General features: G+C 37.9%; 5 protein-coding genes across 5 annotated transcripts; 3 read left to right on the forward strand and 2 right to left on the reverse strand.

The window, feature by feature from the left end:
• Nucleotides 1–25701: 25701 nt before the first annotated feature.
• Nucleotides 25702–30267, reverse strand: LOC307129354 (tubulin alpha chain-like). The gene is made up of 4 exons (XM_079821697.1): nucleotides 30215–30267; nucleotides 27270–27492; nucleotides 26894–27042; nucleotides 25702–26788 (listed from the first exon to the last, which is right to left on the reverse strand). The coding sequence occupies exons 1-4, from the start codon at nucleotides 30215–30217 to the stop codon at nucleotides 25811–25813; spliced, it is 1353 nt and encodes a 450-aa protein (XP_079677823.1). The 5' UTR covers nucleotides 30218–30267; the 3' UTR covers nucleotides 25702–25810.
• A 565-nt stretch (nucleotides 30268–30832) lies between these two features.
• LOC307129355 (tubulin alpha-1D chain-like) lies at nucleotides 30833–33417 on the reverse strand. Its single transcript, XM_079821698.1, has 4 exons — nucleotides 33369–33417; nucleotides 32878–33100; nucleotides 32625–32773; nucleotides 30833–32516 (listed from the first exon to the last, which is right to left on the reverse strand). The coding sequence occupies exons 1-4, from the start codon at nucleotides 33369–33371 to the stop codon at nucleotides 31542–31544; spliced, it is 1350 nt and encodes a 449-aa protein (XP_079677824.1). The 5' UTR covers nucleotides 33372–33417; the 3' UTR covers nucleotides 30833–31541.
• A 24716-nt stretch (nucleotides 33418–58133) lies between these two features.
• mnx2a (motor neuron and pancreas homeobox 2a) lies at nucleotides 58134–60327 on the forward strand (the record flags this gene model as incomplete). The annotated part of the gene is made up of 3 exons (XM_079820829.1): nucleotides 58134–58554; nucleotides 59230–59390; nucleotides 59971–60327. 3 exons carry the CDS (start codon nucleotides 58134–58136, stop codon nucleotides 60325–60327), a joined length of 939 nt encoding a protein of 312 aa, XP_079676955.1.
• Nucleotides 60328–63787: 3460 nt separating this feature from the next.
• cfap65 (cilia and flagella associated protein 65) lies at nucleotides 63788–86970 on the forward strand (the record flags this gene model as incomplete). Its single annotated transcript, XM_079820666.1, has 32 exons — nucleotides 63788–63862; nucleotides 65084–65253; nucleotides 65797–65899; nucleotides 66070–66236; nucleotides 66433–66632; nucleotides 69035–69159; nucleotides 69254–69476; nucleotides 69569–69837; nucleotides 69944–70141; nucleotides 70218–70607; nucleotides 71434–71571; nucleotides 72085–72324; nucleotides 72595–72819; nucleotides 72907–73053; nucleotides 73900–74065; nucleotides 74668–74796; nucleotides 75100–75313; nucleotides 75427–75555; nucleotides 75649–75825; nucleotides 75913–75979; nucleotides 76066–76176; nucleotides 79169–79360; nucleotides 79530–79679; nucleotides 79775–79918; nucleotides 80254–80370; nucleotides 81038–81175; nucleotides 81272–81316; nucleotides 81447–81670; nucleotides 81775–81900; nucleotides 82257–82550; nucleotides 86538–86672; nucleotides 86835–86970. The coding sequence occupies 32 exons, from the start codon at nucleotides 63788–63790 to the stop codon at nucleotides 86968–86970; spliced, it is 5364 nt and encodes a 1787-aa protein (XP_079676792.1).
• Nucleotides 86971–87527: 557 nt separating this feature from the next.
• On the forward strand, nucleotides 87528–97907 carry LOC307129079 (melanoregulin; the record flags this gene model as incomplete). The annotated part of the gene is made up of 5 exons (XM_079821213.1): nucleotides 87528–87595; nucleotides 93273–93459; nucleotides 96521–96611; nucleotides 97474–97637; nucleotides 97830–97907. 5 exons carry the CDS (start codon nucleotides 87528–87530, stop codon nucleotides 97905–97907), a joined length of 588 nt encoding a protein of 195 aa, XP_079677339.1.
• Between the last annotated feature and the right edge of the window lie 34383 nt (nucleotides 97908–132290).

Consider the following 132290-nt stretch of genomic DNA (forward strand, 5'->3'; position numbering starts at 1 on the left):
ACAACAGGACCGCGAGGAGACTTACACACTGTAAGTTGATGAGTTGATTTTTCCGCATTTTAATGTGCTTCCGTTCATAGAGATTTTTAGATGCCGAGGCTTTGCGATCTCTGACCCAGTTTATTTGCTGGTTTCCATGGCAGCAATTATGCTATGCAAACCGGCTACCTGTGGTGTCAAAATACTATTGGGTAAACTGGCAATGTGCGTTATCGCACAGACCAAAACAAACACAGACATTCTGACGTGGAACGCACATTTCAAAGTAAAATAACTGGCTATAGCATTGTTTTTCAGATAGACGAGTTTGTGAACTCAGCATGTTTCTTTAATATCTGCAAACATATCATAGGCGTAGTTTACGGGTGGGACATGTCCCCACCACTTTTTGCCTGGCTCGATATTGTCCCCACCACTTTTTAAAAGTAATTGAAAAATAGATTGCGGAAGGTGTGGCACGATCTACAAATCGTAATCGTCATTTAACACATTTTTCCGCCGGTCAGTAGCTTTTTTTTCCATTACAGATTTTTGCAAAACTTTTGCCATATTTCCTAATAGTCGATAAAAAAAATATTGCGAAATGACAGCGTTTCCATCATGATGTTATGCGACTAAAACATTTTTTTTTCCTCACGTGATAAGTCATTCCAAAAATTATGCCACGTATGTTTTTAGGTTTATGTATATCCCAGCCACCGCACGCATTATTTTAACTGGAAGGAGACGCGTGTGTTATTCAAGCACTGATGGCAAGGAAAGCCCCTTATACTTGAGCGGCACATACGAGGTGTTTCTCTCTCTTATCTGCTTCAAGGTCTTGATAAATTGTGGCATTTTATATTCTATTGTTTTTTTTTATGAGTTTAATAAAGAACTCGTCTTCTTTCCAAACATACCGCGCCATCTGTAAAGAATGATCAACTTTTACGCCAGGTTATTATGACGCATCGCTGCCAGCCTGCCACATACAGAGACGAGCAAAATGTTTGAAATTGCATGGTGGTAACTCAAAGTTTTACCACTTCGTTACGGGTAACAGGTGCCATAGCATCAGTGGCATAACCGGTGCACAAATATCATAACTCTATGATAGGCCTACAGTATATTGTGTGCTATACTGTAATAGCTACATATATTCTAGAAATGTATTAAAAAGAAAGATGCTTTCAACCTTACTCAAAGGCCGCGGAAACAGGCCAGTGGGTTCGTTACGCACGTCAATCCCGTTCTTATTTTGCTTCTTATGTATTAAATATACAGGCCATTCATTTATGAAACCTTGATCAAAATTAAAATACAATTTATAGAAAACGAAATTCACTTTAAAGAAATGATTTCTGCAAAACAACACTCAATAGAAATCATGTCTGACCCCACTCCATGCCGACGAAAGCACCCACGAATTCTTTAATATTTTTCATTGTTGCAGTTTTTCTTACCACTTTGTTATTTTGGCTCGGAATTTCGTTTGCTGGAAATATGAACTGAATTTAGAAATTAAATTTGAAATTAAAAAAGTTTTGTTTAATAAGCAAAATACATTTTTTAAGCGTTTGGAGTGGAGTAGGCTACATGCAAAACGTAGCCTATTTAGATTCATATGTTTAAATATTAGCCTATTATATTATTGTTTTAATTTTTATATGTTGATGATGAAAAGTGAATTGTATTTTAATTTTGATCAAGGTTTCATAAACTAATTGCCTGTATATTTAATACATCGGAAGCAAAATAAGAACGCTGGGAATGCATTGAACCCACTGGCCTGTTTCCGCAGCCGTTGAGTAAGGCTGAAAGCGTCTTTCTTTTTAATACATTTCTAAAATGTCTTCATTACAGTAGGCCTTATAGATAGTTATGATATTTGTGGCTGCACCGGGGTCCGTCATTACAAGGTTAAAGTTACGCCATATGAGCGGTCCATGGCCACCTGCTCTGTTAAGAACTATAGGCTACATCAATAAATTAGGCTACAACAATTTCGTGCTATGGGCATTGCCACCGATACAGGCAGCGGATGAGATATTTTACGCTGAGCTTGCTTCTGCTTTTCAAACAAGTGACAAAGGCATGGGCTAAATAAATTCTCTAATATGGATACAGACATATAAATATATATATACACACACATCACTATACAACACATGTCCTTATTAGGAGAAAAATATGTAGTTTTAACAACATACAATCTCGTTATTACGAGAAAATTATGTCGTTTTTATGACATAAGATCTCGTTATTACTACATAATTGAGTGGAAAAATAATATGTATGTGGCAGAAATGCGTCTCCGTATTAAATAAACACGTGTGTGTTTTAAATAAACACATAGCAAAACAAGTTGTGCGGTGTCCCGGTGTCCCCACCACTTTTCAAAGCAAAGTTACGCCACTGAAACATATTTTGGTATTTTTAGGCTTTAGTACAGTCAAAAACATACATACAGCACCTTTAATGTGGACACGTCCACATCAATGTGTCTACAGTGTCGGTTTTAGGAAGAAAAGAAATAACGAAACATTAAAGGTCCTGTTCTTCGTGATCCCATTTTTCAAACTTTAGTTAGTGTGTTATGTTGCTGATGGAGCATAAATAATACCTGTAAAATTATAAAGCTCAAAGTTCAATGCCAAGAGAGATATTTTATTTAACAGAAGTTCCCTTTCAAAGCCTACAGCGAACGGCCGGTTTGGACTACATCCCTATACATCCTGCTTTAATGACGTCAGTAGAACAGTTTGTTGACTAACCTCCGCCCACAAGAATACGCAAAAAAGGGGGCGTGGTCTTTTTGCTCTCCCACGTGGAGAAGAGGAAGTGTTGCGTTCGGTTGCGTTTGTAGTGAGTTTGTCGCCATGTCGTCGAGACGCTGTTATTTTCATCCCGGAGTCAAATCACCTTTCTTTGGCCAGTGACGCTGTACTTTGAGCACATGCATCTCCCCGTTATGGTAAGAGGCGTGACCTTTCCGGGCAACGTGCGCTAAGCTGCTGTCGAATCACCACACGGGAACCGCTGGCACAATCAGAACTCGTTACGTATTTCTGAAGGAGGGACTTCATAGAACAGGGAAATACTCAAGCCGTTTTTTGGACAGTGAAAACAGCGGTATACAGATAAGTAAATTGTGTGAAAAATACTGTGTTTTTTTACACGCGAAACATGAACACATGTTATATTGCACACTGTAAACACAATCAAAGCTTCAAAAAAACAGCAAAAACGGGACCTTTAATATAACACAAATTAGAGCAGCACGATCAATCATAAAAAGATTGTGATCTGGGTTTAAATACCCACGCCATCTTACTGCGGTCACGCCATCTACGCTTTTAAATATATATTACATGTTTTCAAAATTCATAAAAAATGTATTAAATCAAATTAAATCACATGATTGTTGTTCTACACCTCCCCAAGAACCACTGTGGTGATTTTCATGTTGCTTAACTGTTTCATTCTTTAATAATTATATGCCAAAATCATGACCAAATAAAACAGAATTAAAGAATAAAACAGTTGAGCAACATGAAAATCACCACAGTGTTACTTGGGGAGATGTAGAGTATTAGCGACAGAATACGTGAGGTTATTAATGTACAAATCATTCAAAAGTCTTCTTTATTTCATATTGGAAAGGGCTGGGCTCATGTTTGTGCTTCAAGCTTATGAGTAGTCACATTACATGTACGACACTTGAATGACATTTTCTTGTCAAAATGCTGCTACCCCAAATATTACACGACATAATGTCCTACCTCATAAATCACCCAGTCTGTTAATGAAGACCGTTGCCTTAAAAAGGTAATAAAAAAAACTTTGCTATTGTCAGTAATTTGAATAATGTTGTGACACTGACATGTCAACTCCAAATTTGCTTTGTAAACTGTAAATGCTGAACTAATGAATTTGTGCATGGCTGTACCAACAAGAAAAACGTATTAAAGGTCCCATGACATGAAAAGTCACTTTATGAGTTTTTTTTAACATTATCATGAGTGCCCCTAGCCTGTCTATGGTCCCCCAGTGGCTAGAAATTGTGACGGGTGTAAACCAAGTCCTGGGTGTTCTGCTCTGCCTTTGAGAAAATGAAAGCTCAGATGGGCCAATCTAGAATCTTCCCAATATGTCGTCATACGGGGAAAGGTTACCTCCCCTTTCTCTGCTTTTCCCACCCAGAGAATTTGGAGAAATGGATTCAGTTTATTTTTTACATTTAATTCAGTCGCAATGTCAGCACAGGCTTAATGCCTGATCTGTGATCAGTGGTTTCTGATGTGTAGCTAATTATTCAAGTTCACACAGACTTTCTTTCTAAATCGTTTAATACTGTTTATGCATCAGTGAATCAAGCCAGACTACCGATCGAAGAACACTCTCTTTATAATGTTCGGATCTGTCAATCACAAGTCGCGAGTGTATCTGCACACTTGCCCAAACTGCCGTTATAATGAATGACGCTGTTATGCTGCACAATGAAGCTCTTACTGTATTCATATCGATGTCGTGTTTGCTGTTAGTTGTGGCGAAAGCATTTTGTGAGAGAAATAGCGTTGCAATGACGAGATCACTGCATTCACGCGATCAACAGACTGTCTGTGTACTCCAGGGGCCGGTTGCATAAACCGTTAAGACTAGTCTTACAAGTTAGACATACATTTTTTTCTTCAAGACTGTTCATAATTTTTTTTAATCAGTTACATAAAAACTGGCTTAATTTGATACGAAAAGTAAGACTGAATGCCACTTGCCTAACTGCTAGTGGCTCATACTAGATCTTAAGACACTGTCTTAACATAATGGCTTAGTTTATGCAACTGGCCCCAGGGCCGGCCCTGACCAATTTGCTGCCCTAGGCACGATTTTACTTGGTGCCCCTTGTATCAAGGTTTAGCACTACATGTTTTCAGTCTAAGTTGCGGAAACACTGGTACTGTTTTATTTTTTTAATGCATTGATGTTTTTTAATTTTTATTGTTGTTGTTTTATATGATGTCCAGTCCATTCTACCCCATCATTATGTTCATGATATTATTATTAATGCATTTTTTTAAAAGGCTGATGATAGTTAAACTATACAAAAATAGCACCTACGCCACATTACAGCCTAAACACAAATAACAAGTAATTGCATCTAGCATTCATGCACAAACTATTGAGAACTAGAAAAAGTGTTTGTTTTCCAGTAGATGGCAGCAAACTTCCATTAATATGCACATTCATGTTTTCACCATGAATTAAACTGAGAAATTTTGATATTAAATGTGAAATGTACATAAAATGTTGCTATTTTAAATAAACCTGTATAAAAATATCATTACTAATTTCTGCAAATACATTTTAAAATGTCCATATGTCCCCTTAAAACTGCACAACTGTAGAGTAAAAACATTAGGCTATTAAAAAAGTGATATTACATGCGTTTAAAAAAACAGATATGATTTTTTTTTTTACAAAATACACTGTCTGTGGCCACTGGAGAACCCAGAACAGCTGCTTGCATATAGTTTAAGGTAAAACTGGAATTAATTAGCGTACATTAGTATTTTACTACTATGCAATTAAATAAACTGTTCATTTCATCACTTTACCTCTGTCTTTACACTGCAAAAAATGCTCTTCTTATTTAGTAATTTTTTCTTGTGTCCAGTCCAAACATCAAAAAATTCTTAAATCAAGATGTATTTACTAGTAAAATGACATTAGATCATTTTTTCCTTGTTTTCTGGGGGAAAAAAATCAAAATGAAGTGAGTTTTAGCTTAAACCTAGCTCAATTATCTGCCAAATGGGGTGAGAAAAATGATCTTATTTCTGTTTGGGACAGAAACAAGATTTCAATCAGAAACAAAATTATTTTTCTTACCCCATTGGCAGATAATTTAGCTTGTTTTAAGCATAAACTCACTTAAGAAAAAATATTATTTTACTTATCTAGTAAATGCATCTTGGTTTAAGAATTTTTAGATATTTAGACTAGAAACAAGACAAAAAATACTAAATAAGAAGAGCATTTTTGCAGTGTTTCCCTTATCTTGCCTGCATCAGAGGGCTTCTGTTTTTTATGACACAACAATTCGGCCATCCGTCATAAATTATCAGGCAACTTTCACCGTGTCTACACCTGGAGCGAGCGGCCAAGCACCCTAAAAAATGAAAGCAATCCTGTCTACATTAGATGCGGCGAGAGGCGACGCGACACAACAAATTCCCAACGTTAAACTGATCACGCGTTATATTTCTGACGCACTTCAAGTAGCTCGGCGGGGGAGATTGATGAAGCGGACCGGGAGGATGCGGGGGGTTTAGTTAAGTGTTTTTGCGCTTTATTTGGTAATATTTCAAATTAATATGAATAAAATAGTATCAGTAATACATTTTGGCGCCCCTATGGATGAGTGGCGCCCCTAGCATTTGCCTATTCCGCCTATGCCACGGGCCGGCCCTGGTGTACTCAATGCTCATCACTGCAGACTTTCATGTGATGGGAAAGATCTAAAAATAATGCCATAATCAACACTTTCACGATTCGTTCATTTTGACAGCTGTAATAGTAAAAAAAACGTAGTCAAAGTATTCGAGAGGGTTTCCACATGTAATACGCATTTCAAATGCAAAAATGTCAGCCAATCACAGCAGTGGGCGTTTACACTGAAGTCTCACAGCAGACACGCCCCTTCAAACAGAGCATTCAAGCCAGAGCTGAAATCAGGATAGAAAAATTCCTTTTATTTCTAAATTATGACATTTTATGATGTAAAAATCATACTAACAATATAAGTACACCTCAGGAAACATAAACATAATTAAAAAGTCCACGTCATAGGACCTTTAAATATTCAGATAAAGCCACATATATGCAAGACAACCGAAAACTGACGGATTTCTAAACTTGATCTAAACCCGTGTCATTGATGCCAAACAGCTCATCAATAACTGGATTTTAGGCTTTTGACAAATGTTTGTTAAACGTGGTACTGCTGTAAATTAATGCTTGACATTAGACTCTGCGCATTTCATGTTTATAGTCTAGCCTAAACAAACTAGTCTATCAAGTCTATGGACGCTGTACGAGAGAGGAGTAACGTCGTGAGAGACACAAAAAAACTAAAAAAACACCCTAAATATGTTTAAAACTACAAATGAACTTTCTTCTGTTGATTCTTGTTTTTTTTAATGTTACAATTTCAACCCTCCTCCTTTATCCGGGCTTGGGACCGGCAAAAGTGACCCAAAAGAGACACTCTGGCGGAGTTACTAAGTTTTTATTTTATTTTATTTTATTTTATTTTATTTTATTTTATTTTATTTTATTTTATTTTATTTTATTTTATTTTATTTTATTTTATTTTATTTTATTTTATTTTATTTATTTATTTTATTTTTTATTATTTTTTTTTTTATTATTTTTTTTATTATTTATTTTATTTTACTATGTATTTTATTTATTTATTTATTTATTTTTGTTTGTTTCTTTGTTTTTTTAAGTTTGTTTTTTGGTCTTTTTAACATTTTTAACCATAACATTTTAACTTTTTTTTTTTGTATGAAATCTGCATTAAGAATCTAAATTGACCAAAAAGAGACATTAGAAAATACTGTTAATGGCAATGTGAGAAAATGATGGTAACTAGTTTGACCCAAATTCAGGTTAATTGTTTTTACATTTACATCCCGCCCTGAATGTAAGCCAGGGCAGGATCAGCCAGCGGTGGCTAAACTTCCCACATTCATTTGCAGTCTGGACCCGAGGGGTGAACATCTCGTTCAGAATCGTGGGAGAATCATGATCTCTATTTGAAAAAAAATTGTGATTCTCATTTTATCCAAAATCGAGCATCTCTAACACAGATTAAAATAACACATGCCCGTTCATCTTCCCCGCTGCTATAGCAAATGTTATGCATTTAGTGTCTGTTTTTATATTGTTTGTCAACGCACATGACATATTATGTATCTGCATCCACTAATCTTCCCTACTGACTAGTGCTGGCTATTTACCAATTCATAATCATTCATAATTATTTTGAGAAAAAGGATTATAGATATATATATATATATATATATATATATATATATATATATATATATATATATATATATATATATATATATATATATATATATATATATATATATATATATATATATATATATATATATATATATATATATATAATATGAAATTAAATTAAATTATATAAGCCTGTATAAAATGACAAAATAAACATTACTTAATTATCATTAAAAATCAAGTACTTCTGTACTTTCGCTCAGGTAAAATTGAAAAGGAGTACTAAATACTTTTACTGGAGGAATGTTTTATACGTTTCTGTACTTTAAGTACTTCGTCCACCTCTGGTTTTTAACGTTCATTTTGATTATTGATGTATGAAGAACAGTTTATGAAGTTCAGATTACTGTGATAGTGTTTACCTGTTATTAATTGTATTTTAATAATTTTCTCTGCTCGCCTTTATTTATGCGATTGTGCCTGAATTTTGAAGTGAATTATTTCATATTTATCACAAGTATGCAAGAATTTAAGAAATTATAATATAATTAGTGGTCCTCAGATTTGATTGGCCGAACGCTGTTACAGAAATGCTGAAGAAAGAAAGAAGCCTTTGCTAATATTAAACCAACTTTTGTTACCTTGTTCTGTTCCATCGGTTGCTTCCATCGATCCATGGATGACTTCCACACATAATCAGGTTGAATTTTCTTCCATTCAGGTAATTCTGATGTTGTTGTTGTTGTGTCAAGACAGTGATCTTCTTCCAGGAACATCAGGTCAATCTTCTGCTGTCCAGAATCAGGTGGTTTGTCTTCGTCTGGCACCTCAGCTGAGACCTGTCCACTATGGGGTGACCCTATCAGAAGTTGTGAAGTACCAGTGGCGTAGCTCTCAGCATCACTGATGCACACAAGCCCTCACAGCACGTCAAGCTGCAAACCGTGTGAGAGACCCTAACCTACCCTAACCTACCCTAACCTAACCTACCCTACCAACCACTGGAAACATCCTGACAACCACGTACCAATGCATGAAAAACCACTCAGAAGAGTCCAGCAACCGCAAAGCAACACGCTAACAACCGCACAGAAAACCTTGGCAAACGCATGTCAACAATCAAGAAACCACACAAAACATCCCGACAACCACGACGCAAAGCGCTAAAAAACACTTCAAACAACCTAGAAACCGCATATCAGCGCATTGACAATCACCAGAAACATCCTAACAACCAGACAACAATGTGCAAAAGACTTACTCTATAAAAATAAAATTGGCTCTACAAAATAAAACTTACTCATAGAGCTATAAGCTTACTCTATAACTATATACATTATTTACAAAGGTTGGTCCCGCTGGGGGAGACTCCAGGTGACGCTGGGATGATTCAGTGTCTGGGCTTCTTTCTTCGGGGTTCCTCAGGCTCGGGCTCTTCACTGATGTCCACATGGATTCGAGGAGCGCAGCTTCTGCTGGTTGTGGAGGAGCTCTCAGCGATCAGGACGTGTCCATCAGGCTGCTCCGTCTCCACCACTGAAGGGCGGTTGAGTGCCTCCCACAGCCGCTGCTTGATCTTCAGTCCCAGTTCCAGACTGTAGCGACGGCACCGTCCACTGCGTGTCTTCAGCATGGGCTCCACCACAGAGCGGTAGATGTCCTGGTATTCCTCCACGCTGTAGCCGTGGATGGAGACAGGCTCTTCCTGCTGACACACGTCCACTGAAGAGACCCAGGCTGCTGGACGTGGACGGATGTCAGGAAGGACAGCAGCGTTCTTCACGTAGCGCTCTTCCAAACCTGTGGGACTTTGAGCTTTCTCAGAGATGCAGCTGTAAGAGTGATCTCTCAGGTGTTTGGGAAGAGCCCTGGTTCTTCTCTGGCGACGCTGCTTCATGATGATGACTGTAGAAACACTTTCCAAACTGGACAAACTGATCAAACTTACCAAATTGTAGAGTTGTGAAGAGTTTGTAGCACGTGTGATCAGGCTTCAAGGCTTCAGAAATAGTTGTGTTGATTTCAAATATCAACTCGATATTATTCAACTGACATAGAATGATGAGGCTCATTTAAATGTAAACAACACTTGATATCAGCAGTAAGTCTATCAGAGCAGCATGAGCTCTATGTTACATGTACTATATTACCTTTATCATATATATATATTGCTCATCTGTGTGTGTATGTAGCATTGGCTCTGCTGTGTAATCTGTATATATATGACACAGGTTTGCCTACATATTTTAGATACGCTCATTATATTTGCTTTAACTGCCTTTTCCTTTTTAATAAGCCTGCCTGCACACAGTTTAATTGCAAAATTATAAATAATAAGGGAAAACAAAAGCCCAAAATGATCCAAAATGATCTCCGACAGTTAAACAAATAGTTTAAAAACAGACCTTGCTGTGAGCTACAAAGTTTTAATATATAATATATGGTTTTATTGAAGCCATCAGTTTGCATTATTTCTTTCAAACGACTTAAATATTTGTATTCAGGTGCATATTTTGCACGTAAAATATGTTTTTTCTGTATACACACAATGTACAACAGTTTTATATGTATCTGTCATTTTAATACAATTACATCAGTTGTTTCCATCATTAAAGCAGTATACAGTTCATTGTGCATTTAAAATTACAATTTGATTGTTACGGTTCACAGTTTAAAACTCTTTACATGAACACTTAAAAAATGGGAAAATGATTCAGAAAAATACTTCCGGAACCAGATGTGCATACGCTCTTTGAAGGCTGTGTCTGAGATCGCCCCTAAACCCTTAAATAGGGCACTATTTAAGGGGACAGCCATTTGTAGTGGTGTCCAAAACCACAGTGGGCGATATTGAGTGCACTCATTCCATCCCACAATGCACTGCAATAATGAACAACCGTGCTGTGTCCAAAATCAAATACTTCCCTACTAGCCTGGATGCCAGCAGACTTTAGCCCCGCCCGCCAACATTTGAGTTCAGGAAATTCGGTCTGGACTTGATCCGTTGTGGAGCAACTATGCCTGAACAGGAGCTGTTTGGACCAATCAAATTGTCAGGGCGGGCTTTATACGATGATGGACAGATGATAAACAGTAACGTAATCATCCACGTCACCAAAGAGAGCTTGGGTTGAATTTGTTCTAATCCCAAACGGAGAAATTGTTCGTATATGCGTTCACCTTTACTATTTCTCTCAAAAATGATCATTGTGTTGGTAAGTACTCTGTGTATCATTAAATTCTTTTACAACACCGGCAAAGCTCGTTTACACTAATCTTCTTCTTCTACTTCTTCCAGCGTGTGTGCAGTTGAGTTCTGTTGACAACTATGCATTGCTCTGTTGCTCTGATTGGTTGTAGGTCTATCCAATTGAGTTTTTTTCTGGTTCGGTTGAAACACGCCCCATATTCACAGCCCATTGGAGCAGTATCAGAGTACGACAACGTCAGGCTACTTCCCTACTATATAGTAATGCGAAAAACAGTATGGCAAAAGAGTAGTACACCTATGTCCGAATACATAGTTTTCGATAAACAGTAGGCCTACTAAGATAACCTGCTATTTTTGCAGAGATTCTGTAGAGCGGCTTCAATGGACACTTTAATATCACAGGAGATGATTTATAAAGGAAAGTGAAGTTGGTAGGTCACGTGAGTGTCTGAAATCGCCCCCATGCGCCTAAATAGTGCACTATTTGAGGGAACAGCCACTTGTAATGGCATTTTTCCACGAAAAGTGGGCGTTATCGAGGGCTCTCATTTAATCCCACAGTGCACTGCAATGACAAGTATAATCGATGTACACTCGATAGCTAGAGAATACCCATAATGCACGGTGACGGTCACGCCAAACTAATTTCCATGTCTCTTCAAAAGATGGCACCTGTCCCTGAAATCATCCATCCATTTTCCAAACCGCAGGTCCAATGTGGGTACATCGTAATTACAGGTGTAAATCCCTTTTTATTGATTATTTAATTGTTTAATTAAGGTTTATACATGCTAGTTTCCATGATAGAGTTCAAGATACACCTTTTCATTACTACTGGAGCTGCCAGTTTGCTACATTTCAAATTATCATTGAACACAAGCAACAACTATGCAAAAGCGGCAGCCCTTTCAGTGCACTCAGTGCCCGTATTCACTCAATCGTTTTCATTCACTCCTTCAAGTGGACAAAATTAGTGGAGGAATGTAGGGAATAGTGAATGAGGGTAAAGGGGGTGATTTTGAACACAGCCAACAGCTAGAGGGGCAGTCGTGGCCTAATGGTTAGAGAGTCAGACCGAAAACTGGCAGGAAATGACTGAGATGCCCTTGAGCAAGGCACCTAACCCCCAGTCGCTCCCAGGGCGCCGCAGCAAAAATGTCTGTATGTCCAAGGTTTGCAGTGTACGTGTTTGTGTTCACCACTCACTGCTCCTATAATGTGTGTGCACTTAGATGGGTTAAATGCAGAGGACAAATTCTGAGTATGGGTTAACATACTTGGCCTTCACACTTTCTTTTTTCTTCTTCTTCTTAGAGAGTACCCATAATGCACTGTGACGGTCACGCCAAATGAATTCCCGCCGCTGTGTCTCACAGAAGATGGCGCCCGCAGCTGAATTATCCATCCATCCATTTTCCAATGTGGGTCCAGCATAATAACAAACAGGTATAAATTCCTTTTTTATTGATTATTAAATGGTATAATTAAGGTTAATACATGCTAGTTTCCATTCAAGATATACCTTTTCATTACTACCGGAGCTGCCAGTTTGCCACTTTTCAAATTATTATTGAACAGCAAGCATAGATTATGCAAAAGCGGCAGCCCTTCCAGCGCACTCAGTGTCCAAATTCACTCTCTCGTTTTCATTCACTCCTTCAGGTGAACTATATTAGTGGAGTAATGTAGGGAATGGACCCTTTTCACAGACATTGATGATGCGTTTTAATGGTCATCAGCATCGTAAATTCTGCAACGTTTTTATATTAGATTTTTTTTAAATGTATGTTCATTTATAACATTATACTTCGCATTAACATTTGCATCAAATTACAAAAAACTATTTAACACTGCTGTGAGTGTGTTTCTAATACAGCGGATGGAAGTGACGGTAAAATGGACATATTTCTCTCTTCTGATTGCCGTTATCCATCTCTCTCTGTTTCTTCCTTTTTTTTGAAAGTTATAAAAAGACTATTGTGGATTTTTTTCTATATATATATTATATATATATATATATATATATATATATATATATATATATATATATATATATATATATATATATATATATATATATATATATATATATATATATATATATATATATATATATATATATATATATATATATAAATATACATTATGTAGTCTCTCATTCACCGCTTTAGAAGTTTACCCAACTATGACGACTTCCACTTTTGAGAAACCCGAAAATGTGCAAAAGGGTCAATAGTGAATGAGGGGTGATTACGAAAATGTTGGTTGGAGGCTTTTTTATTTTATTTCAACGATAAGACGTGACAAAGAATATGAATGATAACATTAATTAAACGTTTTCAATTCAAACATACTGTTGACGAAAATATCATAAAGTAAAAAATGCGTTGCAAAGAAATGATGACACTGACAAGAGGAATTGGAGTAAAAATGTCACAGTGTGTCTGTCATGAAGGCTGTAAATGCTGAATTGTGCAGGTATTGCTGTCCAGAATCAGGTGGATTGTCTTCAGTCATGCAGTAGCATTCGTTGACATCAGTAATGAGAGGCAAGTGATGCTTTATTCTCTGCTGTTAGATGTTTCCCTCACTGATGGTTTCTACACAGATAGACATGTTTCTTCTTCTGAACTCTTTAATAACCTCTTCATTGGATGTTGAGCTGATAACTGGTAGATCACAACCCTGAAAATGGGTTGCAGGTGAATCAAAAGCAGAGCACTCTTTAAACTGGCCTTCAGGAAATCAAGCTCACAGACGTTAAAGGGACAGTTCAGTCTAAAGTAAAAATTTGTCATCATTTACTCACCGTCATGTTGCTCCAAAACTTTATGCCTTTATTTGTTCTGTGAAACACAAAAATAATGTGAAACACTTTCAAAACCTGTGATTAATTGTGGTTAATTATTTTAATCAACTCACATCACTAGTTTTTAATAGTGGTGGACAGTAACAAAGTAATTTTTGAAGTAGGCTATCTGTTAAACTCACTACATTCCAAAGCATAAGGTCGTACTTTTTACTCCACTACATTTCATAAAATATATTGCTACTCATTATTTTAAAATGAAGAAATCGTCACATGCTCAGACACACAAAAGCGCTGTCCGATTCGTGCACAAACTGATTCTTTTCTCGATCATCCTGTTAAATCGGTTTGCAAATCACATCAAACAATTCATTTGTGAATTGGACTGATCGGATTGCAGCTGTTCTTGAGTCAATAACTCACTGATTCAATGATTCGTTCAGAGCGAGTCTCCAGTGAACGGAATTTACAAGTCTGACCGAAAACTAGCCAAGATCCTCTCTGAGTGCGGGGCTAATGGTGAAAAGGAAGTTACTAATTTTGAATTTTAGGATTAATTATTGTAACTGAAAATATTTAGGTCACAACTGTCAATTGTTTGTGAACTGAATCTGCTCTGTTTAAGGCCACTGAAATGCTTAAAGGTGCTGTATGTAAGAAGGACATCTTTGTGTTTGAAATGGGTACTGCAGTCCAAATTCAAAATATTGTTTGCCCCGCCTCCTCCTCAGACTCGACACTCAAGCGGGTTGCCAGGGTTGTGAGGACACACAACAGGACCGCGAGGAGACTTACACACTGTAAGTTGATGAATTGATTTTTCCGTGTTTTAATGTGCTTCCGTTCATAGAGATTTTTAGATGGATGCCGAGGCTTTGCGATCTCTGACCCAGTTTGTCTGCTGGTTTCCATGGCAGCAATTATGCTAAAGAGACAGAGCGACACGCATCATAATCTGAAGACCAATCCAACGCTCTCCATTGACTTTGCATTGCGTGAAGCGGCCTCCTTGTCATTTCGGACTTATAACAAAAAACAGAACAATGTCTAAAAGCTGATATCTGACAGGGTGTACAGCAAACAAGCTAAACAAAACCCACAACCAAAAACCCAGACGTTTATATAAGCCGTTGACCCAAAAAACAAGCGTTTAAGGACCAAAAAGTCGATTCAGGCCATTGAACAGAGCGCGACGTGTTATATTACACTGAGAACTACACCCACTGGAGGGGAACGTTATCAGAGACAAAATATAATATATAAAACTGACATTTGGATATTTGACTTAACAGTGACAACATGTTTACTGCACACATATACGCATACTGAGGCATACTGAGTGTCAGGATCCTAAAATTCACCTATTCTTCCTGCTGAAGCGTCACGTTTTATTGCCTTTATCCACTTTTGTCTCCTTAAACGCTCGTTTTTTTGGGGTCGACGGCTTATAAAAACTTATTTCTGTGTTTTTTAGCATGTTTGCTGTACACATTGTCACATATCAGCTTTTATGTGGCGTTCACACCGGACGCGATTCGCGCGAATAATTCGCGCTAATCGCGCGAAGGTGGACGCGTGTACATTTTGAGTTTACTCGCGTGAAATTCGCGCGAATCGCGCGTGACATTCACTGCACAACAGATGCGAATTCGCGTCATGGGCGGGGCTTCCGCCAGCAGCTCGTCTCGTTGAGAAATGGCTGACATGGGCTGTGTTTACATGTCTTTTTTTTTGTTCATATCTACTGTTAATGTGTGACAAAACGTAGTTTGAAGACTTTTTCAGTCGATAATGTAGTTGTTTAAAGCTCAAATCTGTGGTGTATTTACATAAACAGTGCCTATTTGAACATTTTATCTGCCGTTGTCGGAGCTGTGAGCTCCAGCGGACAGCGCGCTCAGCGCACGTGAAAGCCGGCGAGGGCAACCTTTCCTCGGCCAGTCCTTCTGCCGTCTACCGCTGGCTCTGATGTCTCTGTGGTGTGTCTCGAGCTATAATTCGTCTTGTAACGGCCGATCTTTGGTCTCATGGATCTATAATTTGTTCCCTGGCAAATCGTTTAGGCTGAGGGCAAAGATAAGTTTCATTACTTTATATTTTTAGGCTATAACTGTATGTTGCAGTTGTAACGTTAGCCTACTAGCGCTGACTTTGAATGTTTGACTGCATTGTTTGCTTTATTTCATGTATAGCTTGTTATACATTACTTATACTTTTGTATTATTGATCATACATAAACTTGCATTTAACAAAAAGAGACTGGGTTGTGTTTCATGTCATTTAATGTTATCACAGTGATAATCATATTGTCTGAACCAGATATTAATATACAGATTTTCTCATCATTGTTGTCACTACTAGAGCAAGCTCCTGATTGGTTAACGCGCGAAATATCCGCCAAAGTTCAGATTTTTCAACTTGAGCGTTTCGCGCGATTCACGCGATTCGCGCGAATCGCGCGTTCAAAACGCTCAAGTCGCGTCCTTCTCGCCGCCTCAATCGCGCGAATCGCGCGAATCTCACCGCCTCATTCGCGCGAATCGCGCCGCAGAATGCCATTTCGCGTCTCTGCATTGACTTAACATGTAAATCACTCGCGCGAATCGCGCGAATCGCGTCCGGTGTGAACGCACCATTAGACATTGTTCTGTTTTACACTCTAAATACACTCTGTCTCTATGCAAACCGGCAACCTGTGGTGTCAAAATACTATTGGGTAAACTGGCAATGTGTGTTATCGCACGGACCAAAACAAACACAGACATTCTGACGTGGAACGCACATTTCAAAGTAAAATAACTGTTTTTCAGATAGACGAGTATGTGAACTCAGCATGTTTATTTAATATCTGCAAACATATTATGGTATTTTTAGGCTTTAGTTCAGTCAAAAACATACATACAGCAGCTTTAATGTGGACACGTCCACGTCAATGTGTCTACAGTGTCGGTTTTAGGAAGAAAATAAATAACGAAACATTAAATAACACAAATTAGAGCGGCATGATTAATCGTAAAAAGATCATAATCTGGGTTTAAATACCCACGCCATCTTACTGCGGTCACGCCATCTACGCTTTCAAATATATATTACATGTTTTAAAAATTCATAAAAAATTAATTAAATCAAATTAAATCACCTGATTCTTGTTCTACACCTCCCCAAGAACCACTGTGGTGATTTTCATGTTGCTTAACTGTTTCATTCTTTAATAATTATATGCCAAAATCATGACCAAATAAAATAGAATTAAAGAATAAAATGAGCAACATGAAAATCACCACAGTGTTACTTGGGGAGATGTAGAGTATTAGCGACAGAATGCGTGAGGTTATTAATGTACAAATCATTCAAAGGTCTTCTTTATTTCATATTGGAAAGGGCTGGGCTCATGTTTGTGCTTCAAGCTTATGAGTAGTCACATTACATGTACGACACTTGAATGACATTTTCTTGTCAAAATGCTGCTACCCCAAATATTACACGACATAATGTCCTACTTCATAAATCACCCAGTCTGTTAATGAAGACAGTTGCTATAAAAAGCTAATAAAAAAACTTTGCTATTGTCAGTAATTTGAATAATGTTGTGACACTGACATGTCAACTCCAAATTTGCTTTGTAAACTGTAAATGCTGAACTAATGAATTTGTGCATGGCTGTACCAACAAGAAAAACGTATTAAAGGTCCCATGACATGAAAATGTAACTTTATGAGTTTTTTTAACATTATCATGAGTGCCCCTAGCCTGTCTATGGTCCCCCAGTGGCTAGAAATTGTGACGGGTGTTAACCAAGTCCTGGGTGTTCTGCTCTGCCTTTGAGAAAATGAAAGCTCAGATGGGCCAATCTAGAATCTTCCCAATATGTCGTCATACGGGGAAAGGTTACCTACCCTTTCTCTGCTTTGCCCACCCATAGAATTTGGAGAAATTGATTCAGTTCATTTTTGACATTTAACCCTCTGGTGCTCTTCGGTCATTTCTGACCGGAAAATTTTCTGTTTTGAAATGTTAAAAATCACAGCTTCATCGGAATGATGTGAAATTTGGTGACTTTTCTTGTATTAGTTATGTAAACACACAAAAAAAATTGGGGTCATGATTCGAGCATGCTAAGTGGTCGTAAAAAAAAAAGTAGCGGTCATTGTCTTTGGTCATAAATGACCAACCATAGGAAATTAATGTGACTTTTCCAAAAACATTGAGGGTATGATTTGAGCATGCTAAGTGGTCGTAAAAAATTACTCCCACTTGTGCTCTTTGGTCAAAAATGACCCCCATAGGAAATTAATGTGAAATCTGCAAAAACACAAAAATTCACACAATTTGTGTGTGTACAATCTACAAATCGGCCACAATGCTGAAAAAAGTACACAGCAGTAAAGGGGTGACACTCTAAAACATCAAGAGTGTGATATTGACACATCCACTCACACACACACACACACACACACACGCACACATATACACACACACACACACACACACCTATGAAAAACTGAACCTATGAACCACATTTGGAATTTTTAAAAATCACAGCTTCATCAGAATGATATAAAACTTGGTGACTTTTCTAGCATTCGGTATGTAAACACACCAAAAAATTGAGGGCATGATTCGAGCATGTTAAGTGGTCGTAAAAAAAATACTCCCACTTGTGCTCTTCGGTCAAAAATGACACCATAGGAAATGAATGGGAAATCTGCAAAAACACAAATTCACAGAAAAAAATCTATATTTCTAACAACAACAAAAAAAATCTAAAACTTTATAATAAATAGCCTTTATAAAAAATAGAGATTTTTAAAATATCTATTCAAATCCATCAACAAAAAATCATTAAATGTGTTCAAAACAGAACTAGGGAATTCTCCATAGAGACCTCTAGTGATTACACCCATGGTTGCATGATTTCTTAAATAATTCTAAAAGAGGGCGCTAATCTGCCTTCAAAAAATATATATATATTTTGATGCCTAGTCTCTATTTTAACCTGAAATACTGCAATAATAAAATAAAGTAAAAACAAAAAAATGTTGTATAATTGTCAATGGCAAAAATAGACCATAATTATTGCATAAATATAAAAAAATACCATAAAATAATCTCAAAATACAAAATTAAAAAGAAAAAATATTATTGAAGAAAAATAAATTGCATTGGTTTTACTGAGGTGGAGGAAGTTGGATTTTTAGGTGTCCGGAAGACAACCAATGCAACCCCTAAACGAAGAGCACCAGAGGGTTAATTCAGTCGCTCGCAATGTCAGCACAGGCTTTACAAACAGACTTTTACCATATGGATTCGACAGCACCGCCACAAACAGTGAGTAACAGTGTTCATTAATGCCTGATCTGTGATCAGTGGTTTCTGATGTGTAGCTAATTATTCAAGTTCGCACAGACTTTCTTTCTAAATCGTTTAATACTGTTTATGCATCAGTGAATCAAGCCAGACTACCGATCGAAGAACACTCTCTTTATAATGTTCGGATCTGTCAATCACACGTCGCGAGTGTATCTGCACACTTGCCCAAACTGCCGTTATAATGAATGACGCTGTTATGCTGCACAATGAAGCTCTTACTGTATTCATATCGATGTCGTGTTTGCTGTTAGTTGTGGTGAAAGCATTTTGTGAGAGAAATAGCGTTGCAATGACGAGATCACTGCATTCACGCGATCAACAGACTGTCTGTGTACTCAATGCTCATCACTGCAGACTTTCATGTGATGGGAAAGATCTAAAAATAATGCCATAATCAACACTTTCACGATTCGTTCATCTCGACAGCTGTAATAGTAAAAAAAACGTAGTCAAAGTATTCGAGAGGGTTTCCACATGTAATACGCATTTCAAATGCAAAAATGTCAGCCAATCACAGCAGTGGGCGTTTACACTGAAGTCTCACAGCAGACACGCCCCTTCAAACAGAGCATTCAAGCCAGAGCTGAAATCAGGATAGAAAAATTCCTTTTATTTCTAAATTATGACATTTTATGATGTAAAAATCATACTAACAATATAAGTACACCTCAGGAAACATTATAAAAATCATTAAAAAGTCCACGTCATAGGACCTTTAAATATTCAGATAAAGCCACATATATGCAAGACAACCGAAAACTGACGGATTTCTAAACTTGATCTAAACCCGTGTCATTGATGCCAAACAGCTCATCAATAACTGGATTTTAGGCTTTTGACAAATGTTTGTTAAACGTGGTACTGCTGTAAATTAATGCTTGACATTAGACTCTGCGCATTTCATGTTTATAGTCTAGCCTAAACAAACTAGTCTATCAAGTCTATGGACGCTGTAGGAGAGAGGAGTAACGTCGTGAGAGACACAAAGAGTGACTAAAAAAACACCCTAAATATGTTTAAAACTACAAATGAACTTTCTTCTGTTGATTCTTGTTTTTTTTAATGTTACAATTTCAACCCTCCTCCTTTATCCGGGCTTGGGACCGGCAAAAGTGACCCAAAAGAGACACTCTGGCGGAGTTACTAAGTTTTTATTTTATTTTATTTTATTTTATTTTATTTTATTTTATTTTATTTTATTTTATTTTATTATTTTATTTTATTATTTTATTTTATTATTTATTTTATTTATTTATTTTTGTTTGTTTGTTTGTTTTTTTAAGTTTGTTTTTTGGTATTTTAACATTTTTAACCATAACATTTTAACTTTTTTTTTTTGTATGAAATCTGCATTAACAATCTAAATTGACCAAAAAGAGACATTAGAAAATACTGTTAATGGCAATGTGAGAAAATGATGGTAACTAGTTTGACCCAAATTCAGGTTAATTGTTTTTACATTTACATCCCGCCCTGAATGTAAGCCAGGGCAGGATCAGCCAGCGGTGGCTAAACTTCCCACATTCATTTGCAGTCTGGACCCGAGGGGTGAACATCTCGTTCAGAATCGTGGGAGAATCATGATCTCTATTTGAAAAAAAATTGTGATTCTCATTTTATCCAAAATCGAGCATCTCTAACACAGATTAAAATAACTCATGCCCGTTCATCTTCCACGCTGCTATAGCAAATGTTATGCATTTAGTTTCTGTTTTTATATTGTTTGTCAACGCACATGACATATTATGTATCAGCATCCACTAATCTTCCCTACTGACTAGTGCTCGCTATTTACCAATTCATAATCATTCATAATTATTTTCTATCATTAAAAATCAAGTACTTCTGTACTTTCGCTCAGGTAAAATTGAAAAGGAGTACTAAATACTTTTACTGGAGGAATGTTTTATACGTTTTTGTACTTTAAGTACTTCGTCCACCTCTGGTTTTTAACGTACATTTTGATTATTGATGTATGAAGAACAGTTTATGAAGTTCAGATTACTGTGATAGTGTTTACCTGTTATTAATTGTATTTTAATAATTTTCTCTGCTCGCCTTTATTTATGCGATTGTGCCTGAATTTTGAAGTGAATTATTTCATATTTATCACAAGTATGCAAGAATTTAAGAAGTTATAATATAATTAGTGGTCGTCATATTTGATTGGCCGAACGCTGTTACAGAAATGCTGAAGAAAGAAAGAAGCCTTTGCTAATATTAAACCAACTTGTGTTACCTTGTTCTGTTCCATCGGTTGCTTCCATCGATCCATGGATGACTTCCACACATAATCAGGTTGAATTTTCTTCCAATCAGGTAATTCTGATGTTGTTGTTGTTGTGTCAAGACAGTGATCTTCTTCCAGGAACATCAGGTCAATCTTCTGCTGTCCAGAATCAGGTGGTTTGTCTTCGTCTGGCACCTCAGCTGAGACCTGTCCACTATGGGGTGACCCTATCAGAAGTTGTGAAGTACCAGTGGCGTAGCTCTCAGCATCACTGATGCACACAAGCCCTCACAGCACGTCAAGCTGCAAACCGTGTGAGAGACCCTAACCTAACCTACCCTAACCTAACCTAACCTAACCTAACCACTGGAAACATCCTGACAACCACGTACCAATGCATGAAAAACCACTCAGAAGAGTCCAGCAACCGCAAAGCAACACGCTAACAACCGCACAGAAAACCTTGGCAAACGCATGTCAACAATCAAGAAACCACACAAAACATCCCGACAACCACGACGCAAAGCGCTAAAAACCACTTCAAACAACCTAGAAACCGCATATCAGCGCATTGACAATCACCAGAAACATCCTAACAACCAGACAACAATGTGCAAAAGACTTACTCTATAAAAATAAAATTGGCTCTACAAAATAAAACTTACTCATAGAGCTATAAGCTTACTCGATAACTATATACAGTATTTACAAAGGTTGGTCCCGCTGGGGGAGACTCCAGGTGACGCTGGGATGATTCAGTGTCTGGGCTTCTTTCTTCGGGGTTCCTCAGGCTCGGGCTCTTCACTGATGTCCACATGGATTCGAGGAGCGCAGCTTCTGCTGGTTGTGGAGGAGCTCTCAGCGATCAGGACGTGTCCATCAGGCTGCTCCGTCTCCACCACTGAAGGGCGGTTGAGTGCCTCCCACAGCCGCTGCTTGATCTTCAGTCCCAGTTCCAGACTGTAGCGACGGCACCGTCCACTGCGTGTCTTCAGCATGGGCTCCACCACAGAGCGGTAGATGTCCTGGTATTCCTCCACGCTGTAGCCGTGGATGGAGACAGGCTCTTCCTGCTGACACACGTCCACTGAAGAGACCCAGGCTGCTGGACGTGGACGGATGTCAGGAAGGACAGCAGCGTTCTTCACGTAGCGCTCTTCCAAACCTGTGGGACTTTGAGCTTTCTCAGAGATGCAGCTGTAAGAGTGATCTCTCAGGTGTTTGGGAAGAGCCCTGGTTCTTCTCTGGCGACGCTGCTTCATGATGATGACTGTAGAAACACTTTCCAAACTGGACAAACTGATAAAACTTACCAAATTGTAGAGTTGTGAAGAGTTTGTAGCACGTGTGATCAGGCTTCAAGGCTTCAGAAATAGTTGTGTTGATTTCAAATATCAACTCGATATTATTCAACTGACATAGAATGATGAGGCTCATTTAAATGTAAACAACACTTGATATCAGCAGTAAGTCTATCAGAGCAGCATGAGCTCTATGTTACATGTACTATATGCTTCTCAATTAACATCATTACCATTATATATCTCATTTATATTTATATATATATATATATATATACACTGTCCAGCTTATTGGTGGAGAGGAGACAGAGCAATGAAGCCAATCAGTATATGGGGATGATTAGGAGGCCATGTTGGACAGAGGCAAATGGGCAAATATGGCCAAGATGCCAGCGTTAAACCCCTACTTGTTTACAAAAGACATCCTGGGATTTTTAATATAATCTCATCTGTGTGTGTAATGGTGTTTCTTAAGGCCAGCATCGCTATTAGGAACTGCTCTGTTTGTGGTTAATGAGTGAATCTGTGTGTTGGCGCATCTTTTTCAGCAACACTTGACCCATTAATACTAACTTACTTATTATTCTATATCTATTTTTTAAATGTTACGTGTCGTGTATTTTACTAGGCAAACTGGGACTGGTCACAGCACTTACATGCTGCCCTACTGTTTCTTTCATTGCTTCTATTGCTTTCCTCATTTGGAAGTCGCTTTGGATAAAAGTGTCTGCTAAATGATTAAATGTAAATGTGTGTTGAATGGATCTTTTAAGATAACAAATCATTCTTGCACTATCTTTTGCTCACTGAAGTCTCTTCTTTTTAAAGCACACAAAAGAGTAAACACAACTACAAGCCAAGTATACTTAGAATTCTCGATCCAAAGATTGAGTACAAGTATAGGCCAAATATACTTAGACTTTTCTGTCAGTATGTCAAGTAGGCCTATACTTAAGTGCAATTTTAACTATATTTCTGAGAAGTATACATAAAACGTACACTGAAAGTAGGGGAGAGCAGGGCACTGCCACGGGGTTAGTTTTTCTACACATGCCAGGATGTCGAAACGTTCTCGTATCCTGGTATCCGTGTATTTACTCATGTTTCTTGTGTTTATTTAAAACTAGACAAATCTGATATTATTTTAATCTTAAATCTGTTATTTAACCGTTGAGGTCGTTCTTTAATGTAGATCTAACCAGCAGAAGACACACAGGTTAAATCCCTGTTGTGCAGGGCATGTTGTAACACTGCGTTACAATGTGCCCGTAGAAATATGCTATTATATTCTATACTTTTATGATAAACCATGAGAAAAAGGCGAATAAAGACTGAGAGTCAATGTTCAGAATTTATTAATTATCATTATGTTTTGAACTATGCTGTATAGCTGTGTTCTGCAGTGTGTTTGTTGTCAAACTCACAAATTTGCATATTTTTAAAAAAGTTAATAATTGTATTTTATTGACAAAATATTCTAGTTTGTCTTGGATATTTTGTTGATTATATCAGATAACATTTTAAGCTGTCTTATGGTTATGTTACAGTGTGCACCTCACATATTACATAAAGAAAAAAGTATACATTTATTAATGAAACAAAACCACATAATTGTACTAGACGTGTGAAATTAGTGTGGGAAAAAATAATAAATACTCTGAACACCAAGTGGATTTTTACAAACTAAGAAAGTCAAAAAGCGTTAGGTTGTGCCCTGCTCTCCCCTATACTTTCTTATTTAAAGAAGTATACTAGCACACTTGAGATAACTTCTTTTTCATAAGGGTAGTGCTGGCTAGTTGATGACTAATTGTTAATCATTTATATTTATGTCAGATTTCAGTAAAAACCTATTTAAGCCTATAATCCTTTGTCTAGAACATGGACCTATCTCTCCTTAAATAGGTGTTTTGACCAGTAGCATGTAAACTGTCATGTTAAAATAACACAATGGTCCATAAATCTGTACTTTTAATTCTCTATACACTAAAATTAAGTATTTCTGTACTTTTACTCATAATATAAAAGGAGCACTTGCACTTTTATTAGATATATCTCATTAGGGTATCTGTATTGTACTCACTTACTTTATTTGTGTGCTACATCCACCAAAGAGCGCATTTCTACAATGGGTAAATGGCACTGTTACATTTTTGTGTGCTGCTGCATTCATAACACTAGGTGTCAGGATAAGACTAATACACTATCCCCCGGTTTATGCCATGGGATGGGCAGTGGCTAACTGCCCATCCCATGGCATTTCTGTTGTCAGCTCTGTATCTGTGTATTCTGAATGATTAAAGGTAGTAGATGTTTTACCAGTGACCACGTTTTTGAGGCTTCATAAATGTGTCAAATGAACTTTTCCCTGAATGTGGAAATATAAAGAAGCATTTGAAGAAAAAAAAAAGATTTAGTGCAACCATCCAACTGCCATTTAGATGAATGGGAATGCCAACAGATGGTTCTTTCCAAATATTATAGACTTCCTTGATGCCTACTGATATTTTATTGCCGTCATTCAATTTCGAACTTAAAAACAAATTCTATTGCTATTTTTATGATTTCTTTATCTTGACCACTTTATTATTTTTAGTCAATGGAAATAAATCACTGAAGGGATAATAATTATTTACCAAGTAACGCTTGAAAAAAGTAAATATTAAATATATTCTTGCTGAACTGAAAAAAAAAACTAAATAAAAGAGGTATTATGTTTGAGACAAGTGAGAAAACACAAAATAATTCTTTTTTTTTATTGTTTACATTTTATACATGTAAAACCAATTGTACTGTAAATGGAATTTCAAGTAATTATTTTTGCAAAGATCATAATGATCAGATTTTATTTTGCTGGGCCGCTAAGTAGAACTTTAATATTCTTCTCCTTCTTCATCCTCATCTCCCACGCTGTCAGTGCCGACTTCTTCATAATCTTTCTCCAGAGCTGCCATGTCTTCTCTGGCCTCTGAGAACTCTCCTTCCTCCATTCCCTCGCCCACATACCAGTGCACAAAGGCTCTCTTGGCGTACATCAGGTCAAACTTGTGGTCTAGACGAGCCCAGGCCTCAGCAATGGCTGTGGTGTTACTCAGCATGCAAACGGCTCTCTGTACTTTGGCCAGATCTCCACCAGGAACCACCGTTGGAGGCTGATAGTTGATGCCTACTTTGAATCCAGTGGGGCACCAGTCAACAAACTGGATGGTGCGTTTGGTCTTAATGGCAGCGATGGCAGAATTGACGTCTTTGGGCACCACATCTCCACGATACAGAAGACAGCAGGCCATGTATTTACCATGTCGAGGATCACATTTGACCATCTGATTAGACGGCTCAAAGCAGGCATTGGTAATGTCAGCCACAGACAGCTGCTCATGATACGCCTTTTCAGCAGAGATCACTGGAGCGTATGTAGCCAGAGGGAAATGGATACGTGGGTAGGGCACCAAGTTGGTTTGGAACTCGGTGAGATCCACATTCAGAGCTCCATCAAATCTCAGCGAGGCCGTGATGGAGGACACGATCTGCCCAATGAGCCTGTTGAGATTAGTGTAAGACGGACGCTCAATGTCCAGGTTTTTACGACAGATGTCATAGATGGCTTCGTTGTCCACCATGAAGGCACAATCGGAGTGCTCCAGGGTGGTGTGGGTGGTCAGGATGGAGTTGTAGGGCTCCACCACCGCTGTGGACACTTGAGGAGCAGGATAGATGGCAAACTCGAGCTTGGACTTCTTGCCGTAGTCGACAGAGAGACGCTCCATAAGCAAGGAGGTGAAGCCAGAGCCAGTACCTCCACCAAAGCTGTGGAAGATGAGAAATCCTTGAAGGCCAGTGCACTGATCAGCCTGCGGATTTGAAGTAAATCAGCTTATTAGAAATTACATTTCATAATCATTAATGCTTCTAAGTCAAATTCAATTGGGGGGTTGCATTTTTTTTATAAACCTCACCAGTTTGCGAGTTCTGTCCAGCACTAGGTCAATGATCTCTTTACCAATGGTGTAATGACCACGGGCATAGTTATTGGCAGCATCTTCCTTGCCTGTAATTAGTTGCTCCGGATGGAACAGCTGGCGATATGTGCCTGTGCGCACCTCATCTGAAGAGGGAAAAAAACTACTTTAAATTCCTATTTTTGTTTTATTCTCATTAGCAAATAAATAATAATAATTAAAAGTAAATCTACATGGTCCAACAGTATTTTTTATTTGAATTCTTCTTATAAGAAAAGATATGTTGCTTTTCCAATATTTTATATTTTTATGTATTCAAATGTTTTCATGATCATTTAAATTGATTTTATTCTGTTCCTCAGGTTCAACTTACCAATCACAGTGGGTTCCAAATCAACAAAGATGGCACGTGGAACATGTTTCCCTGCTCCTGTCTCACTGAAGAAGGTGTTGAAGGAATCATCTCCTCCTCCTATTGTCTTGTCACTGGGCATCTGTCCATCTGGCTGAATACCATGCTCCAGACAGTAAAGCTCCCAGCATGCATTTCCCATTTGGGCCCCAGCTTGGCCAACATGCATAGAGATACACTCGCGCTGGAGAGAGAAGGAAGAACGGTAAAGTATATAAAATATATAAGCATCAGCTATACATATATTTACTACTCTAACATCGAGTGGCTGTCTAAGAATTTAAACATACATAAACATGAGCTTTTTATATATTAAAGGTCATAGTAATATACGAATATCCTGTACATTTCAGAGCTGAAAACTTAATTGTTAGTCAAAGAAAAGCTTTTATTGAAACCGGGCTCAGCAAACGATCGATTTCAGAATGTGCCACACCTTGACGTCATCGTGTGGTGAAGCACCGCCTCAACAGAAGAAGAACAATGCCTGATTCTGTAGCCCCGCCCATTGTCTCGTGCCACTAACATGACATAGGCCTACATAGAGCTAAACCGCATTAAATTTCCAAGCAATAAACAGACCGCATAAGCTTCATTCGGATTCCAATATTATGAATGCATGGATGAACTTTATTTTTAATGAATATCCAGCTCACGTGGGGAAGACAATGTGCGTCTGTTCCTTAATTTCACCACGGAATCGTTTGTAAACAAGAGACTGGATTTGCAGACAGGATGAGATTACATGAATGAATGAAGCAACACACTAAATTTTTTATATGTGATAGTATTGCATTGTTACCGATAATATTGATTATGTGTACATGTCTAACTGAACATAACTTAGCGCGCTGTTAAAGCCTGAAGAATCCTTTATTTTTGGTGTTGTGGTTCATTGCGATTCGGGATCAGACTCGGACATGTTTATGGGCCAGTGCTTGCAAAGCCCAACGTCCAATGTGTTTTTCAGATGGGCTACCAAAACGTAAGCCTGGTCTGCCAACGGGCTATCTTAAATAGTGAAATAACATTCCTTTCTTGATGTGCGTTGTTCAGTCGCTTGACTTGATATTTGAAGGGTGTGGTTCGCAGTTATATATTGATCGGGCAGACCAAGTAACGTTAATAAAATATAACATTCCAATGAATCGCAGGTGGATGAGAAATCAATCATTGTGTTTGTTTGATAAAGACATTTTGCGCGCCCTATGGGCGATTCATTCCAGTTGCCGTTTCCCCACTGACCACGGGGGAGCTGAAGCTCATTAAATATGCAAATCTTATCCAGTCCTAGCCGTGGGCATTTACTTCCAAGTCAGTGCGGCACGCCCATTTAATCTGAACGTTTCTTGAGACAGCCTCAAAACCAGGGCCGGATATAGCCTATTACTTATTCATTAGGATGTTTTTGAATGTAAAAACCATGCGAATGTCATAAGTTGACCTCAGACAACAGTATACAATAATAAAAAAAAGTCAGTTCATGACCCCTTTAACTATCAGGGGGCCAGGTCCTCAGCAAATTTCCTAAGGGGCCTCAAGGTGACTTAATATTAGGCAAAATAAGCTTTAAAATAAGCTAAAACAAGTAAAAATCTAAGTATTCCTTGTTTTATGATGTCTAGATCTGGAAAAATCATGTTAATTACTAAAATCTTAAAATGCAATTAGCATTTTTATAATGAAAATTCATTAAAGGCAATAAAATGTTTTTTTGTATAGAAACTTATATATTTGTAAAACATTATTATCCAGTAAATCATGAACGTCATGTACATACATTGGTTTAAAAGAGTGTGAAGCCTGAAGAACATTCCGCTCCTAAATTCTGAAATTATAATGATTTATCTTTTAATTATAATTATTTTAGTTGCTTTTTGTAATGTAGAGAAACTAGACCTTTAAAATACGTTTTGAAAACAAAACTTCAGGGGCCTTCGTGTTTTTTGTGTGGACAGTGAGACATCTTGGAGTCAAAAAGGTGGAGAACTACTGGACTAGATGCGTTCTTTCATTGTTTTGCACGAGTCATTTTTATAGTTAAGTCTGTTATTTTAATTGTTAACACGCTAGCTGAGCTCACTCAAAGCTCAGTACTGTAACAATGAATTTTCATGAACATGAATTTTCCCAAGCTTTTGGACCTATATTGTTCAATGTAGAACTCAGTTTCTTTTCTATTATATTGACATGCGTGTTGAGTAATCATTTGAGTACAGCAGAAGAGACTGAGTGAGTTCCTTGAAGGCCTCAGTCCACCCCCTCCCTGTCCCAGCTGTACACCCTTCTTTGTGTAATACAGAGAAATCTCACCCAGGCCTTTTCACTAGAACAGATCTATCTATTATTCTGCTATGCTCCAGATTTTGTCACTCATGATCTCATCTACTAATGCCTCTTTGTATGTCAAAAAGACATGAATGTATTCATTCTCTGAGTAACAACTGCATTTTCATGCTGTAGTTCCCCTTTTCTCCTCTTTAGTTGACAGAGGTTCAGTGAGCTATTTTGGTTCTGCAGATCCGCCAAACATAGATAAATGTTATATTCAGAAAAGGCGAAGTAGGCTATTGGAGTTTCCTGCTGACATGTGTGTCATAGTCTGGGATGAGGCTTTGAAGGCCATAGCCACATCCTCTGTATAATGAGAAGCCAGCTTTGTGCCTGAAACGTTGCATGGCGTAATGCTTCATTCTTGACCACTTTCATAAAAACGTGTTTCGAGTTTAACTACAGTGCTACTAACTATGTCTTTGACACAAAAAATAACACATTCATGTAAGAGAGTTATCAAAGGCGTGTCATAGAGTTTACTGAAATCTCCTAACATAAATTATAAAGAAATGTACATATGTAATATTTTGAAAAGATTAGAATTAAGAATCGATCAAGCACTAAGAACTTACCATCTTGTCAGATTTCCCTTCAGGCCGACTTGAGGATTCGGAAAAGAGAAGGCAGATGTGGAGAAGAAAGGAGAGGTGGGGTTTTTATAGAGAGGGAGGAGGAAGGGAGGGGGTTAGCAGGAAGTGGGATCGCCCGTTAGAGAGAGGATAGTCACTCAGAAGGGCCGTCCTTCCTACACAAGCGTAGTCTCTTGGGATTTTGGGGTCTGTGAAAACCATCTGGCCCCTTTAGTAGCTTTTTGGGCATTCGATAATACTAAAAGATGCCAGCGAGGATTTCTACAGGCTATATGTCAAAATTCTTAACAACTGCAGGAAAACTGATATCTTGACTTTTGTTTTGTAATATAACGCTTACAGCGGGATATTCTTTGTGATTCCTGCATGACGAAAAAGCATGTTCGAAGACTTCAGGGTGAAATTGTCATTTCATATCAGTAATTACTTCACAAGTCTTTTGTGTGAAAGACAACTTTTGTGTCGCAGTACTGTAAACGTTGCCCTATATTCGCCCTATCTCAGTGTTTACAAAGCAAAAAGAGCACTATTGACTTTGTTTTTCAATGGTTTTCTATAGACATGGTTCTTGCTATAAAGAAATAAAATGAACACACAGGCCCAATTGTCATAAGACTTTAATTTCTGTGCTACAGTGAAAGCGCAGACAATATCCAGCCTCTCATACTGATGCCCATTGACATGTGCAAACAGCTGACTCATGAATAACAGCTACAGCAGGTGGTCATTTTTGTGCTGCATAGACAACAGTGGGGGGAGGGGTGTAATGCTGGAAAATATTCTGTTTTGCCTGTAGGCCTTTATCACTTTTGCGTGTGCAAATATACACAGATTTTAAACAGATAACATGTCCAACAGTATATCATGAAAAGAGTGCAGGTTTAATAACACAATTGTTGTAGAAAGAGCTTATTTCTAGGCTTTTGACTCCCTAGGATTTTCCCAATTAATATGTACTTTTTAATAGATTTAACTTTTACCTAAGAAATAAAATGTAGAAAGAGAATTGCAACATTTAGTTAATGTGTTAGCATTAGGTATCATGTATTAACTATATTTTTTACAGCATTTATTAATGATTTAATTGTTTGTTTGTTCATAATTCATTAAGGTGTTCATTTACACATCTTAAAATGTTCAAATATATTACTATATGTATGAATAAATGCTGTTAGCTATTGCATTAACTAATATTAGCATATATAATCTCATTATAAAGTGATAGAAAAGAATGTATAGTCCCCAAAAATAACATATTTTAGCAGATAAAAATAATATCTGATTACCCTGAGACTATAAAAAATGGAATTTAAAATTCCACTCCATCCTCATCATCTCCGATGCTGTCAGTGCCGACTTCTTCATAATCTTTCTCCAGAGCTGCCATGTCTTCTCTGGCCTCTGAGAACTCTCCTTCCTCCATTCCCTCGCCCACATACCAGTGCACAAAGGCTCTCTTGGCGTACATCAGGTCAAACTTGTGGTCTAGACGAGCCCAGGCCTCAGCAATGGCTGTGGTGTTACTCAGCATGCAAACGGCTCTCTGTACTTTGGCTAGATCTCCACCAGGAACCTGCATTGGAGGCTGATAGTTGATGCCTACTTTGAATCCAGTGGGGCACCACTCAACAAACTGGATGGTGCGTTTGGTCTTAATGGCAGCGATGGCAGAATTGACGTCTTTGGGCACCACATCTCCACGATACAGAAGACAGCAGGCCATGTATTTACCATGTCGAGGATCGCATTTGACCATCTGATTAGACGGCTCAAAGCAGGCATTGGTAATGTCAGCCACAGACAGCTGCTCGTGATACGCCTTTTCAGCAGAGATCACTGGAGCGTATGTAGCCAGAGGGAAATGGATACGTGGGTAGGGCACCAAGTTGGTTTGGAACTCGGTGAGATCCACATTCAGAGCTCCATCAAATCTCAGCGAGGCCGTGATGGAGGACACGATCTGCCCAATGAGCCTGTTGAGGTTAGTGTAAGACGGACGCTCAATGTCCAGGTTTTTACGACAGATGTCATAGATGGCTTCGTTGTCCACCATGAAAGCACAATCGGAGTGCTCCAGGGTGGTGTGGGTGGTCAGGATGGAGTTGTAGGGCTCAACCACCGCTGTGGACACTTGAGGAGCAGGATAGATGGCAAACTCGAGCTTGGACTTCTTGCCGTAGTCGACAGAGAGACGCTCCATAAGCAAGGAGGTGAAGCCAGAGCCAGTACCTCCACCAAAGCTGTGGAAGACCAGGAAACCTTGGAGGCCAGTGCACTGATCAGACTTTTGGAAGAGAGGAGAAAGAAACTTACCAAAAAGACTTTACTTTGGCTTAGAAAGTTCTACAGTCATTTTACAAACTTAACAATAAATCAGACCAAAAAATATTACCAGTTTGCGAATACGATCCAAAACTGAATCAATGATCTCCTTGCCGATGGTGTAGTGTCCCCTGGCATAGTTATTGGCAGCATCCTCTTTTCCAGTGATGAGTTGTTCTGGGTGAAAAAGCTGGCGATAGGTGCCTGTCCGTACTTCATCTGCATTCATAGAAAGCTGAACGTTTCAATCTGATTTTTTTCATCATCGTGGTATTCAAAATATGCTATTTTAAACCATTTGTAAACCAAAAATATTCCCATACCAATCACAGTGGGTTCCAGATCAACAAAGATGGCACGTGGAACATGTTTTCCAGCAGCCGTCTCACTAAAGAAAGTGTTGAAGGAATCATCTCCTCCTCCTAATGTCTTATCACTGGGCATCTGTCCATCTGGCTGGATACCGTGCTCCAGACAGTAAAGCTCCCAGCATGCATTTCCAATCTGTGCTCCAGCTTGGCCAACGTGAACGGAAATGCACTCACGCTGCAGAATGAGCAGAAAATAATATTAAAAAATAACATTAAAATCATGTGTAATATTAAAAAAAGGGTAGCACTTTATTCTACAGTCCTGTTCCCATGTACATAAGTACTTATTAAAGTTATAATAACTGGGTAATAACTAGGTACTACCTCAAAACCTAACCTTAATCCATGTAGTTACCTTATATTACCCAGTACTTTCTTATGTAAGTACATGTACGTGCACGTACTGTAAAATAAAGTGCAACCCAAAAAAAGTTATGTGTTACCATATTGTATTTTGTCTTCCAGCCGATGCTCAGGGTTCGGAACGAAGCTCTAAATGTTTCAAAGTCTGACACAGAACATATTTATACCTGGAGCATCATGCGGTAACTGTTCTCTGTAACAAGAGAAGTCACTGATGTCGATACTATCTTCAGGCTGAAAAAGGAGGAAGACAAAAAGAAAAATGAGGTTAGCGCCTCCTACACTCAGAGGAATAGTTTATTGTTAGGGCAAGATATAACTGAATAGACTGGTGAACAATATTACGAAAACCTTCTTTGATTCTCTGGGGAACATTCTGACAAAAGCACAGCTGAGCAAATATATGCCTTTACATGCGCAAAATCTTGGTTCATGTATTCTCAACACAAAGAAGAATATATCTAAGAATTTGTAGGTTAGTCATGCAGAGAGGAAGCACTTTCATGCATTAATAATGGCTCCTCTTATTTCAGAGAGTAGTAATGTGATACCCTTTGTGTGTGTGTGCTTTGAATGAGGTTTGTTGCAGGAGATTGAAAAATAGTGATACAATAGTTGCTCAGATTGAATTGTATAGATACTGGGAACTATATACCTTAATTTTTTCTTTTATGTGGCTTCCTGAAAATCGCATATGAGAGCGCATGTCACATACCTTTTCTTGTAACCTGAGTATCTGCTGCGATGGCAGAGCCTGTGCTGCTCAGCCAACTGTGAAGAGAATTAAGAGGATTTTATACTTCGTAATTTATCAATTTCATGTCTCTGTGACTACATGTATCTTTTTACAGAAGTGTCTGCCTCCAGAGCAGTGTTAAAAATGACTGTACGGGGATCACAAGCAAGACATTTACTCTTAATGTGTGTGTAGTAGAAGATCAGATTTCATGGTTTAATGCTCTGCTTCCAGCCTCTCTCTGGCATTTATTGTTCTTGCAGAGCCATTCCACCGAATTGGTGACATTTCTGCCCCCGGGACATTATATGTACAAATATGCCTGAAAATTAACTCTAAAATACATTTTGTTATTAAGCCTAGTGTCCTGCACATTAATCTAACTGAAAATGTGAAATATATCATTTGAAACATTAATACAAATCTAAAACACTGAAAACAATTGCATTTGTTACCTGTTCCCACTATCTAACACACTATTTTAACACAAATATAATGATTAAAATCCTCTTAAATATTTTCTTTTTAATTATTGTTTGTACCCCCCCCCCAAATCTATAATATTTGAGATAAAATGCACATTTTAGTCTCCATTTTTTCACTCAGTCCTATTACCCTAACACACTTCCCCTCTCTGGAAAACTGGGAACATTCCACAGTACACATTTTCAACATGATATTTGAAGGCCTAAAGTATGTGGTCTTATTTTCTTTTCTGTATATTTGATGATATTGTAACTACTATTGTAACTGGGAAGGTCAATCTTAACATACTGACCTGGGTAGGGTTGCACCAGCCTTTTGGAAGTTTTTAATTAATTGTAACGTAAAGTCCACACTAGAGCCTCAGTAGCTAGTTTGTAACTAACTCTTGCACCATTTGTTCTTACGGCAAAACGTAGCTAATATGTCGTAAGCTCTCTGTTAATGCGTAAGTTTACAACTTAGTCTAGTTTTGATGTAAAGTTAAAGGGATAATTCACCCAAAAATGAAAATTCTGTCATCATTTACTCACCCTCAAGTAGGGAAAAAATACAATGGTAGTGAATGGTTGCTCTATCTGCTTTGTTACAAACATTCTTCAAAATATCTTCTCTTGTGTTCAGCAGAACAAAGAAACTCATACAGGTTTGGAACAACTTGAGGGTGAGTAAATGATGACAGAATTGTCATTTTTTGAAAATTATCCCTTTAAGTTACGCAAGTTACAACCTATGCACTACTAAATATTTTTGTGTTGCACCATTAAACTTAGTTGAAGCGTAACTATGTACAAACGAAATATTTACGGAAGCCTGTACTACATGACAGACTTCAATTCATCAATTGATAGAATATGATAGATCAATTGAATTCCTATTTATACACGCTTGTTATTGTGACGTCAGTGCAACTGGCTATAAATATGTAGCGTCTCTTCATGATCATAAAGTAGCCCAAATGATCATTAATATGGTCTTGAATTGATTTTTGTTGTAATCTCTATGAGCCTAAATGAATAGGCCTACAGTGTTTACATTTATTCATTGTTCGCTAACTGCATGTTTTGAATAGGCTATGTACATTTCTGAAATACATAACTTGGACAGTGGACACAGTCACCCTGATAACAGATCGCTCTAAATTGTAATGCAGACACATTCATTTTCTGTAAGGCTGCTTTGAAACGATATACTTGTGAAAAGCAATATACAAGTAAAAGAATTGAATTGAGAATTCAGTTGAAATGTTGAGCTGGGTATTAGCCTACCAGTTTCTTTGGTAATGATATGTAAACAATGTCGCTATACATTAACCCTAAAACAGGCAACGTAACCCACGAGTTACATACTCTTTAGTGTCTTGTTTGGGGCATAAGAAAGATGTTTTCATCAATTCCTTTTATCATTTATCATAGCCTGGTCTGTCTTGAGTATGCTGGTCAGCCTGACCTAAACCCAACATTGGTGTCATTGGTGTAGGACATTCAGATTTTGTGATAAATACATTTATATTAATCTTACTTTTTTCAGAAAAAAAAAGCAAAACAACTGCTAATTGTAATTGTGAACATTGTCTTAAGATGTTGAAAAAGAAAAGTAAGTCATGCTCATACTGTTATTTACTGCATTTTGAAAAGTATGTAGGTATGTTGCCTTTTTAGGGTATAAAAAAAGGATTATCCACAGTATTGACAATGAATGGTGTTTCAAGGTAAACTGGGCTTCCTATACTGTTCATTGGATTATTGCGAATTCTGGGGTGACAAGTGAGGGGTCGGTTGTGGGTGGTGGGAGGGCCAGTAGAAATCTCGTTCCTGGACCAGGGCCCTTAGGGAAGACCCTTATAGGCCCTCCGGGCCTCTGGGCCCACTGTACGCAGTTCCCCTTCTAAAAAAATGGCAAATGTTAATATTCACATGTAAAACTGATATTATTACTTTTTGTTGACTGCAGCTTTGCATTTTTATCTAGATATTTTCTTGCAGAGTTTCACACACTCATGTTATGGTAGAACATGGGTGTCCAACCCTGCTCCAGGGCTACCTTCCTGCAGAGTTGCAAGAAAATAAAAAAAATAATAATTCTCTGCAAGTAGTTAAAAATGCATAGATATAGTCAACAAAAAGTAATAATATCAGTTTTACATGTGAATATTAACATTTGCTAATTTTTTTAAACTCAAACTACAAAGATTGAGAAGGGGGACTGCGTACAGTGGGCCCAGAGGCCTGGAGGGCCTATACGGGTCTTCCCTGAGGGCCCCGGTCCTGGAACGAGATTTCTACTGGCCCACCCACAACCGACCCCTTACTCGTCACCCCGGAATTCGCTATAATGCAATGACCAGTACAGGGAGCATTGTCAATACTGTGGATAATTATTTTTTTATACCCTAAACAGGCAACGTGTAGGCCTACTGGGAGTTACAACTAGCCTAATAAAATCTACATCAAACTACATCAAATATTTAAAAAAAAAATTCCTTTGGATATGTTTTACTTAAATCCAGATTAAATAAGAAGTGACATGAACTTATGTTTTGCTGATCATTTTCTAGTCGTGCCTGTTTAAGGTTTAAGTAAAAGACAAGTATGAGATTTCCCGCTCGTGGAGACGTAGCGAGGATATTCAGTTGAAGTTCACGTTTAGGCCTATTTTTATAGCGCTTTTCACAGTACATATATAATTTCAAAGCATCCGCAATCCCGTGATGAATCTTCACTGCCTACAACTGTCGATGTAGAGAAAAGAGTGCGAGTACTCTGACCGCTTTGGGTTAGTATAATGTAGGCTACTATGTACTTTTTTTTACTTTTCAGTGTTGTCCATGTATTATTTGTAGGCTATATTGTAGCCTTATAGACACCCCCCCCCCCCCCTCTTTGTTCTGCTGAACACAAAAGAAGATATTTTGAAGAATATTTGTAACCAAGCTGAAAGAGCGACCATTGACTACCCCAGTAGGGAAAACAATACTATGTTAGTCAATGGTTGCTTTATCTGCTTTGTTACAATTATTCTTCAAAATATCTTCTTTTGTGTTCAGCAGAACAAAGAAACTCATACAGGTTTGGAACAACTTGAGGGTGACATCCCCTTTAACATCTCTCTCACTTTAACCTCATTCAACTTTACTGCTTTGGTTGAACTCCAACGATGCGATAAGTTATACTGGCTCCTGGCGGTTGCAAAAGGTAAACGACAGACATGACATAATCGAATAAACAGTGCGTTTAGTAATTTGACCAGCAGATGGCAGAAAAACATTTCGGCAGAAATGCTTGTCCACGTGGGCCAAGCCAAGCGAGTGTCCATAGGGAAAACGTTTGGGATGCTTCTTCAGTAAGAACAGTGCTGGCATATGTGTCCTGTAAGCCACCTTTGTTCATCTGGAACTCTCTGTTATTGGTATGTTTATCTTTAAAGTGATAGATATAACGTGAAAAACAATACCATTGGAGTGATTTGTAATGCTATTTAACTGGTCCAATCAGTATTCCTCTGTCGCTTATATAGCACAATCAGATTGGTTTGAAAATGCAACCTATTGCAACTTGCTTGAGAGAGTGCAATTGTTATTCACCTTCACCAAAAAAGCGTATTATTTATTCAACAAAACGCGTGTATAAATGTTTCTGAAGATAACTGATCGATTGTGCATTGTGGCAAAAACACCACTAGGGGACAGTATAACTCTAAGTCATGTGGTGAGGAAAATATTTTCATAGGTGATATAGTTGTGAGTTTATTTATTAGAAATTAATTGAATAAAAGAAGACAAATTGAAAGTGCATGTCTGCCAGCAGCCCCACATTTACTATGTTAAAAGCATGGGTGTTAATCATGTGTATTAATAAATGAATACATTTAGCAATATGCACTACATACTACAAATTCCAATGCACAGAAATTAGGATATTGACTAGTGGGACAAAGCAAAACCAAATGCTAAAAGTTGAAACGATAAAAAGTGGAAATTGGAATTAGTAATCGAAAAATTCATAATGAAAAAATTTATGGAATTTAACTTTTATTTTTATAGCACAATATAGGATGGTCAGGAAGCAATGTGGGAGAGAGGGGGACGGGACGGGATTGGAAAGGACCGCTAGCCCCTGGTTTGATCTGGGATCGCCCAATGTATCAGCGTGCAGCCCACAGTTTTTTTTTAATATTTTAATTTGTATTCTAATCATTTGAAATAATAATGCATATTTCTCTCATATTTTCACATCAATGCTCATATATATTCTCCAATACTGTATATTTGCGAACAGAACACATAATGATCTTGTTTACATTCTGATAGACTGTGAATACTGTAATATGCAGCTGATGAAATTAGGCAAAGGATCCACTAAGCAGTGGCCAACAGGTCTCAGAGCATCACAAAGAAATATGTTGGCCTATAGATTTACAACCATCAAGGTCAGCAAGCTCAAAGTGACGTCGTACCTCTTTCCATGTCCAAATTAATCACTAGAGTGACCTTAACCCTGTAGCTCATACACACACACAGGAATGAATTACACTTTGATTAAGGTTTGCCACAGTTACGTCCTCGCCAACAACCCTGGGTCTCATGCTTACAGTGTATTTGATTGTCTTTCATGTATTACATTTCCACTTTCTGTTTTTGGTAGTGTAACAGAATAAGAAAGGCCTTTCAGTTATTTTTGATTCTGCACACTTATGAGCATTAACTCTCCATATAGTCTCTTTTGTGTTGTCACTTGTAGAAATGGACTGTGCTAGTGTGATAAATGCCAGCAGTTTAACGGAAGGAAAAGCAGTTTTAAATGATGGAAAATTTAGAGTAGGAAAAATGTCACTTATTTACAATTCGATGAAACATGCTGTGTGATTAAGAAATTATATTTCTTATGTAATCTAATTAAGAATATTTCCCATGCAGGATTTAGATGGAGCCCCTGGGAGCAACTAAAACACAAATGGTGTGAAACTGGCAATGGCATTCAGCTGTTAGCTGATTACATTGATTCCATTTATTTGTGACCGTTTTCCAGTCACTTCACTCCTGAAGGCGAGTATTTCATCTCCATATAAACACTTTGAGCTCCGAGTCCTTCTGTAGGCTCTGAATCCCACCGAGCAGATTGGAAAACGCAAAGCGTTTTGGGATAATCAATACTGACATGGATCAATGCAGATAATTATTGATTTAATTCATTTACACACTCAACTTTCTCCTCATTCACTTATGCAATTAGATTATGAAATGGCTAACATAGCATATTTAATAAAATATAGTTTGCACATATCATCATCTATTTGATGCATCTATATTTCATTGCACTGGTATGTGGGCACAGTGACCTTGATCTAAAAACTGTTCAACGGCCAGAGTTGGGGAAGTAACGAAATACATGTAACTTTAGTTACGTATTTAAAATACAAAATTTGAGTAACTGTATGTCATTACAGTTACATTTTAAATGGGTGTTAATCAAATAAAGTATTTTAGATTACTTTTAATTTTAATGTGATTTATTTAATTTAAACATTAATGTAAACTGTAATGGGCAATTAATGTGTGATTCTCAGACTCTGACACTGCAAAAGCATCCTAAGATACATTTCTGCTCAAAAGTTTCATACCCCTTGCAGAATATGTAACAATTTTAACAAAATGTGAGGGATCTGAGATCATAAAAATTGCATGTTACTTTTATTTAGTACTGTCCTGAATAAGCTAATTCACATAATTGATGTTTACATATACTCCACAAGACAAAATGACTGAATTTATACAAATTGCCACATTCAAAAAATTACATATCCTTGAATATGTCTGTCTGTCATTACCTGGATGATCGACTACTGTTTTTATGTTTCATGTTAAATCATAATTGCAACATTTTATCTCTCAATTCTGACCTTTTTTCTTGCAAATCTCACAATTCAGACTTTTCTGAGAATTGAGAAATTCATAATTGCGAATTATAATGTCCAATTATGAGGGAAAAAATACTTTAATAATAATTAAAAAAAGGTAATTGCAATTTTTTTATCTTACAATTCTGACTTTATAACACGCAATTGCAAGAAAAAAAGTCTGAATTGTGAGATAAAAAGTCCTAATAACCTTTTTTATATTTAGTTGTGGAAACAAGCTTCCATGAAGCACAGTGCATTAAGAGCAGGGATGATAACTTTTGAACAGGGTGATGTGTACATTTTTCTTATTTTGTTTAAAGATCATATTTATTAATTTAGCAGTTCTCTTCAGAAGACAAAATAAGTATGATTACCCTGTTCATCCAATTCAAAAAGTTTACACACCCCAGATCTTAATGCATCGTGTTGTCTTCTTGAGCATCTATATATATATATATATATATATATATATATATATATATATATATATATATATATATATATATATATATATATATATATATATATATATATTCTTTATTCTAATATTGTCTGCATTTTTTTGTTTTAAGAAATATTGTGGAAAACGGATGTTGCAAAACTAAGTCACAAAACTTGTGTGATCTAACGAAATACGTTACAAATTACTTTTTAAAGCATGTATTTTGTAATCTGTAGTGAAATACATTTAAAAGTAACCTTCCCAACTGTGTCAACAGCCTAAAAAGACACTGTCAAAGGGTTAGTTCACCCAAAAAGGAAAATAATGTAATTTATTACACACCCTCATGCCGTTCCACACCCGTAATACATCTTCGGAACGCAAATGAAGATATTTTTGTTAATATCCGATGGCTCAGTGAGGCCTGCATAGGCATCAGTGTAATTTACACTCTCAAGATCCATTAATGTACTAAAAACAGTCCATGTGAGTACAGTGGTTCAATATTAATATCATAAAGCGACGAGAATATTTTCCATGCGCCAACATTTTTTTAAAAACGACTTGTATAGTGATAACCGATTTCAAAACACTGCTTCATGAACTCGCTGATTCGTTTCTGCTCCGAAGCTTCATTTTTTTGTGTTTTTTACTGTCTATGGTCTGATGCATATGGCACACTTATCTGGAAACACTTCAGCAGTTTCGAAAGTCATAATCTGATTAGTTGAATTCTACAGGATGTCGGTGAGACGAGTGCGTTGGGTTCTTTAACGGTCCGCCTAGAAACAAATGCTGCTGTGACGCCAAACTCCCTCGTGGAAGAAGAACGTTGTCGTGTTTACAACTGTGACAATGAGCGCGTCCCAGGATCGGCTAAAGGCTGGATTTAAAAAAAAAAAAGTATGTGAAGTTCGCGGCTCCATTGTTACAGTAAACTTGCACAACGTTCTTGAATAAATAATTTATAGATGCACCCCAGTCTGTTATTGCAGGGATAAGGCTGTGCGATATTGAAGAAAAATGTGATATGCAAAACCTTAAATAATGCGATATTCGATATGCGATACGATATTGCTTTAAGTGTGTAAAATCTAGCTATTTAAATTATATTAAAAAAAAAAAAAAGTAAAAACTGAGAATGATACCATTTATGTGTTTCACATTCTTTCTGGGAAAAGACAGCATCGCTACAACTTCTGAAAGTGACCAGCAGTGTTTTAGCAAAAATTAATGCCACAAATCTGACAATGTAATTTTAACAACAATGTAAACAAACAAAAAATCTAACGCCAATATTTAAACACCAAAAACTCTTTGCTTGACTTGGTAATATATAGTTATATCAACCTAAAACTTAACATCAGGAACATCCAGGTAAACAAGGACACCTGAACTAGGGGTGGACGATTATTTTTGTTATTTTAATTTATCTTTGTTATTAAAAATAAGAACTAAAAACAGTAGTCTTCACATTAATTAAGTATACACTGATAAATAATAAAGCAAAGGTTATTCAGCCAAGGGCACTGAATGATTTCCTCTTTTTCTTTTGTTGTTTGAAAGACAGCGGCAGGTTTACTGTATTAGCCGGCTGTCACTTTAAGACCTAATGCACGGATCCTATTGACACGCATTCGTTTTCTTTCCCCAACTGATATCGTTCACTTAAAGCAGGGGTCTCCAAACTCGGTCCTGGAGGGCCACTGTCCTGCAGAGTTTAGTTACAGCCCCAATTAAACACACCTGAACCAGCTAATCAGTGTCTAATGCCGCGTTCCAGGCAACCCGTAACCTGTGTTTTTCCAACCTTCTACCAGTGAAAGTGCACTGGAACGGCAGTCAAACCCGTGACTTCCCACCCGTGAGCTCGTACTAGATCGATGTACTCCCAGTTACGAGCTCTGATGTCTCATAGCCCGCGAAACAACAATGGCTGCCCCGTACGGATGCGGTGTTTATGAAACAAATATTCAATTAACGTTAAATAAAAGGTATAACAGCTTCTCTTGCCGTATACGCCGTTTTTTCCCCTCCTTTTCCCTCAAATAAGCAAGTAAGCACCTTTGGCGATATAAATGATTGTAAATTTAGCATAAGCCTCATACGGTCCGCCATGCTTTGTTTACATCTAGCTACCACACGATTCCTTGCGCTCAGGCAGTTTGCCGTGACTTTGCCTGGAACGCTACAAAGTCGTGCGTCGTGGTTTGAAGTTGTAAATTACAGGCTCAAAAACCTGCCTGGAACGCAGCATTACTAGGCTCAAGTAAGACACTGATTAGCCGGTTCAGGTGTTTTAATTGGGGTTGGAGCTAAACTCTGCAGGACAGTGGCCCTCCAGGACTGAGTTTGGAGACCCCTGACTTCAAGCATAACCGACTGTGTTTACTTGAATACTCATCGGTTTCGGTGTGTGTGTCAGACAGCGCGAGACTGGAAGGAGTTGTTTTGTGCAAGTTATTGCGTTTAATAAATCTTTTTAACGTCAAGCAAGTCACATAAGTAACAGTCGTGTGCCCAGTCTATTCTCTGCTATATGCGTCAACCTAAAACGTACACTTTTCACAATGTTGAAGTAGCCTATTAAAATCATTCAGATATTGCGTGCCGTTGCGATATGCATATCGCGATATGTTTGCGATATTTCGATAATTTCTATATATTGTGCAGCCCTATGCAGAGACATCGACTTTACATTTTCACAGCCCTAAACATGATGCGGAACAAAAACTAACTAACTAACGTCCTCTTGGGCAGTCCTCGACCAATAAAAGCTGTAATATACCTTGTGCCGTCAGAAGACCCAACCGGTCTAAAAAAGTCTGAATATAAACACTTATTATAGATGTTACTGTAGTGATTCAGGAAGGATAAGACAAAAGCACGGTTTGGAAAATAGATTCATGATGTACTCGCTCATTATATAAATTTTGAACACAAAACTTTAAATACTCAAAATAGTCAAAGTTATAACATGCCAGCTGTCATCGTGTTGCTTTTTAGTTATGTAAGTTTGCAAAGGACAGAGAGCCAAATCTGGATGACACTCTTTTTGATCTGCTAATCATTACTAGTAACGACTTCTCAACACAGTAAAACTTTTCAAAACAAATAACTAAAACATTCTGTAAAGATTCTCTCAAAATGACGAACAAAATGTTCTTGCAGTAATGCTTATGTTTATTTTAAAGATAAGTGTTCTCAAACATTAGCATGAAAATGCTATTGATACATTGTTAGAGTAACATTCTTTAAATATTGGTTTGAGCCTTTTGACCATTCTTGATTTAAATTTACATCCATGATTTAATGAATCATATGTTTTATTATTTAATGATTTTACTTTTTTTATTGTTATGAAACCGTATTTTGGCACTATTTTAGCATCATTTTAAACAACATTGACAGGATGTTTGCATAATGGTAGTTTTGTAATATTGGCTACATGAGGTATAATCTCAATCTGATTTGTTAGGCTCAAGACATCTGTTCTTGGAGTGAGTTTTTGTGTGTGTGTGTGTGTGTGTGATTTTAAGCTTATGGTTTTGACCGTTTCTACTGTCTCAACAAGTTCTAATCATGGTGTATTACGAATGGATTTACAGAATTCATAACATGGTTAAATCCTGTGACAGTTAAAGCACGCTGGTAATTTATCTGCCATGTCTTAACGTGAGGTTTGATAGGGTCTAATTGGTGGATTAGGGTCTTGTTAAAACAGATTAAGACTGATGGGATTATGTGGCTGTGAGAGAGATGAGACAAAAAAGGAGACGCAGCACGAGTTAGGGGTGTCAGTGGGAATTAGTTGATTAAAGGAACCTCTACAATGGCAGGCCCAGGAGGAGGCGTAGGATTGTGATTTATTCCTTCTAGTGGGTGGTGGAGCATTTGTGTATTCTTCCACACTGTTGTCAGAGCGAGAGTGAAAAGTCTTCATCAATTTGTAGCCATTATCATGTCAATAGACTAAGAGGGGTTGGGCATAAACGCACACACACACACACACACACTTCTGTGCGAGTTTTTGAAAATAATTCAGTGGGATTCTTTTCCTGGCATACATTCTCTCTCTCTCACTTGCTGTCTCGCTCACACACACACACACACACACACCCTCCTTTTACCGTAAACCTTATTCATTTTCCTGAAACAGTGACATAGACAAGCCTTTATGTTGATTAAAGTGGATGGGCAGCGTTGGAACACCAGGACTTTGCTACACTGTTGCATATTTTATCAGAAAGTTATTAATATTATGTAACAGTGTGAGCATGCATCTAAATACACCAAATGTTTCTGCACTTAATCTACAGTTAGTTCTCACACTCAAGGTCACAAATAGCTGAGTTTGGCCCAGCTGGAAACATTAAGAATTCATTTGCTAATTTCAAGGATTTAAAAGGACATTTTCAGAGCAGCCCATGATAAAGTTTAGTCAAAGAAACAGAAATAGACATTTCTAGATATGCACAACGGGAAAAGAAAACTCGAAAAGCACTTGAATCCCGAATCAAAGTGCATTTTAGTCCAATTCTCGACTTAATCTCCTGGTCTCTATTACTGACACTTCATATAATAAAAGACAGATTATATATTCTATAACGTTAGCTATGCTGAGAGCCTTTAAACCCTCATATACGCACTTAAAGTTCTCTGTGATTTGTTTTCATTGACCTGTAAACAATACCAGGTGTTAAAATGTCAACCATTTCCAAAGACAAATGACAATCTGTCCTTTGATGCTGATCCGTTGAGGACTTCTGTTCCCATTGAAGAGTCACACTGCAGTATGGCTCTTTACCAATGCAAACAGCATAAACAAACAAACTCAGAGACACAAGTACGCAAGATTATATTTGTGGGTGAGGCCATATGATTTCATAGAGCATTCATTGTCATTTAATTCTTTATTCAAAAGACCAATTTAGATGATCTAACTGCTGCTGAATAAACTTGAGTGAATGAATAGAAATTAATCCCCCATTCAAGTTTTCTTTGTCTGTGAGGAAGAAAGAAAAAAACTGTTTATACTGTGCTTATATAAACTATTAGGCCTATATTACATTATATTATATTGAGTTATATTCCTGCAGCTCAACTGGTATATCTAACAATGCCAAGGTCACAGTTTTGAGTCACACACCAATAAAATGTACTTGAAATGTCACTTTGGAGCATCTTTTTGTTGCTTAAAATGTAAATCCCTGTCTCTGTTCACTTGCATGTAAGTTACACTTAAATAGTTTTTTGCATTGTACATGCTTTATGCAAAATGTTTTTGTATTAGTAAAAGGCATTTAACTAGGCATTCATCAGGGCTTGCAAAGGACATATTAATCACAGTATAGGAACAGCAGGACATTTAACCAATGCATGACCAGATGTACAATTTAGCAGTGCTGCAGTGTTTTAATTAGTCCAATTGCAGCGGGTGTCCAACCCCTCAACCACACCACAGCATTTAAGGGTTAAGCAGCCTGATAAATGGCTTCTTTCACTGAATACAGGCTTTTGGCTCTGCTGGGGCTCATTTTGTTTGCGTCCCCCCCACCAATCTCCTCCTCCCTCTTGTCTCTCTGGGGTCAGTCAGTGAGACGATAATTGAGAGATTCCCAAACAGTAATCTCTTATCTGCCTGATTGTCCTCAAGTCCTATTCAGTAGAAAGCAACCAAGTGACATCTGTTGACTCTGCTTGAAAAGGACATCGCAGGCTGCATTTGTTTAAGTGGCTGTACACCCTTTGTGATCGCGGTGTCCTCTGCTTCTATAAACATGATGAGCTGTTAAACACTCCAGCTTGTTTTCAGGGGTGGCATTAGCTTCTCTTGATGCCAAGTGGACAATTCACAGGAAAACTAATGGAGCTACCCTAGTAAAAAATAAATATACTGAAATGCATTTAAAATACATTTATTTCATGCTAAGTATACTACAAATACATATGTATGTACTTAATGTAAATACCCTGCAATTGTATTTTTGGTATACTTAATCGGTGTACTTAAAGTCTGCTAAATTTGAACAACCAATTTCGTACTAGAGTACTTTAGTTATCCGGAAATAATGCTGAGGTCCAACTAAAAATGTACTCAAGTATATTTGATTGTGATAAAGTGGAAGTTGGAATTATTGCATCTTGTATTGCTAATTTCTTGCATTTAAAGACAGATCTTATACAGTGATCATACTATCCTTACTAATAGTGATATTAAAACATGTTTGAGGTTTAATATTAAGAAATGTGCATTGTGCTCCAAATTAAATTTAATTATAATATTATCAGTAAGTCTCAAATGATATGTCTTATGTTAATGGGTTTGTAGTATACTTAGTATGAAATAAATGTATATGAAATATATTTTGGTATAGTTTTTTTCACTAGACTAGGGCATAGTCACACATTATCAAAGAAATCTTCTTATTATAGGCACTTATGAAAAAACACAGAGATTAAGTTAGTTGTTCATAAAGATTGTGCTTGCAATAATGCCAATGTCTAATAATGCCTGAACAAGTGGTGGAAACCTGCAGTTCACAGTTAAAAGGATAGTTCACCCAAAAATGTGACTCTTTGTTCTAACCCTTCACAAATTTCTTTCTTCTGCTGAACACAAAAGAAGATATTTTGAAGAATATGGGTAACCAAAAAGTTGATGGGCCCCATTGACTTCCATAGTATGAAAAAACCCTATTGAAGTCAATGAGGTAAACTGTTTGGCTACTGACATTCTTCAAAATATCCTCGTGTTCAGTAGAAACAACTTGAGGGTGAGTAAATGATGACAGAATTGTCATCCCTTTAACTTGCAATATATCTTGCAATATATGCACCAAAACAAATAGCGTGTACTTTTAAAATAGATTCTGCATAAATGTATCGTTTTAATCTCATTAAGGCTGATCTAAGAGTGAATGACAAAATGAAAATGGTTGTAATTGTGTGCTTTAGCATAATGATCGCATTTTAGAATGCATGCGCCTACAAATGTGTGAAACTCTAAATATATGACCTTCCCAGATTTGACTCCAAACGTGTTGCGCTCGTTCCTCAATAAATCATCCATCTTAATCAAAGTAGAACCCTCCTCCATCACTAAAGCAGTGCAGCGAGTCCAATTCCACTACACAATGCGGCATAATGGAACTATTTATTTCCATAATGCCGCATTGTCACTGTGATGTTGCGCCCTCGGGACGATGACGGAGAGGCAGAAGGATCGTGGAGAGGTGACGAAATGCTAGAACAGAAAGGGTGGGGGGATTCTAATTAGCGAATGAAATTTCATGTTGGGCTCCATAGGAGATAAATTAGCTTTTGACAGCTCCTCCCTTTCAGCTTGTCAGAAACTCTGACAGAACGGCCAGTTAACGGATTGCTAATTCCTCTTTTAGGCCTCACCGGTCTGGACTGCTGTACACAACCAAGACCATTTCCTAAATGGGCTGAAGCCATATGTAGATGTGGCAACATGCCACTTTACACAGATGCAGCTACCAACCCAATCTCATGCATAAAATGTAACTGTTTTGGTGGCGATTTCATATGAATACTACTTTATTCGTATGAAAAAAAAAAAAAAAAATTCCACCCCTAAACCTAACCATCGGTGAGTTAGCAAATCATAACAAAAACATACAAAATGATGATACAAAGATCGTACAAATTCGAATTAGCCACCATGTCACAAAAATGTAAATGTGCCTCTCGGTTACACTTAGGCATGTGCCAGTATCAAATTTTCATGTTGCGGTTAATTGCTGAAGCTTTTATCGCGGTATACGGTATTATCATGATATTGAAATTCGTTGAAAAAAAAGTGTTGTCATACTATAACAGGTTTAAAAACTTTCTTAAAACATAAAGAACCAAACATTTAATACAATAAAGCAATACACAACACTGTATGAAGTAAACAAAAATTTAAAACAGATTAAAGTGCTAAAGAATTATAAAGAACAATAGGTAACACTTTACAATAAGGTCTCACTAGTTAATGCATTAACAAAGAGCGAATAGCTAAATTTTTACAGTTATTATTCTTTGATAATGTTAGTTAAAAAAGTAACTGTTAGTGTTAGCTCAGGTCCATTAAATAATACAGTTACAACTTTTGATTTTAATAATGTGTTATTATTTTGCTGATTAAGATTATTATTTATTAAGATTAATAAATGCTTTAGAAGTATTTTTCATTGTCAGTTTGTTCATGAATGATGGGTAAAGTATTCTTAATATGCTTTATAAAAACCTGAATAATTTGTAATAAATTATTATTCACGGTATTTTGAAGTGCCCACGATAACAATATTGTGCATGTTCATTATTGCGGGTATATCGTATTACCGTATACCGGCACATGTCTAGTTACACCTAAAGCAAATGATGACTGCACGTTCTCAAAACTTAGTATATAAACCTTCTTCATTAGCTATGTTTCCATCCAAAGTTGCGAATTTAACGCAAAATTTAAATATTGCATAAAACGTTTGCAAATAAAGCACCGTTTCCATGCGTTGAAGAGTACAAAAACATCACTTCCTGGCAAATTGGCGCAAAATATCTGTAATAAAAATGGAAGTTGCTGTCAAGTTATCTTGCATCCAGATGCTTGTATTTGTGAACGCAATCATGTGAGACGCTTCTGGGACGTCATGAAACCAAATCATTCTGATGACAGACTCAGAATAACTAAAACAACATTTGAGATGATATGCAAGTCCGCTGGTTAGTCCACTGTTGAGGCAAAGTCACAGGAGTTTTTTGTTGCACATTGAGGGATTTATTCTGTAAATGTGTTTCCATTGTAGTTTATGCACAAGTCTTCTTATGGGATAAACTATTTATATGCCTCAATTGAGTGCACATTTTTTATGAGCGTTTTTAGATTTTTTGCACATCTAGTTTCCATCCAGTGTTTATTATGTGCACTCAAAAATATAACTCATTGGACAAACTCAATTTAATTGAGGGCAGGTTTTCCATCTAATAAATATGTGTAGCCCCAACTCATAAAAAACAAATTCCTGCAATGAAATGTAATTGAGTTGGTTCAACTCTATAGCCCCGTTTCCACCTAAATAACACTTAACAATTTGTCCCAGGAACTCTTTTTCCCTCAGACCTGCTGTCTGCGTTTCCATAGCGGTCTAAAGTACCGTGAAGATTGGTCCGGTTATGTAGGACTGCGTGGGACTTTCCAGAGCCCACTGGATTTCGTCCTCCGCAAATAAACTTAATAAAGCCTGAACCTCGTCGTCTGTCCATCTGTCGTATTTTTTAAACTCCATCATTGATTCGAATACCAAACAACTCTTACTGTACGCACCGCAACAGACTTTTAGGTTGAAATAAAATACTGCGTGAGCTCAACCAATCAGCACGTTCAGTGCCCAAGTCCCACCCCTGAAAGTTCCTGAACTTTGAAAAAGTACTACCTCGCGGGCAGGGCCATTTATTTAGACCCCGGTTCCTGCGGTCGAAACACACCGAGTACCACCCCAAAGTCCCTAGTTCCTGGGGAAAGTTCCCACGGTGGAAACGTGGCTAATTTGATCAAATATATTTTAAATTGAATTTATATATTTGTAAAATGACTTTTTTATACTTGTCAAACTTAAATTAAAACATTTCATTGGAATATCAATCATAAGCAGACATTCATCATTATACACAATGTATATGATAAACAAATAAGAAAAGACTGGTGTCACATCCTGACTAAGGCCCTGATGAGACAGAACACGTTTTTTCAGTTTTCAGTTTTGAAAATGCGAGGCACACTGCACTGCCTTTTTTGGTTGATGTTTTTTAATTTAGGAAATATCAGTGCGCTGCGTTTTTTTTTATGTTGCTAGGCAACCCCTGAATCAGATGTGCTGCCAGTCTAATCAAGATAACTGTCACCACAATGGAAGGCCCACCTCTCCATTCATTCGATTGGACAATGTGGGAAAAAAAAAAACGTGATGACATTGGGCGCTTTTATGCTCAGAGTTGATATTTTTTCAACTTCATGCGCTCAGAGTGCTCCTGGAAAAACGCGAGGCGCAGCAAGCGGTTAAAACATGAGGCGCCTGGGGCGCACAAACAGTGCACATAACACTCACTGCCAACAGAAAACTCTTTAAAATATGCGTCTTTCACTGCCAACACTTGTTCTGTCTGATCGGGACCGAAGACTTCACTCTTCTGCATAATGGGTAACCACAAATTTCAAAAATATTAGAAACTCCTCTAAATGACCAACATAACTGAACATTAAACACTAACATTAACTAACTAGTCTTTCCCTTTACTGAAAAACACACAAAATAACACTTTAATCTCTAAATTTACTTTCCTAATGCAGTCCCTTGCAAAGCATGCTGGGAACTACAGATCCACTGCCCAGTTAGTTGTCAACAAAAAATTATTCATGTAGTTATAACACAAATTAAGTAAACTTTAGTTTCATTAGGTTGATTGAACACAATTAAGTTGCGACAAAAAGTTAATTTTTTTGTTACTTTAGCTCATTTTAATAATTAAACTGAGCAAGAGGCAGCAAAAAAAAAAGAAAAAAAGTGTAGCTTTTTTTGAGTGTAATATCCTAAAATTCTCATAAAAATAGGTGGATGGAAACATAGCTATAGTTGTTTATCCTCAGTGCAGCAGGTCTGATGTACAGTTCAGCTTATTGCCCACAAAATCATTTTGAGTACAGTGATAATTGTCTTTATTATAAATTTTAAAATCATATTGTTGTTTGATGATTTATTTAAGACAGTCGACATGGGAAAAATCTGAAGTAGATTAAAATCTCATTAAAAACAGAAAGTTTTAGAGTTTGAATTTTATAGAATATACACTTTTTGGTTAAAAATCAAGAAAAAATAAATGTCAAAAAATGTCAATTTCTTTGTAAAATTCTGCATTTATTTTATATTAGTAATCATAAACTTGAAATGTGCAATCATTTAAACTCCTTTCTACAACATATCAGGTTGGTTCCACTGAAACACAATATACTCATTGGAATATTCCCAATTTCATTCTGAAATATAAATTTTTCAATTCAACTTGTGTAAAAGGAAAAAATATGAAATATGAAAAATGCAACATTTTCACTAGTGTTCCAGTTTCAGTAATGGGCAAGATACTAAATTATTCCCAAGCGAGATTTGTTTCTGGATGAGAATACGCTTTCTAGGACCCTTTTTGTGTCCCCTGACTGGATCCCCCATAGATCATCACACATTTAAATACACCTAGCAGCCTATGCAGTCACTCTGCAAATTGCCAAAGATTTGCAAAGCAAATATTAAATTTTAACGACAACCTTCCAGACAAATACAGAGATTTAATGTGCGCATGTCATTATCTAAGAGAATATTTAATGAATTCCTGATGGAAATCAGATGCTGTAATTTATGAATGACAGGTTTATGATATAAAAGCACAGACATAATCAGTACATAAAGGGATCGCAGGCTGTACACAGATATTTGTTATCAGGGTTATTCAAGAAAATGGCGAATGGCGTAGACTAAATACGTTTCGATTGCAGTTAAAAGCTAAAGAAAATCAGTTTTTGTAGTGTTTTTCCTTTTCTGCGTTCTACTCAAGATATGCAAATCTCATATAGTCTTTTTAAGAAAACATTACTTAGCATGTGAGCTATGGGAAGGGTGCACAATTCAGAAAGGTGAGGTGGTTTTGAATTATGGCTGCATGTGGTCCTTTCATTCCTGCCACAGCGAGGACTGTCTGATTAAAAAACATATAGTCTATTGGTGGGTGGGGCTGCCTATCCTACAGCAGGATTAGGTGCAACCATTTGGACGAGCAGAGCTAATTGAACTGTCATATTTAATTTGCTCACCTCTGACAGCCCCACACACATACAACCCTGGATGAATCTGTGAGCTGACTAGGATGGTCCTGGAAGATAAACACAGAGCCTGATTAGATGTAGTAGTTATCCATCATACCTGTCCTGTTATATAGGCTTATCTCCAGACTGACCAAACACACACATACCCATACACAAAGGCCAGGGCAATTCAGCCCTGGCTTCCGTGCATGTTGTTTGGTTTTTGCTTTGCTAATTAAATTTCACCCTGACATATAAAAATACAGCTATACTTTGGAAGTTATTACATTGTGGTTCAGAAATCTGGAATGATATCCCATAAATTATTGTGGCTCAGCAGCAATAATGGCCCCAAAGAAATGTTCTGATTAAACTTTTTAAATATTTTATATGTCTGGAAGGAGATTGCATTGCGTGTATTTTGTTCATTTATTTACTATTCTTTCTTAATGAAATGTATGTGAATTTGTGAAAATAGTAGTGCGTATTACGTGTTCAGTCGTGTAGCGTTTCTTTACAAAGTCACATCGCCAACTACTGGCCTGGCATGAATAATACAGCGTTTTTAGTACTTTTCGTGGATCTGTGTGAAGGGGATAGTTTTGACACCGTTGTCGTTTATACGCAAAAACACAATTGAAAAACGTTTCAATTTTTAGTACATCATTGTCATGTAAACGTGCCCTTAAATCAGAGTAAACTGACTTAAAACGGAGTATAACTTTAAAACCATTGAAATTGTTAGAGTAATGCAAAAACATAGTTTGCCGTACTTTTCTGAGCATATCAGGGTTTTTTTTAGAGTGTAATGTCATGATTGGTATTGCATTTATTTATTTATATAAAATGTATAATGTCATAATTGGTATTGATCCTTTATTTATTTTGTCTTAATTGATATTGCTCTTTATACATTATAAATAAAAGTGCATTTCAAATATGTAAATAAATACAATCGCAATACCAATTATGATGACATTTATAAATAAATAATAAATACAAGTGCAATGCCAATTATGACATTATACATTTCATTAAAATAAAAAATGTCATAATTGGTATTGCATTTGTATTTATTTATTATGAAATGATTAATGCCATAATTGGTATTGCGATTTTATTTATTTAAATTACATTTATAACGTCATATTTGGTGGTGCACTTTTATTTATTTATTTACTATTTTTATGAAATTTATAATATCAAGATTGGTATTACATTTATTTATTTACTATTTTTATAATTATGCCATTATTGGTATTTCTCTTTTATTTATTTATTTATTTATTTATTTATAATGTCATAATTGATATCGCACTTTATACATTTCATTCAAATAAATAAATCAAGTGCAATACCAATTATATATAAATAAATTATTAAAAAATGCATAATGTGTAATGCCTGCACTTTTATTGGTTTATTTACTTTTTTTCTGAAATGTCATTTTTTTTATAATGTCATACTATGGCATATTTTTTTATGAAAAGTCTTTGCTAACAGAGAAATATTTTTTTGTGTCTTTATCTCAGCAAGAGAACCACCCACGATGCGCCACCAGCTCCTGATGTTGCCACCATTTTCCCCAGAGCAACAGATGTTTGTAGCAGCTCTGCGGGACTAATTATCCATCCCAGTCATCCTCTCAGTGTAGTACGTGCACGTGTGTGTGTTGAACTTTCTGTTGTGCTTTAACTCAACAACGGTAGGATTTACCAGTAATTATCCAGAAACACACCCCTCTTGCCTCTGCCATTGTCTTGATGTCTCTGCAACATAGCCGTCATTAATCAAGCGATTCAACGCAGGTCTGAACTGGTTAACCTGCACCGCCCAGCCCTGGTTACTGAGGAAGTTTTCAATTCCCTCTGGTCAATCACAAGGACACAAGAGTGCACACAAGAGTGCAACAATGGGATGGTTATGAATGGAAATTAAAATAAAACGCAACTATTCAGTGGATTCCAGCATGCAATTTTCACTTTTGTTAGGTCTGGACAAAGAGTCAAATTCGCTGAGTAGAAAGGCTGGAACTGAAAATGCTGGATGGAAAAAGCACATAGGTTATTTCCTTAGCTTTAATGCTGAAACCTACACGAGCACGGCACATTGCTATTTTTTACATCTGACCTAGAGCAAGAGGTCAGACAGTTACGAAAGGGGCAACCCATGTTACATTTGTGTATGAATAGCTGTCTATTCAGTGGCTCTTTTACAGTCTCTTGAATACAAGTGTTGGCTCCCTTCTGGACAGCCAGAATGCAGAGTGCTTGCACTTTTGGCAGCCTTGTTAGGCATCTGTGGTCTTTTTTTTTAGAAAGGGGACATTTATTTGTAGCTCTGTGTCTGGCAAAAAAAGTGTTACCATTTTACTCACTCTTACTCTTACATTGAAATTTAGCTCTCTGTAATATATAATACATTGTTATGCTCTGAAATCTGATGCTATTTTATATATATATATATATATATATATATATATATATATATATATATATATATATATATATATATATATATATATATATATATATATATATATATATATATTAAATCAAACCATTTTAATCAGACATTTTAAGTATCTGTATTTGCATAGTTATTCAGTCCTCTCATCTGTAAAGCACGTTTTGCAACAATAACCACTTTAGGTGCTATGAAGTTTAGATGTGTTTCTGGCCCATTCACCCAGTTGTATATGCTTTAGGTTGCTCCCAGTTTCTAAATTGGTAGAGATCAGGGCAGAAACCTGCTCATTATTAAGCTTTTTTGCAGAGCTCCAGATGAATTTTCACATGGTTCTTTTTGAGTAATGGCTTCTTTTGTGTCAATCTTTTATTTATTATATGCACAGGGAGTTGAACATTTGACCACTAGGCTCCTAATTCACTATTGATATTATTTTGTACCTTGTTTTGTAACAAATTGTTTTCAGTTGAATATACACTGTTCTAATTTATTTTTCTTTTAAATGAATGTTAGTTTCATTTTCACAGCTGTCCCTACCCATAAAAAATGACTTAATGTGGTACTGACTGTATTTTATTGTTTGCAGAGGTTAAGGCCAGTGTACTTTTTAACACGTTGCATAGAAACCTAAAAAGAATTAATTTTTATTAATTATTACTAATTATATTAATTGTATAATATTTATACTGATTATTAATATTAGTATTTGATGAATAATCGATTCAGTGCCTTAAAATAATAATTTAACAAATATTATTTTAAACATTTTATTATGCCATTTAATTTATATGGATATTGGAGAGAGTAGTAGATTTCAGTCTGACACAAAAATTAAACAAAATGGTCATCTAATTATTTTTAATTTGAAACGTTAGCCACTGACAGTAAGAACATATTAATTGCAAGATTTTTAATTTGAAACGTTAGCCACTGACAGTAAGAACATATTAATTGCAAGATGCGGACTCGCACAATTGCAAATTTTCTTCATCAAATAGCACTTTTGAGCTGGTTACCTCGAAATATGCCATTTATTTTTCTTTCCAGAAATTAAAGAACAGAAAGGCACACTATTATCTCTGCTGTGTGTAAACAGGGCCACTGTTAATGATTGACAGCTAGAAGCCTAATAATTGACCTTTATCTTCCTAATGAACTGAGATTAATTATAACCTCAAGGTCTTGTCTGGGAACTCACTGACAGTGCTGAGAGCATTGCCAGACTTCCCATGAGAAAAGAAAGACTGCAAATAACTGAAAATTAAATAGTTTAGACGACTTACAGCAGCAGCCATGCCTTTGAGCTATTGAATAGCTAATATTGGCATCTTTCTCGTTTTTGAGTCAGTAATGATTTTTTTTTGTTGGCTTTTTTTGTGCTGCGCTTTCTTCCGTATTGGCACGCTACCAAAGTGTCAGATCGTTATTCTCCCCAAACGTCTCAGCAGCCCTCATGCAAATAAACGGTTGTTTCGACTTTAGTTACTGGAAAAACAAGGAACAAGCAAATAACCGGCCGAACATGACAGAACATTACAACTGCAGCAATGCTCGTTTGTGTTTATCATGCTTGTCGATTTATTTGTGCATTAGTAGCCTATAAGTTTGCACCTGATAAGAAATCGGGGTGAACGGGTGGTCATGCAAACACGACGCGTTACTAGTGTGAGAAAAGTAAAGGCGGCATCGCACCTGCGAGCGCGCGGAGTGGAAAAGGTCAACCTGTCCGCCATTGTCCCTTTGTCAAGGTTAGTGTGAGTTAGCAATGAACCTTTAAGTAGGCGATCTATTCCACCATTCAGGAGAAACCTTAGTTTCAAGAAGAGTGGAATTGATGTTTAATTCCTCCTCTGTAAGCTACACTAGTCCTCTTCGGTTGCCATCTGAATGTGACAAGACATGCTATATTAGATAAACGACCGGCTATTCAGAACCAATAGACTATATCTCTGTATTTTTTTTTTTTTTTTTGAATCATAATAAATAAATACAAATAGAAACAACATATTTCGGATTACAACGTTTTGTAGTCATTTGACATTCATCTAAATTGCAATAAAAAAACAGGTTTCGATTCTATTCTTTCAATAGATTGTTTTGTTTAATGGTTATGTAGGTTTGTTTGAAATGTTTATAATTTAAATTCATAATTGGACTCTTATTATTAACGATATTCAATAAGGCTAACTTGTATCAAACATATAAATCTTAAACACGACGAATTTAATTACGAAAAAAACGAATTTAGTAAAAACTAAATACTGTCAAGTGTAACCCCCTCTTTATACAGTGAGTGAAATAAGAAGAAAAAAATATCACCAGTATAAATCATATCGATAATGTGAATGAATATGTAAACTATTTGTGAGGTATTTTGATTGCTAAATATGCCCAGTAGCTATTTAGTGTAAAATACCCTTTGCTAAATCAATCTCAGCCTCGCTTATTGTTGTTGTTTACGTTGTCGTTTTTATTAATGTTGTCCATTACATAGGCTATTGCAAACAAAATTCGGTAGACATAAATTACTTTTACAAGATCAATTGTTGAACAAATTATATATAATATTTTTAGCAATCGACTGATAAGTCATAAGAGATGTGCATTTTATGGTTTGATGTTGAAATAAATGCGTATGTAGTGAATTAATTAGAATGTATTGGAAGATTCTCATATGAACCAATCAGAGAGTGTTTAGGAGGAGCGTGCTAGAGCGCGAGACAGTCAAAAACAGATGCCTGCTCGCGCTCCAGGCATAACGTTGCGTCACGGGTATAGAGATGAAAACAACCACAACTGTCTTAAAGATTTAGACAATATTACCGGCGGTAAGATCAGTGGCTTAAGTAAAAGTTAATTGTAAATTTAGGCCTATAGTGTGAAGGGGAAAAAAGAAACTCTTAAACTCATAACCATAGGCTATTTGAGCTCCGACCTGACCCTTGAAGCTCGGCTCCATGGATAAGTCGAAGAACTTTCGAATAGACGCTCTGTTGTCAGAGAGCTCTCAGCGGATAGTTCGCGAGGATTCCCCGGGACTGTGCAATGAAGGTACTGACATTGAGCCCGCAATATGCAAACGGACACAACACTCTCCTACTCGCGCTTTTCAGCTTCAGAACCAGGCATTCAAACCAAGCATGCTAAACATTTCTCACCCCGGATTAACGTCACTTTCTCAAGGGTCTATGCCAGGAATGTATCCCTCACCTATGTACTCCTTCACCGCACTTGGAGCGCAGCATCCCACCTTCGCGTATTCTGGTTTCGCGCATCCGTACCCGGACCACCTGAAAGCAGCAGCCGTGGCCGGTTCATTTCCGTTAGAACACTGGCTCCGGGCTGGACTCATAATGCCTCGCCTGGCAGACTACAGCGGTATGTGTCCCTTCTGCATAATTGTTATAAGATTTACTTATTAAATAGCCTGTACTTTAGAATTAAAAAGGTATTGTGAAACAATTAAAAAGGTCTAAATTATGCCACTATAGCATTTTTCAGCTATGCTGAATTTCTATAAACGTTGTTTGTAAATACATTTATGAACCTTTATGTATCCAAAAATATAGGGACAATAACATTACATATGTAACAGATCATGTTCTCTGCAAAAACACAATGAACTTTCATGCCATAAATATTTTCTAGCATAATTGAATCAGTATTTACTGCTAACGGAACTATAATGCAAGCTTTTTTATTTTCAGTCTTTTCATAGCATCATAAATGACAACTCCATTAAAACAGCCTTCATCGAAAGGAGAACTATAAAGAAACACTTAAAACGGTCTGAGCTTCATCAATAAAGTTATCTGGTAGCATTTATTGAATTTTCATTAAGTTAATGGTGCTCTCTGGTGTTTTATTGTCCCGCTAAAGCAATATCTCCCAGCCCTGTCATCAACAATAAACTGAAGTAAAGCTGTTATCATTATCTATTAGGGGGGAGGTGAATATGTTCTTGTTTGCTGCGTCTGCTTGGTGTCTTCACCGTATGTCTTTGTTTTTTGGCACAAGTCTTACACCTCCTTTATCAACAAACTCTCTTCTCAGGGGCACCTCAGTCCGGTTTGATTGGAAAGTGCCGGAGACCACGCACAGCTTTCACCAGTCAGCAACTGCTAGAGCTGGAAAACCAGTTCAAACTCAACAAGTACCTATCACGACCCAAACGCTTCGAAGTGGCCACATCTCTCATGCTGACGGAGACACAGGTGAGGAGAAAGCAAAACACTACAATCTCAATTGCACGTATTTGTACAATCTGCTTACGTCGCACCACTGGCTAGGTTTAGGGGTGGATACTTTTTTCTAAAAATCATACGATTTTATACAAATCACATTGTTCACTTTTATGTGAAATCACCACTTCATAAAACAGTTACCTTGTCTCATGAAATTGGATATGGGAGAAAGAAGGGATAAGTGGCCACATCTCATGCTGACTGATACACAAGTGAGGAAAAGCAACACACTCTCATAGCGTAACTATTTTATTAACGAAATGGGTTAAAACATCTGTTTATGCCCCATGCCTGGATAGGTTTAGGGATGGACCTTCATGTTTTTTTTCAATGTACGAATCACAATGTACGAATTCATGTAAAATCACCAGCTTGTAAAATAGTTACGCTTTCTCATGATATCAGGTTGTGAGAAAGAAGGGATAAGGTGAAAAAACATATTGAGAACAAAAGATCATTTTGATCATCTTTCAAATAAAAAGCTCTTGAATATTCCCGAATCGATCAACCTTTATGTAAATGATTGTGATGTTTGTGATGTATTTTCCAGGTGAAGATTTGGTTCCAGAACCGACGGATGAAGTGGAAGCGCAGCCGTAAAGCTAAAGAGCAGGCTGCGCAGCTGGGAACAGATGGCTGTAAGTCGGGCAAGAGAGGAAACAAGCCACAAGACCTCAGTCGCTGCAGTGCACACGATGACGATGAGGATCTGGATGCAGAGGAGGAAGATGATGATGAAGAAGAAGAGGAAGAGTTCCGAAAATCCATTAACGTAGGCGTGAGTTTATCTCACCCTTCGGACTTCCTGCAGCACAGCTCCGCTCTGAGCTACAGCTCTCATGGCTCTTACTCTGATGATGACCTGGAAGAGATCGGAGGAGACCGAAAGATCAGGCTAGGGTTATGAGGAATGAATGGCATCTGTATAGTCTGCATGTCCATTCATGAATTGGACGGCTAACTACATCAAGGTTTAAAATCCAACACCTCAAGACTGAAAGCTGTTGATGTCAAAATTAAGCTCATTGCCGATGAATATTCACAGGACATTTATAGTCAAAAAGTCTTAAAGGGATAGTTCACCCAAAAATGAACATTATCCCATGAGTTACTCCCCCTCAAGCCATCCCAGGTGTATATGACATTCTTCTTTCAGACGAATACAATCGGAATTATATAAAAAAATGTCCTGGCTAACCCAAGCATTATAATGGCAGTAAATGGCAGCCCAAAAAATTGCTTCCATCTCTGGGGGAAAAGTGAGTTTGTCATTTATTTTCTGCATTTTGGAAGACGCTTTTATCCAAAGCGACTTACATTGCATTCAAACATGGGCGTCAGAACCCCACCCGAGACAAGACCCACCCACTTTTTACGATCAATGATATTGGACCCACTCACTTTTATCGTCTCTAACATTTTTCACTTTTCTAATATTTTCTTCATTTTTATTGAAAATAAATGCCTTTCCGATCTGATATGTGATGGGAAAAGATTGAGTTCGGCGAAAGCCGGACTCGAACCGCGGGTCGATTTGTGTAAAAACTAGATGCCATGCGTCTTACCCCTACACTACTGCCGCTCTCAAGATAAGGCGATTTCCGTAATTTTGTCTTTCCGAACTATACGTTTAGCATGCAAAGCAGTATATTTTTACTTAATGTAATTGGCATCTAGGGTAAGTTACTCCAGTAAAAAAATTCTGAGGACCCACCCACTTTTTTTTTGCTTCCGACGCCCATGCATTCAAGGTACACATTTTAGTCAGTTCTTGCTTTCCCTGGGAATCAAACCCATGACCTAAGCGTTGCTAGCGCCACATTCTATTGTTTGAGCTACAGGAAAGCCTGTTTGTGAAAGAAAAATGTCCATATTTAACATGTTATAAAGTAAAATATCTAGCTTCTGGCAGACCGCCATTCTTATTCAACTAACGGAAAAAGCATAACTGGCTCGACAATGACGTGGGAGTAAGTACTTTAAACTGCGAGAGGCGTTGTTACACTTTCTTTGTAAGTTGAACATGGAAGGCCCGGAAGCTAGATATTTATAAAGTTTTAAATATGGATATTTGTCTTACACAAACCCATCGATACACTTCAGAAGGCCTTTATTAAGCCCCCGGAGCCAGGTGGAGTAAATTTTATAATGGATGGATGCACTTTTTTTCAAATTTTGGGCAGCCATTCACTGCCATTATAAAGCTTGGATTAGCCTTTTTTTTTATTTAACTCCGACTACCAATGTATTCGTCTGAAAGAAGAATGTCATATACACCTAGGATGGCTTGAGGATGAGGGTCATTTTTGAGTGAACTATCCCTTTAAATTATTCATGAAAATGGTCTTCCAGTTTATTTGCACTTAATATTTTTTTCTTGAAGGCTGCTTGTAAACTGCAAATGTACACTATTTTAAACTAACTTGTTTTTCTTATGTGATGAAACTCTTTACATTTTGGTTGAGAAAAAAGAAGCTGTTGAACCAAATGAGGAGGCCTTTCCACTGAAAGTCACTGACACCTGGTCTCTTGAACAAATTTCATTTGAGTGGATGCTGAGGAACAGAAGATTGTCCAGAGGTCATCAGTGTCAGCTTTTTTTCCAGTAACCATTGACTAAGAAACTCTGAGGAACTGCTAAATCCTCAGCAAATATTGAACAAGGGCAAACTGTGAACGGTTTGTTAGTTAGTCCATTAGTTTATGTCATGTTGTTGCTGTTGGTGTCTTTAATGTTATTTAACTGTTATAGATTATATATCTAATTTATTCAACTGATATCAGGACTCCGTTTGAAGGATTGTGTGACCTTCAAAGATTGCTGGTAAAATATGTACTTGGAGACAAAGGGAAATAAACTAAACTGAAGACGAGTTCTTGCTGTCATTTTACCCTTTTTTTTCTTTGAGGATGTGAAAATGCTGCATTTTTTAAATTTTTTATAAATATAAATATATATAGGCTATGTTTATGCGTCTGGCGCATGAGCGAAAGGTTTAAAACTGTAAATGAATATTACCCCATCCTACATATTCATCGCCCCACTCTCCTCTCCCTTTTAACCTCTAGCTGACAGAGATGGTGATTAAAGCGCAGATGAATCTACAGTGCATTATAAACAACGTGGGCCCTGATATTTATGGCCACAGCCTCTCAAATATGAATTACTCAGGGGGGTTTACTGATAGGCAAATAATTAAGTTAATGAAGGAAAAGTAAAATAATCTACTCCTTATGCTGATGTCACCGGACCATTTAATTTGAAAAGATGAATTACCTCAATGACCAAAAGAGCATTTTTACAGGGGTGTGGTGTTAGGCCAACAATTAAATATTAAAGCAGAGAAGGTGCAGTGTTCCATCTCAGCCAAGCAAGATTTGGACATATTTATATGTTGATTAAATGCATTGCAGTGACGGGAATAAATACCCTGCCAAACCAAAAGAAACTCGAGCACTCAAAGAGGCAAACTGTGAACATTTATCACTCATTTGGAAAATTGCACCTGCATTTCGATCTCACCTGAGGCTACTGTTTAAAAAAAAGAGTCTCGGTGTGTGTAGAATGTCCCTTAGCTGTTTCCGTCGGCGTTGTCATGGAGCTCGAACACAACTGAACTGGGAGTGAAACTTTCAGCATGGCGAAACAAATAAACCGACACCTTTCTATTGAGTTTTCTCGTTTTGTTTGAGATATAACTGCATTAAATAAACCTACTGTGGTAAGTTATGTTTTTAGTAGGCTGCATAAACCCAACGCGAGTTTTGGTATAAGGAACAACATTTAGCGCGTGACTGTAATACTTGATATAAGCTGTTTTATTGTTTAGCAATCGAATTTATGATTGATTTGAACAGAATTACAGGATGCATGCAACTTTAAAGCCTTGTCAGCGTTTAAAAGAAAAGATGTCTGTAAGTTTTATAAATCTAAAATTGAAAACCCACCGTGTCTTTATCAATAACATTTCATTTGATGATCCTCTGAGGCAATCACCTTTGCTGTCACTGATTTCCATAAGGCAAATCACTTAAGCTAATAGAGAGGTAAAGAAATGAGTGACAGGGTCATACATTTACACCAGCCTCAGTTAACCTCACAGTCAAGACAGGCATATAACAGATCCTGCTTTTGCAATAAATGTAAATGTATCACTTTAGTATGCAGCTGTTTAAAGTAATAATATTGCCTAATGCAGTATGGACTTGATATGTTCATAATATCAGTCATGTTGTGAAAATGTTGGTTCATCTCTGAAAAAGCCATGTCTGATTAATCTAATTTAATATAAAAGCTACATGAACTATTTTAATCCTGCGAATACAGCACTAATGACCTCTGTTGGTTTGGTTTTGTTTTAGTTGCAATGTTGACGGATAATCCAGTGAATCCTCTGAGCTCAAGCATTCCCTTTGGAGTCGCACACAACCCACATAGAAATGTAAGATGTGTAAGGTGTTTTGAAAGTAAAAAAAAAAAGTCTACTATTGTTGTGCAGAAAAAGATGTCACACTAAATGAGTTAGGTTGATAATGGAACCTACAAAATGTTCAGCCAAATTGTAGACAGTGAAACAGTTATTATAAAACACAACACATATAAGATACAGTACCGCTCAACCGTTTTTAAAAGAACTCTTTTATGCTCATCAAGCCTAAAAAAATACAGAAAAAACAGTAATATTGTGAAACGGTTTTCTATTCTAATATACTTTAAAATATAATTTATTCCTGTGATGGCAAAGCTGAATTTTCAGCATAATTTCTTCAGTCCTCAGTGTCACATGATCCTTCAGAAATCATTCTAATGTTCTGATTTATTATCAATGTTGGAAGCAGTTGTACTCCTTAATTTTTTTATAACCTGTGATACTTTTTTCAGGATTCTTTGATGAAAAAAAATACTCAAATAGAAATCTTTTGTAACAATATACACTACCGTTTAAATGTTTGTTCAGCAAGGATGTTAAATTGATAAAAACTTTTATATTGCATTAATGAATAAATGCTGTTCTTTTTAACTTTTTATTCATTAATAAATCCTGAAAAAAGTATCACAGGTTCCAAAAAAATATTGAGCAGCACAAATGTTTTCAACATGATAATAACTGAGTATCAAATCGTCATATTAGAATGATTTCTGAAGGATCATGTGATACTGAAGACTGGAGTAATGATGCTGAAAATTCAGCTTTGCCATCAGAAATAAATTATATTTGAAAGTATATTAAAATAGAAAACAGTTATTTTAAATTGTAATAATATTTCACAATATTAAAGTTTTTTCTGTATTTTTGATCAAACAAATGCAGGCTTGATGAGCATAAGAGACTTCTTTCAAAAACATTAAAAATAGTAATGTTTCCAAACATGTGAACGGTACTGTATATAAACATAAAGCCACTGTAATTTTCCACAGTAAAAATTACCTTTACAATTTGTAGTTACTAGGGACAGCTAGCTCCTATTTCTCATGCTTTTTCATGCTTATTATTAGTCTTTTATGTCAATTTAATCATGTTTCATCTGCTGTTTTTAATAAATTGACTGATTTTGAATGGGCTTTTTTGCTATCAGTCTGCTAAAATGCTTTGCTGAAATACACTGCCCTCTGCTGGTGTAAAAAGACAATAGACATTATGACTTGCCTACTTTGTTTTCAGATGGTCTCAAGCCGCAGATCTGGGGGGCTTCAGAAGAAAAACAAAAACTGCTTCTTTGGGGTGGAGACCTGTGCTGAACTGGTCTGGGAGGGCTGGGAGCCAGGGCTAGAGTATACCAAATCTCTGTTCCTTAGAAGCATTCATAGAAAACTCCAGAAACTCACCTTCAGGTCAGTCCACTTAAAACAATACCTCATAAAAACCAACAGTTACTTTTTCCGGAATTTAAGGCTGGTGTACTTGCAAGTACGTTACCTTCATTAGTTTGGGGTGATTTTATGGATTTAATATTTAATTAAACATTCAGAAAAACATTTTGTGAAATGCCATTGCAGTTTTAAATAACTGTTTTCTATTTGAATATATTTTCAAATGTAATTTGTAATTTTCATCATTACTCCAGTCTTCAGTGTCACATGATCCGTTAGAAATCATTCTATGCTGATTTGCTACTCAAGAAACATTTCTCATTATTATTTATCAATGTTAAAGATAGTTGGGCTGCTTAATATTTTTGTGGAAACTGGATTATTATAACAGCTTTTATTAAAAATAGGAAATTCTATTATAAATATCTTTCCTGTCACTTTTAATTAATTGAATGCATCCTTGCCGAATAAAAGTATTAACATCTTTACAAAAATCTTTCTTGAGTCCACATTTTTGAACATGGTGTTTAAACGGACAGATTTGTTTTATTTGGTCAATTTCAGACCTCCTGTGTCCAAGTTCTTCAGCACGCCATTTACTCAATCCATCCTTCTGAGCCCAGGGACATCTTTCTCACTCCAAGTTACTTTTCAGCCTCTTGAGAAAGTAAAGTTTAATTTGCTTGTCTGACTTATCTGTTATATCATTTTAAAACTTCTTATTTGCATGACTAGAGGACCTGTAATGTATTGACTTTAATGTGCTCATCAATTGATTATGCAAAAATATATATTTGTATTTGTGTATATTCTTCTTTCTTGCCCTGCTCTTTGCAGTGTGAGTATGTGGACACTATAGAGTTTCAGGGTAAGGAAGGCACATTCCAGGTGTCTCTGCGAGCTGTGATTCCTCATCATGCCCTGGAGGTTCCAGACACGGTGATGCTGCCACCCTGTGCTGCCCGGCACAGCTCCCAAACCAGTTTCCTCTTTCGGAATTCCAGGTAAAGATGTGTTTGCATGGCTAAAGAGCATACAGCTGCCACCTAAGGAATATTTCAACTACTCTGTATCTCACAGTACAGTACTTTGGGTATTATTTTGTGGGAAACTAGGTGGACACAAAGGCAGCTGAGTTATGGAGAAAGTGCGAAGAAAATGCAGAATTTTAAAACCTGTGAATGCACATTTTTCTGCTAGTAAGCTGCAGACAGGATTCCGGTGGTTTGTGGATCCTCCGTTCCAGCTGTCCCCTGGGACTGGACTGTTAAAGCCTGGAGAAGAATGCAGGGTTACAGTAGAATTCAAACCCCAGCAGGCTGTAGCGTGCCAGGCTGAGGCCTGCTGTGCTTTTGGAGATGATGGGGAGAGCAGCTGTACTGTACTTCTGCGTGGGCTGTGTGAGTACACTAAGCTTTTGTTGGACTCTTAACGTCAATTAATTAATCAAATTAGTTCAATTAGGGCATTTAAGTAGCTTTTATAAACTTGCTTTTGACAAAAATTTTTTTATTTTTTTATGATATACAATGCAAGTTGCTTTCAGTTAAAACAGCTCAAACATGCATTTTAGTCTGTGACTAGCTTAAGCCTTGTCTGTGAAATTGGCCATAAATGTCATAGAAGATAATGGGCCCTATCATGCACCCAGTGCAATGTAACGCCAGGTGCGACGCAAGTGTCTTTTGCTAGTTTCAGCCTGATGCAGGTATCATTTTCACGTTCAGCGCAACTTTGTTTAAATAGCAAATGCACTCACGCCCATCGGTTTTCCCCATGGGCATGCTGGTCTGAAAACGAGGTGTTTTCAGGGACATTGTTTGCACAGACTGCACCATTGACCAACAAAAACCTGGTCTGAAGTCGATTGCGCAGTATTTTTTGTGTAATTTAAAGGGCGCGTTTAGTAATATGTACCTATAGGCGGGTGCACAACGCACGTACACTCTGCTTATTACACACACAGGGTATTACACACACTCTGCTTATTACACACACAAGGTTAGGACATTTAAACTTTTTTGAAATGTGCCTTAGAATAAAACATTACTGGCAGCAGCACACAGACGTTTTTAAATATTAAAAATAAAAGGACTCCTCTCTGAAGAAGCATTCAGTCTTTCCGCTCGCAAATTCTGCCATTTAAATAGCAAATCCGCCATGGTGCAAGCGCAACTGGCTTTTAAAGGGAATGGGAGATGAGACTCTGACTGTTTTTTTGCACGTTACACCCAGAACACATCCATGACTCATAAAGAAACTAGGTACAACCCTTCTGGACTATGCGTCTGGTGTGCTGACTTCTTTTTTTTTTTTTTAGAAAAAGTGGATTCGGACACGCCCTAAGTGCACCTGCGCTTTAGACCATCAATCAAATCATTAAAAAGGGCCCAATGAAGTATAACATTTGGTTTTGCAACATTTTAAGAATTTAAGCACATTTAGGCCCGGTTTCATAGACAGGGCTTAGATTAATCCAGGATTAATCCTTAGTTAAATTAGAAAATGTAAGTACATTTTTTAAAATGTGCCTTAGAAAAAAGCATTACTGTGTGCATCTTGAGACAAAACAATCGCACTGACATATTTTAAGATATGTCGGTGCAAGTTACTTTCAGTTAAAACAGCTCAAACATGCATTTTAGTCTGGGACTATTTAAGCCTTGTCTGTGAAACTGGGCAATAGGGTGTTTACACTTGTAGTTAGGTTCTTTTGGTCTGGCCCAACAAAGTAAATGACACATTTAGTCCTGGTTCACACTGTCATTTTTAACAGCGAATCTAAAGATACAAAACAAAAAACATTTTATTACATATATCTAGCGACGGAACTTATTGAACAATGCTGTGTGCTGGGCTAAATGCGTGCGATGTATGTGCGTGCATATGTTGGTATTTTTTAACAGCTACCAGGAATCCTTCCAATACACACACACAAACAAAAATCTGTTGCAAGAATAGGCGGTTCTGACGCCTGTACTGAGCTGTAATGGGCAACATCGTGTCCATGACGAGAACAACTAGGCATGCTTGAGCATTCTGTCCTATTTAAGGTCTCATCTTATGACATCACATCTTGTTTTTGGTTCGTTTAGATATCTTTGGTCCCTGTTGTGTTCATATTTCAGTCGAACCGGTGCGCATCAGGGTTCGGATGGCAGCATTCACATGGCAAATGACCCGCACTAAAAGAGCAATCACACCAGTTATTTTAATCGATAAAGCATTGTGAATGACTAATCAAGTTAGTTTCCCTACACTCCCAAAATTAATATATTTCTGAAAATTAATAATTAACATACATTTAAAAGATATTTTTTGTTATACTTGTAACCATTTACTATAAATCAAAAGTTTTTATTTGACAATTCTTCTTTATTCAATTTTGTCCTTTCAAGTGCTTTATGGGATAATAGTTAATTGCCTCTTAAAGTACACAGTCTTGTACATTTTGTTTATCTGATTTTCACATACTTTTTTCCTTCAAATAATAGTTTACCAAGCTGTGATTCATATCAGAGGTTGGTTAGGTTCATGGCATAGAAATACTTATCGATTTAAACAAAAAAAATCCAAGACCGCTAAAAATGTGGATGTCACTGTCACAAAAATAATGACTATTCATTGGTTTAGACAAACATAATCCTTCTCCAAATTCATGCCATCGGTTGAGCCATTGTTGCTATGCAGGAGGAATGTTAGTACTGCAGAGCTATAGTGTTGCAGTCCCTGCATATTAAACTGGGAGAAAGTATTTAATTTCGGAAAATGACACACATCACATTTAAATTCCTTTCCACAGCCAAGTACCCCCACCTCCAAATCGGCACCATGGGACAGGAGGAAGGCTGTAAGGTGCTTGAGTTTGGAAGTGTGGCAGTAGGAGACTCTCTTGAAAAGCACTTTGAGATCTACAACCTCTCCACTGTATGTTTCCCTCCACCCCTGCTTTCTTTGCTTATTGAATATTTAGACATTACTCCGATATTTCTCTCTCAGAGTCACTCTCTTTCTCCATTAGGTTGGCACAACATTCAGTCTGTCCTGGCTGAGACGACCCCCTCTCATGGAGTCTGTATTCCATTGTGAGGTGCATGAGGGGAAGATCGCCCCACATTCAGTGTTGAAAGTCCCTGTCTGCTTCTTCCCACTCACAGTGGACAGCATAAGTGTAGACTACCTCTGTCTTACCTGTCCTGGGGCTATAAGCAAAGACCTGCTCAAAGTGTCAGGCACCTGCATAGGTACAATACATAGCCCTACAGGAAGAGCATTCCAAACATCTGCTTATAAATATATCAAACGTGGTTTGATTGTCTTCTTCTGTCCACTATAGGTCCAATAGTGTCTCTAAATACCTCTGTACTGGACTTTGGCTGTGTTGAGGAGGGCACAGAGGTCACACACAATGTTCAGATCATCAACTCTTCTGCAGTATTGGCTCATTATCAGTTTGATGTGGGCACTGGCAGCCATAGTGTGTTCAGTGTTGATAAGCCTTGTGGCTCTCTGCTAGGCAACAGCAAACTCACCCTGCGTGTGAAGTTCCGACCACATCACCCTATAGCTTATCACAAGACAATGATCTGTTTGCTGCTGCACAGGGTAGGTCTGTCTGTCTGTCTATCGGTCTGCTTCTTGGTTGAATATCTATGCTTTCTTAACTTGTTCTCATTTGATTGATGGTGGAGTTCTGCTTTTCTTATTAAAGGAGCCACTGTTTCTGGATTTGATTGCCACCTGTCACTCAGAACAAATGAAGCCAGCCATTTTAAAGCCCAGACACCTGAGTATCTACAGATTAAATCTGCTGCGAGGGCTCACTTGTTACCCTCCTGACTTACTGAGTGCCTTACTGGAAGAACACAGATTAAAACTGGACGATAGCGGAGCATTGCAAATGCAGGAGGTGTGTGTTTGTCCATCCTTCTGGAAAATAAAACATAGATGTGACATCACATAACACTGCATCTAACTTTCCTTAGATTCCAGCAGAGGACACTTGCAATTCCACATCTCCCTTCAACCCACGCAGTCCTCTGGAGGAGTATTTCCATGTAAATTCAGCACCTGAGGCGGAAACAGAACTTTACAACACCTCAAACTCCACCCGATTCCCCGTCCCCCATGTTACAGTTCAGCCCTCTGAGCTCCTTTTTTATGACGGCCCAGCATCTAATTCAGTCTCTATCACCAACCACACCAAGGGCAAGATCTGTCTGACGTGGTCCAATAGAGCCGAATCCCCTTTCTCCGTCTCTCCTGTCTCCTGTGAGCTGGGCCCTCTAAAGACCACAGCCTTCAGAGTGACATACAGTCCCAACCAGCAGAATGTCTTCCATGCAGCACAGCTTGAGTGTTTCACTTTTTACAAGGTAATGTGAGACCAAAGGGATGTTCACACGGACAGTGATCCACAGTGAAAGAGGGACCTGAAGTCTTTCATTTTCAACTAGCGAATTGACAACTGAAAAGTTTAACTATATGCAATTAAGATGAGGTGACTACCAATGGTAGTGAAGACAATAAGAAATGTCTCTGTCCACATTCAGAGATAGAATTTAAAAATTGTGCTTAGAAAACCGTCACAAGTTTTCAGCATTCAGAATAAATTAATCTTGTGCATGATATGATATATTATGACTGCCATTTATATATGAATGTATTTCCCTCATTTTAGCCAGAACGAAAAGAACATCTTATTTTTATCAATACTAAGGAATATTAGTTTGTGATTAGATTTTCAATTTAGGCATTCATGACTGTTAAAGTATTCAGCAGTAGTTGCAACCACCAGTACCCTGCTGAAAAATCCAGCATAAACCAGCATTCCATGTTGGTCCGGGCTGATTTATGCTGGTTAGAGCTGGTGTAGTGCTGATCTAGCTGGTGGACCAACATCCTGCTGTTTTCAAGAAAAACTGAGCTGGTGTAGCTGGTCCACAAGCTCTCCCGCTTCCCATGCTGGGGACCAGCAAACCAGCATCCAATGCTGGTCACATCATGAAAAACATACCTTATGCTGGTGACCAGCAATGCTGGATTTTTCAGCGGGGTAGTATATAGATTTGGTGACCTCCTGCAATTAAATCGCAGTCATTTTGTAAATGGGACATAAAGTGAACATGCGTTCTGAGCCTGAAGGTTTAGTGCGACAGTAGACCTATTAATTGACTTGAATTTAATTTTTATCATCCCCAGGTTCTGAGGGATCAGAGAAATGTGGAGGATCAGACTCTGTGTCCACCATGGTGCCTTACAGTCAGGGTGATCGGTCTCTCGTTTCAGCCTGGAAAAGAGCACTTCATCCCCAACTTCTCTCTTCAACACTCTCAAGTAGTGAGTCTGACAATGGTGACATCTTTCAACATAATGGCTGTGTCCAAAAACTGAAAAACACTGCCTCCGCAGGCAGCATACGGAGGAAGCCAGATCTGAATCCAATGCTTATACCACATTCTGTTTACTGAGATACCTTCATCTGATCGATATCTGAAGGAAGTAAAGATGAATCCTTCAATGCCTATGATCTCCCACAATTCTGTGCTTTCAATTGCTAAAAAATAAATACGGCATCTGAAAGTTGCAATTGGTGGTCAGTTTGTGTGTAAATGGACATTTTGTAATCAACTTTTTTTCAGTTTTGATGTAATTTCTATGTAATGATGTAATTAAATATTTGCCTCAGAATCCTGCTTGCACAAAAGCTGCTTGCAAGGTAATTTCCTGATTGGGCAGTAAGGCAACAAGTCAGCTGCCTAAGCTTTTGGACGCAGCCAATATGTATTGAGAGAGCGTAAATGAAAGATAGTGTATGTAAATATACTTAGAACATCATCGATCTCCCTGCAGGTATTCCCTGCACTGAAACAGGTGTCATACCGCAGTATTCTCCTGCAGAATACAGGAGACCTGCCATTGATCTTCAGACTGGACCCAGGGGAGTTTCCTACAGTATGTGTGCTGCCATCCAGTGGTCTGGTGCCACCTGGAAGCCACCAGATCCTCACATTCAGATGCACTCCATCTCCGGATCACCCTTCCAGTATCCCTTTGACATTACAGCTGAATGCCAGCCCCAATCACACACAGGTTAACACTATAATGTTACATAACATAATGTAGTGAGTTTCCAGAGTGGTAAAAGCCAATTGGTTGAGTAATGAAACGTTTTGAGCGACAGAGAAGCACATTCAATTGACTAGTATAATCTAGAATCATTAAAACTCAGAATATTCACAGAATTATTGTGTGGTGTTTCAGTCACTCATTTGCCAAATGGAGGTTTCTAAATATCACTAAAAAGCAAAGATATAGCGTGTTTTGATGGTCCATTTTAGCCTACAAATAAATCTTTTGTAGGTACTGAATGTGGTTGCTGTAGCAGAGAAGCTTTCCGTGAGTGTGGAGGAGGGTGGCAGTCTGTTCTTTCAGCCCACAGCAGTGGGCTCCTACTCTGAGCGGACGCTGCGGGTGAAGAATCTGAGCAGAGTGCCAGTGGAGTTCAAGTGGAGGCTGTGTGGATCTGACCAAAGGTTTCTGACTGTACTGCCAGACACAGGCATTCTCCAGCCCAATGAATCCAAGGTAAGGCTCCAAGGTTCAGGTACAGTGTGGTGTTTTGGGGCATAGTAGGTTCAATATTATTGATTGAAAGCTTTTGTTTGTTTTCAGGTACAGAAGTGGTCATTTGCCCCAAAGGAGGAGATGATGTACAACATGAAGCCCAGTCTCACATTCTGGCCTGTCCAAACACCACAATGCAAGAAGTCCCGCCTTACCATTAAAGCTGTCGGATTGGCATCCAAAGGCTCTCTCCAGGTGTGTTGATGATCAGGATCAACCTAATCTCCAAGACGTCAGTTAAAGACATCTGTTGTGTACAAACATCTGATAACATTTTTATAAAGCCGTTTCACATACATACGGCCTAAAATACATCTCCCAGATGTAAATGCATAGCCTAGGAATTTAGACGACAAACAAATATAGCAGCAACAAATATAATTAACATAATGATGGCAGAGTTGCGGCGGTTCCGCGTGCTACTTTTAAACAAAGAAGCTGGCGGACAGCTGTCTTTCGAATCGGCTTTGGCCGCGACTCTGGAAGACTTGGAGTTAAGCTTTTCTTTGAGAAAAGAACAAAGAATGGCACTGAAGTCATTCTTAAAAAAGGAAAATGTGTTCGGAGTTTTGCCGACCGGAGACAGCAAAAGTTTAATCTATCAACTTGCTCCGCTTCACCATCTTCATTGCTCTGGTTGGTTGTAGCGCTATCCTATTGTGTGCAGAGGGAATTTGAAAGACAACCGTTTATCCCGCCCCTCGGATTGAGCCCTGCCAATGCTGTGTTCCCAGACCCAACATCTCGATGTGGGTCTGGCTTGTCAGGATAGAAAATGCATGGTTCAAATAGAAGTCTTTGTGATGTGTGTGTGCTATCAGGGGATATTGAACATAATTAGAGATTGATCTAAATAGTATCTTGTGCTTGAATGGAAATAAGAACAAATTACCATCTGTACAACAGAGTTCACTTTATCAATGACACAGATTTGCTTACATTTGATTAGTGACCTTGGGTTTGAATGGGTTGGACCTGCACACTTTTCCATAAAAAATAGTGTCATAACTGTTTGTAACTTTCTACAATTATTTTTCCCAGGCAGAGCACCCAGTTATAGATCTGGGTGAGGTGTTGGTGGAAAGCTGTAAATCATTTGAAATCCCTCTACTGAACGACAGCCCTTGTGCCGTCAGTTACTCTCTGACCACACAGCAAAGTATCACTGATACAGGCCTACTTGAAGATATGACTCAAGATCCTTTGGGTAGGAGACATTTGCATTTGTCAACTTGCTGTTATTTTCTTAAAAATATGTTTAGTGGCATTTCCAGGACTCACTTTAAATGCTTCACTGGCTATATTCAGTTGTATAAAAATTATATAAACTACAATTCAAAAGTTTGAACAAAATTGATACTCTTATTCAGGATGTATTAAATCGAAACAGTGACAGTAAAGACTAACAAAAAATCTATTTGAAATAAATGCTGTTCTTTTGAACTTTCTATTCATCAAAGAATCACGGTTTCCACAAAAAAATATTAAGCAGCAAAAATATTATGCAATTGTTTTCAGCAAATCAGAAGGATTTCTGAAGGATCATGTGACACTGAAGACTGAATTAATGGCTGCTGAAAATTCAGCTTTGCCATCACATAGATAAATTACATTTTAAAATAGAATAGAAAACAGTTATTTTAAATTGTAATAATATCCCAGAATATTGCAGTTTTTACTGTATTATTGTTCTTGGTGATTTTCAAAAATGTTATAGAACCCAAACTTTTGAACGCTAGTGTAGATGTTTTATGTAATACATATGATTGCTGTTCTGTCTGTCAAGTCAATCAAGCTTTAATTTTTCAGTTTTAGAGATGGAGAATGTAAAGGGAACCATACCTGCTGACTGCAGGCTACCGATCCGCTGCACAGTGAGACCGGCTCGCAGAGCACATTACTGCTGGACCGTCAGTTACCACATCCCCAATGCCTCTGGTAGCGTACTAAGAAAATAATTCTGTTTATGGATCAAACTGTGATTTTAGTGCTTGCATGGTATTAGACAATATTGCAAGACCTTGCATACTGCAACCTTCCAAAGTCCAGCATTGGCCACACTAACCAAAATAAACCAACATGGACCAGTTCATGCTGGTATTTTTAATTGGGCTGTTAACACATTTATCACAAAGTTAAAATATGTTTTTATATGAGTCTAAAATATCTCATTTTGCGCATTTGAGAGAATTGCTATGAGTAAATTTCACAATATAAAACTTGTTTTTTTCTGGTGGCCAGACTCTGTGGGAGGAGAGCCCCAATTTATATGCCATGTACAGGCTGAGGGAGTGTATCCCACCCTGGAGGTGATGGATGTCCGTAGCTGTGGCAATGTGGAGGGGCTGAGTAAACTACAGCTCTGGCGCCTCTTCAATCTGGATGCACTCAACACTTATCTACGCAGAGATCCCAGCCCATCTGAGCTCACCTTCAGGGTGCCCACTAGACACAGGCAATACTTTAAACAGAGTGTTGTTTTTGTTTCGCTTCAATTAAAACAAATCAATTAAAAAGTGATTTCTTTCTTTCCCTCTTTCTTTTGATATTTATCAAAACCTTCTGCAGTTTTCGACAGTGCCCTTCCATCTTCACTTCGGCCATGATAGACTTTAACTTCAGTGCTGCTCCCCTGGGCTTCGACCCCACCAGTATTCTGCTTCTGTTTAAGAACCCAGGAAGTATTCCTGTAGAGTGGTGAGCACCATAACTTGGTCTTCCCGATAGTTTACGGTAGCAAATAAAGTCTCACTGGCAATATAAAGAAATGATCAAAATGGTCTCCCTTAGGTCATTCTTGTTCCCTGAGGACCAACAGATTGAGCTGGAGTACTGGGCTGAGACTGGAGATTTCAGTCCATCTGAGCTCCACCTGATGAAGATCCAGGAGCACAGGCTTTTCTCCATCTCCCCACGCTCTGGTAAACTCCAGCCCGGTCAACAGAGGACAGTGCAATTCACATACAGGTCAGGAATAAAACACAGTAGTGCTTCTGCACTGAAGTGTTGTTTTATGATGCTCAGGAAACTATAAAGCATACGCTTCTCTCCCAGACATGAATTTGTGGGGACAGATCGTCTTCCTGTCTTGTTGAAACTTTCACATGGACGAGAGATACTGGTTAGATAAGTGATTATTTTCATTACAGCACAATTTTTAACAAACAATATATGCTGATAATTCTAGATCATTCTTGAATCTTTTAGCTGAATTTTATAGGAATAACTGTGGAAAGAGATAGACGCTACATTCACCTTTCCTCCAACCGGCACATCTTTGCCCCAATGGCAATTGGTGGGTTCAGTCCCCCGAAACAGGTTGGTATAGGTTACCTAAATTTATGTTTTTTTTTCTGAAAGCTCTCAAGTGTGTAAATAAATCAGAAACAACAACGGAGTGTCTTTAAAATCTCTTTTGTGCAGAACTACTTAATTCTGCCACGGATTCAAATCTCAAGTTGACAGTTTAACTAGTAAAACTAGTTAAGGAACTAGAACTAGTAACGAAGGAACGTTGAGTTGCTTTATTGAAGCTTATTATGTAGAGTATTATGAGAGAGAGATCGACTAAACGAGTGTATTACCTGCATCTGATATAGCATTTATTCTTCACTCATGTCCATAACATTATATCCATTAAAAAATCAGTTTGAATGTCCGCTGAGGAAAGCGATATGTTTGTCTTTGCCCTTTTAAAAGATTGACAGCGCTGAAACAACTTCTTTGTTCACTCATAAACACAGTTTTTGCTGCCATCTAGTGGTTTAATAATGTAACTGTATCTGAAGTCGACTATTGCAATCACTGACGGACCCTTTCTCAATACCAAATACGGCATATTTATATAAAACAATATTTATTGAACAATAATATTTAAATTTAACACGCTCTAGTAGGCCATACAGGACTTAAGTTTTGTAAAAAGTACTATATAATTAAAGTTGACTTGACTTGACATAAGTTAAATATAGCCTAAAAATAAAGTTATGAAACTTAACCAAAATCGATTTGCTCTGGAACATGTAATAGATTAATAAGACCAAAGATTGCCCGTCTGATATACCCCAAATGAATTATATCTGTTTAACCACTATCTACATAAGAGACAGCTGCAAATTCTCGAAGGATTGGCCGAGATGAAGCTGTTCTCTGCGAGTACACGAGCGCTGAACGGCCATGGTGGCCTGGAGCTGGCATCTACGAAAGTGTCTAAACAAATCGTAAAGCAGGCGTTGTTTATATATAAGTCACATATTTGAGGTCTAAATAGTACATTCTCGCCTAAAAACCTGTTAAAACTGCGTTTCGTGACACAACATCAGTAGTATTTTTAAAACTTGATCACCATGACAGTCGACGCAAACCAACGATACAAACGGTGAAATGGTTTGAGTGCTGATACTGGGTGAATATCGCACAGCCTGAAAAGGCTCCCAGCCAATCAGATTCGAAAACCAGAAAGAACTGTTGTATAAATTATATTATATTATATTATAGTATATTACATTATAATTAAGAGCTGTCCAAAAAAGGTCTATTCTATACTTTAATATTTTATTATTATTATTACAGATTGATATGCTGCTTCCCAAAAATGTTATTTCATCAGAATATATACACTCACCTAAAGGATTATTAGGAACACCTGTTCAATTTCTCATTAATGCAATTATCTAATCAACAAATCACATGGCAGTTGCTTCAATGCATTTAGGGGTGTGGTCCTGGTCAAGACAATCTCCTGAACTCCAAACTGAATGTCAGAATGGGAAAGAAAGGTGATTTAAGCAATTTTGAGCGTGGCATGGTTGTTGGTGCCAGATGGGCCGGTCTGAGTATTTCACAATCTGCTCAGTTACTGGGATTTTCACGCACAACCATTTCTAGGGTTTACAAAGAATGGTGTGAAAAGGGAAAAACATCCAGTATGCGGCAGTCCTGTGGGCGAAAATGCCTTGTTGATGCTAGAGGTCAGAGGAGAATGGGCCGACTGATTCAAGCTGATAGAAGAGTAACTTTGACTGAAATAACCTCTCATTACAACCGAGGTATGCAGCAAAGCATTTGTGAAGCCACAACACGCACAACCTTGAGGCGGATGGGCTACAACAGCAGAAGACCCCACCGGGTACCACTCATCTCCACTACAAATAGGAAAAAGAGGCTACAATTTGCACAAGCTCAACAAAATTGGACAGTTGAAGACGGGAAAAATGTTGCCTGGTCTGATGAGTCTCGATTTCTGTTGAGACATTCAGATGGTAGAGTCAGAATTTGGCGTAAACAGAATGAGAACATGGATCCATCATGCCTTGTTACCACTGTGCAGGCTGGTGGTGGTGGTGTAATGGTGTGGGGGATGTTTTCTTAGCACACTTTAGGCCCCTTAGTGCCAATTGGGCATCGTTTAAATGTCACGGCCTACCTGAGCATTGTTTCTGACCATGTCCATCCCTTTATGACCACAATGTACCCATCCTCTGATGGCTACTTCCAGCAGGATAATGCACCATGTCACAAAGCTTGAATCATTTCAAATTGGTTTCTTGAACATGACAATGAGTTCACTGTACTAAAATGGCCCCCACAGTCACCAGATCTCAACCCAATAGAGCATCTTTGGGATGTGGTGGAACGGGAGCTTCGTGCCCTGGATGTGCATCCCACAAATCTCCATCAACTGCAAGATGCTATCCTATCAATATGGGCCAACATTTCTAAAGAATGCTTTCAGCACCTTGTTGAATCAATGCCACGTAGAATTAAGGCAGTTCTGAAGGCGAAAGGGGGTCAAACACAGTATTAGTATGGTGTTCCTAATAATCCTTAAGGTGACTGTATGTGGTGTATTTTGAAGTACTATCTATCAGCAGGGGCTTACAGGGTCATGCTTACCAGCCAAGAGGGCCTCAAGATGACTTAAAATTATTTAAAATAAGACAAAACAGGTATTAAAATGAGTGAAACAACTACAAAACAAGAAGTAGTCTCATGAGCACAAAAAGTACATTTTTAGTCCAGTAAATCACAAACAAAAAAGTTTATCTTTAAAAAGAGTGGGATCCCTGAAGAACAGTCATGCTTAAAACGTCTGAAATTGAATGTATATAAACATGGAGTGTTCATATATTAAGGGGGTCTCCGAATATTGTTGTGGACAATGGAGTCAAAAAGATTGAGAACCTTAAAGTGAATAAACCACAAAAAACATTTTATTAATTGTTTAATTATTGGCAGATTCTCATCAGTCATCTGCCATAAATAATCTGTTTTAATAGTCACAAACATGCTAAATATTTAATCTGCACAGGTGTATGAACTGTATAATGCAGGCACTCTCCCACTGAGGTACCACATCGACACCACTCCACTTGAGGAGCTGATGGAGGAGAACTTCAGTCACCCAATCTTACAGTGTTTGAACCCTGGTGGAGAGATCGAGCCAGGCCACACCGCCCTAGTGGAGTGGATCTTCTCCCCACTGGAGGCTAAAACATACAGTGTTAGTTACTCCACACAATAACATCCTCTTGAAGTCACAGTGAAATGGAAGTTGAGATAATCTTTTCTTCTCTATTTTAACATCCAAGAGAAACAGCTTCTGGCAACTTTAATATGTATAACGTTAAGTGTTTTTTTTTACTGAGTTTGGTGCACAACATGTTTTGCAGGTGGACATTCCTATTCATGTGGTTGAGGGAGATAGCATGTTTGTGACCTTTGAGGGCCAAGGCTTTGACGAAATAGAGTCAGAACCCATTCAAGTACAGGATGGACGTATTACTGTGCCTGGCACTCAAAGAATCCCAGTACCTGGACAAGTAAGAAAGTGCTTGATGATACAAGCCATAAATAAGATGTGTTCCACAATAAATGAAAGCAAGAATATTTTTTTTCACTCTCTCTGTGTGTGTAGGTGGTGTTCCTGTCAGAAGAGAGAGTGTGTTTTGGTGATATCCCAGTGTGCTCTCGAAGTACACGCATCCTTTTTTTGACCAATGTCTCATACACAGACCAAGTGTTGTATAAGTGGAACATAACAAGCACAGAATGTCAGCAGGTGTGTAGATTTTAAGTATTAGATCATGCAAAAAATTTAATTCTGATGAAATTTCAAATCCACATAGTGTTTTTTTTCTTCTTTTTTTGAAACATTACTTTAAAAACAATGCAAAAGTCATATGAGCCACTTTTATGGTTCTTTCATGTTGTTTTTTAGTGCTTGACAGAAATGAACTGTCAACATTGGAACTTTAAACTGTCATAGTGTGCAAAAGAGCTGCATGATTCTTCAGAAATTGTCCTTTTGTGCTCCAAAGAAAAAAATAGAATTGATCAGATAACATGGCCAGTATACTCCATATATATCACGTTTGTTTGTAATGTTGACCATAGACTGTAACCATCCGTCCTGAAGGTGGTCGTCTTGCACCAGGGGAGAGTGTTTTCTGCATCCTGACAATACAGGCCTCAGGCAGCCCCGCTTTTTACCAACAAGACCTTGTCTGTGAGGTGACAAATACAAAGATACACTAGTGAACACATTCACATATCGACACATATGATATGCTTATTTGATAAGGTTCCATTCAAAATGTTGGGGTCAGTATGATTTAAAAAAAAATGTTTATGAAAGAAGTCTGCTTTGTTTAATAAAAAATACTGTAAAAGTAGTGTAATTGTGAAATATTTTTGCAATTTAAAAGAACTATTTTGTTATTGTAATACATTTTGAAATGTAATTTATTCCTTTTTTCAGTATCACGTGGTCCTTCTGAAATCATTCTAATATGCGGATTTTGTGCTCAAGAAACATTACTTATTAATATTAGTGTTGGAAACAATTGTGCTGCTTAATATTGTTGTGGAAACGGGTACATCAATATTCTTTGATGAATAGAAAGTTTAAAAGAACAGGATTTATTTGTAATATAATTTTTTGTGTGTTATCGTTATTGCCATCAATTTTTGCATTACATTTTGATCAATTTAATGCATCCTTGCTGAGTATTAATTTCTTTTAAAAGGAGTCACAGTGTACTACATACTAAATTTTTATATAACAAAATCATGACTACATTTTCAATGTTGAGTTTCAATTTGAGGGTAACTGACTTCATTATTTTGGGGCTACTGTATATTGGAAACGCACCTAAATGTGTGTCGCTCTCTTTGACAGATAACACTTGTGAAGATGCTTGCACAGTATCACAAAGACCTGCAACAGTGGGAGGAGGAGACAGAGAGACAGAAATATGAGTTTACTCTCACTGAAAAAGACCTGCTTCGGACAAAGCAACTGGATAAATGCACTCAGGTCAGAAAACACACATCTTTAATACTGACAAGTAGGCTTTCACATCCCATTCACTATATCAAAACATCATGTTAAAAAACGAATTGACCTCCTCAGGAAGGTGCAGTGTTTGAACAGAAAACTGGCAAAAGAAAATATAAGGTAAACCACAAAGACGAGACTATTAAACTGTCTCTTGTTTACAAGTTATGTGACGTGTTCAATTTACATAGTCAGCTGAGTACATTTTATTTCCAAATGAGAGACTAATGATTTGTTCCCAATGTGGCAGACCCTTCCACCCATCCGTAGCAGCGATCAAGCTGTGGCCGGTCCCTCAGCGAGACCCAGTCGGGCTGAACAGCGGGCCCAGCAGCAGACAGGCCAGGAAAAGAGGAGACGCCCCGAGCCTCCCCGTCCTACACTACTCCATTTGGGTATTACTGCACGCTCTCACAGCTTCATGGAGTACCAGACACATTTCCCCACTCAGTTCAACACTCATTACATCAACAGGTACAATGGGGTGCAAAAGTCAGCATTGATCTGGAATTTTTTTAATTTAAACCTGGAGGATAACATTTTTAGTCTAATGTTTATTATTATTATATTTATTTCAGATCTAGGCAGCCCAAGCATTCTCAGTCTGGCACTGGAGAAAGCTGCTATCGTCCTGCAGACCTGCCCCCTCTCACTCTTGGTCTTGAGAGAGATGTCATCACACACGTGCTCACCTCTTTATTACAGTATGTATTACAATGTCATATTTATAGATTACCGTTCAAATGTTTTTTGAAATAAATAAGTACTTTTATTCATTAAAAATGAAGCACTTAATTAATCAAAAGGAAAGACATTTATAATATTATAAAATGCTGTTCTGTTGAAGAATCCTGAAAAGAATACATCACGGTTTCCACAGAAACATTAAAGGTATAAATTAAATGTAGCCTCATGCGCACAAGTGACTTTTTTCAAAAACATAAAAAACCTGATCCTACATTTTTAAACGACGATGTACATTCTGCAACTCTTCTGTCTTATTAAATGGAATAATTGTCATTCCTAGTCTTACTCAATGTGGGGTCACTGTCTTCTACAGGAGTCTTTTAGATGAGCCTCAGTTCCGGCAGTCTCTGGTAGAGGGCGACACTGAGCAGGTGCCGTACTTCACACAGCTGCGACCTGCTCCTGCCCTCCCTGCACAAACTCTACCTGGCTCTGCTGCAGACAGCCAGGATCCTGTAGAAATATCCGGTGTGTCCAGCGCCACTCCAGCAAATACTTACACAGGAAACTGTAGCACTGCAGACAGACCCAAGAGTGAGTGTGACCGGGAGTCTCTGAAAGAACTTCAGGAGGAGAGAAAGATGAAGGTCCAGGAGTCCATTCGCAGGTGTGCAGTTTGAAAGCAGTCAACATTATTTTTGCAATTCCAAAAGGTGACGCTAGACTCCAGTGGTTCTCAACCTTTTTGACTCCAAGGCCCCCATTCGATCTATCTATCTATCTATCTATCTATCTATCTATCTATCTATCTATCTATCTATCTATCTATCTATCTATCTATCTATCTATCTATCTATCTATCTATCTATCTATCTATCTATCTATCTATCTGTCTATCTGTCTATCTGTCTGTCTGTCTGTCTGTCTGTCTGTCTGTCTGTCTTTCAACCACGTTGGTTCATGGTGTCACACAGGTGGTGGATAATAACTTATTTTAATTCATTCAAGTGAGATTGAAGTTGAGTTGATGTGGGCGTTGACGCATGGATCGCCAGTATTTGAATTTCAGGACGCGCGCTCCGTGGGCATGGTCGCATTAGCGGATAATAAGACATGTCTCTCTTTTCAAACAGATTACATAAACACAGAATATTTGTTTTCGATTTGGTTTACATGATTTAAAACCTGACATTTCAACGTTTCTTTAGACATATGTGTCATGTTTGTGTGATACGTTTTCAAAAAGCTACAGGTCATTTTCTGAAGAGAATCAGATTAGACATCACTGAGAGAGAGGCTGCAGATCGCGCATCATGTTTGTTTTCTTTATTTTGCAAAGCACAACATTTTGTTTTATTGTGACAGTACACACAAAAAAATAGAACCTTAACAGATTATATGTAACACTTGCCTGAATGATAAAAAAAACGACAGAGTTATTTGAGTCTCTTTGGCACTGATAAGAAAAAAAGCGAGTCGACCGTCGACTCGAGGGGGTTAATGCAAGATCGTTTTGCCTATAATTGACATACATGAAATATAAGGACTAATTCTCTTTTTTTTCCTCAATTAATTTGCTTTATTTCCAGATTCAATCATAGGCTCGTTCTTACAAACTAGAGCATGTGCGCACATACACACTCTTCAAAAACAGTGCTTTAAAGGGATAGTTCACCCAAAAACGAAAATTTTATGTCTTTCTCCTTACTTCCAGGGCATCCAAGATGTAGGTGTCTTTGTTTCTTCAGTAGAACACAAATGAAGATTTTTAACTCCAACCGTTGCCGTCTGTCAGTTGTATAATGCATGTGAATGGGGTCCAATTCTATTAGAGTAAAAAAAACATGCACAGACAACTTCAAATTTAACCCTGCGGCTCGTGACGACAGATTGATGTCTTAAAGTCCCAGTGAACCGGAAGTTGCAACTGATTTTATTTCAGTGCTGTGACGTATTTCCAAGCGAAACAGAATATTGTAAAGAGTGCAGGGTTTCACTTCAGCGCTCCTCCTCTCCATCTCACGCTCATAGCAGACTACGGTTGGAGGGGAGTGGTTAAGGATATTCAAACCCAAGCCGGCGCATAGTCGTCATCGGAAAGGGAACGCCATTCAAGACTGTAAGTTACTTTTCAGATTTTGATTAAAGATTACCACGGCAAACTATTTTTTTATGTGTATTAACTTGCACGGATTAATTGTTCACCCTAAGACCTGTAATGTGGGCTAACAAAGTAAATAAGACCGATTTTGATTTCATGAGGACTTTAAGACACAAAACAATCGGTTTCTGCAAGAAACTGAACGGTTTTTATGCTATTATTTCACCTCATATCAGACGAATGTCATCAGCTCTCCAGACCGCCATAACTTCCTGCGAATAAGGTCAAAATACCGGCGTGATCATAGAAATATATACATAGATTCCTCATTCGACCGATCCGCGCAGGCACTAATGAGGCATCTATGTATATATCTATGACTGCGCCGGTATTTTGACCTTATTCGCAGGAAGTTATGGCGGGTAAGCAGAAAAACATAACATTTTCGTTTTTGGGTGAACTATCCCTTTAAATCTCTTGACAAACTAAAAGACGTAAATTAAATTTGTATATATTCAATATGAAATATATGTATATTCATAGTTCACTCAGTCAGTTCAGTCATGTGACCCTAATTAAATTAAGCAAAATGTAACGCCAATCAAGGATTTGTTGATCTGGGTTTTATTTTAAAGCGAGTGTGTTGCACCACTTAATTGTAAACAGATTAACCATGTAGAAAGACCGTAAGAATTAAAGGGCTGATCGGGATGAACCGATGCCAGGCTAAAGAATTCTTATTAGTGCAACCCACCCTTAAAGTGCCTTAATGTAAAGTGATATTAAAAGATTAAATTCAGTTTACACCTTTTTGATGATGCATACTATATAGGCGAATAGATGATCCAAGAATATGAACGCAACACATTTTCTTTATAATGGTTTTTGATGGGAAAAACACTTAAAGGGTTAGTTCACCCAAAAATGAAAATTCTGTCATTAATTACTTACCCTCATGTCGTTCGACACCCGTAAGACCTCCGTTCATCTTCGGAACACAAATGAAGATATTTTAGTTGAAATCTGATGGCTCTGAAAGGCCTCCATTGGCACAATGCACGGTTCACTCTCAAGACCCTTAAAAGGTACTAAAGACGTCGTTACAAAGTCCATCTCACTACAGTGGTTCTACAATAACTTTATGGAGTGACGAGAATAGTTTTTGTGCGCAAAAAAACCCTAAATAATGATTTATATAGTGATGACGATTTCAAAACACGGCATCATGAAGCTTCGAAGCGTTATGAATCACTGAGTCGAATCATGATTCGGATCGCGTGTCAAACCGCCAAACTGCTGAAATTTGGCGATCCAAACTGCTGAATCGACTCAGTGATTCATAACGCTTCGAAGCTTCATGATGCCTTGTTTTGAAATCGTCATCACTATATAAGTCGTTATTTAGGGTTTTTTTGTGCACAAAAACTATTCTCGTCACTCCATAAAGTTATTTTAGAACCACTGTAGTGAGATGGACTTTGTAACGACGTCTTTAGTACCTTTTAAGGGTCTTGAGAGTGAACCGTGCATTGTGCCAATGGAGGCCTTTCAGAGCCACCAGATTTCAACTAAAATATCTTCATTTGTGTTCCGAAGATGAACGGAGGTCTTACGGGTGTCGAGCGACATGAGGGTAAGTAATGAAGGACAGAATTTTCATTTTTGGGTGAACTAACCCTTTAACAAGAAACCTTGTGTTGTATTTATATTCTGTGTTCATTTGCTTGCCTGTACAAAGTATGCAACATCAATAAGGTGTATATTGAATTTGAATTTCTTACTACATTAAAACGTACTACAAACCTGGTCATGTAACTGGCGGGCAATGGAGGAAAGCCTTGTTTTGCCCTCCAGGTGGGCGTTCCTATAATGGTGTGACGTGAAAATTATGAATTGTACCAAATATGTCAGCTTTTTAATTTTGGTCAAGAGAGTGATTTAAGAAGTCCGCAAGTCATACAAACAAGAAACTATGCTTCCAACCACACAGCTTTGTGATGCTGTTTGTGAATTTTTGTTGGAACTATGGTTTCGGGAGGCGCTGACTCGTTGAATGTTAATAATGACGGAACTTGTGTCCATAGTTGGCTAACGATGCTTTTGGGAAAAGCTTTCCTGACAAACTTCTTTATCTAGTTACAATTAAAGTATCAGTTCAATTCCATACTTGGAGGTGTTTTAAGAACTGAATATGTTTTAAGTTCACACTTTTTATGACCAATAAACTTGATTACTTGATTTTTATAGCAACTTCTGCTAAATGAAATATTTCAGAGCTAGACATAAAAAAAAGTCCATGGGAATCACAAAAAAGTCTTGGATTCACACTTTTAAAAATATCCTCATATACTGTACAGTAGCCAGATTCCACAATACCGTGGTAACACAAGTTCTTAAATATAAAATGACAGTTCTTGAAAGAACACATAGGAACGCCACATGAGCCGGAGGTTGAGACCCACTGTGCTTAACGCTAAAATAACACATTTAGTTCAAGAAAAGTCACAAATCTAATGTTGCCATTTAAACAACTTCTCTCTTTCTTTTCTGCAGGTTGCCTGAGTTTTGTGACCTGCTGGAGGACATTTTGCTCAACACCTTGCAGAACTTAATGATGGAGGCTTTCTTGGGTGAGCTGGTGCTGACGACACGACCTCGAATCATCGCTCTTCCACCTTCCTCTTCCAGGTTACTTGCATCTAAATTTCATTTGAATCTTTATCTCTATCTGATTTTTTAAATTACATTTTTTTGCCATAACTTTGTAAGAAATGCACTCAAGTGGCGATGAATAGCTTAAGAGGTATTAGCCAAGTCTTAACGTTCTCATTTTATGTATGTGTACTGTAGGAAAAACAGCCTTGGCTCCAACAGACAGTCAGCTGAATCTAATAAGATCAAGGAGCAGTTGCGCCCCCTAGTGACCAGCCCAAGCCCCTATATGTCTGCTCAGGCCATAGTCTCAAACCTGGAGCCAGAGCAGTAATGAGCCGTACTGCACTATTAACTTAACACTCAGTATCACTGTATGACATGCATGAGACTGATTCATATTAAACTGTATTCAAAATGACAAAACCTGGTGTAAATTCACTGAGTCTCTCCCACCAACAACTGTATCTTCCAAACTAATAATGCTGACTCTTGTTGAGCAATGTCTAAGAGCACATTGAATTCTGAAGCAATTTGGTTCGAAAGAAAGTCCACAGATGTGGCTCACATGAAGTACAGTATGTCATTTTACATATGTATATATACAGTATATAGACATAAATGTATACATTAAGTAGACAAATAAGTCAGTTTGCAGTTTTTTGACTGCCTTGCCTGTGATTAGTCCCAAGGGCATTTAAACAGTGCAGTCACATGGCCAGAGTCGTCCATTATCAAGTTAAGGACACTGTCTGTGAGAAATAACTTCAGCAGCACACATTTCTGTCCTAGTGCATGGAGGATGTCGGCTCTACTATACAAATGACCATGAATATGATGATGCACTGAATTTTAGCCCATTTTAGGGAATTTTTTTTGTTGTTGCTCTAAATGGGTGCCTTTTATTCGGGCTGCTGTCCTATTCATGAAACTACTGAGGAGAAAGATTGCATTTTAAGGTAAGTCACCAAATGTTGGTGTTTTTTGTTGTTGTTGTCTTGTTTACAGTGTACATGATTAATGAAAAATAGATATTAATAGATAGATAGATATTAATATCACAAGTGGTCAGTGATTTTTAAAAAAAAAGATATATAAATACATAAGAATAATGGTTGAATATTTTAATTATATTTAATGATATAAGAATAAATATTGTTATATATTTGTAAAAAAAAAAAAAAAAAAATGTTGAATATAATATGCGTTATTATATAGGTGTATTTTTCCTTGTATGCAGTGTTCATAATTAAAGAATGATTTATTATGAATACCACAAGCGGTGAGCGATTAAAATATATATAGAAACTTAATAGTGGGTTTGAGTATTTAAAAATAAATACATTTTATTAAATATAATGAAAATGTTCAACCATAATAATTATTTTTATTATGGTTGAATATTTCAATTATATTTAAAAATAAATATTGTTATATATTTGTAAAAAAATATATAAACTATAAAATGTCTTATTAGGGCCCAAGCCCTGAAAGGGCGCAGAGCCCTATTGTTCTTCCTCAGATTATTCTTTGTTTTTTTTTTTTTTTTTTTTTTTTTTTTCGACTTCTCGGGTACTTTTGGGGCACTTAACATGCTCGAAAACTCTTGAAACTTCGCACACACATCGGAATGCGCGGCCATCAGAGCCGGGCTGAAGCTGGTACCCGGGCGTGGCAGGGGGGCTCGACAGCGCCCCCTAAAGTGGGGTCTGAAAACTTGGTCCATATATCAAACACACTTGCACGTACATGTATGAAACTTGGTACACATTTAGATCTCATCGGGCCGAACAACTTTCGTGCTCATAGTTATGTGTCAGCCCAACAGGAAGTGAGCTATTATGGGTTGTTCGGAAAACGCATGCTCTGGAATTTAATATACTCCTCCGAGGCCATTGTTTCGATCATTGCCAAACTCGGTCAGCATTACGTGAACATATCCAGGATGCTAAATTGCGAGCGGATTTTTGATATCTCGAAAAGTCTGGCCGTGGCGATGCAACGAATTTATGGCGAGAAAAGGGAAACAGGAAGTGTGTTATAACTTGTGCAAACATTGACTGGTTTGGATGAAACTTCAGCTGTGTGTTCGTTGTAAGAAGCCGATCACATGGATATGACTTTTGTGAGTCAAAGTTATAGCGCCACCAACTGGCAGCAGGAAGTGTGTCACTTTCAAAAATGCTTTGAATCACCATCTTATTTTCACCAGATTTATTTCAAACTTCATCAGTATAATGTGAAAACATGACAGATAGAGACGTATGAAATGGATTCCTGAAATTTCAAATACTGTTGCCATGGCAACGTGTCAAAGTTTAATAATCTTTTGGCTGTTCTGAGGCTCTTAGCATGCTTGAAATAGCTTGAAACTGCTTGAAACTCAACACACACATCAGAGATGTCAGTCAGTACACATGGGCAAAGCCTCAGAAACGGGCGGGGATGAGGGGCTCTCTAGCGCCACCTTTTGACAAAAGTGAAGGGCTTCGTTTCATCTACAATCACCAAACTCAGTATATATATTGACCTCATCGAGCCGGACAACTTTCTAATTTACAGTCATTAGCTCCGACCAACAGGAAGTCAGATATTTTGGTTTGAAGGTAAATTTTTGGTTAAATCGGGGTCTGAGTTTTTACGTTCTCCTCGTAGGCGATTTATTCAATCTCCACCAAACTCGGTCAACATGAAACAAAGATACTGAAGATGCTAAAATGTGAACGGATATTGGATATCTCAAACGGTGTTTCCATGGCAAGGGATTAAATAAGGACAAAAAAGGGAACAGAAATTCTCTGTGTCTGCTGCTCTCCCCTCAATGAACACAAGATGGCAGCATTGTATTAGTTTTGAAGCAGGATAAAAAAAAAACTTGTTTCTCTCTCTCTCTCTCTCTCTCTCTCTCTTGTTTGTGATTTATGAGGACACAAATTTGTATAATGACATGGGTATTACACTGGTATTATAACGTGTATGTGTGTGTGTTTAAAAACATACTAAAACAATGTTTTATTCAAATGTAACCAAATAGCTTTAAAATAATCATACTATTTTTCAGATCAATATATTTATTTTATTTAATATATTTCTTCTGAATATTTATTCTCTGTCTGCCCTCCCCTCACTAAAAGGTAGCAGTGTTGTTATTTTTGAAACTCTCTCTCTCCGTGTGTGTGTGTGTGTGTGTGTGTGTGTGTGTGTGTGTGTGTGTGTGTGTGTGTGTGTGTGTGTGTGTGTGTGTGTGTGTGTGTGTGTGTGTGTGTGTGTGTGTGTGTGTGCTTGTTTATGTGATTTATTAGGGACACAAATTTGTATAATGACATGGGTATTACACTGTTATTACAACGTAGTGGTTAATGAGGACATTTCATGTGTCCACATAATAAAAATATCTTTAAAAACATACTAAATAATGTATTATTAAAATGTAACCAAGTAGCTTTAAAAATATACTACAAATTACAATGAAAACATGGTTTATGAGAATATTTCCTGTGTCCCATAAATGAAATAGCTTTAAGGGGTTTGTGTGTGTGTGTGTCTGTGTGTCTGTGTGTCTGTGTGTGTGTGTGTGTGTGTGTGTGTGTGTGTGTGTGTGTGTGTGTGTGTGTGTGTGTGTGTGTGTGTGTGTGTGTGTGTGTGTGTGTGTGTGTGTGTGTGTGTGGGCATGTTTTTGTGAAATATCAGGACACAAATGTGTATAATGACATGGGTATGACATAGGTGTTACAAAAAGAGGGTGAAATATGAGGACATTCCCCATGTCCTCACTTTTCAAAATGCTTATAAATCATACAGAACAAGTTTTTTTTTCACAGAAAGTGAACTGCACAGTCTCCTGTGATGGGCTAGGTTTAGGGGCAGGGGCAGTGTGTGTGTGTGTGTGTGTGTGTGTGTGTGTGTGTGTGTGTGTGTGTGTGTGTGTGTGTGTGTGTGTGTGTGTGTGTGTGTGTGTGTGTGTGTGTGTGTGTGTTTGTGTGTGTGTGTGATGGGTAGGTTTAGGGGCAGTGTAAGGGGATAGAAAATACGGTTTGTACGGTATAAAAACCATTACGCCTATGGAATGTCCTCACATTTCACAAAAACAAACGTGTGTGTGTGTGTGTGTGTGTGTGTGTGTGTGTGTGTGTGTGTGTGTGTGTGTGTTTGTGTGTCCACCAACTGGCAGCAGGAAGTGTGTCACTTTCAAAAATGCTAAATAACTGTCTTGTTTTCAACCGATTTACTTCAAACTTCATCAGTATAATGACAAAACATGGCAGATGTAGACATACGAATGGATTCCTGATATTTTACATACTGTTGCCATGGCAGTGTGTCAAAGTTTAATCATCTTTTGGCTGTTTTTGAGGCTCTTAGCATGCTTGAAATTGCTTGAAACTCAACACACACATCAGAGATGTCAGTCAGTGGAAATGGGCAAAGCCTCAGAAATGGGTGTGTTGGAGGGGTGTTTATTACAACATAATCATGGTTTATGAAGACATTTCATGTGTCCCCGTGAATCAAAATAGCTTTAAAAGCATACTAAACAATGTTTTAATAAAAATGCAGAATGTTTTCTGTGATGGTAGGTTTAGGGGTAGTGTGTGTGTGTGTGTGTGTGTGTGTGTGTGTGTGTGTGTGTGTGTGTGTGTGTGTGTGTGTGTGTGTGTGTGATATGTAGGCTTAGGGGTAGTGTAGGGGGATAGAATTTACAGTTTGTACAGTATAAAAACCATTAAGTCTATGGAATGCCCTCTGCCTGTCTTTCCCCTTCCCCCTCTCTATCACTCTCTCTCTGTGTGTGTGTGTGTGTGTGTGTGTGTGTGTGTGTGTGTGTGTGTGTGTGTGTGTGTGGAGGGGGGGGGGTCTCTCTCTCACCCTGTGAGTGTGTGTGTGGAGGGGGGGGGGTCTCTCTCTCACCCTGTGAGTGTGTGTGTGTGTGTGTGTGTGTGTGTGTGTGTGTGTGTGTGTGTGTGTGTGTGTGTGTGTGTGTGTGTGTGCGTGCGTGCGTGCGTGCGTGCGTGCGTGCGTGCGTGTGTGTGTGTGACTTTCTCTATTTATTTTTTATATTGGACCACACATATTGATTTCAAATATATTCAACATATTTTTTTCAGAGAGTGAAATAAAAAAAACTTTCTCCCACCATTTAGATTTTATTTCTTTTTGTTGTTAAAATCTTGTGAACCTTGTTCAATGTGCAGAGTGCCTCTCTCTCAGTCCTTCCCCTCCCCCCTCACTCTCAGGCTCACCCTGGGTGTGTGTGTGTGTGTGTGTGGGGGGGGGGTGTGTCTCTCTCACCCTGTGAGTTTGTGTGTGTGCCTTTCTCTCTCTGAATGATAATTTACCCCTTTCGTATCATAGACTATCACAAAAAACTATCACTTTAGTGTGAATAAGTAAAAAAGAACTACAAACACCTTGAATTAAATACTGGCCTTCTGGACTTACAAAATTTTGAGCAGGAAAATATAACTTTTATTTATTTTATCCTATGACATTAAAATTAATCTAGATTTAAATTACATCATGGGTGTGGCTTGTGGTGATAGTGGCACCAGTTGCTGCGGTAAATGTGGCATATTCGAGCGATTCTAAAATATTCTCCTGTTTAAATGCATATTGCCTGCCGTGCACAGTTAAGCTGATGCCACCGGCGTGGCGGTGCCACCGGCTTGGGCCCGTCATCGCTGCTCGCAGCTTTAATTATATAGGTGTTTTTCCTTGTAGAGAGTACATAATTAAAGAATAATTTGTAATAAAAAAAATAAAAAATTAATTCTACAAGCGGTGTGATTCCTCCATCACCCCCCCCCCCAATGTAATTTATTAAAAGTGTTTATGAGTATTTGATAAGGAAAAAAAAAACATTAAGTACATAATTATTATTGTTGAATATTTTAATATATTTAACCATTTTAAGAATAATTGTTTCATATTTGTAAAAAATTACAACTATAAAATGTTTTATTATATAGGTGTTTTTGTCTTGTATAGAGTACATAATTAAAGAATAATTTATTATGAATAAAAAAAGTACATGAATACCATGCGGTAAGCAATTTTTTATTATTATAGAAATTGTTAATAGTGGGTTTGAGTATTTAAAAAGGAAAAATAAATACATAAAAATAATTATTAAGGTTGAATATTTTATGTATAATTATTCTGATATATTTAAAAAAAATTACAACAGTAAAATGATTTAGGTATAGGTGTTTTTACTTATATAGAGTACATAATTAAAGAGTAAATAGAGTGTATAATAATGTGGTGAGTGATTTTATTTTCCCATTAATAGTGTTCATGAGTATTTAATAAGGGAAATAATTAAGTACAAAAACATTATTGTTGAATATTTTAATATATTTAACAATAATTGTTTTATATTTGTAAAAATGACAAATCTAAAATGTATTTTTAGAACAGACTTTGTTTCTTGTATAGTGTACACAATAATGAAACCTAAATACATAATAATAATGTATATTGTTGAATATTTTAATTATATTGAATAATTATAAGAATATTTGTTGTTATATGTTTGTCAAAATTACAAATTAATTAATAGTTTGTTATTTTATTTACCAGAACTTTATCCAGATTAAAAATCCAGTTTAAAAAGTTTTAAAAAGTATTTTAATGCAGGACCAGTGTGTCCAGTTGCAGTGAGACAGCAGTGGGTCATGAGCTGCAGGACAGCAGATCTGGAGCTGAGAAGGAGGGAAGGACCTGGAGCAGCACTCAAACCTCCATCTCCACTACTGAGGGGGAATCAGATGCTCAATTAAATGCATTCATTAAGATGAGGAACAAAGTGGACAAAGATACTGAGGTGAGGAACAAATACACGTGCACTTTGACCACATTCTAATGCATGCATTTCAAACACTGCTGTGCTACATCATCTCACACGTTTTCAGATTCTCTTATATGTTTGTGCATGAACCAATACAAAATCAATTCTTGCTTCGTGCTTTAGAGCAGATGTGACTTTGGCTTTTTTGTATTGGAGTTTGTCTATGAGTAAATACGTTGGAATTTAGGGCGATGTAATTTGCCAATTTTCAAATTGAATTCGGTTCACTCGGCTGTACCAGAAAGACAAGTGATAAAGAGTTCACTTCAGACACAACCCTAAGGTGAGGTGAGGACACTGATCTGGCCCGCTACATTTGAATCATTTTCACTCTAAACCACAACCACATGATCACAGCAGAAATTCTAACTCAGTCGACATGAAACAGAAGTTGTCTTTTCTCCCCTATGTGACGTACTTGTATATCAGAGTGAAACGGCTTCTTGAACAAGAACAAAAATGTAGGGCGGGATTTGATTTTGTCCATCAGGATTGATTGGATGGTTGTGACTGTGATGTCATGTGAGTGACACGTCACCAGAGAAGAGATGTCGCTGCAAGAGGGAGGGGAAGATATTTTGATTTACAGATTATAAGGGCAAATTATATGAAAATAAATAGTAATGATGTGCAGGGAAAAATCATTTATACTGCAATATTCTGTAAAAAAAAAAAAAAGAAAAAAAATAATGGACAATTTAGGTTTCATTGTGACTTTAATCTCTGGTTCTGTTTTTTTAAATAAAATGCAATGCATGTTATTCTACAAACCTTTTCTTGTTAATGTTAGTCTCCACCTCACACAGAATCAGTAAGCTTTAACATTTCTCATGTTTATCAGCCTGTGGACTGTTGGAAGAGCACATGGTCTATAATGCGCTTATGAACATGTTAGTGGCAATTGACGGTAACTCAATAGTGATGTTCTGCTGCACAAACTACGCCTCAGTCCACAAAGCTCTTCAGAGTATTCTCTCTGTCTTGCTCTTTGACTGCTTTTCCTCTTTTTCTTAATTTATGTTATATTTTCACAGATTTGTTGATTAGTAGACTAGATGTGGATAGTGATATAAACATGTTAGTGTGTATGTGGTCCTGGTAAACCTATGTTGTGGGGACCAAATGTGCCAGTAATTGCATTTTTTGAAGCTTATAAATCATGCAGATTCATGTTTTTTTGCAGAAAGCTTTCTGTGATGTTAAAGGTCCCATGGCATGAAATTTTCATTTTATGAGGTTTTTCAACATTAATATGAGTTCCCCTAGCCTGAATATTGTCCCCAAATGGCTAGAATTTTTGATGGGTGTAAACCGAGTTCTGGCTGTCTTTCTCTGCCTTTGAGAAAATGACAGCCCAGACGAGCTGATCTTGAATTTTCCTGTTATGACGTCATAACAGGACGTCATAACAGGAACGGTTACCTCCCTTTCCTCCACCCAGAGAATCTGGCACGCCCATGCAAACGCTCGAGAGATCATTGCTTGTGAACGAGTGAATGCTGGCAGTTTCTCAGTGTTTGGATGTACAAATGAAAACAGAAGTCTTTTTTCAGTTCCTTCTGATATGTGATCAGTGATTTCTGATGTGTAGCTAATTATTCAAGTTCACACAGAACTTTATTATTCGTGCACACCCTGCGGCTTCTCTCTCTCTCGACAGAACGGTGTTTTCGTTTTTTCCATCTTGTGAGTCAGTGTTTTTGTACGTCCTCGTCGCGTCTATCTGTTCTAAAATGTACATACACTCGTGAGTTTCTGCTCAACATTGGCAGACTCACATCTCTTTAGAGATAAACCTCACGCACGCCGAGGCTCGGGCTGCACTGACCGGTCGGCCTTCAACATCACCGACCCCCAGTACTGCATCTGGCCCACAGTGGAGGCACCATATGCGGCGTGAGATTTAGGAAAAAGGGGGGTAAGCGCGGGGTATCTGACGCTTTTCATATGATAGGAAAATATCTAAAAATAATGCTATAGTCAACACTTACTCATAACTCCTTCATCTCGACAGCTGTAATGGTACATTACATGTGTTACAAAGTTGGTAGAATAAAGAGGAAGAAGGGCTCGGGGTGATTGGGACTCGTGTTAATTCAGAAACTCTCAGATACAAACACAATAAACTCGCGCTGACAGCACTCTCACAACTCAGTAGTTACAATATAACTTTGTTAGCAATCGCTCCGTCTCTGGTCCGTGATGTCCGACTCGCGAACGAATGATTCTTCTGAACAGGTTCTTTTTAGTGAACTGGTCGAACCAGTTCATCAAATCGGAATGAATCGTTCTAAAGTCTCGAGTCAGCGCTGATCCATCATTTACTAAAGTTACTAACTTTCTGACATGAGTGACAGTCCCTCCGACTAGAAATAAACTGATAACCTGAAGTATATGCTAGTAACTACAACAGTTCACTGAACTGAGACGGGCTGAGAGAACTGATGAGAAGTGAACTCCGGTCCATCCGTCTCTCTGGCATGCTCGTGCCTCGTAGACCTCGTTAAACCACGCCCCCTCCGCTACAAGATCTGATACTCATTTCAAATGCAAAGATGTCAGCCAATCACAACAATGGGCGTTTTTACTGAAGTCTCACAGCAGACACGCCTCTTGAAACAGGGCATTCAGCCAGAGGGCAAACATCAGTATTGAAAAAATGCATTTTATTTCTAAATTATGAAATTTTATGATGTAAAAATCATACTAACAATATAAGTACACCTCAGAATACATTATAAAATAAAAAATCCATGCCATGGGACCTTTAAATGATGGTACATTTAGGGTTAGGGGATAGAATATACAGTTTGTACAGCATAAAATCATTATGTCTGTGGAAAGTCCATATAAAACATGGAAACCTGTGTGTGTGTGTGTGTGTGTGTGTGTGTGTGTGTGTGTGTGTGTGTGTGTGTGTGTGTGTGTGTGTGTGTGTGTGTGTGTGTGTGTGTGTGTGTGTGTGTGTGTGTGTGTGTGTGTGTGTGTGTGTGTGTGTGTGTGTGTGTGTGTGTGTGTGTGTGTGTGTGTGTGTTAGGAATGGGAGAAGCTGAATTATGATATCCACACTCTGAGGTGTGCTCGTAAAGAAGTTGGGACACGTTGGAAGAAGATCTTGCTTCAGCTGGGTGAGGTGGACTATATTTATTTTATATTCAGCTTTTATTATTTAATATATTTATAAACAGGATGTTCAAAAGTTTGGGGTCAGTAAGATTTTTTTAAAAAGAAATGTATACTTTTATTCAGCAAGAACACATCTTTAGATCAAATTGATCTAAAGTGAGAGTTAAGGCATTGTTACAAAAGATTTATATTTCAAATAAATGCTGTTCTTTTTTCTACTCATCAAAGAATCCTGGGGAAAAATGTATTACAGTTTCTACAAAAATATTAAGCAGCACAACTGTTTTCAACACTGATAAGAAATGTTTCTTGAGCAGCACATCAGCATATTAGAATGATTTCTGAAGGATCATGTGACACTGAAGACTGGAGTAATGATGCTGAAAAGTCAGCTTTGCCATCACAGGAATAAATTATATTTTAATAGTAATTCAAATAGAAAACAGTTATTTTAAATTGTAATAATATCTTACAATGTTACTGTTTTTACTGTATAGGAGTATAGGAGATTCAGACTTATTGACCTCAAACCATAGTGTGTGTGTGTGTGTGTGTTCTTTATTTTCATATTTATCTGTCATATTAATTCTCTTGACTGGGCTCAGGGGCTTGAGAATTCTCATATTAATTATCTTGCATATTCTTCCAGCTCTTGTCAGGGTGAAAACAATGTTCATTTTGTGTTTAAAATGGTTAATTATTTAAGCTCAATGTACAATGCACAATGCCAGCGGATAATAGCAATAGAATGCCAAGTCAAACGTGACCCTTATTTGCCCATGTAATGGCTGTATGGAGTGTAAGCATGCCTTGGTGTCTGAAGAAGTGCATTCATGTAAATGTATATGTATGTTGTTGATCCAGGATACCAGAGGGAGGTGGACTCTTTACTGACAGTGAACAGACAAACCGTTCGGAGTGACTGGGAGAATGTGGAGAAGGCCAGAGAACTGCTGCACATAGTGTCAAAGGAGACAAGCCTCTTCCCCTGTGGGCTCAGCAACAACGAAAGATACGTCTTCGTCATGGTAAATGAATATCTGCATAATAAATTACAGTCCTGATATTTAGCCTCAAGTATGTGCACATTACATTGACTCATCATTATAAACATATAATATAAACAGTGGAGCTATCTATATTATTATATTTTGCTTAATCAAGATTGTCTCAGTTTGAAGGAAAATTGAAACATTTTAATTGTTATGATCATTTCTTAGGATCGCCTGGTGTCTTTGGACAGTGCTGAAGACTTTGTGCAGTTGGCCAAAAAGAAATATCCAAAAATTGAGTCTTGAGATGGAAAGGAACTTTTCAGTTTGGACTCATTTGCTCTTTGATGCTTCTTCTGCACATATTTTAATCAATAAACTCACTGATGTTTTGTACTGAGGAATTAAGAATGAATGACAATAAAGTCGGCATGAAACGAAACCTGTGATAGTCCCCCCACCCACCACCACATATAATACCTAATGCTATATTGCCAAAAGTATTAGGACACCCCTCCAAATCATTGAATTCAGGTGTTCCAATCACTTCCATGGCCAAAGGTGTATAAAATGAAGCACCTAGGCATGCAGAAGCTTCTACAAACATTTGTGAAAGAATGGGTCGCTCTCAGGAGTTCAGTGAATTCAAGCGTGGTACTGTGATAGGTTGCCACCTGTGCAATAAATCCATTCGTGAAATTTCCTCACTACTAAATATTCCACGGTCAACTGTTAGTGGTATTATAACAAAGTGGAAGCAATTGGGAGCAACACCAACTCAACTCACAAAGCGGTAGGCCACGTAAAATCACAGAGCGGGGTCAGCGCATGCTGAGGCGCACAGTGCTCAGAAGTCGCCAACTTTCTGCAGTCAATAGCTACAGACCTTCAAACTTTGTGTGGCCTTCAGATTAGCTCAAGAACAGTGTATAGAGAGCTTCATGGAATGGGTTTCCATGGCTGAGCAGCTGCATCTAAGCCTTACATCACCAAGTGCAATGCAAAGTGTCGGATGCAGTGGTGTAAAACACACCGCCACTGGACTATTGAGCAGGGGTTTTCAAACTGGGGTCCGGGGACCACCAGGCGTCCTCCAGAAGGTTCTAAGGGGTCCCCAGAAAATTTCAGAGGATAAAAAGACAAAGCAAATATGGATAAAGTCTACCGAACATTCTAATGGTTTCATTTCTAAATGTTTCTCTCCTTTCTTGCCGTATACATACTTTCAAGAATTGAGTTTTTCTCACTATAGTCCTCTTTATCTTGTTCACTGGGGCTGTAAGGCGGTATTCTAAACGCAGTAGGTAAGCTGCTTGCATACATTTATTGCGAAAGTTGCTTATACAAATAATTTTTAATTGAAAATGTTGTTCTTCGGGTTTATACATCCAACATTAAGCATAGCCGATATAAGTTTGGAAACAATATGTTCTTCTAACAATACAAACAATACTTCTCTAACAGTTTAATTGTTTTTTCATACATAAAAATATATAGATTGATTTTAGCAAGGGCCCTCATAAAAGTAACTGTCAACATTAACCAAAACTCTAGCTACAACCTGTCCACATACAAAACATGAGCAGCGGTTACAACAAACGTTAGACACTTTATTTCCACTTTTCGAATATTTTCTTAATTTAAACGCCTTTCCCATGATATGTGATGGGAAAAGGAAGTACAGCGAGTTCGGCAAAAGCCGGACTCGAACCTCGGGTCAATTTGCGTCAAAACTTAGTGCCACGAACCTTACCCCTTCACTATCATGACTGACAGAGACTGTTGGCATGTTCCCGGCTTTACAGAATGAACCCGCGCTTGGAATTGAAAAGTCTTACCGTTACTTGTGGCCTGATGGATGGGTTCTCTCCTGCGTCAATGCGAGTTTTTGAAAGTCCTTTTTATAGAATTGTGCATTGCTGCTGTTTATCTATCACACAATTGCAAATTATAGGCTAAGTGAATAGGTAAACACACTTCATGAACTCACAGGCGCGAGCCGCGCGACATACATGAGACAGCCTGACACCTAATTGCCTAACACAGCTGTCAATCAAACTCATCAAGCATTATGCTAAAACCATAGACTGTAAAAACATTAGACTGTGTCGATACAATGTAAAGTATTTGCTCTGGCTCTTGTTTTAAATTATTTTGTTCCGTTATTTTGCTCGTTGTTGTCATCTGTTGATGCAGAATGTGGTGGCTGTTCAATGTGGTATTTGTCCATCCCTCCGTCCATCCCTCGGTGGACACATGGCCTTAATGCTTCAGCATACCAAGACATTTTGGACAATTTCATGCTCCCAACTTTGTGGGAACAGTTTGGGGATGGCCTCTTCCTGTTCCAACCAAGCGGCAACCTCCCGCAGTTTCTCTTGAAGCCAATACGGAAGTGACATATACTGCAATTCATCGACTGGCCGCTAGGGACAGGCTCCAGAAGGGAGCAGAATAATCTCATTGAGCCCCATGTTAAAATGCCCAACTTTACAGCAGAATAAAACATGTTTACAGTCTGGTACAAATTGTTGTTTTGGTCTGTACGGCTAATTTTGTCCTTCATGACAATTGTGAGGGGGGTGAATTGTTTTATAACTCATTCGTTTACATTATATAAAGCTTTAAAGTCCTGCATAATTAAGGGCATGGCCACTTTGAGTGACAGGTGGATGGCCATTTATCTGCTGTCTGTTAGTCATCGCGTCACTTCAGCTCTGCCCACGTCCCGCCTTTTTGCCCATTTTCTGTTATCCGGGAGTGATGCGCGATGACGCGCTGCCAAGATCTCGTCCATACTTTGCGCTTCAGAACGGCTCATCAGAATCCTATGGGTGACGTCACGGACACTACATCCATATTTTTTTACAGTCTATGGTTCCAACATGACTGTGCACCAGTGCACAAAGCACGGTCCATAAAGACATGGTTGAGCAAGTTTGGTGTGGAGGAACTCCTGACCTCAACCCGATAGAATTCCTTTGGGATGACTTAGAGCGGTGACTGCGTGCCAGGCCTTCTCATCCAACATCAGTGCCTGACCTCACAAATGCGCTTCTTGAAGAATGGTCAAAAATTCCCATAAATAAAAAGGCAGGTGTCCCAAGACTTTTGGCAATATAGTGTAAAATATATAATATATTTTTTAAAAAGTGTTTAAATTATGTATGGTGCGGGTCACAATTGAAATGACATGCCTCACACAGTGTTTCACTAAACATCATAGAGAATCCTCGCAGCAGACTTCTACCGAACAGTCGAAGTGGCGTTAAGTCACGAAACCCATAGGAAGACCAGGGCTGTGTCCCCATTCAAAGGCTGCATCCTTCGAAGGCCACAAAGGTCGGACTGAGTGTTGTTAAATGGGACGGCCTGGACTGCAGAGGACTGTTCTTGTCGTCTAGCAACTGTGACAGCTGCCGTTGATGAGTGACAGTAATGTTTGTACTACACCTTTTTAAAAAGTTGTATTAAACTGTCTGAAAACAAAACAGGCTTCACAAACTGTATAAATATGTTAACTATGTATAATCACATCTTGGTAAGATATAAGTCAACATTGGAACCGCTTTAAAATAGTTTTTTTTTTTTACATTTGTATCAAGATATTTGAGTAAATTGAAACCCAAAACTTGCGTTTAAAAGGGTAATTTGTCTATTTCACTGGCGTGCAATGAATTCTGGGGTAGGCAATGCCGCAAAGGATCCATCTGTTGTCTCCATTTCAGTGAAGCAAAGGACGATTTGGGAGGAGCCTTTAAATTCGGACAGCCTTTGCCACTCCACAGCCTTCGAAAGCAGCCATCAAGGATGCAGACTTTGAAATGGGACGAGTGTTAACGATACTATTTGTGACAAGGCCATTGGCTGTGTCACAGTTGCAGGAAGGCAGACACAGAGAATAAATCCAAACTGACAGGTTTAATGGTACTTCTAGCAAATAGACAATCATGCAGCAACACACAATAACTAAGATGGTGAACGGACAAGGAGTGACTGAAAAGTAAAGAACTTATATAGGAACACAAACAAGGTAAGGAGCTATCACAGCTGAACAGAATTAACTAATAATGAAGGTAACCATGGTAACAAAGGAGTGGCGGGAAACTGAACGAATCAGAACACAAACAGAAAGTCCAAACACAAACAGACATGTGACAGGCTGACGCCTCTGTATATGCTAGTAGCATTGTGTTGTTTGGTGGTGTAAAGAGTGAAAATTAGACAATGAAACCTATTATGGCACTCCTAGGGGATGTCATTTGTAGGGGTGTTCCAAATGAAAGTGAACAACTGAATCCCTTGATGAAGGGCCCTTCCACAAGTCCATTAGCAAAGTATACTTTATAACGTGTTAAATATGGATATTTTTTCTTACACAAACCCATCAATTCACTTCAGACGGCCTTTATTAACTGAAGATGATGGAGCCGTGTGGATTACTTTTTTAATGGATGGATGCACTATTTTGAGCTTCAAATTTTGGGCTGCCATTTACTACCATAATAATGCTTGGATTAGCCAGGACATTTTTTGTCTGACTCCGATTGTATTCGTCTGACAGAAGAATGTCATATGCACCTAGGATGGCTGATTTTATGTACTTCATAAGATTTGCCAGCAGAGGTCAGTCTAACCTATTTATTTGAAAATACTTTTTTCTCACTCAGCAGTAGTCCAACATGATCTCACCAATCATTTGAAGAGATGCCAAATCCCATGATGAAGGTTGACTACAGTTTCGTAACCCTCTGCCTGATGCCATGTATGTCTGTTTAATGTTCTATCAGATAATAAGCTAGTGTGGTCATAGTTTCAGCTGTGCACGTTGACCTATATATTGTTGTCTCCTGGGCCTGGTGTGAGGGGCCAGAAACAGATGTGGAGGAGAGAAAGAGAGAGATTGAGAAAGCAGTGTGAGGAGGAGGAGGGGGTTTTATTATAAATCTTCTGAGTCTTCAAGCTTGGCTTTCTCGCAGTGCTGAAGGCCAGCAGAAACACCTTGTTCTGATTATGAGTGTGTGTGCGTCTGCTCATGTCAGTCGGTGTATGTGTGTGATAGTCCTGGCTTTGTTGTCGCTTCCCTCTAGCAATTGCTGGAAATGTTCATCCATGACCAAAGGACAGGTTCCAACTCTCTACAGCTTACATCATCTCAGGATTTGTCTATGAAAAATGATCTGCCCCCATTCACCTCCTCACAGACAGAGAAAAATAGGAGCATGTTATCCCTATGAGGGATATGTGATTGTATTTCATAATGACTGTAATTACTGCATGAGTCCAACTTCATATCACCTTTGCAACTGGGTCAGAGTAGAGTACTACAAGCAGGCAGGGTGCCTGTCCTTTTTTCCCCTTTTTTGTTTCTTTTTCCACTCTTTTCTCACTCTTCCATTCTCTCTTTCTTAACTTTTTTCCCTTTCAAACCCTGCCACCATTTCTTTAGTGCTTTCTTCTTCTCTATTCACAATTCTACAACTGTGTTGTTCAAGCTTTTACTGCTATACACTGTAAAAATGCCCTTCAAATTTGTAAAGAAAACAAAGATTATTGAGTATGCAAGAAAATTCTATATACTTTAAATTTCCCATTTAATTCAGTGTGTTATGTGCTGTTTCTTTGTAATTGATTCTTAAATTTACAAGCAATTTCTGTTTTCCGTTGCACAAGAAATATTACTCTTTTTCAAGTTGCCCAAATTAGAGGATCTGCTATGCATGGTCTGGACATGCTGCTGTGAGCAAGACACTGCTGTGAGCAACACTCATCTTAAATAGACGTACATAAGTCTCGTAGCAGATCTAGGCAGGTGGAGCTGGGGGAGGTAGAGGGTTTCAGAGGACCTCTGGCAGTGCTTTGCAGGTGCAGCCTACAGCAAGTATTGAGTCAGACTGTTTAAATGTTGACCAAACAATTTCATTGGCTGCAGAATCAGCAGAGGCAATACGGTAAAGGTGAGATAGCTTGCAGATTGCACGTGTCATTTTTTCGTTTTTGTCATTTTTTTTTTCTATTTAGTTTTAATTAGTTTTTATTTTCGTTTTAAACATCTCAAATAGTTGTAAACATTTCTAATAATTGTTTTATCTCTCTCGCACTGTAAAAAAATATATGATCAATGACAACATATGTTTTTACATTGCTTTAACACATCAAAATAACTTTTTTATAATTTATACAAGATTCAACTGTTTTGAATTCTTTGTTAAGTCAGTTTAATGTTATTTAAGTTGAAATGACTTAAACATCCAAGTTCATTGTTCTTTATTTAAAGGAGTAGTTCACTTTAAAATGAAAATTACTCAATGATTTACTCACCCTCAAGCCATCCTAGGTGTATATGACTTTTTTCTTTCTAATGAACAGAATTAGAGTTATATTAATAATAGGGCTGTCAAAAGATTAATCGCAAATATTTCTTATATATACATGCTTGTGTGTGTATTTATATATAAATAATAATTAACAGAGTAAGCACACATATATTATGTAAACACAAACTTTTATTTTGGATGCGATTAATCGCGATTAATCTTTTGACAGCCCTAATTAATAAATATTGTGGCTAATCCAAGCTTGGCAGTGAAAAGGGGCCCACAAAAGTTTGAAGCTCAAAAAAGTGCATCCATCCATTATAAACGTGAATTAACGGTCTATTTAAATTCAATGATCTTTTCTAAGCTATTCTAAAAGTGCTACTATGAAGGTAAATTGATGCCATGAAGAATCGCAAGCGCAGTGTGCTATTGAACCAATCAGATAAGGGTAAATCGAGAGTCTGCGAGCAGCTCATTTGATTGGCTACAGAAGAAGGTGGACCCGCCTTCCTCCTCGCACTTGCAAAACTCAGCGAGTGAGAGAATCGTGCCAAAACTTTAAGCGCAGCTAAAAGAAAGACGGAACTATACAAATCGGTTTCTTTCGGGGAACGTTTTTGCCCTACATACACAACAAGTAATTTAGACATTTGCAACAGTTTATTTTTTTTTACACAAAGGTTGGTTTTACACGGTCAATCTGTTTTGCAGTTCCTGACTCTGATGTTTTCGCTTGCAAATCGATGTTCACAGTCGTGCAATGATTTTGGCCATATCTTGGCGAAAGAAACATGTCAAAAGTCTTAGCGCGGAAAAATGGAAGTCAGAAGAATACAGATCATATTTATTTTGCGTTAACATGAAGCTTCAGTTTCACAATACACGAATTACGCTTACGAATAACTGTAAAATGCTGCAAATATTTTTTCCTTACTCTTGAAAGGCAATTTACACCTTTACAAAACTTATCTTGCGCATGCAAATTTAATTTACGCTTGCAAATCTTACCCTGCACTTGCGATTCTTTAAGGCATCAATTTACCTTCATAGTTACCGCCAGATCCGGAGATCGGCTGAATGGATTTCGAAAACGGTAAAACTCAACTGCTCAACTCTGGGGAGTTGGAAAATTAGCCTTTTTTCAAACATAGTGGCGTGTTCCTTTAAGAGGTGAATGCATTAAGTTGGTTGCTGGCTTTTATTCGTCCTGAACGCATTCAAGCTAAATAATGGAATAATAGAATATGCAGTGTACCATCTGGCCTCAAATTTTGACATTACCCTGCATATCACACACCACAACACAGGACATGACTTACATGGGTAATATGCTCAAGTATGACTAACTCTGGAAACTTTATTTTCTTACTGGAAACCAAAATATTCAATTACTGACAGAGTTTACCACAGTCTCAACACTCCACATGATGTCCAGCACCAAAAACAAATAATAATAGCAAATAAAAAATAACAGTGCTGTAATTATGCAATTTACTGTCAAATCTCCCAATAATGGCAGAAGCACCAGCAACCAAAAAATCCTATCATCATTTGTTTGCATCCAAAAGTGTCCAAATACTTTATAGTGCCACTGTATATGTGTATAATACCATTATGTGCCCATGTAAGTGCGTTTAACAGACTATGGGGGATGTGAGAATGGTTTTCTCATCATAAGAACACTTGGCAAAGAGAGCAGCCAGACCTGCCTCTCTCTCTCTCCCTGCTCCGCTACCCTATGAGGCAAATAGACCTGGAGCCAGACATCTCTCGCTTTTCCTTATAATAAGGATGTGAGGGATAAACTAGAGTGTTTAGAACGCAAGTAGAAAACTTTAGAACGCAAGTAGAAAATACCATATTTTCAGATGAGCAGACATACCAGGAGCAAGATAAAATAATTTTCTCGCTAGTCATTTTTTACTTTTTTTCTAAAATGTCTGATGGCTTGATTAAAAAAAATCTGTAAATGAATGAATGTGGGCCTTTTATTCTTCTTGCACATGCCATTTCAATACAGACTTTTGTGCTTAATTTAAGAAGTTGGCTTATAATGTAATAGGCTACTGAACTGAATATAACCTTAAATAGCAACATTTCTTTCTTATTTTGTGTACATTAATTTTTTTTTTTTAGAATACCAAATCTTATACAATATGTTGATGTTATAAGAAAGTATTTTTTACGACAAAAAGATGGTCTCATAAAGAGACAGATATCAAGTTCATATCAGCGAATGAATACAAACTTTAAATCTAACTTATTATCATTTGTTAGCATAACCAATAAAATCTTAGAAAACACAAGAGTAAAGTATGGAGTTCCTCAAGGCTCTGTTTTAGGACCAGTGCTGTTTTGTTTTCATTAAAAACCATTGCCATTAAAGGTCTTTATGATCAACTTTTGAGAAACACAGCCCAGAGATTTCTGTAGTGCGCCGTATATATGCTTTTTTCCACCATTTTCTTTATTGAGAAAGGAGTGAGGGATTTCTAGGCAGGAGCAAGGAACAGTTTTTTTTTATGTTAAATTTATTTCTGAAAGGAGAAAAATTATTTAATATAAAATCCTTGCTCTGAGGGGGCCATACAGTGTTTCCTTATTGAGGGAATGCAGTCTGTGGCTTAAAGCCATCAATGACTGGACACTGGACTCTTATTGGCTAACTTATAGATGTCAGTCTTTCTGAAAGAAAATAAGTTTCTTTACTGTCCTCCTCCTCATGAGGCCCCAGCATGTTGGGGGGGGGGGGGGGGGATGTCTCTCATTAAAGTTAAAGGTTTTGCGTCACAGTGAAAGAGAGGAGCTTGTAGTCCCAGGCACAGATATTTATTACTTCAGAAGGCAAAAGGTGAAAGGTCATTGTAGGTAAGTAAAAATGCTGCTTATCACATTTATAAATCACTCCAAATACTGCTTATTTTCCCCAGCCTGCTGTCTTTAATGAACTCTTTACGTCATCATACAAAAATTCAGACTTTGATTTGATTTGACTTTTGATTTTTTTTACTGAAAAACTGAGGAAAAAAATTTAATAATGGCCATAACTTATAAAATCAGAAGTAAAATAATTACAATGACCATTGAGAATGTTTACAAACCTAACCATCATGAAATCTAATGTTAATTCCCTTCTGTAAAAGAAGTGTAAAAGAGTACTTATTATGGAAAAACATACTAGAAAATAATATACGAATTGAATGTTTTCAGACTATTTGCATGTTAACTGCAATTAAATGAAAATGTATTATAGTTTAAATTCATATTAAATGGAATTATCTGAACTTTAGAGTGTTTTGGGGACATCTTTATGTAATTTCATAACTCAAATAATTACTTAATTGTCTTTGAAATATGATTAGTGTATTGCCGAATGTACTGAAACGGATTTATAGTAAACTAAAATACACTTTGTCATCTCTGTTAAAAATTGGATGTTGTGTGTATTAAATATGTTTATAATTACACATTTGCAATGATGAATGTGCAATTAAACACATTTAAAATACATGAAATGTAATATTGAATTACACATTACAGTTAAAATTCAAATCAAGTACTTTTCATGTGCATTAGTGTTAGTCAACACATCAAAATAAGTATACTTTAAATGTCAAAAGATTATTAAAACATTTAATTTGACAATAAATTGTGTTTAGAAACATTTATGAAAGTGTACTCTCTATAAATAAAGCAACCTTTTATTTCATTAATACCTATCAATGACATCATACCCACATTACCCTCAATTTCCGTAGAAATTTTTTAGAAATCATGGAAACACCAAAGACGCTTTATTATGTTTTCTTAGACAGGCGAGCAACTGTTTGGAGACATTCATTGACAGAAAACGATTGATTGTTATAAAGATCAACACAGTTAGTCTTTTTGTTTAAACCTTGTTCTATTTATTTACACCGAGTATTATATTTTACCATGTCCAATATCGATCTATCTTACTGCAGTGTGTAACAAGTGTCTCATAGTAGCCGCAGAGCGAACACACAGAGCACATTAAAACATAACTTTCCGCGAAATCACGGCGTCAAGTTACGTCTTTGTTTTGAATAAGCGACCTCTTGTGGCCAAACTTACATACTGTGGCTTTAATATCAATATCTGCAAGTTCAGAATTTTAAAATGCACTTTCTATCAAATGAAGCGCATGTCTTTTTCACATGGGTTTACATCTGAATGGCATACAAAACTTATGTCAATGTATTCTAACAGCCCAGTCCAGCGCCGTTGCATACACATTTGGTTGCATGTATTTTGTCTGGGGACATTAGTCATGTTAAATCTACAATCTACTTAGCTGTTTCCTTCCTAAACAACACAAGGGTCAGGTCACCAGACTGAGGTAGGATAACCAGCTTTAAATCAATCTAGTTGACTCCTGCGCCGTGTCCTTATCTACAGCCTTACTCTACTCTGTTTTATCTCACCACAAGACACTCCACAACCTAAACTGACCCCTTTGGCCAAGCTCACTCTACCCCCTCTAGAAACGTTAGACTTATCTGGGTCAGTTGACGTAGCCCACAAATGAAAGCCATTATGCTCTGTTCCCGTGGGACTGGACCATACTGAATCTGAAATTTTGCACGTAAGCATACTGGCATTGATTCGTCCAGTGTTTTTCATTTCTGATGCTATTCACTGATTTAAACAGTTTAGTTTAAGCTGCTTTGAGGGGTGAAACGGTCTTTTTGGAGCAGAGCAGAAATCCAGATGTGCTTGGAGGGTGAAATGTGCAGTTATGTCACAAGCGCTCAGGGAGAGCGAGGTGAGCAGAGAGATTTGTTTAAGAGAGAGGCCCTCTGAATAGAGATAAACATTCAGAAGAGAAAGCTTTACTGCCGTTTGCATCCAGCATGGTATGTGCTTGAGATATGTGTCAGCTTTGAGTTTTATTGTGTCTGTAGTGACGGTAATGTGTCTGTTGACCCCTGGAGATCCGTCTTAAACAGGCAAATTGACAGCAGAATTGTAAACAAAATCTCATTGCAAAACTGTGACAAGCAATATTGTAGAGTAAAACAGCGAATTTGTTTATCCAGTAGCCGTTTCTAGTATCTTCTAGTAGATTTTACTGTATTTTCGATCAAATAAATTCAACCTGGAGAGCAAAAAATACTTAAAAACAATCTTACTGACCCTAAACTTTTTAAAGGCTTCTTAAACGTTTTGCCCCTTTTTACAAGATGTAAAATAAGTCTCTGATGTCCCCAGAGTGTGTATGTGAAGTTTTAGCTTAAAATATGTCGTTTTTGTGTGTCCCTTTAAATGCAAATGAGCTGCTGCTCATGGGGCGGAGCTTCAAAAACTCCAGTTAGCAGCTCTGATTACCTCATGCAGACTGGCAATGAAACTATTCAGTGTTCAGCCTTTTATGTCCAAACCGGAGTCGGACAACGATGGAGAGACTCAAGAAGAAGTGACAACATGTTGAATGCAACAAGATGTGGTTAGTTGATGAATTTATGTAGCTGATGTGGAGTTAACTATCTTCAAGTCATTGATTCTGTCATGATAATCTCACCCCCTTTGTTGTGTGTTCCCAGGGGCAGGGTTTATGTACATTTCAGGGTTAGTGATGTCACTAACCCGGGAGGAAGCTTGTGTAGTCCCGTTTGTTGTAGTCCTTAAAAAGCAATTTCTTTAAAAGAAATATCTCCCTTTGAACTTTGAGCGTTGTAACTTTGCAGATATTGTTTAAGCTCAAAAAAGTTAAATCATAATCGACCACCCCTTTTACAGTAGTGTATTTTTTTTCTCATTAATTAAAAAAGGTTTACATGTTAAGTCTTGAACCAAACCAATCAGCTCTGAGATAAATCACAGCATTTTGTAAAGACAAAAAAAGCTAAGATACAATATAAAAATCTATTACAATTCTAGAATATGACATGTTAGAGGTTTATTACAAAATATTCAAATATACAAGAGGGATACTGTGGACACTGATGTAATGTGTACACTGTTATGTAATTCATATTGCTTTATTACGATGAGGGGATTAATGTACAGTTTAGAGTTATGAAAGGAGTCCTTGGTTCAAAAAAGTTTAATAAATCCTGATCTAGTTCCTGATCTATGCTATGTTAATCTGACTGTGTCAGTTTGCCTGCAAAACTAATGCTCAATTGATTGTGTGTATGTTCCCATGGAAAACTGGCTCTCACCAAAACTGACTCTGTGACCTTGAAATACCAAACCATCTCGTATAACAATAACATCATGCTGACAGCAGGAAGAAAAAGTGTTCGGAAAGAAAGGGAGAAATTCAGACTGCCACGTAAAAGGAAAAAAAACAATAGCACTTTCAGAAACATCTAATTAGGCATCTAAGGCACACACAAAACAAAAGAAGAAGGAAAAAAAACAAATACAAAAAAACTATGAATATCCATTTGCCATGTAATGATATTTATTTATTTATGGAAATGATGGTGACATTGTAACGTTTTGGTTCTTTGTGTTAAAGACTCTTTAAGTTTATTTTTATTAAGTAGAAGTTTATTTTGTTCTGGGTTTTTTCTGGTTTCCCTGTTCAGTTCCTGTTTCCTTTGGCTGCATACTCTTTTGAGTAGGTATTTATTTTGAATACGTAATTACTTCACGGCCGCTAAAAATGTATGTTCTATATAGTATACTATGGATGTAATCTGGACGTATTACATTCGCCATGTTGTCATTATCATGTGACCTACCAGTGTCAATTACGTCGCTTCACTGCCCTTCACAAATCTTTCCCGTGGCCTCATGGGATAGTAAAGTGTCCATTGTATGCAAACTTAAGAATCTCGCCAGAAGAAGGTAATCCAGGTACTTTTTGCCTACTCTTTTACGAGTACTGTGAATTTGGACATCTTGTCACATACTGTTTTTGTACAGTATAGGGAAGAATGTGATTTCAGATAAAGTCAGGGTTTCTAAGTGAGTTCACATTTGTTTTTCAATCCCATCATGTATAGAGTCAGTGGATGGGCTTAACATAATGACGGCAGAGTTGTGGCGGTTCCGTGCGCTACTTGTAAACAAAGAAGCTGGCGAACAGCGGTCTTTCGAATCAGCTTTGGCCGCGACTCTGGAAGACGAAGCTTTTCTTTGAGAAAAGAACAAAGAACGGTACTGAAGTCATTCTTAAGAAAGGAAGATGTGTTCGGAGTTTTGCCAACTGGATACGGCGAAAGTTTAATCTATCAACTAGCTCCGCTTCACCTTCTTCATTGCTCTGGTTGATTTTAGCGCTATCCAGTTGCGTGCAGGGAATTTGAAAGACAACCAATAATCCCACCCCTCGGATTGAGCCCTGCCAATGGTGTGTTCCCAGACCCAACATCTTGATGTGGGTCTGGCTTGTCAGGCTACCTTTCAGTTGTTGTGTTCTGGAAAGCCCTCTATACCCTCATTCACTATTCCCTACAATACTCCACTAATATAGTCCTCTTGAAGGAGTGAATGAAAACGAGTGAGTGAATTCAGACACTGAGTTGCCATAAGGGCTGTCGCTTTTGCATAGTTTGTGCTTACTGTTTAATAATCAGTTTGCTATGTAAACTGGCAGCTCCAGTAGTAATGACAAGATTTATTTTGAACTCTTCCATGGAAACCAATGTATAAACTGTAATTTGACAATCAAAAAGGATTTTATATGATTACGCTGAACCAGCGCGGTTTGAAAAATGGATGGATAACTGATTCATCTGTGGGCACCATCTCCTGGTGAGACGCGGGAATTTATTCAGCACGTGACTCTCAGGTGTACAGGTGTTTCTCAAACAGAAGGCTGCATCCTACCGAGACTGCGTCCTTCCTAGTCCAGTCCTTCGGAGGCTTGTAGGCTGGAGTCCTCCTCAGCAATTAAACACTAGAATGAGACGGTAAGTGCGCATGGCTACGTCACACATGTTCCCCTGACCCCACGGGCATGGCACGAAAATACTATTGAAACTTAATTTTGGAAAAATACTTTGTATTACAAATCTTTAGATTAACTGGCTTTCTATTAATGCAATATACAGTGAATGACAGCGGTGTGTGGTCTCCCAGTGGCTTACATTATTGTCAGCTTAGTGTTAGTGATTAATTTACAGCAAAACAAAAGGAAAACATAATTTAGACCTCAGGTCTTAGACCTCACTCAAACTCAGAGAAGCTCAGTACAGACTCGTTTTCCATCAATTTATTTTCGTGAATTCAAATGTATGCAAAGGATATATCCGATGTATCCTTCAAAACAGGTCAAATGAAGAACGGGAAACGAAGGCTGCCTTCCAAGATCCTTCAAATTGAGATGGCCTTCAGCGACGTTTGATGACGTGGCAGCCTTCGTAGGATGCAGCCTTTCGTTTGAGAAACACCCTAAAATGGTGCTATATGGCAATAAAAGTGGTTCTTGGCTCGTAATCATAAGGGAACCTCTGCTGTATAGCACCAATCTTGGTGCTTCAGTGGTTCTTCAGCGGTTCTTCACCGGTTCTTTGGCTGAGGTGCTATATAGCACTGCTGACTGAGGTGCTATATAGCACCGCTATCATATACAAAACATGTTAAGATATGGTGCTATATAGCACCAAAAGTGGTCGAGACAAGAACCTCTTTTAGTGCCATATAGCACCATTTTTTTCATTATTGCATCGCATTGTGGGATTGAATGAGTGCACTCAATAACGTCCAATGTTGTTTCGGACACCACTACAAATGGATGTCCCTTCAAATAGTGCCTATTTAAGGGTATATGAATTCGGACACATCCATAGTCAAGATGATCTTCTGAAGTTCAAACTTAGCATCAGCGGGGGAAAGAAAGGTGCTTTAAGTGACTTTGAGCATGGAGTGGTTGTTGGGGTTTGAGTATTTCAGAAACTGCTGATCTTCTAGGACCTACTATGCCACGAAGAATTGCCATGAAGGCAAAAGTACTACCAAGCTGTACCCAATAAATGGGCCGGTGAATGTATATAGCAAATGGATATTCATTCCAAAAGTCCAAAATCTTATGTGCTTCACCATCATTTCCATAAAAATGAATGAATGACATATATATATTAATTTATTTATTTGGCGATTATGGTGATGTAAATTACATTTTGGATATTTGTGTGAATAAAATGGAACTTCATAGCATAGCTTTTTAAAATTTCCTAAATGCACAAATTATGTTTTCACATTAATAGGGACAAAATTGTTGGTTGTGGCGGAAATGACATGCCAATTGTGTAAATAACCAAACCAACAACTAAAACTATAAAGGTATTATACATCTGACAAAAATAAATGTCATAGGAAAAGTTTTAAATGGCATCTTCCTATAACAATGAAACTCAAGATTTAATTAAACAGTTTTAATAAAATTCAAACTCTGGGAACATAAAAGTGCCCCAATTTGAAGAAACGCCAAGATATCACAAACATATACACAGCTGATTTCACTTATGAGTGAACGCCCAGGGCTGGCAGGCTGGTAGAGGTCGACCGTAGAGGAGCTCAGTGTGGTGGATATAAGGCTATAATTGAACAGGAATCTTCCTTTTTATGGTATGATTTATCTGTGCACATTAAAGCATCTGCACAGTACAGTCAGATAATTACTGAACTCAGCAAGATACTTTAGTGCATCCTTTACAGAAACGCCCCACACATTACTGCTATCAAAGAAAAACAAATGTCTGTATTATTATGAAGTTCAATTCAATTTACATTTATTTGTATAGCTCTTTTTTTTTTACAATACATATTGTTTCAAAGCACCTTTACAGAAAATGCATGTTTCTACATTACAATTTAATGTAATCTGTTATCAGAGGTGACTGTGTCAAAGTAATGTCAGAAATGTACAGTTCTAAGACAATACAGATCATGCAGTTAGCTAACATCATGTATTCATTTAGGCAGAAACAATGAGCTCATTAAAGCAATTATTACAAGTTGTGATCATATTCATAATGATTACAATATATTTGTGTAAGTTGATTCAGAGTTGGTGTCATATGAAGTCCCGGCAGGGGTTGGGTCATCTGAAATCTTTGTAATCCAAACTGGAGCTGGCATGATCTCTAATAGGCTTCCTGAGGTATCTAGGAAAGCAAATGAAAAAATTATTTGTTATGAAAATGAAATAATAAAGCGTTAAATGCTGTTCATAACATTTCAAGCTAAAAATAATCATGTGCTTCTGATTTAATATAACTGAATATTAAATGTTATTTCCAGTATTTATATATAGTATTTATAGTTTTTGCATACATTTATAAAAGCAAGCGCCATTACTTTGTTTTAAGCTTATTATAGAGTCATTAAGCCTTCTGTATTTTACTGGAAATGGCGATGATTGCCTAGACCGGTTAGGTTGTATTTCAAGGCATGACGTCTTTCAGCAAGATCTAATCTGTGTGCTGTGGCCTTTCACCTGTAGGCATGTGTTTGGGACAGACAGAAGCCCATATTGACTAAGTAAGTTGTTCCATGACTGTTACCTGTTGATTTTTATCCTATAGACATGTCTATATTACCTTGAGCTGTCAGACAGTGACTCACATACTGACATCACCAGCCTTAGGCTAAGAAGAAACCCTCTTTTGACCCCACATAAACATCCCTGTTCTTATTAAGTTCTACAGAAGAGACACTCTCACAAGTTGATCTGTTTCTGACATTTTCCCCGATAAATTTAATGAAAAAAGATCACTTAGAAACTAAAAGAAAATGTCTTTTGCTTTGGTGGTGGCACAACCAAGTAAGTACAACCTAATCTGCATTGAAGTAATTATGCATTGACGATGCTTTCACTGATGGATTCAGTGAAAGATTTGTCAGACTGATTCAAAATGGTAGCTCAGACTGATGTAATTGAACTTGGTAAATCTCATCTTTGTGCAATCCATTTGTTGGAGGCAGAAATGAAATGACCTAGTTTCAGCTTTCAGATTTTTCAGGAAAAAGCTATTTTTCCAATGATTAGAGATGTAGCACAACCAAACAAGCGTTGATTCATTGTCACGTTTATATTGCACAAGCTACTTCACAGTCAAGCCAGCTGAGGTAACAAAAATACTCTGCTCTCTGTCCTGTTTGTAGCGCTGTCATGCTCTCCCCAGTCCATCCTCACACTACAAATCCCCAGAAGCACCTCCGTAGAATTTTAAATGCACACACCTGTTCCCCATTCGTTATATTTTTTATCTGTTGCATATAAAGCCCTCAGTTTTGTCAGTTCCTTGTCAAATCTTGTTTATGTGACACACCACCGTATGTCACAGTGTCTCCTCAAGTACCTGACAGAAGATTAGACCATAACCATGAACCCAGCAGCGTTACCTAAGATGCAGAATCCTATATACACTCTCGCCCTAGCAGTTAAACAGCAGGGGGAGACCCTCCAGCAAGTGGTCGTGGCTCTGAATTGCATGCCTTAATCCTCATCCCCCACCTCTCCCTCCACTGCATCTGTTACAGCCTCACTGCCTTCATCTTCCACCCGTGGCTCAAGGACAATCAACGCCAGTCCCATGGCCAATCCAAACTTCCTACTCCGGGTCCCCTGATGGATGAAATGGGTTTCTGCTACAGTAAGCTTGTCTTTGAAATGCAACCCTCCCTGTTCCCCACTGAGCAGGCAAAAGTGGCCTATCACTTCCCATCTTACCGGCAGGGTGCTCCAGTGGGCATCGATTCTGTGTGACAAGGACAGACTGGTCCTTAACTCATCTGGAGCCTTTATGAGTAACTTCCAGGAGGTATTCAGAACCACTATAGAGGGATCGAGCACAGAGTGACCATTCTGTGGTAGAGTGCTTCCTGCTATTTAGGATCCAGGCCTCCTCAAATGTATGGGATGAGTGTGCTCTTCTTACCATATTCCGTCTGGGACTTCGGACTGAGATCCAGTTTCAGCTGGTTGGGAGAGATAACAACATGGACTTGGAGGAAGTTATTTGACTAACCATCCAGGTTGATGAGTATCTAAATTTTTTGTCAGATTGGACATCAGGCACCACTACCTCCCCTGGTAAAAAAAAATCCATCCATTCTTAGTCCCTGGAAGAGCTCATGCAGCTCAGTTCCTCTCATCCACCCTTCACAAAATGGCAGAATGGCCAAATGTTCAGTGTCCCAAAGTTCTAATGACTGTTTTGCCAATTATTCTTACATATTCAGGTCTTTAGCGACCCGGAACTATATATAACACGGATGGATCTCTACCTGCCGCGATAATATAAAACTCACCTGATATTAGTGTAACAATTACAGAAGAAGAAAATACAGCATATTTTGTTACCTTCTGGAGCTTGGAAGGGTACAGTTTGAGTAGATGTTTTATACCATCATCACTGTCCTCGTCAGAGCTCATTTCCCAGTACATTCAGCATCTGGCTTATATACGTGATCTCAAACATATTCTGAAAACAATAATTTTCAAGCTTCTCACCAGATCCACCATCAAGTGACAGTGACAGTAATATCTGATTGTGTTCAGTTCTTGCTCTGTAGTAAATCGCTGAGCCATTTCAAGTTTTGCAGATTATACTTATTATTGTTCCGTTTACAGTCTGCAGTAACTATGAATGAAAAGTCACTTCATCATTGTGTATCAGACATTGCCACCTTGTGGAATTAAGTTGAATTGCACTTATTCCGTAATTAAAGATTTCATTATTATTGTGCAGAAAAAAATATACGTACAATCTTACACGCCTTGGGTCATTAGCGACCCTATACAATTTTTACAAAAAATTAATGAAAAACAGGCATTATTTTATAACAACCTGATCTCACAGAATTCCGTGAAATGAACACGGGTCCCTTAACTCAAAATCCGTGGCAGTTTCACGGAATCGCCGAAAATTCCGTGATGGGTCCACGGAAGTGATTCCTATATAAGTCAATGACAGTAAACAGACGCGTTGGGCATGGTTATCGTCATGAAACTATGATTTTTGCCATTATGACATGGAGTGTGATTCTCGATTTAATCAGCCAGCGTAATTTTATTTATTTTTACAGTATTTAGACACGTATTGAACACCTAACCCAATCCCTTCCCTAAACCTACCCATTTGTGTATTATAAAAAACAGGATATAACAGGCAGATACGACTGCAGGCACAATTTATTCCAAAAGTACAAATATTCCAAGTGTTCCGAGGCCAAACGATTAATTTGTGTGAAGAAAATCCCCAAGAGCGATCAGCAGCGTCGAGTCCATCTGCCATAGATCAAAAATACATTTCAAATTTGCCGCCGGGAGAAACGTTACGTCAGCTTTGACAGCATTGGCTGTCGTATGTCTCGTGACCAATTGCGTCATTACGTCAGCTTCGATTGTAAAATGCCATTGGCTCTCGTGTGTCTCGTGACAGATTGCGTCACGCTGAAGAGTCGTGTGTATTATTTGAATCAGATATGAATGAGTGCGTTCACGGAGCGGCGGGATCATCATTTTAGCGAATAAAACATTAAGATCAACTCTGTTCTTTACATGAAGACATCGTGTGACTTCAAAAGACTTGGAATGCAACATGAGTTAATACTTTTATACTGTTTTTGGTCAGTTTTTGCAATAAATACCTGTGACTGTACTTGTATTTGCCTGTTATGTGTTTTATATTGTTGAGAGTGGGTAGGTTTAGGGTAGGAGTGGAGTTAGTTGCTCCAAAATATAAAAGTAGCTTATAAATATTCATAAAATCATGTCCGCTTTTTACTGTCATTGACTTGTATGGGAATCACTTCCGTGGACCCATCACGGAATTTTCGGCGATTCCGTGAAACTGCCACGGATTTTGAGTTAAGGGACCCGTGTTCATTTCACGGAATTCTGTGAGATCAGGTTGTTTTATAATTGTATTATTTTTTTCTTGTTATATTGTTTATAATAAATTGATTGAGGAATACTAAAAAGGTTGATGTCTTACTTTAAAAAATGAATGAGGAGGAGGGTAGTGAGACGTCCTGGGTCGCTAAAGACCCGAGGTATGCATTTAAGGGTTAAAAAGCCCCTTACATATCCTGGGTCCCTCACCAGTCCTGAAACAACTATTAATACTTCCTCTTTATTTGATTCTGGTTCTGCAGAAAACTTAATCTCCTATGCCTTCTGCTCCATTCTCAAGATCCCTGTGAGTCCCTGTCTGGTGCCCATGCCCCTTCACTCATTGGATATCAAGCCTCTGCGTGGGGGAACCATCACCCATCAGACTGACCTGCTCATTCTGCAGGTTGGAGCCCATCATAGAGAATCCATCCCTTTCCTCATCCTAGAATCCTCCACTGCCAATGTCATACTGGTGCTGCCATGGCTGAAACACCACAACCCTACTCCTGGGATACAGACTGTCCCCACCGATGCTGTTTCATGTCTTTTTCGAGCTACCACCATTAAGAGTCCCTCCAGTCACAAGGACATCAACATTCCTGCTGAATATCATTTGTTCATGATATGTTCAGCCCAAAAAGAACTTTCCAGTTGCCCCCTTCCACGAGGACTAATCTATCCTCTCTCTCCCTGAGCAGAAGGTAGTGAATGAATACATCGAAGAGGCTCTTAGCCAGGGCAACATGCATCCTTATACCTCTCTGGTGGCTTCAAACTTCCTCTTTGTGCCCAAAAAGGAGGGTGGTCCTTGCCCCTGTATTACAGAGTACTCAATGACAGCACCATCAAGTTCAAGTACCCACTTCCTCTGGTACCTGCCGCCTTGGAACTTCTGGCCAACCATCTACACCAAGCTCGATATTCACAGTGCATGTAATCTGATCAGGATTTGAGAGCAGGACAAGTGGAAGATCGCCTTCATCTCCCTCACAGGGCACTACGAATAACAGGTGATGCCGTGTGGTATTTCCTTCATCGTAATAGTGTTTCCTACATTTTGTCATAGTGTACATAGGCAATTTTTCATCTACTCCACCTCCCTCCACGGTGTTCTGCACAGGCACAGGTTCTGCAGTGCCTCAGACACCATATCTCAAGGCAGAAAAGTGCATCTTCCACCAGACATTCATCCACTTTCTCGGCTATCTCTATCATAGGGGTAGGGGCATGTTGCTGTCTCAGTACCATGGCAGTGCCCAAAAGTGTCATCCATGCACCTTCTTTTCCAAAAAGCTTGATTCCAACCTGCAGAATTATGACATTGGAAACCTGGAGCTGTTGGCCATGAAAATTGCCCTGGATGAGTAGAGATGCTGGCTGGAGGGGTCCCAGCACCCTTTCCAGGTGATCACTGACCACCGTAACCTGGAATATCTCCTCTCAGCCAAGCACCTCAATCCGGGCAGGCATGCTGGGCCCTCTCCTTTAACTGTTTCCAATTCACTGTCACCTATAGACCCGGATCAAAGAACACCAAAGCTGACGCTCTCTCCTGGCTGCATACTCCAAAACCTTCTAACAATCCTGAGACCATTACATTTACATTTACATTTATGCATTTGGCAGAAAGCGACTGCCAAATCGACTGCAGTAACATATCCAAAGCGACTTACAGTGCCCTTATTACAGGGACAATCCCCCTGGAGCAACATGGAGTAAAGTGCCTTGCTCAAGGACACACTGATGGTGACCGCTGGGATCGAACCAGCAACCTTCTGCGCATCAGTTCCATGGTTTAACCCACTGGACCACCATCTCGCCATCCTTCTATTCTCAGTGTTCATCAGTTCCATTCAGTGTTACCTAGACTGGGAGATATCACCCATCATCTCATTCCAATGGCTTGCCCTTCAGGACGTTCCTTTGTGCCTGAACAGGGGTTGTCTCCCAGTCCTAGAGTTGCACACCACACCTGGCACCAGTAACCCTGGGCTCAATCACACTCTTGAGCTGACTCTGCAGAAATATTGGTTCCAGAAAGAAGTTCCAAGGCGGCAGGTACCAGAGGAAGTGAGTACTTGAACTTGATGATGCTGTCATTGAGTACTCTGTAATCTATACAGGGGCAGATCCACCCTCCTTTTTGGGCACAAAGAGGAAGCTTGAAACCGCCGGAGAGGTAGAATGATGCATGTGGCCCTGCGAAGAGCCTTCTCGATGTATTCCTTCATTACACTCTTGAGCTGGCTCGGCAGAAATATTGGTGGCCTAACATTACTGCAGAGATAACCCAATATTGTACCACGTTCTTTGCCTTCTGTTTAAGCTTCATCCTTTTTCTGTTCCTCAATGGCATGGGTCCCACATTGACACTGATCTCCCTTCGTTGGACCTCAACACCTGCATTCTTGTGGCAGTAGATTGATTCTTCAAGGCCTGTTGCCGTATAGTAAGATTTCTAAAGCCAAATAATTTTTTAAAAGAATAGCTTAACTGTACCACAAATTATGATTAACTTGTAGCTTGACAAGCAACTTTCAAAATAGCTTCCATAGCACTACCATGCTGGGAACTGTAGTCTTGCCTCTGGCATTACAGACATCACTGTCCAGTATACTAAGGTAAATATTGTCTCAAAAAGTCTAAAAAAGGGGGTACACATGTTCACATTTTGGGCATATAATGGCATAGAATACAGGTCCATCCTGTTTCACAAAGATCCACTGACTTTGTTTGGCCTTGTCACTGTTACTACAATTTTTTTCTGAGAAAAACTCATTTTACTCTCCATTTAATCTCATTGCTTGTTTTGGAGAAACAATTATGATTTAAAATAGAACTTATTTGGGATTTTTCTTCCCCTCCACATGTTCGCATTCCACAATCATAACCCACACTGTCCAGACTTTCATACACCATTGAGTCTCTCCAAACTGTTGTATCCATCTTAACTCTCACTTTATCCATTACTTAAAATGCCCGCTACACACATAACCATATAAATTCTGACCACCGGCTAGCTGAAATAGTCTTTGACTCAGGTCACAATGACATCAGGGGGAAAACACATAACTATGATCATCCTTGTAACCATGGCTACAGCCAGACCCTTCACTGACAGTCCTTGGTCCTATGTGAGACATGCTGGTCTAGTGGGACCGGTGAGATGCTTAGGGAGCCTGCAGAGCTCTATGGTAACTCAACCACATTTGAGGAGTTTTCTCAGGCTTTAGCCAGGCAATGAACCCACAGCTAAGTGAAGTTTGATCTATAAATACCAATGGAAGTGAGACAAACATGTAGGGCCAAGATTTCCCATCAGGCAGCAGTAAGTGTGTGTTTGTGTATGTCAATGTATGTTATAAGACACACCCATGTTGCTAAGGGTTCAGTAATTGATAAAAGGGTAGTCAAAAAGGAATGTGAAAAAAATTGTGAAAAAAATTGTAAAAAGAAGATTCCTAACATTCAAATGTGATGGTGTCTGCAGTTTTATTTTATAGATTGACTTCACTCAGAATGAGTCAGAACAAGATCTGACTTTTACTTAATGGAATTTTTCACCCAAAAACAGTTTTGTCATCATTTACTCACCCTCATGTCATTCCAAACCCATGACTTTCTTTCTTCAGTGGAACACAAAAGACTGTTTTGGTCACTCTTTTCCATGCAATTATAATTAATGAAGATTGGAGCCTTCAAACTTCAAAAAAGAACTAAAACATACAAAATATAACTTTTGCACTGGTTAGTTCTAGGAATTTACTTATACGAACTAACCACCAGGGTGGTTCCCTGAGAACTAAAAGTTCCCCTAGGGCCATTTTCCTGGTTGCATTCGCACTGCCAGTAGGAACTCTGAAGTGACGTAAGCCACGCTTGTTGTTGTGACTTTTATTTTGACTGCATTGAGAACGCCAGAGAATGAGCACACAGCTCTCACATTCTCCATCTTCATTAGTTTACGATCTGTTTAACATTCTTGTCTAATACGTTATTAGATAGAACTGTTATACAAAGAAAGTAGACAAGTCAGTATATGAAAAAGTGTTAACGCTTTAGATTACAGCCCGGAAAGTACTGCGTAAGTAAAACAAATTTACAGCGTAACTTTCGGTAATTATAGTGTAACTATAAAGTAAGTAGGTGTGTAGGTATAAGGGAACAATATGTAATATTTGGGGAATAAAGGGGTAACTATCAGGAAAATTAACACATTTTTTTATTCTTTATCCATGTAGTTACAGGGTAAGTGGTGCTTGTTATTCCATGTAGTTACAGAGTAAGTAAGTAAGGGCTGTAAATTAAAGTGGTGTTTGTTCCCCTCTTGTTTCATGTAGTTATGTAGATTTTCTCTTTAAGGTAAAGGTTGAGAGGTCCATCTATCAATGTTTCCATGTTCGTTGAGTTAGTTTTTGGAGTAAATATAGGCTATAATCTGTGTGTAGACTGCTTTTTTAAAAATGGCAAGTGCTGGTGTTTTGCATGCATTCGGCCAATCAGCTTGCACTTATGTCACTTATGTAGGAGCTAAATTAGTTCCCCCAAAAGAAGTTCCCAATTATTCAGTGGCTTAGTAAATATCACAGTAATAATTAACTTTATTAACTTAATACAATTTCTAAATATCATTTATTTGATGTTTTGAGTTGAACATACCAAAATAATGGACTAAAAATCCAACAGTTAATTTTGTCTCAAATTTACAGTTATATTTAAGTTTTTTACACTAAAAGAATTTAGTGTTCGAATAACCAATTATTTATTTCAATTATACTTAATATATTTGTGAAATTTCTATCAAAATATTTGAGAAAGGAGAATTCAATCGATCAAGAACGTTTCAAGAACCACAAATATTACTTAATTCAAATCAAGATTATTAATATTTAACACGCAATTAAGAAATTTAGTAAGTTTACTTGATTATAACATGGCTCAACGGTTGAGTGAGCGCTGCTGTTTGAATTCTCTTCAGGAGTTCATTCTTCTCAGCGTCTCAGAATTGGAACATTTCCTCTGTGAAATTCAGGTTTGTGTGTTTTATTTTATCTATAAAATCATTAATGAGCTTAAAAATGTTTTATTTAATGCAAAACAACATACAGGGACGCAATGTGAGTAAACGAGTGCTGCATCTGCCTTTGAAGCCCCTGGTGCTACTGCCTTGCTCAAAACACACAACTTTATTCCTTAAGATAATGAAAATATAATTAATTTGGATGATAAAATGTTCTTAAAACTGTGCACTGTTTGTTTATTGGCAGGTTATGGAGTCAGGCGCGTTGCAGCATCTTTCGGCTACGAGTGAAACGCTGGACGGCGGTCTGAAGTTCAAAGTCCACCCGCAGAGCGCGAGTCCATCTCAGGCTCGTGAAACGGTGCTGATACCGTGGAAATTGTATAACAGACAGGTTGATTACACTTGAATTACTTTTAAATGTTTAATTTTTACTTCTAAATGTTTGTTACATGAGTTTAAATGTTGTAAATATGTTGTAAAATATTGTATACATGTCAAAACTGTAATATATGCTGTATTGCTTTACTCATCGACAATAAAGGCCATTGTCATGTATAAGTGTGGTTGTGTGGAGTATTTTACTAAGGTTTAGAGGAAATTAAAGTTATACTATAAGAGTTAATATTACTCATAAATAAAAACAGTTAATTTTACTCTTAAATATTGGTTTTTAAATGTTTTTCCTCCAATTTTTTCTACTCAATTCGATTTGTAAATGTACCAAATGTAGTTACACAGATCTACTTAATTTTTTAACTTGCATTTGCTCAGCTCATATGGTTTATATAATTGATTTCACTGCTTTAAAATGTACTCAATTTTATTAGTGTAAAAATGTTTTAAAAAATTGAGTAAATCATAGTAAACGTTTTAGAGTGTAGAGCTAATTGTTCCTATAGTTCCTGCGGTGCAAACACAGCAAAATCCGGGTACTTACGCCAATAGTTCTAGGAACTATAAAGGTTCCTCCGGTGCGAAAGCCCCTTATTTTTCTCTGAAAATCTTGACATCCACCCAAGCTCTTCTTGACACATTTATGAATGTTTATAAGAAAAGTAATTATGTCATGGTTCTTCAGTCTTTTAACTATTTTCAATGAATTAGTGTATACTGTTCTCAAAACTGATCTTAATGATTTCACAAATTGACTTGTGAACCATTCCCAGTGGTTAACTTATCAGTGAATAACAACATAAATCCCAGTCTGTTCCTCAAGCAAAGTTATTGTGCGACTTAAGAAGATTTTAATGATACTTTCATGCTGCTTTGCATTTATTTTTGAAGTATTTCAAGAAAAAAGTTCTTCAGAAAAGTATCCAGAAATAGCTGACCAACACAATCTTCAGTATTTTCCCTTCTGTGTTCCATATAAGAATGATTCATTTCGGAGTAAATGTAAATGATCGAATTTTAGGGTGAACATTTTCTTTAATTGTTTGTTGCTACAACCAGCCACGGCTTTCCTGTAAGGGCAAGGGAACAGAGCCCCACCATAATATTGATCCAAGACATAGACCTCACCTCTATATAAATTGTAAATGTTTTCAGCATTCTGCAACAAATATTTTTCAGATTTAAAGTTGGAAAGTGAGCAGGGTATATTAAAATTTAACAAACAGCTTCGGCAGGTGTGTATTATGATACCAAACGAGTCAGCGAGTGCCCGAGACCTCCCCAGCTCTACAGCTCCCCACAAATTTCCAATGTAAATCTGTGGTGAAAAATGGAGCTGTAGCGTACTCTAATTCAGAGCCATTGGGGCAGATTTGAGACTGTCCTGTTTATTTTCACGTTGCCTTGCGTAAACCTCGCTCCAGACCAAGACGACATCAGTCAGCTTCAGCTATGTGTATGTTAGTCTGCATCAGGTCATGTGGAGTAGCGTATCAAATTGATGAAAGTATAAATCCTTTAGTTTAAATGTGCTCATGTCAATAGCCTTTATATTGTTCAGTTGTGTTTTTTATGTTTGAGAATAGACAGTGCTTTTTTTCCCTCACTAATTCCTCCAAAATTTGATATATTTTAAAACAACATTCGGATGCAATAAATTCTACATTAAGGCAATTCTAATATAGCGTACTATGCGTGTGTCGCGTGTTCAGCGATTAAAATATAAAGCTTACAAAATGTTTATCAACTAGACCCAGAATCTGCCTTACCTAAATTTAAGGTCAGGAGCCGCTACTGGCTATCAACACTCTTTCATTTCTCACATTGCACACGTGACCCATGATTTATGAGTATTGTGGGATGGACATACGTGAAGTATTAATAAATAGCTCATATAAATAATAATAATATAGGCTATTTAATGAAAAATGGGAAGCCAGAGAAATGAATAGGCTACTTTTACTCTAAATCTGATTCATAGGCCCTGTGCCAAAACTTTCCTCATACAGGAAGTATTACCCAGGCCCAAACGTCTGTCTTTTGACTTTTTTTTTGTTTTGGTAGGCCGATTTTGCAAAGAATTTCCCAAAGTCTGCGTCATGTCCATGACTAAAGTCAGTAATCCCTTTACTAAGGGTTTTTCCCTCTCTCACACACACACACAGCTGCCATAGGATCAGGGCAAATGCTTCTTTATCTCTGATTCTGTCTTTGCTGTATCTTTCTCTCCCAATGTCTTCAAGTCGAAACCCTTTATAGTCCTCCGTTTTTGCTGCCTCTCTAATTCTCACTTTCCCTTTAGTTTCCCTGTCTCTTTTCATTTGCCCCTCTCATGCCTTCATCTTAGTTTATGTCTCTGTTTTTCTTTTCTTCACCCCAACCCCACACCCCCTCTGTAGACATGCAGGCAGGGCCTCTTATTGCGTTTCATTCATCACAGCCTGTATGTAATCGATTAAAGAGACGAGGTCGCCCTCCTCCGTGCCAGCAATCAGGCCTTCGCGCTTTATATTTCATTATTTATTAAGCAAACCCGCTGCTTCCCTTTCTGTGTCTATTATGCGCTCCAAAAATATTTATGTGTATGACATCAGCCTCGTCTTTTCACTCTCCAGCACACATTCTGGGAGACGCTGTGGAGAAGAATACGGAATATCCTGTGTATAGACACACAATCCTCATAAGAGGAATAGCAGGAGTGTCTTGTGCTATGGTGTGGGAAATTATAGAATCTCCATAAACAATAGCGGCAGTCAGTGACAGCCGTGTCTGAGTACATGTGTAAGTCATTTAGTATGGCTTTGTGTGTGTGTATACTTCATTAGGGGGTCTGCATGGTTTTACTTCACACCAGCGCAAATATCTCCTCGCCATGTATGTGTGCTGATAATAACTGCCATTTTCGGCCTGGTTGATGACTCTCCACGGCTCTTTGGTCTGCCCCAGAATTCAGCAGTGGAACATAAAGCACTGAGGTATGATAAGTTTACTGTAACTGCTGTCAACAGTTGTGATGTGCAACAAATTGAAGACATGGTTCTCTGTGATGGGAAGGGGTAAAACAGTTTGTTGGCAAGGAAAACAAACTCCAAAAGGTGACAGAATGGAGGAAAAAACCTTGGGAGAAACTAGGCTCAGTTGGGGGGCAAGTTCTCCTCTGGCCAACAAACGAACATTTGTAGCATGCAAATATTTTTTAAACAGTTTTTCTGTAAGATCGGATTCATCATGCCAGTATGGAGACAAAGCTTTTCATAGGTCTGTGCAGAGGACTGGTCTGGAGGTCTTTGCTGAGGATCTGTGACAGTATGAGTTACAGTATGAGGGTCAATAATATTCTGACACCTTTCTATCGGAACCAGCATTAACTTCTTGAGCAATTTGAGCTATTTGTTCAGACCACACGGGCCAGACTTCACTCCCCATGTGCATCAATGAGCCTTGGCCGTCCATGACCCTGTCGCCCTGTCACCACCACTGTTCCTTCCTTGGACAACTTTTGATAGATACTGACCACTGCAGACCGGGAACACCCCACATGAGCTGCAGTTTTGGAGATGCTCTGACCCAGTCGTCTAGCCATCACAATTTGGCCCTTGTCAAACTCGCTCAAATCCTTACGCTTGCACATTTTTCCTACTTCTACACATCAACTTTAAGGACAAAAGGGCCAATTATCTGATAATGGAAGCTCAACCGTCAGAGTTTTGGGTGAATAGACTTTCAATGGAGGGACAGAAATCTCTCAGATTTCATCAAAAATATCTTCATTGGTGTTCCGATGATGAACAAAATTCTTACAGGTTTGGAAAAACATGAGTGTGAGTAATTGATGACAGAATTCTCATTTTTTTGGGTGGAAGAAATGAGACTTTCTTCTTCATTATACAGGTCAGACAATAAACAAAAAATAAAAAAAATCATGTTCATCAGTCATTGTATGAATAACATTTCGGATTGAATTAATAGACAAGAAGAGAAAAAAAGAAAAAAATGAGCATCATGCCATTGACCCAGGAGACACAAAGTTTTCAGTATGATGGAAATTAAAAAATAGAGAAGAAAATGAGAAATATCTTATTCCCTAATAGTTTTTCACTTCCCATTCTAATTACAATAAATGAAGGTACTTTCCATGAATGCTATTTTGACGAAGTTGAAGATCACCAATTCCAAAGGGACAAACCCATGACCTGCTCCCTGAAAGGTCAGCGCTTTCCATGGTGTAGGTTTCATTAGCAAAGGAAAAGTGCATGGAGACTGAGGGGGTGTTGAAGATGGACGGCAGGGACTGTTAGCATCCTGTCTGCACACCATGGACTGAGTCACGCACAGCTTGTTATCACTCTGCAGCTTACCCTCTTGCCACCTTTGAAAGCAGTCCCTATCAGCATCAGCTATGTTGCCCATATCAGTCTTGTAAATGGCCAGTAAATGTTAAAGTGGGCTTCTTACTAAATATGATTCATCGTTTTTTTAGGTTGGTCACCAAGTCTCACACAAGTGCTTAAGTTTTGCCAAATGTGGAAAAGCCACAGAGGTTACCACATACGTCTGGTGGACATCCTGTCCTAAACTCCCATGGAAAATGTTGTTTTGGAAGATGCAGTGTTTCAAACCAAATGTACACTATATCAGACATGACTTTCTATTTATGTGATTATTTTGGATGTAATGTAACTCCCAGACATTGCTTATTGCTTTATTGCCCCAATAATATACAAAATGTAGATTCACGGCCCATTTCGAACAAGTATAAATTGCATTGGAGAGTCCTCACACAGTCTCTCAGCAGGACAAATAAAGTAAATTACATTCTCTATTGTTCATCAGCAATTCATATACTTCGATCAATGATATTGAATAGCTTTTATTATCCATTTGAAATCCCAAGTACAAACCACCAGATCCAAAACTCTACTCTATTTGTTTTTAGAGGAGAAGAGCCATACTATCCAGTATAAATCACAGTCTCACTCATCTCTAGCCCATTGCACACAAATCTCATATATTACTCCAGAAGGTTCCCTGGGGTACCATGATGAACTTCTATTGGATGTCACATCACTAACTAGCTCTAACAATGGCTCTTTTGACTGGTGTGGATTCCATGTGGGACTCTAAATGCTAAAGCGCTAACAGGTTGGCTTTAAAGGAGTGTCCAGATGCTAATTTATCACATAAGTGTGTTGACCTTTGTTCTTTGCTCAGCTTCCCATTGGGGGTGGAAACAACATGGCTTTGTCAGGCAAGTCAAGGTCAGAGGACATACTGAGGAAAAAAAAGAACCTGAGTGAAAGAGAGAGAGATTCCTGCTTCTTAGTAGGTCACTTTGTGTCTTAACATGTAGCGACGCATCCCTTGTTGAATGGACTTTAAACATCTGTAATTACAGCGTTCTCCGGGAAGGATATGAAGTGGTGTGTGTTTCCGCTCTTTACGTCCCCTGAGAACCACCTCATAGCTCATCTTACACAAAAAAGTATCTCTTTCAGCCTTTAGATCTGTTCTTTCTTGTTTGTTTTTTAATTCTTCATCCTTTGCACATACTTTCTGCATTTGTAATTTAATCGCTCATTTTAGCAGTTTACAGTAAAGATGTAGCATTCTCCTAAATCAGACATGGGGAACTCCGCAGCCTGAAAAGAGCATGGTCAGTAGAGTTCCTTTACACACAGAGATCAAACATTTAGTAATGCAAAGGTATGGTTAAAAGTAGAAAAACAATTTGACCCTCTTCATGAATGGCAGACAGCAGGAAATGTTGTCCTGGGCCCTCTGACCAGGGAAAACCCACTAAATGCGTCATTACATTGCCTAGTGTATTGGAGGAGAGGGGAGGGTGGTGCACCCTCATAATTTGTCCTGGGGACTGTGATGTATGTGATGCACGGCCCTGCATTGGACTGATGTGAGAAAGAGCTTATTTATTTTAACAAAATTTATGAGGCCCATTTACCTCTGCATGGGAAATGCACAAAGCAAATAAATACAATCCAAAGTGAAATTTTCCATTCCCTAAAGCAAGTTTTAACACTGAATAGCTTTTTTTGGAAGAGTAAATAAAAGCCAAACCTTCAAAACAAATTAAAGGGGTAGTTTGCGATATTTTGCCTTTTTTTTGCTCACACAATGAAAGTGAATGGGGTCCAAAACAACGCTGCTGCTCATTGACTGTCATTGTATGGACAAAGACAGTTCTTCAAAATATTTTCTTTTGTGTTCCACAGACACGAGTAAGTCAGATTTAGAACGACATGAAAGTGGGAAAATTATGAAAGAATTGTAATTGTTTAATGCATGACTGATTCAGCTACCTCCTTAAATTCTTTAAGATTAGCTTTAAGCTTTCTATTCAAATGTAAAGTCAGTTTTGCACAAACAAATGACTAAGTTTGTTTATGTTTCACCGGAAATGTCCCTGCAGGAGTTGGGCAGGAACTTGATAAGGTGGAGTCCCTGTTTAGCTTGCCTTGCATTTTCATCCCCTGAGGAGCAGCAATTGCAAAGCGCTTATCTAGATGCGCCCGAACTGGCCCTTGAAGTTTGCGGTAAATGCTGATGTGCCAGAAAAGCTTTTTTATACCTCGAGGGTGCGGGACTTATATAACCCACCCCGACTTTATCTGCTGCGGTCTATCAGATTTGCATGTCAGAACGTGACAGACAGTGTCAGAATGTTCCCTCCCCTTCTTCCTTTGGTGTTTATAACAAACTAAAAGAACAAATAGTCACAGCGGATGCTCTCCTCTATGCTGGGATCCACTTGGGTCTGTGAGTAAATAGACTCAGTGGGTTGTTTCCTGGGAAAAAAGGAAAAAGAAAATGGGTGAAAATGTGAGTCAATGACAATAAAGGTCATTAGAGAATACACTGTATGTCCTCTTACACATTTCACATCATTTACTGAATGTCTCGATGCTGAGCCTTTCTGACCAATTTCTGTACTTTCTCAGCTAACAAAGATTTGTTCTAAGAAGTTATGAAAACATTATTTATGAATGTTCACTGAATGTTTCAACCTATAACCAACCATTTCTTTGCAGTTTTTCTGAATTGCTAAAACACTAAACCCCATTCTCTGAACCAAATTCTCAATTACCTAAATCAATCTGTCGAAAATAAGTTTGTGATACACTGTGATACATTTGAGTCACAAAACACTAAACACAAGAGACAAAAGTTAAACACAACTAAGACACAGTTATCATCATCATTACACACAACTCAAAATTGTTCACACTTATTTCAAATGATGTGATCAAACCCAATGTATAAAATACAGGCCAGTTCACAGTGCGCAATTGCACTGAATGATGATACAAAAAATAAATGGAAACGGTCTGAGAGGGAGAGGATGGAGTATGTGTAAGAGATGGTGGATGAAGAGGCTGAGGATGAAAAAGACCAAGGTGTGGAGAATGATGTCAAGGCTGGATCTGGCACAACAGAAGGTTTTTCCCTTTGCCTGGAGAGAGACAGCATTGCCTGTGATGTGGAGTCCTCTGCAATATTCAATCATATTTAACAATATGATTGATCTGACTGCACTGACACTATTGAATGAGAACTGAACTTAGCTGGACAATGACATCAGATGAAATAAACTAATAAACTTTTTCCAATTGCTAACACACTAAAATGGCATGCACAACACAATTATTTAAACTGACACTCAAGGAGCAAAACCTCAGCCCAGATCTGCACAACTATAAGCACATTCTCAGCCTCACACTTTTTGAAAAACACTAAACACACTTACTCTACATTAGACACAGAAATCAAACCGGATGTCACTTTGCCATTTCAAGGCACTGCTTTCCAAAATACCACCCCTATAAAACATTTGATCAAACACAGCTTACAGTAATTGTAAACTCAACAATAGGGGGTAAGCACTATAAAAAGGCAACAGGTGAGTTTAACTGTCTTCAACAAAAATGGAAAGCAACGTCGCAGTAAGAGGAAGAGTGAGGATGAGAGGGGGAGCCCGTGGAGGAAGAGGGGTAGAGGGGAAAAGAGGGTGAGGGAAGATCTGGAGTAGGATGTGGACAAAAGAAGACAGGGACCACATTTATCAGATGTGATTCGCACAACCTTGGTTGAGCATGAGTACTGAGTACCCATGGGTTGACATTGAGAGAGGCTGGACAGAGAGTTCAGCCCAACCTCAGCAGGTATAAAAATGCATGAATGAATCAAATGATTTTACAATGTGGAGACAAATAAATATTTTCATCAATATGCAGTGGTTTTGTGTGTACTGTTTGGTCAATATATTCATATACTTTACTCTAACAATAACTTTGAAAAAAATCTAACCCAGATTATATCATTAGAAAAGTAGAAATTTTCTTTTTGTGTTTAAGATTGAGAACAGCAGTGTGTAAATGAATCAAACAGAATCGGACTGTATGAACCGTGTGTGTGCCATACGGTGTCAAAATTGTGTTTTTGTTAAATTATTGTAAAATTTGTTGTTTCATTCGGCAAAAGAACTGAGGTGTTCTGCTACTTGTGTGTGTGTGGTTGTGTGAATTGTGTGTAGTGTTTTGACAAAAAAAGCCTTGTTTTTAAAATTGGGCTTAAGCAATCGTAAAAAAATAGCATAGAAATCTAGACGCACCGAGCGGCAGCAAATGTAATTTGCAGCCAGGGTAGCTTTTCTTTGAGAAAAGAACAAAGAATGGCACTGAAGTCATTCTTAAAAAAGGAAGATGTGTTCTGAGTTTTGCCGACCGGATACGGCGAAAGTTTAATCTATCAACTAGATCCACTTCACCTTCTTCGTTGCTCTGGTTGGTTGTAGCGCTATCCAATTGCGTGCAGAGGGAATTTGAAAGACAACAGTTTATCGCGCCCCTCGGATTGAGCCCTGCCAATGGTGTGTTCCCAGACCCAACATCTCGATGTGGGTCTGGCTTGTCAGGATAGTAAAAAAACTTTGTAATTATCTTTACAACGGAACTGAATGATCAACAATGAACTGACTTCAGCTGAACAATGACACTTTTTGACAATTTTCTTTTAGAGCTGCTGTGCAGCCGAAATGAACTTTCTTTGCATCACTGATAATCTTTTTCATTGTAAAGACGCTTTGAAACAATCTGTATTGTATAAAGTGTTGTATACAT

The sequence above is a fragment of the Gobio gobio genome (assembly GCF_949357685.1).
Source record: "Gobio gobio genome assembly, chromosome: 7".
Lineage (NCBI taxonomy): Eukaryota > Metazoa > Chordata > Actinopteri > Cypriniformes > Gobionidae > Gobio > Gobio gobio.

Excerpts from the sequence above, each read along its gene's own strand:
- LOC307129355 (XM_079821698.1), bottom strand. Across the intron at positions 32,774-32,877 it reads TCTGGAACCCACTGTGATTG|ATGAAGTACGGACAGGCACC; the intron begins GTATGGGAATAT and ends CTATGAATGCAG. Across the intron at positions 32,517-32,624 it reads TGGATCGTATTCGCAAACTG|TCTGATCAGTGCACTGGCCT; the intron begins GTAATATTTTTT and ends CTCTTCCAAAAG.
- LOC307129354 (XM_079821697.1), bottom strand. Across the intron at positions 27,043-27,269 it reads TTTGGAACCCACTGTGATTG|ATGAGGTGCGCACAGGCACA; the intron begins GTAAGTTGAACC and ends TTCCCTCTTCAG. Across the intron at positions 26,789-26,893 it reads TGGACAGAACTCGCAAACTG|GCTGATCAGTGCACTGGCCT; the intron begins GTGAGGTTTATA and ends TCAAATCCGCAG.